The following is a 135185-nucleotide window of genomic DNA, read 5'->3' on the forward strand; positions in this document are numbered from 1 at the left end:
AATCCTTCAAATAATACCAGAAAAAAAAATATATCAATTTTTTGTAAATAAAAACATACTTTGTTTATTAAATTATGCTCAATTAATTACATTTTTATTAGCTCGTATTGTTATTTTACACAAAAATATATATATAAAAATTGAAATTAAAATTAAATAATTATCAATGAATGATATCGTTTAAAACTTAAAACTCAATTTATAAAGGTTAAATATCTAAATAATCTTTTGAATTATACTAAGGAAATCAATTTAGTTCTTATCTTCTTTTTTGCATGTAAATAAATTTTTAAATTTTTATTTTGAATCAAATAAGCTTCTTTCAAATAATATGGTATATTAACGTGTTATCTTAATGATATCAATATCACATGACAAATGATATGATATAAAAAATGTTAACTAAGAAATGCGCTTTTCCTTTTTATCCATCTAAATGTTTAAAAATTATTGGTTAAAGATTTGAAATAAAAAATTAAAAAAAAAACTAATTGCTTCAAATGTTTCTTAACTTATTACTATTTTTTTGAATTAAATTGACTTTCTTGATGTAATTTGAGAACTTTTTTGAATATTTAGCCATTTATAAATCTAAGCATAAAACCTAAAAAATACTTGAACTATTCAAAAAAAATTCATATAAATCTTTTTTTTAGTTTCAATTAAACTCTTTTTTATTACATTCAATTAAAATTCATATATATTTATTGTAAGTCAAATAAATTCTATAATTTTATGTCATGTGATGCTAACATAACATACTAACATATTATAATAGATGATGATGTGAAATACTTATATGGTCTTGTAATAATTTCACTTTCTATATTAATATCATGTGACATAAAAAATTGACAATTAAAGCTTTATGATTAGCCATTGTACCTTTAGTTATAAAAATCTATTTGGTCCAAAATAAAATATAAAAATTTATAAAGTGTAATAGGAAAATAAAAATTTATTTAAATTTTTTCAATAATTAAAATGTTTTTAAAATATTAGGCCATCTAATAAACTTAGCAAAATCAATTTCAAGAGACACTGACAAAAAAATACTATTTTATTCCATCTGACACACAGTTAAATTTACATCGTTAAAAAATTGCCTTTAAAGTTGAACGACATCGTTTTGTTTCCAAAATCCATCTTCCAGTTCCATAGAACTTTGTTCTCCTTGTTTGTTTTAAGGAAGAGACTTGCAACCCTGAAGAGGAAGACTTGGAAAGAGAAAGAAGTTTTGAGAGAGAGAGAGAGATGTTGAGGAACGTTTTATACTATTTTTTATTAATAATTGTTATAATTTCATCAGCGGCCGTGATTGCATCATCATCAAGAGAACAGCTAAGCTCAAAGCAATGTGAGGATCTGGGTTTCACGGGTTTAGCCCTTTGTTCTGATTGCAACACTTTCTCTGAGTATGTCAAGGACAAAGGTATTGAATTAACCTCCCTTTTTTAAAAAAATATACTTTTTGTTAAACGTTTTAACTTGGGTTTTACAATGGTATGCTGTTCTAGCGCTTTGTTTGATTAATATTTGGAAATTTTAAGGTTTTGTGTGTTTGGTGGATTCCTTGTATGGATTTTGGTGTTTTCTGTTGGGGTTTCCTTATCTTTCTGGGTTTTGATTATTATGGAATTAGAGGGCTTTGTCTGATCTTAAATTGGAGCAATGATGAATCAATTTTGATTCTTTTGCTGGTTGATTGTAGTGCAGTTCTATTCTATGTAATAAGGTCAAATTTCAATTGTGAATTTTACTTCACTTTGAGGTTTTTTTTTTGTGTTATTTTAACTATGGATAAATGAATACTTTAGGTTTGATCTAAAGGGTTTTCTCCTCAAACCTCAAAATTTTTAATTAGGGTCCTTATTTCATTAAAACTGAGCTCAAGTTCGATTGCTGTGTATGCAAGTTATAGATACTTTCTCCAATATAGTTCAATGTTGTACTAAATGAAGGCATACTGCACAGGGAGAGATAGAGGAGCAAATATGATATTTTCGCCAAATATGATATTTTCGCTGCTGTGGCTTTCTTAGGAGTAAGTCCACGGTAGAACAATTCAATTAATCTACCTTGAGTGAAAAAAAAAAGGAATATTATGTCAAACTCAATTTCTGCATATCGCGACTCATGACACTGCCTTATGATTTTACTGCTTTATGATGCCCCTGTCATTGATATGGTAAATGGGGAGGATTCTACAGAACCATAGCGTACTAGTGCTTACGGTTGGGAAAACTTGGTGTGATTTGGCAACATATCATTGTGTGCAATGCAGTTAATTAACAAAAAATTAGTGAGACTAGAGATTTGAAAGAACGTACCTGTCTGGCATGTTTACATGACATATTGAAGTTTTATCAAAAAAGGAAAAAAGTTGCATATTGAACTCAAGACAAAAGACTACTCTACTTGCAAATGCACGGCTAATATATATGTTTTGATTGCAGAGTTGATATCTGACTGCTTGAAGTGTTGTACAGAAGACTCGGATGATTCCATTAGTAAGGTATGTAACATGCTTTGTAGGTGATTTTTTATTTTTGATGCCAGGGAGGGCTTTAAATTTTCAGCCACCCATGTCTGTTTTTCAAATCTTTCTTAATGTTCATCCTCCCTTATTTTTTTTTATTTTCTTTGAAAAAAAATGTTTTTTGTCACAATGTTTTCTCTATTGAGCATAGCGGGAGATTGCATTCAGTTTCCTTTCAGATTAGATTAAGAGTTGTGTACTCTTTTTGCACTTCAATTCAGGAAAGGGAGGATGTAGCTGTTTAGCAAAAGAGTTAATGGACTTTTATATTCTTATTAAATCTCTAGCAAGCATATTCTTTAGTATATAATATACAGCTGCGAATACTACTGATAGCATGACACTGTTTTATACCATAGTAAATATTACGAGGTAAAGTTTCTTAGTGGACTTTGCATGTGTGAACCTGTAACATGTCTCATCTTTTTTTCCAACATGCCTTTTAACCGCTATTGTATTCTAGGTCCATCAATGTGTGTCATTGAACTACTAATTCCCCAACTATAGTTATCTTTAAGTGCAAGAAGCCCCATATATCTGACTTGCACATAATCTTGCATTTATTTGGCCTTCTGTATTTTTTCCTCTTCTCCTCTCTTTCGGGAAAGGGAACAGTATTTATCCCAAAAAAAGACAGGGAAAGGGGGAAAGGGATAGCGATACTGATATATAAAAGAGATAGTGATATGCTTGATTGTTCTCAATTGCCTTTTTTATTTTTCAGTGGGAATATAAATTGTTTATTACTTTTGGTATTGCATGCTGTGGTGTTTTTTTTTTTTTAATTTTCTAAATTCACACCCAAATTCATGCAAATTGCAGATTACCTATTCAGGTGCAATACTGGAAGTGTGCATGAGGAAACTGGTGTTCTATCCCGAAATTGTTGGTTTCATTGAAGAAGAGAAGGACAAGTTCCCAACTGTTAAACTTCAATATCTTTTCAATTCTCCACCCAAGTTGATCATGTTGGATGATGAGGGCCAACATAAGGAAACTATAAGGTTAGGTGCTTCTGTTAATGCAGATAGCTCATGTTGAACTCTTGAGATGTGATATTTAAATAAAGAGGAATTTACTTGGACAGATATGCTTTCGCCAAACCGATGATAATGCTCACAATTTTAAGTTTGGTATTTTCAACTCAACATTCAAGCATGTTCATCCTTAACCTGCCCCTTCTATTTTCTCCCTCTTTTCCTGATTCCCAAACTATTTAGAAAGAAACCATATAAAGAGATATGACCTTTGTTTATGCAATAAATCTCATCTTGTTAGCCCCCAGATCTGCATAGCATGCAGAAATGCAGTTGAGATTGAGGATGACCATTCTATTATGACTTTTAAAAGACTTTTAAAATCCAGCCTTTTTAGGACTTGGAAAATAACAGCTCTCTCATCTCTTTTTAGTTTGCATTATTCGTGCTTACATTTTGGTGAAAATAATGAGACTCCTAATTATTCATTCTGTCATTCTTTTGCAGAATCGACAATTGGAAACGAGAACACGTGCTGCAGTTCCTGCGAGAGAAAGTCAAACCTAATTCGGCAAGCTCATAGACTGATTTATTCATTCACACTCCAGTTCTTGCAAGAGAAAGTTAAATTTAATTCGGCAAGTGTATTGAGTGAATTAATTTTGGTAAGACTTTGTCATTTTTACATCATGTGCTTAATTATGACTTATTAATTTCCTTTCTTTAGAAAGAGAACGAACAACAAATGATGGAGTATACAGTTAATTAGATACTACTATGAAGTGAAGTGACATGAATTAATGCTGGCCCCTTTTAAAGTAAGGGCTTATTCATTGTGCCCCTCAATGGGATTTAAATTATATGGGATTAGCTGTGCTTTACTGTTGATGAAAAGTTGATAACATTTGCTGTCCTGTCATGGATGCCCCCCTAACCACCTTTTCATTGATGCTCAGCTTCAATTTCATATTACTAAGTTTTACAATTTTATTGATGCTCAGCTTCACTGTTTAAGGGAAGGATTACTTTTTCTGGTTATTATTTTGATTCAACTTTATTAGTATTTCTCTTAATTGTTAACAGAACAATGTAACGAAAAAATCAACATGAAATTACTTAAAAATGTTAAAGAAATCAAAGGAAACAATTCAATGATAAAGATTTAAGTAAGATCAGAATAAAAAATTAGGAACTAGGGATAGAATTTACCCCTTCCTAGTGCATTTGTTTGCATGCATGTGTGATACTAATGTGTCTGTAGTGGTGATGAATCTAAGTGACTAAAGGGTAATTATTAAAATAATCATATTCTATATCATATTTTGTACATATAATAATAAAAAATACTAAAAATTGAGGCGTTGCATTAATCAAGAGCTTAACAATAAGCATGGAACTCGCTACTGAAAATTGGGAAACCATAAGGCACCAAGATCTACGGATACAAACTCGTGGGGTCTCCTGACAATTGGTTTTTTATTTTTATTATTTTGGTTCCAAAGCGGGGAAATATGGACAGGCAAAAAACGAAAACGCCCCACCAGGATGCATTTACTGGGTGTTGTTGGTTATATAAACTTAAATCTTTTAGACTTTCGGGCATTTTAGGTGGTGACTGGTGAGACTTAGGACAGGTTATGCAACCATGGCCATATGATACATAGGTAGGATCTTTCGTGGTGCCAGTGGTCAGCTCACTGACCAAAATTGTCAACCTGAAAGGGTCCCTTGCGTGAGCAGTTATGCATGAATGTCTGATGGTAGTGGTCCATGATTCATATCATCAAACGGTGTGACTGACAACTGGTAAAGAATGCCATTGATGAAGACATGCGTTCTAATACCGGTAAACTGTACCTGCAAAGTAACTTTCAACAGCAGAGCGGAAAACTTTGACCTAAGGGCAGCAGGCCAAACCGTTCATTAATGCCATCGTTGAATTTTAAGGACGCTGCCAGTCGTTTTGGTTCAGATCGTTTTCACTTCTCTCATAATGTGAATATGTTTCAAAGAGACTGTCCAAGACTTAAATCCGTTTTCCCAATATGGCTTTCACATTCTAACCCTATTTTGAGAGGCAAGGCTTACTTCATATGACAACCCCCACTGACCATAGCCCTACACATTAACTAGCTGGTACCATGAGCATTTGGAGATGATCAAAAAGGAGCTCAGAAATACCTAATTCTCCTCTCCATCTGGTCATGATTGGTGAGCTTTTGCAATTACATGCTACTTCTTCATGGCAAATCAAAGCCCAAGATAAACATTGAGAGATTAAGTTCCCAACGAAATTTGCAACCCCAACACATTCTTCAAGCAATGCATAAAATAAGTCATGCAGTTGACAAGAACTCATAATGATCCCTTAAAAAGAGAGGGCTATATTAACCATGGAATTCCTTCCTATATTCATAGTTACAATTTAAAGCAGTTATTCAACTCAGGTTCATCAATATACATTTTACATGACTTGATCAGGAGAGAGCAAGAAGATTTTGTAATTGAATAGCTTGAATGCAGCTTGTTCCCAGCACCAGCTTAAAACTACAAAGGTGCAAGGCTGCATTTAGATACACAATTCTCCCAATCAAAGACTAGTAATTTTGCCTACCAACATCCTACCTTAGTGCATCACGCTATAAATTTCTGTTACAAAGTTGCATTTGCCTGGGAAAATTTTGTGCATTCAACAATAAGTTGGTTACCTTCTAAACCAATTCTAGTGGATTTAAAAGCCTTCCAGTTGCTGTGAAATAAAATGTCAATTGAATTGTGAGATAGCCTTTTCAAACTTAGGAGATGTGGTCTTGATGGGTGCCCAAATATCCGCACCATTGCTGCGAGCAACTCCAGCAGTACAAGAGATTGGAACAAGGCATAAACCTCGGCTTCTCAGGCTATAATGCTCTACATCCTGGAGGAAGAATCAAATACCTTTAAAGCAAAATTGTAACTTATTCGAATGATGATTCCCTAATTAATGTCTCTATAGTGTGTCAACATAAAAGGTGTTCCAACAACACATAGAAATGCTCACCTGCATATTGTTTGTTGGTGCTGTTTGGAGATATGGAGCACTTAACACCTGAAACCACCCCAAAATCACAAACGCCAAGAAATTTGAAGTTAAATTTGCATTTCTACATAAAAGTAAATTGCCAACGGCACATTTACAGACTTCATACACCTATCTGACTCAAATACCACAAGCATACCACTGCACGCTAGGTCTTAGCCATTAATGATGATCTAATGATCTTTAAAAGGAGAAAGAGTACATTTCTATCAATTTTCACTCCTCTTTTCTTGCTTTTATTTGCTATTCCCTTTTATTCGCACTTCGAAAATTGCTGAGTCCAAAAAGAGACATAAAACCAACTGAACGACCAAGAGCTCCTCCTAGACATATTTAAGTTGTTCGCAGCTTGAATGTTTTAAAATTATAAGCAGAAATTGTTCAATGATCAGTGCCAGACAGAGACTGGAACTGTTGAAGCTCCCAGGTTGCATAACGAAATTTGAAAATAAATCAACACACCATATTCCCAATCCAACAATCTAAACTTCTACACAGTATATTTAATTGAAGTATGTGATTGCTGATCTTTGGAAGCATGCATTTAAAATTTGCAATTAGTACCAACTAACAGGCATGCAAGGATAATTTAGGTAAAATAAGCAAGAAAAACAACCTTGACTTGTTCATGAAGAAATCGTATGTACTCCATTGCCTCTAGGAGGACAGAAGCAGTATCGGTCTGCAATGAAAACAGAGCTTTACAGTTATAGCAAGATAGGCAACATCATTAAAAGCCAAATAAATGCTAAAATAACAACCAGATTAGCATAACCATTGAAGTTTTTAGCAGACTAAACATATTAGACTTGGCATTCAAGTCTAAACATTGATATCCAGTACTACAACTAAATAAAGTATTGCCACTCCAATGTAAACAACTAATTGTTGAATGTACCTTTCCATATGGTGAAACAAGCTGCTGCAGAGCGACAATGCGTTCACCAAGCTTCTCTTTCCTATCCTATTGCCAAAAAGAGTAAATTAAGATTAATATTAGCAACAAACACATCAGATGGTACGTTGCACTTAGTTTTGTACATAGTGAAGAAATGAAGAGATAACCAATGATTGATAAATAAGCAATGACTGAAAATGCATTTGGACCCATCTTCAGGAGCAAATGCCTTCCTAAAATATGTTAAAAAAGAATACAAGCTATGCCAAGAGGATATAACTAGGCATCTTGTTTGAAAGAAAAGTTGACTGCCAAATAAAAGTTTGCATAGGTTTTCAGCACAAGTTAAAACCAGAAATTTTGTTCATTTCATGGACAGTGAAATTATATAAACTAGTGTTTGGGTTGGTGAGGATTTGGGCAGAAAGCCTAGATTCAAGCCTTAGTACGCTCCACTTGAACTAAAAGGTATATGGTAGCCTCATTAGTGGCATGCTAAAATACTATTCTCGGATGTTAGAGACAGGAAACTCAAATGAATGTCAAACATGAGACTTCACATTTTCACTTGTCAAAATCGAATTAAAATCAAGCTTTTAAGGTTTCATTTTCACTGCTATCTGAAAACATAGCTGTTGGCTGTTCTCACATAATCCTTCAACTGTTGTACTGGTTGATATAGCTTCAAAATCAAAGTTTACGCAAAAACAAATCTACTTCAATCTGTATATTGCACTGAAATGTCCAAAAAAATAGAGCATAACAAATAGGATAAACTACTAGATATTTTGAGAAGAGATAATTGGTAAGAACCAAACAGGTGGGTTGATCTAGAAATAAAAGGGAATAGCATAGAAAGTCACATGTAGCTAACCCCATCTAATAGGGATTAAGCTATAGTCAAACTGAACCGAGTTGAGTGCCCCATCACTCTTGGTACAAGATGTTCCTTTGGTATAGCAATAAAATGAATGTGGAAGACGATATATTCACTAAGGGGATATTTGAAGGGGAGTAAAGAAGGCTAAAAACCTTTGTGGAGATCGATAGATCAGCCTTTTGCCGTTTGGATGCCAAAGAAGTGAAACTGCTATGGTCAACAGAGCAAGGGCCCCTTTTGTTTTCCATAATCTTTCCGATCTCTATCCCTTCTTCACTAGTTAAAAAGAGAAAAAAACAAAAAAAGAATCACACACTGAAATAAGCATAATTAAATCATAAGTTGAAACTTACTTCCATATTTTCCATAAACTTTAAGCTCAGTCATTTAACAAAAGAAAATGCAAGAGCAAAACTAAAACAACAATCAATACCCATTGAGGGTGGTGAAATAAATTAAAAGGAAAAGAAAGAAAGAAAGTCTAATCTAAGGTTACTCACATGCTCCAGCTAGTTCTTATTTACCAGAAGAAATTAAAAGGCAGAACAAAATGCCCAATGACCAAAGAATATTGGAAAGTTTTAGGCCTTCTTAAGAAGGGTGATCGTCCCCTTTGCCTTTGGACATTGATAAAAGCACCAAGACACATATAAGCGGGAAAAGGCCACCTGTGAGGTGGGAGCAAAGAAGAAATTTGATACTGCAGTTGACCATCAATGAAACTTATTTTGGTAGAAGCATCAACGGCAGAAGACATCCAATTTGAGCATACAAATGAGCTTAATCTCATCATCAGTACACACCTTAAAAAAATCAAATTTTATATAAGCTGCACGAGACTCCATTGCATTGTCAATATGATAACCCAAAAAACATGCACTTCCATGGTCAGCGGGTAATACTCCATTTATATACCAGTAGACATATAATTTTATAAACATCATTTATTAATATAATTACAACAACACAATTAAAAACAATATCACCATAATTAAATAACTGTAGGCTTAGAAACAGACAACAGTTGCAAGAATCAATGAAAAACACTGTAACCTACTTACATAAAAAATTGAAAACAACAGCCCAAAAAAAAAATTAAATAATGTATGGAATAAGAATAAGTCTATACACCAGCAATACGTCATAGACACAAACTTACAAACCAGTACCATCATTTCATTAATCACGCCAAGCGCAATAATCAATTGATGGTGGAAAAAGCTCCAAGCTTCAGATAAGTACCGTCATATAGATGAATATGGAAAAACCACAGTGAAGATTGCTGTGTGTGATTAACTAATGAATTATCTTTGGTGGGCCCAGAAGATGAAGAAAGTACCTTAATATAGATGAACATGCATGAATGAACCATAAATACATCTAATTTGCATTTGTAATTTTCTCATTCCTTCAGTTTAATTCCAACACAACTATGACTAAACAAATATTCCAAGGTAACATTCAATGAAAAAGAATATAAAAGAGAAAGATCAAGAAAATAAAAGCAAGAACTCTAAATTTCATGGAAAACAGAGTATCATTCATAAAAAAAAACAAAAAAAAGGTTAATGGGTATATATATATTGAATTAACATTAACAAACAATTAAACAAAGCTTCTTTAAACCAGAAGAACAACTTAAGAAACCAAAAGGAAACACATATAGGAGTTCAGCAACTCACCAAGAACATAAAGTCTGCATTGCCAAAACAGCTCAAAGCAAAATCTCAAGCCTTACACTACACGTCAAAAATCTTCAAGACCCAACGCAAGAAAACACCCAAATTCAACAAAAACTTTATAAGGGAAAAGCCAAAGTTGAAGGCTTTATGCTTCAACTTTCATTATTTTCAACAAAAATCATTAACACCCCAAAGTCCAAAAGTCAGTTCAGTTCTATCTTTCTTCAACAGAACATCAAAAACAGCAAACTTTTTTTAAGGCTAAAACTGAAACTTTATCGCCAAAACTTGTCAGGTCTTGCGTCTAAAAGCTGAAAAGCTCAATGAAGAATAAAAAAAATTTAATCCAAAAACTGCAAAAGTTGGCTTAAACCCAACACTGCTGAAGGCTCAGAGAAGCCAAGAAAGAGTGTGTGCATGTAAAAGAAGAGGTTTGGGAAGAAGAGGGAGAAGAAATGGGGTTTGTGAAAGAGTCTTTATAAGGTTTTTGAAAGCAATAAAATAAAGAGATTTGTGTAAGGAAAATCCAACAAAGAAAATTTTGAAAAAGGGGAAAATGTGTGAATAGTCTGTTCTTGTTTTCTTATTTGACAGCTAATATCCAACCATGCAAAGAGCCAAAGAGAGATGGAGTGGTTGATTTAAGCTTAGATTTATTGTCCGTTTTTCTAACCATGGTTGAAAGTGACTTGTGAAAACGCTCAACACTCCCTTTATTTCTCTCTCACTCTCTCTTTTCAAACTTAGCTGGCTTGGCTTCATCAATTTCTATTTGTTTAATTACCAAAATAATGTTTAATAATTGAACATTAAAGATATCAAATTGACAATTAAACTGCTCTTAACAAGCTAATTTTTTAACTCTTTTTTTTTCTAAAAAGAAAGAAATTAGTGGGAAACTTTTTATTGTTTACATTAAATAATCAATTTAAAATAAGTAAAGTAGGTATCAGAATGCAAGAATTTATCTTTTGATGCCTAATTAATTGAATTAAGAATTTACATCTCATAAAATCAAATGAATAATTAATCGCTTTTTTTTTTTTCAATTTTGCAAGTTTTTAGATACATGGAACATATTGTTTCTTTTAATTTCAATTTTTTAATTTGAGGAGCCATTATTATTGTATCATTATTTTCAATTTTAACGTATAAAAGTAAATTTCAAATTTACTTTGGTGGGTATTTTGATCAAATGGAAATATATTCACTTCTCTTTGCGTAACGTAAAAATATTGAATTTTTCTATATATTGGAAAATAAAAATTAATTTTTTTGGAAGTTTAAATTTCAAAATTAGTGTACTTCAATTTAATCAAATAATCGAACCTTTTTAATTTATCGTTAAAAAAATGACATCAATGCTGACATCAGCATTGATGTGACACATTTTGATAATATAACACTCACAAAATGATGTGACATGTCACGTGACACCGATGTGATGATATGACAGTACCAATAACACTAATATAATTATGTGGTAATGTTGACATGTCAACATATCAGTGTTACGTGACAGATCAAAAATTTTTCAAAAAAAATTTTGTTTCACGTTATAAGGATTAAATTAAATAAAAATATATAATATATGGACTAAATTGAGTAAAATTAAGATGTTAAAAGACTAAATTAAAAAAATATTTAAAAAATACAAATCTTTAAGTAGATGATTAATAAGCCAAATAGTTAAGTATAAAAGATTTATAGTGTTAAACAATATATATAAATATTTTCTTACTTGATTATTTGATTTTAGAATATGTACATTAATTTACTTTTTTTTTAAATTAAGTTTACATTCTCCTTTTATAAAAAAAAAAATTTTTAAATTCATACCTAAAATTAAATTTAAATAAATAACTTACATTATATTAAAATAAAATAATCAAGTAAGAAATCCATCAAAAGATATCCTAATATCTAAATTCTCACACTTGTGACTTAAAATTATTACATTCGAATTTCAAAAACAAATCAGCATTAAATAAAATGAAAAATATTCCCCAATGTATAGTACAAGCGAGACAAAAAATTTACTAAGCTTAATTAGAGTCTTAATGTTTCAATTAAAGCTGGATTAATTCTGTTGAAAAATTAATATTTTTTCAGTGCTTATACTTTCGGTTTTTTTTTTTATGTATAATTATCGAAAGATAGACATGAGAAAAAAAATTGGCCTATCATTTTTTTTTTGAAGTTGTAAGTTTGTTATATATATATAGGCAGAAAAAAAAAATGATAAGAATGTTTTATGTGAATCATAATTATAATGCCCCACTGGGATATGAATAATGTCAAAAATATTTGGATGATTATAGCCTTTGGATAAAGCACGGGTGTGGTACTTACTTTCAACATTTAAGAATCAAACATCCAAAGTACAACATCAAAATTTTAACACAAGCTTTACTTGATTTATGTCAACCTTTTTGCTCTATGCTTAAATTAGAAATAATTGCTTTCAACGTTAATTATGGTAGTCTCACAAAATTTAGTAGTAAGTGAATTTTGACCCCCAATAGTTTCCGAAATTAATTAATTCAGTTAATTCTTTTGCATGGTGGTCTAGAAATGTCATGAATGAGATAAAAATAGGTTATAATTAGTTGAATGATATGGTGTGTGTATATATATATATATAGGGTCTTGGGTATAAGGAGACCCTCCCCTAAAGAATTAGTATTGAATTTCACTAAAACTGACGTGCCTAATTAAGCATTACTAATCCATTTTTTATTGTTTTTCTATAATCAAATACCACTTCATAATAAAGATTAAAAACTTGAAATGATCTTTTATGATGTATTTATTTATAAAATTAATTCGATTATCGTAAAACTTATACGATTTTATTATCATTATTGTAGTTGATAAGAAGGAAATATTTGAACCTTATTTTTTAAACGGGACATAATTAAGCAGGAAAAATGTTTAAATACAAATTTCATTTTATTTTTCAACTTGACTACATACATAACAAAAACTGAAAGATCCTAATAAGCTTTTATATTAGAATGGTAAGTCTTTTTATGTCAAATATATAAATTAATTACTATTTTTGTTTCAAAATAAATATCTACCACATATTTCTAGGATGTCTTAAAATCATGTCTACTTTCTTCTTCTTTTTTAGCACTTATAATACATTTTTAACACTTATATTATTTGTAATAATTTTTTACTATTTGACATTAAAAATTTTTTAACAATGACATCAATAATATAAAACTATTAAAATTTTAACATAAAAAAACCATTAAAATCAAAGCATTGGAGGAAGTATTATACTTGAAAATGGAGATGAGTAGGAGGATCTTGTGTCTTCAAACTTTTTAGTGGTATGGTCGCCCTTCAATTGAACATAGCACGTGTTGATATGACCTCTACAAATTGAAAAAATAAGAGAGAAAAAAAAAAAAAGAAGAAAGACAACATAGGAAAAGAGCAAAAGGAAAGAGGGGATCAAATAAATGGGGCATCCAATCATCACTGCTTGCTGATTTGGCATCGCCCAATTGCATATGAGTTTGATACGTGAAGAGATAGAAGAGAAAGGTTCATGACTTCAATTTGATGCATGAAAAATCAAGCTTTTGCCTTGTATTATTGAAAAATTCTATATATTTTTAGATAAATTTAAATTATGTATATATTATCAAAGCAAATTATGAAAAATTAATCTATTGATTAATTTAAATTGTATATAATTATTATTTATATTTTTTTCATTTTTTGAGTTTTAAATTTTTTAATTAAAATTTCAATTTTCATCACTGAATGTCCTTGTGTATTTTAATTTATAAATGATAGTTTTCTGTTGTGTTTTCTAACATGGCGGGAAATCGCTTTCAGAGCAGTTTCCGCATTCAGGTGGGCGGTTTCTGAAAGTGGGTCCCGCCCTTGTCTGCAATCACCTTCCTCTGATGATTCTCCCAAATCCGCAAACTCTCTCTCTCCTCCGCTCACATCTCGCGCTTCATTGTCGCTCTCCTGTGATTAACCCCACGTGGCTGTCCGATAGAGGGACGGTGATTATCACGACCACCGCGTGAGGAGTGGGGGAAAATGGTTTAAGTGATAGGAGGGGCCCAGAAAGCAGTGAGACCGTGCGCAAAAAAGTCCACGAGGATTTAGTCTAAAGGCAGGTGGGGTCCCACACGGTTTTGATATTTGTCTGTTAACTCTTTTGAAGTCTGATCCCTCAGTCCTCATCCCTATCGTCTTTTTGCTGTGCTCACAGATCGAGCACTACTCTCCTCGGAACTTGCCTACTTGGCCTTTCTAATAAGTTTTTCTTTTTTATTTTTTTCTCTGTTTTTCTATAAGAAATTTTTATAATTTTTTAATTCTTTTCAACTCATAAATAATATTACCTTATTTATATACTTTTAGTTTTCCGAAATTAATATCTCATTTAAGTTTTTTTTTTTAAATCAGTTTGTCAATTAATTTTTTTAAAATTTTGTACAAAATTAAAATAAGACATTATTTAAAAGACGAAAAGAATATTATTATCTTAGAAGAAATTTCTTTACACTTTAGGTAAATTCTTCTTTGTTCATTGATATGGGAGGTTTATGCCGTAGGTAGGTAGGTCCATAATTGAGATTATGTAGACCAGCATGTGATTTTGGTCCAATAATTTGTCGCATGAAATTCAACCAAAATGCCAATGGTCTTAGCTTAGACGTAGCTTCTAATCTTCCAACATAGTTTGATTTAGTCTAACTTAATTATGAATTACGGAAACATACATCAAAATCAAAAGATTATAAAATAAATTGTTTCCCTTTCGTCTCAATGTATACATATAATTTAGAATGTATTTTGTTTATAATTTTTATTATGTTATGCAAATAGGTTAGAAAATAAGATGTAAGCATCATTACTTTTAGATATTTAATTGGACTAAACAAGTTTCTTTACCAGCGTTTCGATTTAAACTCAGTTATAACCCAGAGACACGTATAGGAGTTCATTTCAAAACTCAGGTTAAGCTATTTTTTTTTTTTTAAATAGATTAGGTAAACTCAAGTTTAATAAAATTTAAGTAAACAGGTTTGAACTCGATTTAGTTCCATTTAGGTCAGGCTTGACAAGCCTTCTATCTAACAAGTTAAGACTTAAAAAGGTTGTATTCTTTGTCAATTACATATAAGGATGTTAATAGATATCTTATAATTAGGTAATTTGTATTATCTGATATAGTTAAATAAGATTAAGGTATTTTATAATTGAATTTAAGTAATAAAACTACCACATTTCATGATTTCCTGTATTAGTCCCATGGTTACTTGAACTTAATTATAAATAATGACTTTTAATATTAAATTTTAATTTTTTATATATTATTTTTTATTTATAAATTTCTAATAATTTATGTAATATTTACTAAAATTCAATTATTATTCTAAATATAATTTAAAATTTTTTATGAATCAACTTTAATATATTAATTTAATTTGTATTAATAATATACATAAATATTGATTTTAAATTTATTTTAATTAAATATTTAATAGATACAAATATTTAACGAATAATGTCAAAAATATTCAGGTAAGATTCTAGTAACATTTTAAAAATTTAATCAAATATTTATAAGATTCGGATATCCCTATCAAATAATAGGATTTGTTTTGGGATCTACGTACTCTAAAATTTAGATTATAACTGGTAAGAGAGAGAGAGATAGGAATTTAAGAAAATTATGAGGAAGGAAAGAAAAGGTTAAGAGGAAATCAATTTTCTTCCTTCGGAGTACAAAAATAATGAAGAAATATATATATATATATATTCATGTTTCCCTTGTTTTTCCTCCTCTTTAATACATAGTGTTGGAGGTGATAAATGGTTGGGTAATTTTCAAATTATATTGAATTAAGTTTAGGAGTGATATTTGCACCTGAGCATTTGGTTCATTAGTTGATGCATAATCTTCCTGTTTAAAGAGTAGGGTTCAAATCTCCCCTCCCTTAATTATATATAAAAAAAGTTTAGGAGTGTTACTTTGTTAGAGATGCCAATTAAGTTTAGGAATTAGGTCAAGTGTGGTCATTTTAGGTAAATTATTTTTTGGATAAGTTAAGTTAGCTTGAATTTTGAGAGATGTAATTGGATCATTCAAGTTAGATAAAATTTTGCCTTAGTTAGTAACATTCTATTCTTAATCGTTGATTATTCTTATGGCATTATTTGAGACAAAGAAAGTTTTAGAGGCAAAGTTTCTTTGAATAACAAAAGATATTAATTTTTTCTTTGAATAACCTTTTTGAGTTAAGTGTACGGTAACTAATTACTCTTAAGGATCAAATACTCTAGTGATACATTTTTATAGTCCTTATTGCCAAATTTGTCAATATTTTTTTAAAAAAATTTGAGGAAGAAGTTTCTAAACTCAGTTATTTGAGTAGAGAAGATATAAACTTATATTAACTAAAATAAATTTCTCAATAATTAAAAACCAAATAACGAATTTAGAATGAGAATGAAATAAATAACATATTTCTTCTTTTTTTAATTTAAAAAATAATGAAGATTTAAATTTAATTTTTTGATTAAGAAATACATACATTCATTCCCCGAGTCAAATAATAATATATTTCTTTTATTATTTTGTGAACAATATAAATCCAAGTGTAAAGTGATTATTGATACAATTAAAATTTAAATTGAAGTAGTGGAAATGTGGGAGAAAATAGTCACATATGATTATAGTTTTATTATTTATTAATCCAAAGGGGAAAGAGAAAAGACATCTATTGTTTATGAGCAGTAACAGTTTTGTAATTTTTCAAAAGGACAGGTAGGAGAGTTGGTGGAACGTAGACAAAAAATAGACTGGATTCAATATTTTTGCAGTCCAAAATCAATTATTTCTTCTTTTATCAAGTATGGCCTGGTTCTAAAAGGGTCAGCTTGAGTAACTCTCCCACTCGTCAAGGAATTCCAACAACTTGGCAACCTTAAAACCTTCATTCTTCAAGGTTCAATTTAGGGGCCTAGCTATGTTGTGGGTCATTCTAGCTTCCACAACTTCGATTATAAGTGACCATGGGAAAATGGTACACTTTCATTTAAAAGAAAAAAAAAACGGTATTTGGTTTGAATTTTCGAATTTTAACCTTTAAATTTATATATTATGATGCATAATCTCTTAGAAAGTATAAGTCATTAAAAAAATTTATATATTAAGATACATAATCTCTTAAGAAGTATAAGCTATTAAAATAATTCTAATAAGTATAGTTTTAATCAGATATGTTTATATGTTATAGTTGTTAAATCGATATATGTATCATGTATCGAAATTTTATTTTTTAGTATCGAGTATCATTTCGTATTGTAAGGTACGGTCAAAAATTTTAAAATTAATTATAAATAAATTCTATATATGAAAAAATAAAGAAAAAAATTAAAAAATCTTGTATTTTTTAATAGAATTGAAGATTATAGGATACAAATTGAAAAAAGATGGTTATTTTTTTTAATTTAAACCTTTAACATATTTCTTAATAATATCAATTTTTAAATAAAATATATAATTTTACATTAATTTATTAATTAAAAAATAAAGAACATTTATCATGTTAAAATTAAAAAGAAACTCAATTTTTTAGTTTTTTATTTAAAATCTAAAGATTGAAATTTATAAAATATATATTTTTCATGTTTCAACTCAAAAAATTAATAAAAAATAAAATTTTTAATAATTAATTAAAATTAAACTTATAAAAAAGTATGTCGATTGTATCATACGATACGAGACGTATCGTAAGATACATATTACGTATTATACAAAACATTTTCGATATTTGATCAAATGCAATACAATTATAAATATGTATTATTTTTTACTAGTATCTTGATTTATGGTACGGTACATATTGTGTATCATACGATAATGATAATTATAATATATATAGAACCATGAAACAAGCAATGACGTTTTTAGAGACGATTAATTATTTAATTTCAAACTATTTTAAGCTTTATAACCACCTATGGTTTCTTGTTCAACAACCTATGGCCCATGCAATATGTTAGGTCCTTGCTCCTTCCTCGATGTTGGGTTAAGTTTTTCTTTACCCTAAGTAGAAGGATAAAAAAAAATATATTAACATGGTGACATTCAAATTACAAGATGTTTTGTTTCTTTGTTGATTAATGGTACCATAAAAAAAGGGTCACTATGTCTATGTCTGAACTTTTCCATGCAAATCCATTGGACTTCTCATATTGGACAACTTACAAAAAGCTAAATACTTTTCTTTGTACACCAATATACTATAAACTATTCATGCCGACAGTTGAATGCTAAAATATTCAAAAACAAATGGTTCTAAATACTTGTTTTCTTCTACCAAAATATTTAGATTTAATATTTTTAAAAAAATAAAATTAAGAGATAAAATAAATTGTTTAGTCTTCTAGCATAAAAATAAATGCATTCAAGATATTACCAATAAAAGGTGATGGAAAAGGTTTGGATCCAAGACTATATACTGTCGAGACTAATGACAAAATTAAACTAATATATACCTCATCTGGTTAATTATATTATATATTAACATTGTTTAGTTCAAATAAACTATAAACTGGTATTGAGTTTCCATATGTATCGGCTGAAAACGAATTAACCAATGGGTTATGTTTTTATTTTATTTTTGTGTGGTAATAGATATACATATATATATATATATATATATTGATAGAAGACAGCATTTATGTAGGGGTCCTGTTTGACCTAAGAAGGCATATTTCGCATGGCTTAGAGCCATAGGAGAACGAAATAAACGGTGATTGTGGCACAAAACGTGGATTTCTTTGTCCCATGAAAATGACAGCAAATCTTGAAAATTGCTTCAGATTAAGATCCATTGTTTCGATTGACAATGAAACTTATGACAAACCAAAATGTTGCTTAAACATTGCTTAGCAGTGAACATCTCCTCTTTCTGCCTATAGAAGCAAGCCTATGACAAAGTGCCCAATGACAACCAATTTACATGGAAAATCATCAATTTTCGGTGAAAGTGGGGCAACATTTTGATTATTGATGATGGGTCACCTGTGAAAATCAGGACTGAATTTGAGAATTAGAGCCAAAGAATATTCTTATTCATATATTAAGATTCAGATTTGATTTTGTTGCTTTCAAAATTTTCATGCTTCCCCCATGACAAATTAAACTAAAGTTTCATGCTTTCACCTTTTGTAGACATTCAAGCATTATTTTTCATGTTTCAAATGATCACCGTTGGCGAAATTATTGAAAGTTTGTTTAGACAGTAGAAGAAGCACGGACTGAATAAAATTTTAAATTTGAATCTTAATGCTGTTTGCTTACGTCTTAAACAATAACAACGATAAAATTTATGGTTTTATTCATACACTTACTTAATATATTCTGTAGTATTGAATATAAAATTAATTTTTTTAATTTATATGAGAAACTTATTGAGTTAATTATAATCTTTAATTATCTTTTCAATATTTGAACACGTAAAGATTTTCAAAAGTTTGGTTTCCCCTTGGAAACATGCAATGGTCATTACTATTAGTAAGCCTCATTCATTAGTTTATATTGGATTTTCCTCATATAATTCCTTCAAAATTAATCCTGAAATTCATCAATACTGATGAATCATACAGCACGAAAATATCATGGTCAATAACGTAGGAGCATAATGCGGCAAGATCACTGTGTTTTAAGGCTTCTGTCAATTGCTCCAGTGATTGAAAGGGACATATATATATGGCTAAACAAATTCAATTGAAGACTGTTTCAAACCTTCATGCATGCTTTTTTTAACAGGAAATTAAGTAAATATTCTTCAAATTAATTACAAATTCAATATATTCTCTTGTTTTTAGTTAACAAGGGCAAGGAGAACTAGTCAAAATTAAAATCTAGCTAGGACATTCTACTCTTAACGTATGTTTCTTTGTCAATAGAAATGTATATCTCTTTGTTTTTGTTAACTTATGTTTATTTATTTCTTAATTTCTTTCATGCATGCATCATATGTGTGATACATATTAAAAATTATTCCATCGTTATTGTCTGTAAAAGTAAGTTTATAAGAAATTTTTTTTTTAAAAAAAAACGAATCAAGATAGTAAATAGTTGAATCTCAATTCACTTTGCCACTCAAGAATTATGTTATAATTAGATAATTAATGAGTTTAAACAGTAATCATAGTGCTATTGTGCTACCTAAATAATTTAGCCTAGAAACTAAATCTATGTTTATTTCTTTTTTCTAATGAAAGTGATCACGGATTGTGCAGGCTGCTAATCAACTTTTCCATTAGAAAATGAAAAAGAAACCAATAAATGAATGATCTAATGCGGTTGGTTACATAAATTTTCAGAGTTAGATAGGGTCAACACCTTCCTTTCGAGAGTTCAAAAAGGGTTCTTGAAGGTGGAAGATCATTGTCAAGGCACAAGCTTTTTTGATAGGAAACGAACCTGCCTCGTTTGTTGTTTTCTATATGGTTAAAATAATGGTGTCATAAGATAACCTTTAATCAAATAATTATGTGTCCAATATTAAATTGTGGAAGATTGCAAGGAAGAAAACATACCTATCCCCTAATACGTTTTAAGCATATAATGGAGTAATTAAACAAATACTAATTAGAAAAAAGTAGTATTCTCTCTCTTGCTCTCATGACAAGATTGGCAGAAAGATTACGTTGGTATGCTCTTGTTTTGTCGGGAGGATCTTTCGATGATTTTTTAAAAATGCCTCCATTCAAGGTGGCTTAATCAAAAGGATTAAGGCATAATGTAGCTTTTATTTTATTTTTTAAATGGAAAGTTCCATGGGCCTGCCTTTTGGTTTCTTGTGCTTGATGAATCTATATATATTAATTATACTCATTCAAGTTGGTCATTTTGTTTAATTACTTATTTATTATCTACCACAAATTGTTTGATGCTTATCGAATTCATAACTAAACTGGCACCGTTGCTACTACGTTACATATTTATTTATTAACGCGCGTGTCCATATACATATACATATACTCACATCGTGTTGTGTACGAAGGTTCCAACATTTTAATTACAAAGTAATTAGTTTCCTATGGACACTACAAATGAATAAATTTTGGAGGACCTCCTTTCAAGTGTAATACGATACTTATTTATGTATGTTCTTTCTGTAATGCGCAAGCATATGGTGGGTTCATTAGCTGTGAAAAAGAGGTCTCACATTCAAATTCATCATGCTCAACTTAAGTAGGTTGGTTGTACAGAGATAAATGTCATGGGAAATTTTGCAACACCGAGATTGAAATTCTTCATCTCTACCAAAGATTAATTTCATAAAATATCAAAGCCCAGAAAAAACGTGTGACGAAATTGCTGAATGGGCTGTTGCTCTACCCGTTTTGTTTAGTGTTCAAGCTTAAATGACGGGTTATGAAGGTAAACAGGTCCAATTCCAAGCAACCCACCAAGCTAAATGGGTTCAAGCAGAGGTAGAACATACCAAAACTACAAAGAGAAAGTCCCTCTAGCTACATTTTTCATATAATTCTTTAAAGAACTTCCCGTTAAGGATTGTTAACAGAAAAGAGAAATCCCCTTGCTTTGCCATTCTTCCCTGCTCAAGAGAGTTGAAACAACCATGGTTTTTGCCTTAAACAACTATTAAGCAGAATTGCATGAGTACCGATAGAGTCACAAGGCAGTATGTAAGTCAACTTGAAACTACATGAGTCTGCAGATGCCAAATCAGCAGCACTGTTTACCGTCTCAAGCCATGGCTTTTGACGATTACCAGAATAAAGTAAAAAAACCTAATGAACTCGTGATCACATTTACATTTGCTTCCGAGTTCTGTAATTGAGATACAAAGGATTTCAGCCATTAGACTTTTAGAGCACCTATTTGATGGAGATACAACTTTGAGAAATTGCCATTTACAAAAACAACTTGTCTGTCTTCAGCATGGAAGGAAAGAACAGTCCGTTGTGAAAATGCAGATAAATTGACTTTAGCCGGTTTAACCCTTGAAAAAACAAAAAAAGCAATAAAAATCAATTACAGTGGCAAAAGAAAGATATTTAATAAGACAGCAATTGACAGATAGACTAGGCATTTTCACACAAACAGAACTCAAATTGAAATTACATTTTGTACTGTCTCACCCAACTGCTAATAGTTTTAATCTAAACATGATATTGATAAACAAAGAGTTTAATTCCCCCAGTCATGCTCAACTTGGTACAAACAGCTTTACGAAGTTAGATCCATATAGTTAGGGCATAGATATACACAGCTATAACATCATCTTAGACACAAGGAAGCTACAGATCCATTACCCTCAAAACATGATGTAATAATCCATGTAGTCCAAGAACATGAAATGCAGTTCCACTTCTGTTACTCGTGCACTTCTTTTACAACCAAAGTTGTCATGCAGGTATGGAAGACTCATTTAGTGCTCAAAACGGGATTCAATCATAATATGTGGCATGAAAAATAACACCATAAATGGATAAAAATGCAAGCACATAACTCTTATTTCTTCCACATTTGTGCATACCATTACCCCATAGACGTAAGCCATTTTGAAGTTCACTTGATCAGTAACATAGAAGCTATTTAAGAAGCACTTTCTATCTTACATTCTCAAAAGGTTGGAGTAAGAACTTGTAGAAGTTTGTCTTTGAAATCTCAGTGATAGGAAAAACTAGTGAAGGAGGCAACATTTCTTGTTTAAATGAATCATGTTTAATATTAAAACTGATTATTCTATCAACAGCAGTCACATGGCATGAAATTTTAAACCAAGCTGATTTACTATTGGATCATAACAATCTGAAAAAAGGTAGAAATAAGTTGAATATTGGTGGATACACCAAAGAAAAAGAATATCTATCTAAAACTACAACTAACCTGTCTCCTCCTTCGACTTTGTAAGTACCATGTGCGAGCCATCACATAGCATGGCAGAAGAAAACCAGCAAATTGAAGAAGCATAACCTGAAACTGAAAACCAATATTCTAATTCAGTCTTGGCTTGAAAGGCTAAAAAAAATGAAAGTATCTCAAGCATCCCACAACATTCATCTGCTTGAACTTCCCTGTTAGAAAATAAATTTTTAGCTCTACTTACAAGTTACAACTATGTTAGTGCTCTTAGCAGCATCTCTTTAAAAGAAAATTTTGAATTTATACACACAAATTGATGCAAGTATACTTGAACATATTTCCATCTACATCCCTGGACATGCATGTACAACATTTCCATGGCACCATGTGCAAACATAAAAATGCAAATGCTCACTGAGGTGCTACTATGGTGCAATTTTCCAATTGGTGTCATGTTGTACTCACATTAATGAATGCTGATGACTCCTGCACCATGCCAGAATTTCTTGTCAACATAAGGGCTTGGCGTATGAGCAAAATTATAAGCAACTGCATGCAAACACAAATAAATTTCCAAATTTGAGACAAATTATCATTCTTGAGCAAAGAATTTTGGTAAAATAATAAGTTTAATCTGCTTACAATGAGAGCAACAGAGCGCAGACAGGCAAGGCTACCACTATTTGCAGCAACATAATCTTCATACTCTGACTGGAGTAATTGGCTTTGTGAAGCGGTTAACACTAGAAGGTGTGAATCACGAAGATCCATATGTGGGCTCCATGCTTGCCTGATCAAATGTAGGATAATTATGAGCTTGAAGAATGTTCTTTGGATGCATATATACAATCTGAAGTGCACTTAGAAAGATTAAATGAAAAGAAAAATAACTAAATATCCCCTCTTAAACCAGCATCCCCGTAATTTATGACTGGCTAATGCCCTAGACCACAAACAAGGATGTCATACTACATCCTTCCTACTAACATCAATGAAGTGACAAGCTTTTTTCTGGCTCCTTCATTTTATGGTCCATGAACTTGCAAACAACCAAAAGTCATACAGGAATGGCACATGTGGCTGGTCCTAAGACATTTTATTTCAGAAGGAATGGAATGACCAATCATTTACTCTATTCCACTTATTTTGATTTTTTTTTCAATTATAAATATCTCTTTCTTCAAATAACTCTTATACATCTACCTTTTTTTTTTTTGAAAACTATGTGGCAACTTTATGTCTTTTTTTTTTTTAAAAAAAAGAAAGAATCAAACATCAGTTGATGTTAACCCTTACAAAGATGTAATTTGTTATTCTTATATGTTACACATGTCCATTGCCATTAAGGAGTTAATAATTTGGCTGAGTCAAAACTATCGAAATTGGAGCCAAGCTGGCCGAAATTGGACTGAAACCTAACATGGCTCATAGATGGATTTCTGCAAACAATAGTTTATTTTCCAATATTTATAAGGGCAATAATGATGCAATGCCCAAACTAGTTTCTGATTTAGGCTAGGCACACTAATGTTAATAGGACTATAAGTCTCACATTTCTATCAAATACAGTTTGAATCAAGCTACAGGGCAGATATAGCAGTAGAAAGAAACAAATAATGAAAAGAACACATACTAAAAAGCTCCCCAACCCCCCCACCCCCACCCCCCCCCAAAAAAAAAGAATAAAAGAAAAAAGGTTACCTTATGTCAATTGCCAAAACATCAGGACTGCTTCTGGTCGGTGGAATAGAATAGTTTGGTGAAAAGACCTAATAGAAAAAGAGCAATATTGCACAAATTATACATTAACGTCATCTTTTTTCTCTTTTGGTATATGCAAGATTTTTTTTTAAAAAAAATGAGCTGAAACCTCCAACCTGTTTGCATATTTCGCAAGTTATGTCACCTTTCTTGTTGCACCATCTCTGAATGCATCTCCTGTGAGCAAACTAAAGCAAAAAATTCAAAGATAAGTTTAGAAGATGCCTCACATATTTCAATCTACAAAGTATCTAAATCTGATAACCAGATAATTAACATATCAAGAAAGCAGATTTTAAAGCTCGACAGACATGTCAATTTCAACCATTACATTGATGACTATTTCCACACATGTATGCCAGGAAAAGCAGACCACCTTAACCACAAAGACTATACAAAATTTCATAACAACTTAAAATCTATATATGTACAAACACTTGCTGATGTTGGAGGAAATTATTCACTCACATATTGTGCATTTACACTTGTTGACCTCTACAGCCTATAGATAAAAGCCTGGCACAAAATTTACCAGCTCAAATTATAATGTTAATAAATGAAAACTAACAATTTCAGATATTTGCAAACTGTTTGGTTCATAAGACTGATTTATCAGGTCATTGTAAGTTGCCTTAAGGAACTGGACATCTGCAGCTGTAAGGTTCCTTGAAATAAACTTCGTAAGACAGTAGAAACATTGAAAAATGCAGTAGCACTAGTAATATCCTTCTTAATATTTCTTTTACAGAGCAATAAAGAAGGACTAAACAGCAACAGAAATTAAATATATGCTACATGGGATTTGAAAATCCTCCCAAAGCTAAACTAAAATTATAAGCTATTAAACTAATATAACTTCAGTGATCTACAAGCTAATCAGGTACAAATAGAAAACCATTCTGACATCTACTACAACCATGCCTGGTAAAGAAAAAAGAAAGATAAGGAAACAAATGTACAATATTAATTATTTTTTATAGTAGTAACTTAAATAAGGTTGGACACTTAAAAAATATAATCATTCTTAATCCAGATTAGGCATTGTCCCAGCTCAACTCCCTATTGATGCTGTTCACTTTTCTTTCTTTCTTTTTTTTGTTTTAAAAATTTCTTCCATAGAGAGCAAGAAAGCACTTGAAACTTTAGGATTGGTACTTTGATATTGAGGCACAGGAAATAACGTACGAGGAGAGAGAGTAAGTCAAAAAGAGACAGAATTAAGGAGTTAAAAAAGGCACACACCAAGCAATGCTCACTTTCCAAAACCAATAAAAGAAAGCCTTCACAGACGCAAAAGCTTGAACCCACTTTACTAGAAACACCAGATAACCAGCTCTACATAACTAAAGCCCAGCTAACCCAAAACAAACAAAACAAAAAGCCTAGCTAACCAAAGATTTTTTTAACATTTTACAATAAGCTTTGTATTTTATATACAGCAATAAGCCGATAACACGGAGCCATCACCAAGACTTGAGAGAGAAAGTCAAAGGACAAACAAAAACAAGCCCAAAGGATCAATTAATTTTTAATTTTTACAACCACCCCAACCTAAAAAAAAAGCACATGGTAAGACCAAAAGAACATACAATCACAATCATCCGAGCATAAAATTTTTTTTAAAAAAACCAAGTGATTTAAAAGCTCAAACGGAACCTCCTTGTCCTATCTTCTGCAGATTTTCATTTAAAGTAAAAGAAACATCAGAAATAAAAACTTAGAAAGACAATCTTTAACAAAGAAAACAAGAAAGAAACAAGGAACCTCCATCTTCATTTAAAAATAAAAGAACCCAAAAATTCATACTTAAACAAAAAAAGTAACCTTTAACAAAAGAAAAAGCAAGAAGAAGAAGAAACCCAGAAAAGGAAAGACCTTGAGGGTGCCGTTACAGGCACAAGGAGCTTCCAAGGAAAGCAAATCATCTTCCTCTTGACATATCCTACACTCCACCATCTCTTTCAGCTTCTTTGAAAAACACCCTTCTTTTTCATCATCATCATCATCACCACCACCACTTGATTCTTGAACAGAAACAACAACATTAGTATTCCCAGTCGTTGTTGTTGAGCTTGGTTGTCCTTCATTCACTGACGATGACTCAAAACAAGCTGATGCTATGATTCTGTCTACACATACCATGAAATCATCCACCATTTTCGCTTTCCCTATCTCTTTCTCTACTGGTTTTTTTTTTTTTTGTGTGCCTTGTTTTGTATCTACAGTTGTTCTCTTTTTAAGTTGAAGAACAAAGGAGAGAGAAAGAGAGAAAGAGTGGGGAAGTGGGGAGTTGGGTTTTAAAAAAGGTAGTGGTGGCGGAATTTACGAAAGGGACCAACGTATGTTTAATTGAACGGAAATGACCTTCACTTGGATTTTTATTCTCTATTTTGCCCCAACTAAAATATCTTTCCTACCTAAACGGTTGAACTAGCTTGCCTATTTATGTAATTATCGTCAGTTAAGTCTGTTAGTTAACTTGTTTGTCTTAACAGAATCTGATTATCGATAATCTCTAATAATTAGGTGTTACTCATAATGTAAGTTTTTTTCAAAATAATAAAACACGTAAGAAAAACTGTATATTTACATCTTAAATCGAGACTTAAAGTAAAATATTTTTTTATTAATTAATTTGACAAAAAGAAAAAGAAAAACACTAGAAGACATGCACTTGTTTTCCCTTTTTCTTCTTTTGGCATTCCTTTAATTGTAAGTTCTCTGTTGGGTACTTCTATTTGCAAGATATAATAAGGAGAATATTTCTTAATGATTTGTTTGAGTATAACAACTTTACTATTTGATACGATTGATATGCTAAATTTTCTTTTAAATAAAAAAATTATTGATCTGATTTTTAATTTCTTCATTTTCAATGAAATAAATGTTATGATTCATATTTTATGATGTATATGAAATTAAAATATAGATTAGAACATTAATGGTGTTAAAATTCAAACTTAACTCATAAACCATAATTTTGAGTTTATAACTTACGTGATTTTTTGTGATGTATATGAAAAGGACTAATCAAACCATATAATTAATCATAAATTAAGTCTCTTAATAAATTCAAAGCCATGCTTTTCTTTTTTATTTACCCAATAGTTTGTCTTGGTGTTATTCAGTAAGAAAGATAATATTTTTCCCCATACATGCCTTTAAGAGGTTGGAGAGGCAAAAAGAATCCTTAGTGCATTAATCACAAAGAACCCATTTTTTGATGACTTAGTCTTTTAGACTATATCAACCTACTCCTAAAACTCACATATTATACAAGTGTTTTTTTTTTAATTGGAGAATGAGATTCAAATTTTATTTTTTAAATAAAAATTTATGTATTAATTAATAAATCGAATGTTCAAATGTCACATATAATACAAGATTGAGTGAAGGAGAATAAAAAAAATAGATGGTAGGAAATTATGGTTACGGGAGGGGACGTGGAGGGGAATTCACTCATTGCAAGTTGGGTGGACCTGTAATTAAAAATAATGGGTTTTTTTCATTTAAATTTGTCAACTCATTAAAAAGGAGATATACAAGAAACATTGTGATTGCCAATTGCCATGATTTGGGGGGTTGCGTTTGTTTTGGTGTTGTTGAAGGGAGGTTCACATTCATGGCTTGGAAAATGGTTGGCAAGGCATGCTCAAAGTGGGGAGTGGAGGAATTATTGTGTATGATTTGAGGGACAAATGGGATAAGGAAGAAAAAAAAATGTCTTCGGTATCATCATGATTGGAACAATACAAAATTGTATATGGCTGTGTATCACATGAACTGTTCAGTTAAGTCATTCTTATTGATGATTAAGGTGGAATTGTCCTTATAAATAAATTGAATTTCGCAGATGTACTTCAATCTTATTGAAAGTTGTTATTGTACTTTCAATTTATTTAATTTTTAAATAAAATTAAAAAAGAGAATCATAATATTTTATGAAAGATTTTGTTAATGTAAATGTTAATTTTGTCGTTATATTTTCAATTTTGTTGATTTTTAGATAAAACAAATAAAAAATTGAAATATTTTATTTTGTCATTGCATTAATCACAGATTTGTGCGTTGTGACCTCGCCTTCCAGGGGAACCATGGAAGAACATCTTCACGAGGCCATCGAACGGTTGCGAATCTCCATGGACTCAGTATCATCGTGTCTTCCCGAGACAAACTCCCATTGTTGTACTTGTTGGTGCCAACACATTCCAGGTATTGGACAGAGTTTTTGCAAATTACGGGAGGGGTAATTCCATGGCTTATACAGGTGCAAAATGTTAAATAAGATGACGGTTTACTGTTGAAAATTTCTGTTGAGTTAACACTAGCAGCAGTTATTTCTCAGTCCGTTAGTGGCAGGAGGTGGGAGCGGTCGTCGTGTATCTAAATTATACTTAATATATGAAAGAAGGTTTATTTTTATATATTTAAAATTTATTTATATTTTATTGACGTAAAATTCATAATATTTTATTTCATTTAATTACATAATAAAATATTATAATGACTCTTTATTTATAAAAAAGACAGATTTTTATATCGATCTGAGTCTATTTTAATTCTTATATATTTCACTCATATTAGTGAATTTTGAATCTACTCTTATAGTACTTTATATGAATTTATATTTTTAATTTTAAAAAATATTATTAAATAAAAGAAAATTTATAGTTATATATTTAAAATTTATTTTAATTTTTACTTATGTGTAATCCGTGATACAATGACAATGACAACGACAACGATTGCTCCTGAACGCCATTGACGCATATTATCGTCTCCAACCATGACATGACCAATCATGTACTACTGCTGGCACATGACCAATCATACACAACTTCATTAACCATGTAGCCACCTTTTTAAACAAGTCTTAGAAGAGGGTGGTGTTACAGATTTTTTGGAATTTGGTATTTATTTTTTTTGAATTTGCATATGCTTTGAAATCAAGGCTAGCCTATGGACGCTTCCAGGAAGAACTTTAATATTTAATGGAGAAAATTGGCTATTCCATGACCAATATTTTGATCCTGACCATCAAGTAAAGGGGTTCCTTCAATACAATAGTTGGAAATACCCCTGAGCTGGATAAGAGTTTTGGGTGCAATAGAGGGAACCACAACTGTTAATTTTTCTCCATCTTTATTACTTGAGCTAAGCCCAAAGTGAACTATCTTGATAAGATTTAAATGATAAAACTCACATTTTGATTTCAAACTTACCTTCTAGAACTAATTTTTCAATTAACTCAACTATGGAAAGAAAATGGAAATTCTAGATTGATTTTAATGTTATATAAATCTATTTTAAAATCTAGTTGGTTTGGTTTAAAACAAATTAAGTCCAATCGTAAGAAATAAGATCAAAATTAGACACCCAAATCATATCTAAGCATAATAATGAGGACCGAGTTGAAAAATAAGTCAAATTTGGGTGTTTAATTTGCAAGTTTAAAATAAGTGAAATTAGAGTCGTTGCAAGGTTTTTATGAATTTCAAATTTTTTTTGCCTTACTTCAATACAATATTTGTAGCTCGATAATTAAGAAAAATCAAACACTTATTAGGAGATTGATCAAATATTAATTTTTTTGGCCCTTAATTAATCAAATTAGTGCCTTAAAAAATCTTAAAGGGTTAAAAATCCTTCTTTGTTCCACATTCTTTTGGCATCATAATTAGAATGGTGCGCCTGCTTCGCGTTGGGTCAGCTTTTTTTTTCAAATATTTGCAAAAAATAATTATTTTAAATTGAAAAAATTTATAAAATATTAATAATAGTAAAAAAATAATTTAAAATTAAAAAATATAAATAATAACAGTAATAAAAAATCAAAGATAATTATTTTAAAGTATTGACATTTTAAATTTTTTTCTCAATGTTTAAATTTTACTAACAAATTTTCATATTATAAAGTCTCAATTGTGTTTTTTTAACTTTTAAAATACAAATTAATTCTTCAAAATGTTGTATTTATTTTTTTCATTCTTTTCAATTCTTGCACATTTTGTTGATTCTTTTTAAGATTTTTCTTTATAATAATAATTTTTACTCTTTTTTGGATTATTTTAATTTTTTGTCTTTACTTTTTTTAATTACAGTAAAACCTTTATAAATTAATACTCAATAAATTAACAACCTCGATTAAATAATATTTTTGATTGGTCCCTACTTGGGACCAACGTGGTAAATTAATAATTCGTTAAATTTATAAGATAATACATTAAAAAAAACCACATTAGTCTTACTTGATATATAAATTAATAATCTCTTTATATATCAAAATTATATATATATATATATATATAATATATATAAAAATAGGATAATTGATTGGGTCAATTGGTTGACACATGTCATTCTCAATTAAATTAATTTTTTTATACACTTTATGTCAAAATTACGTAATTTTTGACATTTGAAGGGTTTCTTCCTTTTATTTTTTTTAGTAAAAAATACTTGAAAATAATAATTTATAACTTTTAATGCTTAAAGAATAGATTTATTTAATATTTATCAATTATAATTTAATATTATTTTTTGTCTATATCCTCTTATTTTACATGAACTTGAATTCATAGTATTTAGACAACTCTTTTATATATGAATGTTTAAATTCAAGTAAATATTCATCTAATTCATTGAACAAAATAAAAAAAGTAAAGAAAGTCTATTCAGTTCTCAATAAGTATAGCACACAGTCATCATTAAATAAATAAATCAACTGAATTTGATAAGCTTTAGTCATTTATTTATATATAAAAGGCAAATACTATTAGAAATTAGTAATTATTTTATATTGATAAGATTTTTACATTATATTATTGCCTTTTATTGTAAAACTATTTATCTTAAGTTGCTAATGGTATAAGCTATATACTTTCTCATTTCTTTATATTTTATTATATATCTAACAATCTTTAATAAGATTATTATCTTCTTTGAATAAGTATTGTTTTATAACTATATATGTAAGTGAAGATTTTCGATAAACCAGCAAGAACTATACATTTATGTAGTTCAATAATACAATATAGCTTTCCGTACAAACATTTTTGAAGGTATCAAATTGAAGTTCACTCTAACATAATCTATATTTTTTATGATATTTTTCGTAACGTAGTTATAGACACTATCCTAGTTTATATATGATTCAATTAGGAGGCATTTGTCAAATATTACTCCAATGCTACTTATTTTTTCTTGAAATTGATATCTTTTTAGACCTCATCTCTAATATTTTTTAGTGCATTAATAAGCTCTAGTGTAATATTATCATATTACAAGAGAAAGTTATGTAATGTGATTGTTGTTTTGAGTGTATTTTGTGTGAGATAGACACTAATATAAAGGTATTATATTCAATTTCATCTTCTTTGTCATTTCTCATGACATTCTCAATAATTTATTCATAATGATAATTCATAATTTTGGTAATTATGTAATATTCGTATATTACAATATACAATACATGTATTATAAATTCAATGTTTTGGAAAAAAAATAAAGAATATCTTAATAAATTAATTTTTATTAATTAATATATAAATTAATAAATTATTAATTTATCAATTAAATAATATCTTAATGTTTTGGACTTGAGCCAAACCAATTACATTAAGAAAGAAAGCAAATCTAGGGATATCAATGGGTCGGGTACCCTCTAATTTCAAGATACCCGAACCCTAACCCTATTAAAAATTAATTATCCTAACCCTATTAACTACCCGAATAATTTAAAAATTACTACCCTAACTCTAACCCTAACCCTAATACATTCCTACTACCCTATAATTATCCTAACCCGTTTAAATACCCGATTAAATAAAAAAATTATTAAAATCTTCTTCATAGGTATTCAATTACTCAATTAACTTTTCTAATGTCATAACTTCTCTTTAGATTTATATGTTATAAGTTTATATAAACAAAGGTATATACACTGTAATTAATAATTTTATGAGTTATAATTTTTGTAATGTTAATACAAAATAAAAAGTAAATATATTTATATTTAAAGTACATATATATATATATACACACGCATACATAAAAAATATTTTAATATATAAAATAGTAATTATATTTCTTTTAATTTTAATTTTTTTCTTTACTTTTTTAATTATAGTAAAATCTTTATAAATTAATACTCGATAAATTAAAAAAATATTTTTAATATTTTTGATTGGTCCCGACTTAGGACCAAAGTGACAAATTAATAATTTGTTAAATTTATAAGATAATATATTTAAAAAAAATACATTGGTCCTACTTAATATATATATATATATATATATATATATATATATATATATATATATATATAATTCAATTAGGAGGCATTTGTCTAATAAAACTCCAATGCTACTTGTTTTTTTTTTTTTAAATTGATGTCTTCTTGAATCCCATCTTTAACTTTTCTTAGTATATTAATAAGTTCTAGTGTAATATTCTTATATTACAAGAGAAAATTATGCAATGCGGTTGTTGCTTTGAGTGTATGTTTTCGCAAGACAGATTGCAGTACAAAACTATTATATTCAATTTTATCTTCTTTGTCATTTTTCATGATCTTCTCAATAATTTATTCATAATGATAATTCGAAATTCAATAATGATGTAATATTCATATATCACAATACATAACATATGTATTATAAGTTCAATGTTTTTAAAAAATAAAAATACCTTAATAAATTAATTTTTATTAATTAATGTATAAATTAATAAATTATTATAATTTATCGATTAAATAATATCTTGATTAATTCATAAATTTTTATGATCCCAAAAGTATTAATTTATAAAGGTTTTATTCAATCTCTGGGGTTTTGGACTTTAGCCAAACCATCTGGCCGGACCTAATTGAGCTTGAAGTATGAGCAGCTCACTGCTTTCTTTTCTCTTTTTCCTTTTTCTTCCTACCCAAAACATATCTTTATCTTTTCATTCAAGTATAAAAACTAAAATAGAAAGGGTAAACATAGTGAGAAGCTTCGTAATTTGATATTTTTTCGGTTAACACTTCATAGTTTTTTTTTTCTTTTTTCACTTATAACACCATAAAATCTTATTCCGTGACTTACAGTGTCAATATTTCTCAAATTTCCATCACATGTTCAAATTAATTAACTTAAAATTCCAATTATACTGTTTCTTCCACAAACGAAATTCTCAACAACGGGGCACATATACTCCTCCTCCTTCCTGATTTACCATGATAAGAAGTAACATGCAAGACGTGTTGTTTATCTTATAATAGTCATACTATGTATTAACATAGTATATGTATCTGATTTCACTGGCTGTTTGCTCTAACAAATTATTTTTATCCAAAATTAGAATGCGAAAAACCTATAACTCTACCAGTCCCAACCCCTACTCCTTAAATATATACAGACACTCCCCCAAACCAGCTGACTGCACCACCATGTACTACCTCTCAGGATCTCTCTTAACTGTTTTAACTGTGTGAACTAGTCTGACACCACCTTGTTTCCCTTCCTTTCTTCACTGTTTCTTGTTCCTGCCTGTCTCTTTTTTCTTTTCTTAGTTATTTTTCCATCCATCAATTTGGATTTCTGGTTTTGTGATGGCCACGAATCCAAATCTTGAGGTTGTAAGTGACGTGCGGAGAGAAGGAAATTATCAAGGGAGGTGGTGGGGAAAGATTTTGGATGTGAGAGAGGCCAAAGAACAAATATCGACCGCATTGCCTTTGATCGTGGCTTATGTTTTCTGCTACTCAATGACTATGGTGTCCATAATGTTCGCTGGCCACCTTGGCGAACTTGAGCTTGCGGGTTCATCTCTTGCCAATTCATGGGCCACGGTGACCGGTTTTGGTTTAATGGTGACCCCTCATCTCTATATTCTTTATTGTTTTAAGTCTCTCTCTGATCCCTCCATATATATATATATATATAGAAATTCCAAATAAATTCAGCTGTTCAGAGAGAATATAATTGAGATAAAAGAAATGAAAATGAAATAAATATTTGGTGTCTCGATCTTCATATATATATATGAGATTCGTGTGGAACAGATTATTAATCATTCCTTTTATCCACTTTCCATTGGAACTTATGATTTCTCTTGTCTGTTTCTTTTGCAGACGGAGTTAAGCGGAGCATTGGAGACGCTCTGTGGTCAAGCGTTTGGTGCCAGAATTTACAGACAGCTCGGAATTTATCTACAAGCATCCTGCCAAATTTCTTTCCTTTTCTCTATTCTCATACCCGTTCTACGGCTCTTCACAAAGCCCATACTCGTCCGCCTTCGTCAAGATCCTGAAGTTGCAACTGCCGCCGCCCTTTACATAAAGTACCTCATTCCTGGGCGATTTGCCTTCGGTTTTGAGCAAAACATCATGAGGTACTGTCAGGCACAAGGCATTACGTTGCATTTGGTCTTGTTCACGGGGGTGCCATTTGGCCTTCATTTTGCGCTTGTGTACTTTTTGGTCAATCGGACAAGTATGGGTTTCATAGGATCGCCAGCGGCAGCTTCAATTTCAATATGGCTATCATGTCTTTCGCTAGCAATGTTTGTCATCTTCTCTAAGAGGTTTGAGAACACATGGAAAGGGTTGTCGTTAGAATCATTTGGTAACATTCTCAAAATCTTGAGACTAGCCATACCCTCTGCAGCAAATGGTGTGGTGATTTTTCGACGCTAATCTTTAAATATCTCTTTAATGTGCTCAGTACTATCCGTGTATAACTTGAATATCACCAAGCCACCTATTTTTACTTTTCTTCGTCTTGCTAGCCTGGAGTATTGGGCGTTTGATGTTCTTATAATTTTAGCAGGATTGATGCCGAATCCAAAAATCAAGTCTTCATTGATTGCAATATGGTAGGCTTCTCTCTTTCCATTTTGGTTAAACAGTCTGAACTAAAAGTTGAGTCCAAAACTATAGTACCAGAAACAATGGCTTTCAAGGGTGTATATATATACATTTGTCTCTGAGCAAACTTACATGGATAGCAACCTTTTCAGACTGTTTAGCATATTCCTTTCCTTCTATTTTCCTCATAAATTCTCCTAAGCATTTTTACCAAGCTCGATGGTGATGGATATTTTTTCTTGATATTTATAGCCTGAATATAGAAGCTATTGCCTACATGATTGCATATGGCCTTAGTGCTGCAGCAAGGTTAGTAATTTGCACTCCTATTTTGTATAAATTTATTAAAATTTCCAAGAATGTTGATGTTGTTATAGATATTGAGGCAAGGGAAAACCTTTTTTGACAGCGTAAGGGTGTCTAATGAATTGGCAGCTGGAAATCCTAACCTAGCTAAGCATGCCATGGCTGTCGCTTTGAAACTATCATTCCTTCTTGCTCTGGTAGCTGTCCTAACTATAGTCTTTGGTCATGATATTTTGGCTAATTTCTTTACAGACAGCTCTTCAATGATAAAGAAATTTGCCTCAATGTCACCCCTACTGGCAGCCTCCATAGCAATAGACGTCATACAATGCGTCTTATCAGGTTCAGATTAATGTTCTGCAAATTTCTATTTCAGTAGCAATATCTATATATATATATATATTCATCAGTATTATAAGAGTAATACATTTACAGATTTGATGTCTCAGGGGTGGCCAGAGGATGTGGTTGGCAACTCCTAGCTGCCTGTACCAACTTGGGGTGTTTCTACGTGATTGGTCTTTCAATTTCAGTCCTGCTTAGGTTTAAGTTTAACCTACATACTAAGGTGAGGAAAAGTAATAAACCATATCCATAATGCATACATATGTGCACACACCTATTTATTCCCTTCTGTGATTTGTTTTTGTACAGGGATTATGGACGGGCTTAATTTGCGGGCTGTCTTGTCAAGCTGGCATCCCCTTGTTGATTACATTATATGGAAAATGGAGTCGAGTTGATCTCTCGGAGGAAACCCCAAATTTGGGTTAAGACTAGTCACTTGACTCTTTGTTCATTTTGCTCCAAATAAAATAGAATTCTGTACAAACCTTTTAGGAATGGAATGTGTGTAATCAAAGTATACAGTATTAGGAATTGATTTGGGCACTACATATCATTAGGAAACTCAATTTTCGGAAGGTTTAGTTTTGCTATAGAGATCATTTATACACTGAAGATTTTCCTTCTCTCGGTTTCTGTTAAGTGCTGCTGTGAGACAGGTCTTTTTTGGAATAATATCTTCTCTTTTTCTTGTTTGTTCTGCCAGAAACATGCCATTGCCAGGGTGATACTATTATCTTTCGAATGTATCCAGTTCAATTTTACACTAATTTGTTCATGATTCTTGGAGAACTTGCAGGGAGTTGTGATATTGCACATGATGTGAGCAAAATGATTGCAAAGAAATGGCTCGTGTGATTTGAAATAGGAATTCGTAGGAATGTAGTTTTGTAAGTATAATTGTTTGGTTAGGTTGACATGAGTATTAGTCTGAACTGATCAATGTTCAAGTTTTTGTTCTATGGGTAGTAAGCTGCAATTTATCTTTTAAGGCAGCTACATAAGATTTTGAGATAAATCGTTAATAGTTTTTTGAGAGGTAATTCTCTTTTGGAGCTGAATAAGTTTCCTTTGTTATATTAAATATTTATATTATGGAAAGCCTCTTACCATTTAAGCAAGAGATTTAGAATGACATACTGATTCTCGAAAGTAATAAATATGCTTTTTTGAAAATTATATACTAATTTGTTGATTGAAAAAATTTAGGAGAAGGAAAATCTGGAATCATATATATTCTATTGAACAAGAAAATTAACTGATAACAAAAGTCAAATTAACTGTATTCATTTCACGTTTCTTGCAGGTTCCTAGAGAGAAGGAATGCATTATCATCATTACTTACTATGCACCATGCTAAACCACTGAATGTCGTAAGAAGCATCATGGTTCACAAGAAGAAAAGTTGGAGGGAAAGACATTGATCATAGTCCATATCCTTAATTTGTCTAATTCTTATCGAGTATACGAAGTTATAGCCCGGTATTATTGGACATACGTATATTGGGATCCCTGCAATTTCTCTTTACCAATTTATCTATATTGGGGGAGAAGTTGTGGTGAGATTTACTATCACAAGTTCCTAACCATGGAGAGAGGCTGAAGCAGAAATCTTCTCCTTTGATTCAGTCATGTGTTCAATAAACTAGGGTTTGGGGAAGATACATGTCTGCCACTTGTTGGATGGAGAGGATGAGACAAAGCGAGTGACAGTGATAGTCCGAAAATAGAGTTGGAGGCTGGAAGTGTATCAAGATAGGAAAAATGGTTATATGCACGCATTTTATGTACACTAGATTTGTAAAAATTAGTTTCTTTAAAATGCACGTGAAAAAAAAAATCATGCCTTTTATTAAAAAAAAGTGAAAAGACAGTAATTAAATTAATTTTTTTATTCACATATATTTGTTATTATCAATTTATTTAATTTTTATTTAAATTTATCAATCGAGTTAATATCACTTGACTCATAATACTAAATTTCATCAAGTTACGTCATTAATTTTATAGAATTTTATTATGTATAATCCAAAAATTTAGGTTTACAAAAAAAAGAATAAATAGACACGACGCAAGTTACTTTTCCAATTATCATTCAAAGTCTGACTCGTAAATCTTGCTTGACTGGCAATTGTGTTAGTAATATTGGTGGAAGAAATCATTGACAGATAGCAAATTGAGTTGAAATTCCAATCTAGAGATTCTAGTTAAGGTAATGAATTTTAATGTAAGCAAGATAGGAAAATGCAAAAGAAATAGTAGCTCCCATCACCCCCAGTTTTTTTTTTTTTTGAACTTTTTGAAGGAATCTTGGGGTTTAGTGGGAAATTGGAGCTGGAATATTTCTATCTAAACTAGGAGGAGAATTGTTAGTTGCCATTTTTTCATGTTGATTAGGCCAAAAAACCAGCTTGGAACAAACTAGGGCTATCGCAAAGCATTGGAAAAATTAATTAGGATAATAATAGCTGAGGAGATGGCAACACCCTCGAAACTTTGTTTCTTTTAAAATTCTTCTTAGCTTCTATCTTAGTGGATGCTGCAGAGGCAGAAAATGAAAAGTGTTAACCAGAATTTTGATCATAGAATAATAGTATATATTATAAGAACACATGTAAGATTGATTTTAATAATAGTATACATTTTCCCAGTAAAATTGGAGCGCAAGCCCTATTTTATAAGTGGACAACTATAGGGAGCTAGGAAAGCCATTAGTAAATAAAATATAACAGGTTATGACACTAGAAACCATTCGATAAATAACCAGAAAATAAGATGCAAAGCTGGGGCATTAGTCCATGCAGGAGCGAAAAGGTCAAACCCCAAAGATGCCTAATAACTGGTGTGATACTGTACTAATATGCAGGCATTTATAACCTTCATGGCAAATTCTGCAGTAAGGTCTGTAAGGTTAGACTTATTATAGCGGTCACCTTCATAAGTATTACTTTTAATCCTATATAGAGCTGGATGCTGTGTTGATCTGTGACAGACTTAGAAATCGAGTTGCTCACTTTTAAACAACAAAGAGACTAGTTAGCCTTGGCTTGTTAACGACTTAAGGAAAACAAAGAAAGTAGAAGCCTCCCATTTTATTCTCTCTTCTTTTCTCTCTCCCTTTTAATATCTATCCCTATATAGATGGTGTCATACATACTTATTCTTTACTTAATCTTTACTTGATCCTTCGTTTATTGTTCACACAAGCTGATTGGAAGCCAAAGTCACCAAATAAGCTTGGAGGAATTGCTCAACTTATTACGTCCTTTGGTTCCATCAAGGTTGAAGAAACCAAACCATGAGCTTTGATTATGAAATGAGAATCATTTTGTAGATGCGTGATCCAGGGAACATTGTCAATCACTTTCCAGGACAAGGTTCAACCTCCAAAGAAACTGCCTCTGCCAATCATCCTCCATGGAAACCTTCTGCTTATCGCCCTCCGTATGGTTAGAATGCAGCTGCAATTCAGTCTCTGACAACTGTACGTGGGGTATCTTACAATGGTGAATTGAATGAAGTGCAACTTATAAACAAGAAACAGATAAAAATTTTATCAAGTAGTAAAAAGGACAATTAGTTACAAAAGATCACTCTTGGAACATCTCTTTGATAGACTATGTCACTGAAGATCCAGTACCAATTATGGAAGCTAAGAGGGGATGAGTTTTACTTTTTACAAAAACCAGAGATAATACAACATCCCTTCAAGCATGTGTTGCATCATTTGTTTTCTCAGTAGCTTAGTTCCAGGCATACTAATCAAAAGGTTTCTTGAGCCCCCGGCTCTTGCACTCTTGATTTAGATGAGTGAAAACATGAAGGTTTATATACTTGTGTTGTTTGCTGATGCAGTCTATGAGACGGTGCTTGAATGCATGATGGTTAATGTTGTAGAACTGCAGTTTGCACTATTCGGATGATATTTAAGATTTATAGCTATATTTTCTCGCTCAAGTGGTCGTAGCAGTGTAGTTCATCCTTGGGCTTTGACATGCCTGTAGGGTTTGGGTGCTGTTGGTAAAACTGGATTCACTCTGGAAAATTGGAACCTTGGAAATACAGTTCTTAGGATCTCTCTGATTTTATATAAAGTGAATAGGCTCTTTAAAAGAGGCAGGCAAAGAAATGGTTGTTAAAATTAAAAATACATGGTCTCCAAGAAATCTACAAAAGAAAGTGGGTTACTCTCCATCTTCTCCTGTCTTCATCCCTTAGATTTGGTAAGCAAATGTACCATTGGATGGAGAATTAGATCTGACAAATCTGATGATAATGAACTATTCTGGAAGGGTGGTTTTACCTTTATCTTTTAAAGCCTTGCTGCCTATTCTGGATTTAATTTTGTTAAACAAAGGTTACATGTGGAAATCATTTTATGAGTCATTGGTTATGTGACATAAAGAAATGACAATAACTGCTTTCTGGAATACATTCTTCAAGCAAAGGTACTTTTTATCAAGTACGTATGGACTTTAACATAAATATTAGCAGGACTGCAATAATTAGTAAACATTTAGGCTCAAAAAATCTATTACTACGCTTTCAAACCCATCACACATGCAGAGACAGTCTTCATTTCATTAGGGTGGTGCAAAGCTGAGCAGTTTCATTTACCTCCAAAGAGGGAATGTTTCAGCAAGTTGCCATCATGACTAAATAGAACGACAAACAATCATGCTGAAAAAGTTTGAACTAGTACTATTGTGTCTCAAAATTTCACATCAGTTGTCCATGTACCTTGCACACTAGGGTGTTTGGTTACATGCCTTGTCTTCAATTTCACCACCTTTCTTCCCAAAGCGTTCCTCAGCCTACTTGCATGCAGAAGGATGTCTTCTGGAGTCATATTCTTTACACATATCACTCGCTCATTTTTGTTCTCTGAGAAATTGGCAAGAAATATGCTTTAGATAGCGGAAGTGCTTTTGGAGAAAACAAGCATGTTCAGAGACTTGCATTCTGATAACAATGCATTCATTAGATGCAAGTATGTCGAAAGTACTCATCCAAGAAAGTAAGAAAACTTACTGTAAAAGCCCTTCAGATGTGGATGCTGTCCACGAATGAGTTCAGTAACCACCTCCAGCTGAGGGTTTTTCTCTTTAAACGTTGGTAACTGTGACTCCATAAATGCCCTGACATAATAATGCCAAAACATGAAAGTGAGATTGAATTTGAAGAATTCAGTAGCCATTTAAAGGAGAACTCATATCTGTGCATGCTTCTCATAATTATTAATTATAAAGCTTGAACTTTAGACATAGCATATGAATCCAAGAACCAAAAGTTAGACAAACCATCCTATTGCCTTGTTCTTTTATGATACTAGCAAGTCAACAAATATGCTAATTTTGTTAAACTCTACAAGTTACAACATGAAGATCCTGCATCACTGAGCTTATCTAATTTGTTTTTCATTTCCATATAACTAGCAATGTTCATAACTGACAAATCAACAATCAAAAGTAGCTTATATAAAGGAAGAAAATTGTGAAACAAAACTTGCACAAAGATATGGAGGCAAAATTTTGTGATATCAGATAATTTTATGTAATCTTGGGTCTTTTAAGGATTATGAACAATAATGGACCTCAAATGGAAAATGTAAAAATTTGTCCCCTACAATCTGGGTGAATTGGATTAATTAGCAACCGTCCCAGTACTCAATGGGTTCAACCTGACGGGTGTCACTTAAAAGTGAAGAGATAAAATGGGGGAAAAGGATTTTATTTTTCTGTGGTGGGAGTGCATAGAGATTTAGAGAGACACTAACAATCGTTTCTAAAAAGAGCAAAAAATAATGAAAAATAATCAAAATAATCATTAAGATTTCTTTGGATTTCTGAAATATAAATCAAAACACAAAGTCAGCAGCTTAGAAAGATTAACAAGAAAAGTTTCTTTGGCAAGCAAATCATACAGCTGCAATAAGAATTGTTTATAATTTCCTGGCAAATGTTTCAGAAAGAGGATGAAAGCCAAAAAATTCAAGCGATAGAAACTTGGAGAAGAAAGCAAAACATGAAAAACAGACAGAAACTAGCACTTTTGATGATTCAAAATGACTTCAAGAGACCACCCCCCAAGACACACACACACACACACACACACAACATGAGAAAGCAAAAGGACAAAAGGAACTTCAGATGACAGCTGAAATTCACTTTGGGTCTCTGAAACGTGAGAAAAATATAAATCCAATCAACAACATGTAAACACTAAAAGAAGAAAGGTGGCTTAAGTGAGGATCTTGAACAAGCACGGCAAACCATTGTTAATAAATATTGGGCAAAAGTTTTGTACGATTGAGAAAGATTCAACTAAGAAATTTGGAGAAAGCAAAATATTTAAATGAAATTTCGGGAACTACTCTAAGGTACTCTCACACATTCAAATTCCTAATAACCTATGGTCATAACAAGGTGAAGAATACAATGAGACAACATTGAATGATACAAAGCATATGAATCTAGCCTGCTAAATAAAATTTATATATTCTACCACTCAGCCCACATGTAATAAGATGAACACTGCAAAAAAGAAACTTCAACATAGATTGAAAGAATGATGTAAATTTCCATAAATATTAATCTCATTCATCTCATTAAACCCCCCTCCCCTCAGGACCACACAACAATTTAAAAGAAATAAAAATATAAAGAGCTTCTAAACTCCCAACATTGTCTTAGACATGCTCAAGTCAAGATATGGAAAAATAAAACATGCCCGCCTTAAACCCATCCCAAAATTTAGCAAACAATTTAGGGGGAGAAGATGCCCATTTCTATTAATATCTACCCTATGTTGCTTTCAGTGATTTACTTCAAGATTGACCAAGATCCTCAAACAGGAAGGGGTAGCTGGCTACAAGAGAACCAGGTTAATTTCCCTTAGAGGTTCAATCACATCCCATTTCTTTCAATTTCATAGATAAAAGTGACCAAGTAGAAAGGAGAAAAGTAAACAATCATACCTGATGCCCCTACTACTCCCTCCCCAATCACAATAGCTTACAATCAGCTTTTGAAGTTGCCAAACACCTCGCAACGCCATCTGCATTTTCAAATACATATAAAAATAATCAACTAATTATTTGTTTAGCCCATTTTTCTGAAGAACACTGAAGATAACACAAATGTATTAGATCCTTCGTTTTTGCTAAAATTTTTCCACAAAATTTACAACTTTAATCTAACTAAAACTCAAATAACTAAAATACAAAACAAATAAATCCACAATAATTCGAATCGTAGGCACAGTTGAGGTTCTATATATTTCAGATTGCAATGAAATTAAAATCTATGTATTCAATAAGAATTACTAATTTTTTAAAAGATAATTCGGAAATGTGCCCGAACGAGGATTTTGCTAAACATTACTCATAATTGAAGCAAAGACAAAAGCCCAGTTGAAGTGAGCCTAAAACTTGGAAAAATGGAAATCTCAGAGAAGATAAAAAAGTTTCTCGGAAACCAAACAAGTTTAAAGAAAAGCGGAAGACGCAAACCTAATGATGTTGAATTTCGATTATTGCTTCTTTTTCTGGGAAGAGAAGACAACCATGGAAACTGCGAATAATGATGGTACGTTTTAAGGGTTTAGGGCTTAAGCCCGACTAGAAATTGCAGCAGGGCGGGTACCCGTAACCATACCCAATTTTCTACTACTTGAATCCGACAAAAACCAATTTAAATTTTATAATTAATATCGGAACCTTACTAAACTCGACAGATAATATCTGCTAGTCGTCCGAATCTGAATAATTTATTAAAGGAAAAAAATTAATATAAAATGTAGGATAATATCATGGTAACATTAATTTCAAACAATCTTTTTATCTCCTCTCTTAAAAAAGTAATCTAATCTAAAATCGTCTTAAAAAAAAAAGTAATCTAATAAAAATTGAGACTTATCATCGAACTTGGGATGATTATTAAATTTATTTTTTATATTTATCTTAATTTTGTTTACAAAAATACTTAAATTTTATATAATCAAATTGGATAAAATTAACACTTGAATATTTTGTTCATTTATTAGTACATGATTTCCTGTCTAAAGAGTAATGTTCAAATTTTCATTCATCTAATTATAAAAAAAATTAGATAAAATTAAGTATTCGATTATTTACTTTTTATTGTCATTTTATTAGATTTTTTAAATTTGAAAGACTTATAGTACAATTAACTCAAAATAAAAGAATAAAAAACTTCACTTAGTTTTTATTAGGATTCATTTATGAGACATAAATAGGGTGAGTATTATTTTGTTAAAATTGTATTAATTGTAAGAATTTAATTATTGACTTATTTAATTATTTGATTAGTTTTAGAAGTACTGTTATTTATTTGATTTAATTTGTCAATTTCAATTATAAAAATGAAAATTCAAATAATCAAATGAATCGAATCTTGAAGTGCAATATATACACAATAAGTTTGTAGTAACAATTTAATATATCTTTTGTTTATATTTGTTGCAATATTTTAATACTTTTAAGCTTATATTGTGGGGATTTTGTAATTTAATTTATTTACATTTTACTTTTTTATATAATAAATGAAAAAAAGGAAACTAAAAAAATTGGGTTCAAGTGTTCAATTACATTAAGATCAAGAAAATTTCTAGAACTAATTGATATAATTAGATTATAACATATAGTTAAGTCGATTTCATTAATTAAGGATCTTAGTTCTGTAAATTTGATTTTAAGAATTTTATAAGGTAAATAATTTTTTACATATTTTTTATTCTTTTCACTTTCTAAATTTTATTAAGGAAATTATCCACATATATAGATTTTAATTTTACAAGAAGTTCTATAAATTCATCATTTGTATGCAGAGACTAGGGACATCCAAATGTTAGGGCTAGACTACTCGGCCGGGCATACGGGCTCTGTCCAAGTTGGGTCGGACTTGAACGTTTGTTTTGGAGTTTAGGTATAATAAATAACTTTTTTAGAAGAAAATGTATTAAATTTGTAAAAATCGATTGTTAGTATTTTTCATTGAAAATAAATTTGTCAATCAAATATTTTAATAATATTTCTTCTTTATCAATTTTACGAATTAAACTATGTAATAATTGTCGTTTTTTCTCTATACTATTTGTATTATATTCTATCAACCAAACATGAGACGCGAATAACTATTCCGTTAAACATGTATGCAATGAATCAGAGATATTAAGTGAGCTATTTCAGTCGTGCAACCAAACATCACCTAAAGCTGAGCTGCAGGGAGCATTACACGCACATAAGAACTGGCGCCGGTTCGCTTTAAAGAACAACGACTGGGGACCTTTTAAATAAATTAATAGACAGAAAAGAGAGAGACAGACACAAGTTTCCATGTTTTTCCGCTGATCACGCGTCTTCTCTTTCCTCACAGGCTAGCTGCTATTGTTCTTCCTTGCCGGGTCTTTCCCCTATATTTTATTTGCTCGAGGACATGGCCACATCAAGACTTCCCCAGCGTTCCTCAGGCAAGCCCCCTTTTGCTAACTTGTGTTCTCTATGGAGGAGAGGGAAAACAGAAGAAAATTTACCAGCATGGAAGAAACTTTATCCACGCTTCCAACTTGAAGAGCTCCTGAAGGCCACCAACAACTTCGACCCTGCGCTCAAAGTTGGCGAAGATTCCTGGGATACTGTATACGAAGGTTACATTAATGACAGCTATAAATATCCGGTTCGCATCAAACGGTTTAAGCCCCATTTAGATCACCAGATATTTTTAACAGAGATGGACTTGCTATCAAATCTCCATCACCCAAATATCGTCTCTCTGATTGGTTACTGCCTTGATGGATCAGATAGGATAATTGTGCTTAAGCATATGGCTCAGGGAACCCTCCATGATCATCTCCACGGCAAAATTTATTACGAACCCCCATTATCATGGAAAAGAAGGCTTGAAATCTGCATTGGAGTTGCTCGTGGACTAGAGAGACTGCATACAGGTAACCCCTTAATCATCCACAGGGACATCAAAAGCAGGAACATTCTTCTAGACCAGAACTGGGTTGCAAATATTTCGAATTTTCAGATCTCGAAACTGGTGCCATCAAGCTTGTTAGAATCAGATAGTCATGTCAGCACTACCGTTGGGGGCACTTTGGGGTATTTGGACCCTGAATATGCGTTTTCTGGCCATCTCTCGGTTAAATCCGATGTTTATAGTTTTGGAGTTGTTTTGTTTGAGGTGTTATGCGGGAGAACACTTCTCGATGTCCATCGAAATGAGGAAGAGATAGAACTAATTACATGGGGCAGACGAGGCGTGGAAGATGGTAAACTTGGCCAAATAATTGATCCTCGCCTTAAGGGTGAGATTGCACCGGAGTGTCTGAAAGCATACGCTTATTTAGCGTATAACTGCACCATCGAACGCGGAAATGAAAGACCCGGAATGTCTGCTGTCTTGAAGAGGCTTCAGCTTGTATTGTTGTTACAGGAGTGTATTGAAGCTGATATACCTTACTCACCGTCTTGGCTAACATCTCTTGTACCACCACCCAAAAGCAGCGAGCCATTGGTCGACATGGACGCTTCGGAGTATCTGCATCTGATTCCGATTATGACGAGCTCGCGATTGAAAAGTATTATTGATTGCCTAAAATGGGTGAGATTCAAGCAATAGATCTTTCAGTCAATCATTCTGGGTAAAAGTGACTGATGTACAACAGCTATTTTGATTGTTTGGGAGATCAATTTGCAAACATTGATAGCCTTAATTTGATTGGAAAGTCGCTTGTAGAATTTAAAGCTGGACTATAAAGAAGTAGATGACGAATCATGCAATCTGTTATATTTTTATTTGGAGAACATATATACATTATATTCGATTGTACTATACCGTAGAATGTCTAATATATTATTATTCTATATTACATCTCCTATATTTTGCAATACTATATATATTTAAATATAATTATGTATTATGTTTGATAGCATTGAATTATAATATTTTGAATATTTCAATTGTAATTTTTAAAAAATTATAAATAAAGGATAATATATTTAAATAAATAAATGAATTATGGAGTATTATTTTTAAGACTATTATAAATAAAGGATAATAATAAACAATTATTGTTGTTTGAATAATATAAAATATAATGATAATTTTTATATTATATAGACTTATAATCTCTAGTGAAATTCAGAAAATTTCCATTCCCTACCAAACAACATAAAATTTTTTTTATAATATTAGCCGAAAAACAAAAAAAAATTATGTTTTCTAAGAAAATGTCTTCACAAAAAATATCTTCATCCAAAAAGTTACTTTCTAGTTGCCAAATGGAGCCGTAGTTTTTTAGGTACAAAATTCACACCCTAAATTCCACAAATTGGGAGGATTTAAGAATTGAGTGTTCTCCTGGTTTTTTTTTTTTCCTTCCTTTTTGATTGTTGAGATAGAGTATTCTTATTTAATATGCAATATTTCTTTTCCTCTTTAATATATATTTTAGGAAACATCACTATTCAATACACTGGTGATGAAGTCTAAAAAGCTCCAGGTATATATGCTTGCCACTTTTCCACTAAAATAATTATGTTAACTTAATAATTCAATATTGCTTTGCTTATTTATAGTTAAATGGATATGTCGCAAGTATATAAACCTACTAGTGAAATTCTTAATCTCTACCGCCAGTATATAATACAATAGCCCTTTTAGTGAGCAATATGTTGATAACAATGTATGCTTAACTCCATTTACTCAAACTTACTTTCCCAAACAATGTTTACGTCTACTCTCCTCTACACAAATACAAAATTCGGGATGCAAATAAGGCTTCAACTAAAGATGCACCTCAGTTAAGGTGTATGCCAGTGTAACAAGAGCTTAAGTTAAAGTTGACAGACCTGCAGGTGAATTGCAAAAACTATAGTTGATAGCTTGCTTCTTCAGTTTCTAATCTTCTTCACTGACAAACTTTCTTTGTTCTATCCCTAAATATGGGATATGTGCCACCTTGAACCAGTCCTTGCCCCGCTTCATATCCATGTGTCTTTTTGTAAAGCAGGACATCCTTTGATTACCAACCTTCGGAGATTGGTAAGATTATGTATGCCAGATGGTAATGAAAGCAACATCGGGCAACCCTCAATAATTAATTCCTGGAGAGAACTAAGGGTCTGCAAAATTGAAATGTCATTCAAATGTCCACACTCAATAACATCAAACCTCTGAAGGGAAGTCAGCAACCTCAGGCCCAAAGGCAATGACATCAGTCCATCACAGTACAGAATACTCAAATATTTTAGAGCAGAGAATACTTGGTTGCGCTCAAATAGATAATCCAAATGATCACAATCATACAATGTCAGTTTCTCGATAGAGCAAAAGCTTTTAGAATAATCAGTTAAAGACTCAAGCTCCTTTAATTTTTCAATGACCAAAGAGGAAAGCGATGGTAGATGAACAACTGAGCACAGTAGCATTCCATTGCTGTCACAAAGAGCTAAGCTTCTTAGATTTGGAATGACTGGCAAGGCAGTCAACCTACGACATCCTTTGACCACGAGTTTGTCAAGGCAAGGGAAAGCTTCTTGTGATAAGGGACCTGATGATCCTCCAACCACAGTGAAGATTTCTGTTTTCTCCATTTGTATGCTCTTCCATCCCTCCAAGTTATGCATATCATAGATCTCAAGCTGTTCCAGGCATGGGAATCCTCTGACAGCACCATTCCCATAAAATTCATGGCCTATTGTACGCACTTCAGACATGCCTTTCAAATAGAGAACCTTAAGGGAAGGCAGCTGTCCTAGTGGTGGAAGTTCTTGACAACTGCAATTGATTAATGAAATCTTTAGCAGATTCAGAAGACTCTGGTTCATCCATGATGGAAAACTGGAACCTCTGTACCCTTTTAAACACAAATCTCTTAGGTTCTGGGGTGGGCTGAGGTTTTCTAGTATTTTGGCAGACATTTGAGCGTTCATACAATCATTGTCACCCCATGATAATCCCAACGAGTGAAGGCTTACTTTCTCATACAGCTTTGCATCTTGTGCATCTGCCTCCTTTGTCACATTCTCAAGATTCTTTATCTCTAGTCTCTCTGTGAGGTCCAGCCCACTTAAATCATTTAATTTAGCGCAATCAGATCTCTTTCCCAGAACAAATGTTGGCAGCTTCTTAAGAAGCCTCAATTTTCCAATCCCTGATGGAAAATAAGTTAAAGAGCAGCATGACCAAATTCCGAGATTTATGAGATTTGTCAACTGGGGTAAAGTTTTGGGCAACTCTTCAAGGTTGTAACAATCAGTGAGTTTCAATATCTGCAAATACTTCAGATTACCAATGGATTCTGGTATCTTTCTAATATATGTGCGAGATAGGTCAAGGTACCTCATGTGTTTTAAAGCACCAATAGAAACAGGCAACTCACAAATGCCAGTTTGGCAAAAGTCCAACACCCGCAAGTGGCTAAATCTAGAGAAAATTGCATCAGAGATACTGTCAAAATTACCTGATAATAAAAGCAAAGTCTGCAAATCTCCTAATTTACTAAAATATCTTAGAGCTGGTGAAGGCTCAGATTCACATATCAGAGAGCAGTGTCGAAGTTCTGCAGAAAAGTGTTCGAAACTTGCAATTCTCATAACTGAGCATGTAGTCGAACTGACAGTCAATGCAAAATCGTACACCAAATCATGCATTCTGCATAATATGTTCCCAGAATCATCTCTTATTATGTCTTCAAAAAATGAGCATTGCAACAGTTTCATAAAGCAGTCCTCAGCTATGTCATCAAGGCTTTCACTTGAGCCACTTGTTTGCAAAAAGCCCTCAGCAATCCACAATTGCATCAAGTTCTCCTTACTGATCCAAAATTCTCTAGGGAATATTGAACAATATGCAAAGCATTGCTTCAGTTTGGATGGTAAAAGATCATAACTGAGGCACAGAACTGGTAAAATATTGGAAGTATAACTATACTTTTGCAGCTCCAGTAAAGCAAGAGAAGCAACAGATAACCAATCGTCCATTTCTCCATTGTAGGGCAATAAAGCACCAAGTATCTTCACAGCAAGAGGCAATCCTCTACAGTTCGCAACAACAGCCTTGCCAATCTCTGACAATTTAGTGTTCTGGTTTTCCTCCATTTCTTCCCTGGGTAACAATGCCACCTTCCAAAACATATCCAAACAATCTGCATCACGCAAAGGTTGCAAGTAATACACTGGCATGTCACCTACAGAATCTGCAGCAGCAGTTGAGCGAGTAGTGACTATAACAGCAGATCCAGGAGAACCAACACTGAACCATCTTCTTAACGTGATTGCTAGATCCATCTCCTCATGGCACAAATTATCAAGCACAACCAAAAATGTCTTCCCCACCAGTTCTCGTGTAACACCATCTTCCAAAGCATTCATGCTCAAAATTTTCCGTGAGCAAATTGCTACCCCAATTCTTTCAATGTTAACATTAAGATCATTGCCTAGAGAAACCCAATACCTGTACCTAAAAGTACGTGTCAATTTCTCATCATTGTAAATAAGACGAGCAAGTGCTGTTTTTCCCAGTCCCCCCACGCCAACTATAGAAACCACCTTACATGCCTGTGTCTTGCGAAATAATAAACTAATTACCTTGTCCCTGTCCAGATCCCTGCCCACAACTTCAGGTTCTGAACCTACAAAACTAGTTCCAGAATATAATCGAAAATAAAGGTCTGGTCGCCAATTAGTTTCCAAAGGCCAATCGCCTTGACTGGCGAGTGTGGTCAACTTCTGGAGGACATGTTCTATCGGGCGCCGGTTCTCAATTCTAGTTAGGAAACAAAAACAGCTACTTATTAGTTTTTGATTCCTCACCTTGCGCACTTGCTGCTCATAGTCATCCAGCAGATAATCCAATTCGCAAGCCAAACGTTTGACTTCAGTCAACCACCGCTTCGTTTCCGCCGCCATCTCGAATCGCTGCTCCGCCACTGCAGCCACTTCTTTGACTGATGCTACAACGCTTCGCAACCTGGTCAGCATCTCATCACCATCGCCAAATGAAAGGCAAAAGGAATCCAACCTATCAAGAAGCGATTGAAGGAGGGGAGACGCGATTGTATCCGCCATTAACCCTTCTAAAATTTAGAGTCGAATTCCCTCAATGAAGCAACCTTTTGGATCCAGATGACTTTTTGATTTTGAAGTCCAACCCGGCTTCACCTCTACACTGTCAGGGCATAAGGCGAAAATAAAATGAAAAAGTACGTTTACCAAATTGCACTTGCCGTTCATAGTATCTAAACTTCAATTTGGTGTAATTAGTCTCTTCTTTTAGGGCGGAAACCGTCAACCATCATTATATATTAAAGGCCATGCTTACGTGGATTTTTATTAAATAAACAGTGCAATTCAATTCAATCATTTAAGTCGGACAGATGGTGAAGGCCCACTAACAATACCACGACTTTGGAATTTTGAGTTAGCCTTGTTAGGTGGCTCTGGTTGACTCTTTTGCAGATTTGCGTTAGGTGCTTCGGGCTTGAGGCTGAAGCTTTGTTATGGTTTGTTCATCCTTTTTAGATCTACAATTTCCCCTTTTTTTTTTTCATTTTTAAATTGGTGAAATTAAATTAAATTAATTTTGTTTTTTACTTATTCATTGCTTCTAGTTTGACTGTGATTTTGATTTATTATTTTCAGATTGTTTTTCGAAGGTTTCTTCTTCGGTCAAGTCTTTCTTCGATGGAAATCAGATTTATTTGAAGCTTTTCTCGTGCAGTAATTAAAGGAAGATAACTTGGAGGTAAAAAATTATCAATGGAATATTGTAAATTATGGAACTTTGTTTGAGGTTTTGCTGAACGATGAACCTTTTATGTTTAAACTTCAAATTAGTACTTTATAGTTTGTATCATTGATCACAATTTAAAGTAATAGAAAAACCAAACAAGTCCTCCAATGGTAGATGCAAATTAAACCTTTAAATGTGTTATAATTCAACCCTGAACCTTTGTATGAGTAATAACAAGCAGCAGTTTTTGTGCATTGCCGTGATACGATGAGAATTTTTCTCTAAATATTTGCCAAATAGTTGATTCAATATGTGTCTTAATTTCTAATAGGTAAGTGTTTTTTTTCATCATTGTTAGCAACTATGAAAACTAGAGTTGGTGAAGAATTATGATGAATTTTAACTTGAACGTATGTACAATCTCTATCCTCTAAACTATGTAGATCTCTTCAAACAACTTATACTTGGCCTAAAAGTTGTTATCCTTTTCTAAGAGAGTGAAGGTTTAGGATTCAAATCCCTTCTTCTCTCTTAAACTCTTCAAATGAACAAAACAAAAAATTTCCTTTTGAAGTGGTTGTGGATTATTCTTAAACACCATAATCTCACGTCATCTTTGTTCACGGAATTGTGAATCTCACTTGTGTCGAATATATTAATAGAAATCAAACTAGTAAATCAGTCATCATGATTCATCTCTCAACTAAAACAAATCTTTATTTAATTAGAAATAGTAATTTAAAAATTATTAATTGCAATGAAAATTCAGGGTTTCAACTTTGAAGTCGATATATAAATTTATATCAGGTTTTGTTTGATACTGGAATTGATGACTTAATAAGCTTCTAATTTGTTAGTATTTTGTGCAGGTGCTATGGATTTTTGGCAGGATAGCCCTCTTTCACATGTGGTTTCCTGGTGTAAGAAAATCATGCATGTGAAACGCTGTGAAAGGATTTATCTGTCGCTTATACCAAAGACTGAATATTTGTTTGATTTAAGAGATTCTATGAAGGAAGAAATGATCAAAGAATTAATGGTTGGGACAACACGAACAAAGGAGTGTCGAGAATGGCTGATCAAGGTAAGAGAGTTTGAAATTCGTGCAAATGAATTAATAAAATTTCATGAGGAGACTCCAGACTCTTTGAGGCTTTACATGAAGCAGCCACATGCTGATTTGATGAATATTCTTGATGAAATTACCCATCTTTTGGAGAGTTTTCCATTGCAAGGGGCAACTAAATCAATGAGTTGTTCAATGAATGGGGGCAAGAGTTTTGGTCCTGCTGAAAGAACTGCAAATGATTACTTGAGGAGGAAAATTGGATTTAAAGGTCAGGCATATTTAGAAACTGGAACATCTCATGCTATGGGAAAGGATGCTGAAAAGAGGGAAGAGACGCTGCCTGATAGATATGTTGAGAATGAAACCTTAATGGCATCATCAGCCCTTAAACCTGAGGAAAGCCAGCTCATTGAATCAGTGGAATCTCAGTCGTTCAAGATAAAAAATGTAGAGCCAATTACAACATTCGGATCAATAGTTGGCATGCGATCTCCCATATCTGGTAATTTTGAGGTGGTTAGCAAAAAAGCATCTGCAGCAGTTATAAAGTCTTTGTTGCCAACAGATCAGATCACTTCGTCTAGTATAGACCCCATGACAAAGCATGATATGGCATCTTCTTCACGAAATGAAATCTTACCAGCACATGAAGATGAGATTGAGCTTATTTCTTTTGAAGGAGAAATGAAACCACTTTTGTCACCTAAAATTCTGGGGACCATGCATGATGAAATTGAAGTAGTTTTTTCCAGTTATGAAACAGAATCAGAGGATGGTTCAGAGGAAGCAAGGCAGGGGTCTTCAGTTGAACCTAATATTGGAATGGGAGTGTCCACCTCTCTCCAAAGTCATATACCCACAGTAGAACCAGTTAGAGGAACATCTTTAAGAAAAGATGAAATTCTACCTATTGATGAGACAAGGGATCCTTGTCAAACTGAAGACACTCAGGGGATCTTTGAACCAGAAGTAGTTGCCAAGACAACTGTTGAGTGCACTGTGTTGAAGATCTTGGAACTTTTGAATGATTATACAGTCAGAAGAATCGGTGTTTATGGCATTGGAGGAGTTGGCAAGACTACCGTGCTGAAAGCCTTGATCAATTATCCCAAGACAAAAGGCATGTTTGATTTGATCATTTGGGTGACAGTATCAAAATTTTGGAGTATAAGAAAGATGCAATATGAGGTTTTAAGGCAATTATCAACACAGAATGAAGGTTTAGGGGAGTTATCGTCATCCCTTTCAAAGTCTGTCTCTGAAATTAGCACATATTTGTTCCAATATTTGAAAGACAAGAAGTTTTTGCTTCTTTTGGATGATGTCTGGGAGAGGATGGATTTAGAGGCAGTTGGCATACCTAATCCTAGCTCAAGAAATGGTTCTGCATTGATACTGGCAACCAGAAAATTAGAGGTTTGTGGTGACAGGCACCCGATTAATGTGATCAAAATGGAAACTGTCTCTAAGGAAGAAGCCTGGGAATTGTTTTGTGAACAAGTAGGTGGCATTGTCAATGCACGAGGTATCCAGTCCTTTGCTCAAGGTATTGTTGAGAGGTGTGGAGGTCTGCCTCTGCTGGTTATTGTCACTGGAAGAGCTCTGTCAGGGGAGGAAGATGTCTTTGCATGGGAGCAAGCGTTCAAGCAATTTTCAGGGCCTTATAGAGATATGACAGATTGTAATGACATGATCCAACTTTTAAAATTCAGTTTTGACCGATTGAAGCTTCATGATATACAGACTTGCTTTCTTCATTGCGCATTATTTGCTGAAGATGAAGAGGTTAATATTTCTGAATTTGTAAAATATTGTATCCAAGAAGGTTTGATTGCTGGAAGTATGGCTGATGCATATAAGAGGGGCCATGATATAGTAACTATTCTTGAACGTGCCTTTTTGCTAGAAAGTACTAGCAATCATTCCATCAAAATGCATGATATGATGAGGGATTTAGCACTGGCAATCTTGTCACAGGAAGAAGGTAGTCAGTTTCTGTTGAGAGCTTACTCAAAAGCATTAAAATTAGGAAATCATTCATTGCCCGGACCGCAAGAAAGCCCCCAGAGCAATAGATTGTTTATTCCTAATGATCATCAATTCATATTGAGAGCTGGTTCAGGTCTGACCAAGCCACCTTCGGTGGAGGAATGGAAAAAATCTAAGATGATCTTTTTGATGGACAATAAGTTGTCTACTTTGCCTGAGAGGCCAAGTTGCCCTGGACTCTTGACACTGTTTCTTCAAAGTAATTTCAGGCTGAGAGTTATACCCATGTCCTTCTTTGACTGCATGCCCTGCTTGAAAGTGTTAAACTTATCAAAGACCAGAATAAAGTGTCTGCCAACAACAATTTCTAAACTTATAAACCTTGAAACTCTCATTCTTTGTCATTGTGAACGCCTAGTTACGCTTCCCTCTGATATTGGATCCCTCAAACTTCTTCAGGTACTTGATCTTAGAGGCACAGAGATCAGCATATTACCTGATGAGATTGGTGAACTAGCCTCTTTGAGGTACTTGGATGTATGCTTCTATGGATCTGTCAACCGCAGTGAGTATGTTAAATTGCCACATGGATTGATTTCTGGTGGGATAATATCTAGGCTCCATGCTTTAAACTCACTGGGCATTAGTGTGTGCCCAGGAGATGAGAGGTGGGATAAGTGTGTCAAATCTATCACTTGTGAGGTGAGTAAATTGATGGAGTTAACTTCTCTCTCATTTTATTTCCCAGAAGTAGAGCTTCTTGAACTGTTCCTCCAAAGAAGCATAGCCTGGATTGACCAATGCTTAACTGAGTATAAAATTGTGGTTGGCCGTGACATCAAACGCATTGTGTCACGGGTCCCACATTATGTGGAGCATGACTATGGTCTAATGAGCCAATGCTTGAGATTTGTTAATGGTGAGAAGATACCTGATGCAATTGTTAAAGTACTAGCCTGTTGTTCTGCTTTCTATTTGGATCATCACCTTGACATAAGTAGCATATCAAAATTTGGGATTGGCAACATCAATAAATTGAAATACTGTATAGTAAGTGAATGTCCAGCAATTAAAGCTATTCTGGATGGTGACAAATTTACCGAGGTTGTTTTTCCATACCTGGAGCGCTTAAGTATCCACTATTTGTGGAATTTGGAATACATCTGGGAGGGTGTTGTTCCTGAAGGAAGCTTTGCTATGCTACAATCTCTGTATGTGCATGCATGTCCAAAGTTGAAATATGTCTTCAAAAGCTCCATGCTCCAATTCATTTCTAACTTAGAGGAGTTGATAGTTGATGATTGTACAGCGATTGAGAAAATTATATTCAATGATAAGACCACTGATTCGGGTCAGATTTCCTACTCCAATTGCAAAAGATTAAGTCTTCACTACCTTCCAGCATTAGATAATATTGGGGAAGGTGCTTGGCCCTTGTGCGAACATATCAGTGTATACAATTGCCCTAATTTGAGGAAGATCAATTTAGATTCCAAGTTGAAACACACTCTGAAGGAGATTAAAGGTGAGAAGGATTGGTGGGATGCATTAGATTGGAAGGAACCTGCTCTACGCATGGATTTTGAGGACCGATTTGCTCCAGTTAGTGAGGATGATATATAAGAGGAGATAGTATCCATAATGTCTTCATTTTTAACTGAAGACTTTGGAAGTTGGTGTTAATTGTGATGTGTAAGAAGCAAGAGTTATTACCCAACAAACTATAAACTGAGGCTGAACAGGTGCTGTCTGTTTTTTCCTTTGTTTGTCTGCTTCTAGATTATGAAGCTTGTGCTTTGTTAATTTTCATCTATAAAAGCAGAGCCCTTTTTTCTTAACTTGTAAATCGATTGTGCTTATGTAGGAGCTGGTATCACTTGGCAGTTCATCTAATCATAGGAGTTAACTGCTCTGAAATTTGTTCGGAACCTAAAAATGTCAACTAGGCGAATGCTACTGTCATCTTGTAAAAAATAAGAGTAAGCTACTGTTAGTGCTTCTTCTTCTCATTTGGATTGTGGTTTTATGCTGTTTAGCATATTGTTACTGTCGACTTTGTTTTCTTTGTTTAGTTTTTCCCTACGGAATTCACCAATCAAAATTATTGATTGTTCTCCTGTTTTAGGTCACTTCTAAGGGAGCAAATTTTTGAATTCTTACCTGTAAAGAGATTGCAGTGGTGAATCAGCTCAGCACACAGTAGACACAGAGAAAGGTGAAAATGGCTGTCCATCCCTAACTGATGCTGTTGGAATGGTAAAGAAAACAGTCAGGAATGGCGCTTTCTGGAACATGGATTGATCTCTATAAAACTGAAACTAGCATTGCAGAGAAAGAATTGCCTGCAATAGCTTCTCTGGTCGGGTAAGTAGACGACAAGGCAGCATGCTAACGTGGCTTAATTTGTTGCATCAGTGGATTGACAGGAAGGCAATGGTTGAAACAATTAAGCATTTTTGTTTCGAAGGATCCTTGATTGTTCTTTTCTCTTAGAAATTTGCATATATTTTCATTTTGAACAATTATTCTATACATTGATATGGTGGAACTTTTAAATTCCATGAATGAATTTAGATTATCGAAACGTCTTCTATTGAACTGTAAACAAAGAAATTATTAAATTGACATTACTCCTTGAATGGACACATTTTAATTATTTAAACTATCATGGGAGAATTTTGGAAAATTTATTTTCGTTTACAAGTATTAATTACAATCAAAAGTCTTCACTGATATATATATATATATATCCAGTACATCTTGCATAAGAAACCAATAAACAAGCAAACAAACAAAATCAACATATAACTTAAGAATATTCAACATATAACTAGGCACGCAATTATTTCTTCATTCATGGAGTCTTCAACTAGACAAATCCCAACATTGTAACCAGCTAAGATGCATGACGTCCACAGTAAAATAGAAGTGCAGCCATACTCTAAGCCCATTCGAACGCCCATGGTTAAAACTCAGCTGCCGAGTTCAAATCTGACAATGGGAAGAGTATGATTATGAAATAGGATAGAATTACTTCCCTAGCTGAAGGCCAGGTGAGTCTCTACGAAAAAGTCTGAAGAGGGTGTTCGCAAATTCAAAGAAAATAGAAAACACATTTTTACAGGCAATTCCCACTTTGTCTCAGCTGTAACATGATGCAACGAATGAGCTAGAAAACCCTGATATGTACCAATTGCCCGTTTTAAGTTACCTAACATAAATTGATTTGGTCGAATTGGACTTATATCCCTTCTTGATTCTCACAAATTCTTCAACTCAGTTGCTCTTGCTGTGGATGTGTAAGTTCTATTATGGTTCCTCATATGAAATTGAGAAACTCTCTGAAATCATCTTCATTAATGTTATTTGGCCAATCCTGCTGGTTCCACCAATCTTCAGTGCACTGAATTATTCTCAGTTTGGATGCGCTTTGCATGGTATGAGGTAAATTTCTTATCTTCATGCATGTCTTGATCAATATTGTCTCCAAAGAGGGCCATCGCAAGGAGACATGACAAATAGAGCATAATTCTGGTAAGTCACGAAGCTGCAAATTCTTCAGCTTGGGAAAGGCGTGGGATTCAACTGTAATTCCATCTTCAATAATCTCTTTCATGATGCCACAGTCCTCCACCTGCAGCTTTTGTAACTGAGAGAGTCGTATGATCATTCCTTGTGAAAAAAGCATTTGTAGGCGGTGGCATCCTTTTAATGTGAGAGTTGTGAGCCTACAGAGATTTTTAGATTCTATTGAGCCTTGCCAGATCCGTGTCAATTTCGGGAGATTGTTTATGTGTAGGCTTTTCAAGCGTTCAAATTCAACATTTGTGCTGTCATTGTCTTCGAATGCGGTGCCTGTTCTGTCTCTGTCTATGATGCTCTCCATCTCATTACATTCCTCAATGATACATGCTTCCAAACCTTGTAATTTATCAGCAGGGAAAACTGATAAACTGGAAGCAGTTTGATGGCCAATCAGTTCAAAAGCTTTGGCTTGCCTAAGTACCTGAAAAATAGCATCAGGAGTTTCATTTCCTGCAGAAAACTTCAGGTGCTTTTCAGCTGAGCATTCAAAGACACTAAATTCAGATGCAGAACTGTTTCTCTGGCAGCCAACAACAATGCTGAATGATCTGAAGCTATTACCTGCTGAAGGTGTCTCATTTCCTTTCCATGATTTGCTATTCTGGATGAAAGCTTCAAAAGACACCATCTCAGGGAAGAAGAAACAAAGAGTTGTTAATTCTTCCAACTCAGACATTTCACGAGCAATTTCAGCTGCATTTTGATATCTGCTGCTATTATGGCTCACACCAATGCTCAGTTCTTCTAACTTAGAAAGCCTTGTGATCACATTAGAAGGAACCATTGGCCTCAGTTCTTCAACATGGTTGTGGTTGCCAACATCTTCTGTGAATGAAACTCTCAAACATCTTAGATTAGCCAATTGTCCAATCTCAATGGGCAAACTATAGAGACCAGTATGACGTATATCAAGGATTTCAAGGCTCTGGAGATCTCCTATCTGAGAAGGAAGCTGTACTAACTGATCACAGTTGTTTAAAAAGAGCCCCTTCAGATTTATTAAGCTGGAGATAGATGATGGAAGTGCATTGATTCTTGTTTCGTGCAAGTTCAGAACTTGAAGACCACACATATAGCCAAAGAATTCCCTCGGAAATTCAGTCAAGCTACTCTCCCGAAGTAACAATGTTAAGATCCCACGACATTGAGGTCTTTGTGGTAGAGTGGATAGGCGAACCCGAATCAGTGAAACTCTCCTTGCACGTTCCCACTCTTCCTCTATAATGTTTTCATCCTCTGTGACAAAAAAATTGAAATTCTCTTTGAGATTTGCAATCCTTAATGCCACCCGTTGAAAATACTCATACATCTTGAAATGCCCCAACTTTCTTCCCTTTTCCAGTAAGGACTTCCTCACAAATTCATCTAATATAGCATGCCCCCTGTCACGTGTCTTTGGAAGCTTCCTTAGGTTTAAAAAAAACTTCTCTGCTCTCCAGCAATCAATTATATGGTCTCGAAAAATTTCATAACCAGCAGGAAAAACTCCCCAATACAGCAAACAGGGCTTCATCTCTTCAGTTAGTCTTTCATAGACAATTTTAAAAGCCTTGTAAACTTCTTCTAGTTGTTCTAGTGGTTCCATAGTTGGTGACCTTAATTTTAACAACATATCCCGCCATATTGCAGGGTCATCCATGTTTGCCAATCTATTGCCTATTAACTTGATCAAGTGCGGCATGCCCCCACATTCATTTATAATGAGTTCTGCAACTGGCTTGATATCTGGATTGCCTTTAAGATGAGAACCGACTACTTTCCAGAAAAAGTTTCGAGCATCCTCCTTGGATAATCTCCGCACATTCAACTCTTCATCAGTGTCACCACAGATATTGTCGTTTTTGTATCTGCATGCAAACACCACCTTTCCATGCTTGTGTTCATCATGAATCCCAACTTCTCTAAGATTAATCTCTGACAAAATGTTATCAAGATCAAGAAACAATACATATCTCTTGTCCTTCAGCTTGTCAGATATCATGTTTGCTCTTTGATCAGCACAATAATTTCCATCCATTTTCATGTCTAAACGCTCCCAGATTACATCTTGTATGTTTCTTATTCTGCCTTCTGCTGTTACATTCACCCAAAAGATAATATCAAATTTACAAGAGGCACCCACCCTGTTATGCAAATTTTCCATTATTGTGGTCTTCCCCACTCCTGGAGGTCCCCATATGCAGATTCTTTTCAATTTCTCATCCTCTAGCCACTCTACCAGTCTTTCTACATGCGAATTAAGAGATGGCACATCATCTATTTTCGGAGGATGCTTCCGAATGACGGGAATTGGTGCTGCTGGTGGCTTCTCAACCATTATAGTTATCTGGGTTATCTGATTCTTCAGCTCAACTACCTCTGCAGTCTTTCTCACAATACGCTTGCCTAGCTTTAGCAAACCAGTAAATGGACATAGTCCGCACAAGTATGTGCTGGTTTTTCCGTAGTCACTCTCTAGTGTTTCAATATCCTGTTTAATCTTTGCCACCTCATTGAGCCAGGTTTCACATCTGTTTGTCTTTTCTTTTGTTGATTCGTTCCTCTCCAGCTTTCTTTTAACATCTTCATCTACAGCAGACAGATATGATTCCTCGTTCTTAAGCTTGGCAATATTCTTTTTTATATTCTTCATGTAAGCATACTTGTGCTTCAAACAGTTAAATATACCCTTCCCACCTTCCACTGCTGGTGTAACCAGTGAACCAGCTACTTCGACAGCTGCTGGCACTACTATTGTCTCCATCCTGCCAATCTCTTTTTGAAAAAGTAAATTATAAGTGAAACTATGCTTATTAGCTATGGAAAAATAACAATATTTATATAATTTTTTTTCTTGATCTTAAGGCCACAAATTGGTAGTTGCAATTGGATATCACAGCAACATATGATCTAAGACATTATTACTCTACCCATTTTTGAATAACAAACAAATCATTGTTAATTTAATTGATTGCTTTCAAAATTGAACATTAAATAGTGCTACCAATGGCTACTTCTCTATGACTATAGTCTTCCTTACTTATTTATCTATTCTTCTGTTAGATTAATAAAATCATAAATATTGGTCTTAACCATAAAAGATAACCTCTGAAGCTACAAGGAAAATGTCTAGGATAATAAACAAACTTCATCTACCTTTTTTATTCATCTTATGATAAATATCACCCTCTAGTCTAGGTACTGCAAATGCAAACTCAGCCTGTGACCTTGCTGAGGCAGTGAGGCTATAAAGAGCCTGCAGACTGCTTTACTAGATTCAAACTTATATCAGTTAACAATGGTCATAGTTGTCTCAGGGAACTAGTTCTTTGTTTCCTTCTTTCCTGGTGGATAGAAATAGAATATTACTATTATTTTTTCCTTAAAAAAATGCTAAATGTTACATTCATTTCCAACATTTATGGTCCCTCCTGCTAAAACTAAAGAAATTGTCCCCCTTTGTTCTTTTCTGCATTTTGCTTCTTCACAGAGTCAATCCTGCCTCTTAATTGCCAGAGTTAACCCTTCCTATCACCCAACAAACAGAACCAACTTGAAATGGATAACATAAGATTAAGAAAAGATCATGAATTCCAAGAAACACCTGAGCTGTACACTTGAAAAAGATACTTAGACAAATTAAAAAACAAAAGAAAGAGAAAGATATTGATCTCCAATTCATGATCTAATTTCCAAGCAACAGGATATGACAGTGTAGCTCTTTGCAGCCACTCAACACAGTTCATACAAGCAGTGGAAAGTGGACATACCTGTAAATGAAGTTTGCTTGGTTTAGTTGTGCTCTGTCTGATGTCTTTCTGGTACCCGAGTGTTCCTGCTTAAGGTTTCTGTCTTCCTCGAAGAAGCTGACTTGAGGGAGTCCCCAGCCAGCTGTTCCAAGCTCAATTGCTCAAAGTCAGTCAATGTGCCAGCCCAAATGATTATAGAGGAAAGGGACCCACTTATATTCTTACGTGTTTTTTTTTTATATTTATTTATTTATTTATTTTATTCCCAACCTGCTTAAGACTTTTTTGATTACTTTGAGTTTCATTATTTAATTTTATAAAAGAAATCAATTAAATTTTTATTTTTATTTTGAAATACACTTAATTATTTTTTTAATATCTAACCTACGATGTAATTTTTATATTTTAAGGTTTAATTAAAATAAAATATTTTATTTGTTTAAATTTTGATTAAAATTATACGAAAATTTATTAATTTTTAAAATAAATATTTAATTTCAAAAAAATATTATTTACTAAATACAAAATTCAATTGTTAATCAATTATTAATATTTTCGTCGACTTACTAATATGATAAATATATTCTTTATTAATTTTTATAATTATAATGATATAATTTTATTATTTTTTATTAATTTAAAAAACAAAAAACCTCTCCTTTGGAGAGCACCAGGGAGCATCCTTTTTTTGGAGCTGGAGAGCACTAATAGGCGTTTTTATTTTTAAATATAATAATAATTTTTTAAATTAATAAAAAATATTTTAATTTTTTTATTATTTTTATTAACAATATTTGTACGAAAATATTTTACCCATTTAAATAAGTCCCGTATACCTGTCATTCTACTCTACCCCGTACCTTCTACCTTGAAAGTATTTGTACGCACCGTATAAGAAGAAAATGTACGGAGCCTCAAAACTAAAAGGGCTAAAGAATCCCATTTTGCTTGGGCGGGCAATCAGTAAGACTCTCTCTCGACGCTCTGCAACAATCTCATCCCCACTCCAGGTATGGAGAAATGAAGAGTAATTTTCACTCGTTTGTCCTTTTTCAATATGAGTTTATCGTCTCTCTTTATTTTATACTCTCACTTCTAAAGCTCTATTTACCGTTTCCACAAGCTTTTTCTTTTAATTTTTATTATCCCACTATATTGTTGCTTAATTTGTGTTTATGTGCTGTCGTTGTTAGGTTAGAAAATTTGAAGTGGAATGTGAACATTTTTGTAAGAAAAAGCCAAAAAAAAAAAGCTTTTTCTTTTGTTTGGTAATTGCAGGGGAATAGAAATATGTCTAAATTGGCGAGTTTCAAGGTTTAAATTCTAATTTCTCTGATGCCATTGACAGAGATTCAATGCAATATTTTTACTTTTTAGGAGTGGATTGTATTTTTTTGGAAGAGCGAAGGATATTAAATTTTATGATTCCATCGCAGGCTGATATATTCTTCTTCTTCTTTTTATCGTTTTCATGTGAGTTATTCCATTTAATCGTGTCATTTCCATCGCAGGAGAATTGACATTGGTGGGCTTTCTGGTCAATTTCATGTTTGAAGGCTCTTTTTTCATGTCTTAATCAAAGAGGAATTCCTGTTATGAATTTATGGCGTGTTTTCAGTCTTTGAATTTTCAGACTCATTCCTTATGGAGAAGTCTTCATTGCTTTCAAAGAAACTTCTCAAGGACTCAGAGGGTTGGAAATAACTTGCCCAGTTTTAAGAAATTCTATGTGATTCGTCCTCCACCCTGTCAAACCATTAAGGTACTGCTCAACAGTGTCTGTTGGACAAAGAGATTAAAAAACCTAGAAGAGGTCTTACTCTTGCTATTGGCTGCATATTGTTGAAGGTGTCAAGCTTCTTATTCTTGATTGGAAAATATCGACAATAATTTGAATTATAGTTGATACATTATTTTCATTAATATATGCAGCCTATTATTGTATATTCACTTTGGCTGTACCCTTTGAGCAAATTTTGGCTCTGAGGCCAATGGAGACCTACAAATGTCGTTGCAACTATAGATTAAAATGTTTTAAGTGTAGCCTTTGAAACTGCAAAATACCATTTCTAATGAAAGATGATTGACGGACAGCAAGTGGCTTTTTAGGTTTTACACTCCTCTATTTATGTTGGAAGATATTTGATAGATTCCTTATAATATTGTATGGAGATTATGCAACTATCACCTAATGTCATTCATGGACTTTTTTTTTTTTTTTGGCAGGGGTATTGTAGTTTATCTTATACCTTAAACACTTTACCTGGTGCTCGTCATGCAACTTCTCATGGGAATGCAGTGATTTCTTCAAAAAAGGAACAACTATTGCACCAAGAGGCAGCTCTTGACACATCCAACCTTCAAGAAAGAGTGGTGAATGCTAATTACTCAAATAATAGAGTAATGCTTATTGATGGCACATCTGTCATTTACAGGGCTTACTATAAACTTCTAGGTAACTAATGTTGCTCATGATTTTTGCTTTCTGTTAAAGGATTTTATTTTCATCATATTCAAAGTAATGTTCCTTTTGTGTTCTTCTTTTCTGCTGCTAGTCTTAGGTGTTTCAAGCTGCTGGCTTTTCTTTTTGGGTGTAAACTATTTCTTAAGGAAAACATGAAAAAACAACAAGTGTAGGCATATTATTTGTTTCCTAAAAGTGGAAGTCATAATAGCTAGCTTCCTTCAAAATTATGCCTATATATAGCCTAAAGCTGGGTAGCATAAATTTCTTTTATGTGCCTCATATGTTGCTGACACTGATCGTTTTTCTGTTTTATTTTCTCTCTCTTTGCATGTATGGTTGAGAGTAGCGAAACTGCACCACGGATATCTATCACATGCTGATGGCAATGGAGATTGGGTTTTAACTATATTTACTGCTTTATCTCTTGTAAGTAATATATGTGTCATTAGGGGAAGTACTTTGCTTGTCTTTGTGTTGTATTTATGCTCGAAGCACTCATTTGATGTATTCCGATTGCTGGCCACTATTGATTTTATCATGGAGAATAGATTACACAGTGGAGTTTTCTGATCATTAATGTATACATTATTTTCTGAATTAAGTAGCTATATTATGTGACAGCTACCAGAGGTGGCATAATTCTTGTCAATGGCTCCAGCAGCTGGATGTTGCATTTTATGGGTTCTGTTTGTTTCATAGAAAATAACTTCCCAAAGGAAAATATATTCCATAAAAAACGTTTTCCAAAACAGGAAACTTTTTCTCTTTCATGAATGACATTGTTAGGAATATTTTTTATTGTTTGGAAAGTAAGGAAAATCGTGGTATGTAGACTTATAGAAAAGAGCTTTTATATGTTTGTAGAATAGTTTATAATGAAAATTAAAGTAATTGCAACCTAAAAGGAAATAGAGAATAGTAGAATATAAATTAAAAGAAGTATAAAACACCACATGAGAATTTACAAAAAGTTTGAAGGAAAAGTTGCATTATACCTTTTTTTTTTCAGGATAGCTACCTAACCATGGAGAATAGGGTAAAAAGTTGCATTATACTTGCTGCACTCAATATTCTTTTTTTGGAGAAAAGGGTTACGCAGGAAAGGTAAGAAATAAAAACAGTACACCACAAACAGTGGCCATTATAGTCAAGGTCTGCAAAGTTCTTGACCTGGATGTTCCAAAAAAAAGGACCAAAAAAACAACTTTGAGAGTTGTCTAACAATCACAAGGAACATAAAAAAAATCATAAAATACAAATACTTGCTTGAGTTTTCACTAGTACTCTTTTTTGCATACAAAGTAGCTGTGGTTGCCAGTGACGAAGAGGGAGAGAAAGGGAGAAATAGGCTACGGTAACTGGTGATGAAAATGGAGAGAGAGAGAGGAGGGANGGGAGGAGAAAGGGAAGGAAATAAGGCTACGGTAACTAGGTGGATGAAATAGGAGAGAGAGAGAGAGGGAGAAAGTGACTTTGGTCAGTGGCATGAGAGAGGCAGTTAAGGAGAGGGGATGGCTTTGATGTGAAGGAGATATCAATATATTTAGAAGTATTTATTTATTTATTTTTTCCTTCTATCATTGTTTTAGAAAGAGAGCCATTGGGGAAGGAAAATGGTTTCTGGATCTCAAAAAAGGACTACATTTTCTTCATTTTGCATGCTATTCTTTCTTTTACTAGAAGTTGTTTTCCGTTGACAAAATTATTTTGTGTATACAAAAAACTGGAAAATATGGAAAATGACTTCTAGCTGTGAAACAAATGGAGCCTTGATTCTAGAAGCTAGGTTATTGTGAATTTGATGTTGGATTTTGAGACCGAAGTCAGTCGTACCAACGTGAAAAGAGAGGGTGTTTTGTATTAGATCATCAAAGATTATTTGGTAGGTGAGTTCATTCTTTTCTAAATTTTAGAATGCTAGTTTTTATGAAGAATCAGTAAAACGGTTATTCAAAGCCTCTATTTCTCCACTTCCTGTCAATTCTAAATCAAAATCTTATAGGCTTCTTCTGGTGTGTACATGATTCGCTCTGCATGCTTGTCTTCTATGTCTGGATTTGGGTTATGCTTCCTTCAATTCATAAATTTGTCTTAGTTATCAGGTCATTTAAATTTAATCCAAATTTTGAACTTTAGCACTAATGTTGTGGTAGCAATGTCTTATGGTCACTGGTTAAGCAATGATAAATCCAAACAATCTCTGTTGCTACTGCAAATATATTTTCTTTACAGGCTCTTTTTTTTTTTTGGAATAAATATTTTATTTGTCTTTCAAGTTCCAGAAACAAAATGAAATGCTCCTCTGCTATTCAAGTTAAAACATTTATTTTTAAAAATCTTTATGTATGAAATAAGTTGTAATGCGACTGTGGATATCCTCCTAGTTTTCTTTTTTCCCAATAATTCTGTTGTTTCTTTTCAATGGCTATGTCTCAATTGATGATTAATTCTCTTGTGAATTGCACTCCTTCTTTTTTCTTCTTTTTTTTTTTTTTTTCCTGTTTTGAGTCTTTAAAGATTTTAATTTTCAACATTTTTGTTCTGGTCTAAGGCATTTTTGATTATTGTTATCTTGCAGATAATTGATGTTCTGGAATTTGTTCCTTCGCATGTGGCGGTATGTATGCTTTTTATTTTTGTTTTTATGTTTTTTTGGTCATTTTTCAATAACATTTTTAGAGATGATTGTCCGTTATGTACTTCACCATTGTCCCAGATTGGCTTCAAAGCTAACACATAAATTTTTGGAGCATTTTGGTTAGCTGTTCAGTAACTTTCTCTCTTGGAAAGTTGTTTTTTGCATAGTTTTGTGTAGTCTTTTTAAAGCTGTACTGCTGAAAATTTGCTTTTCTATGGTTTTTGCTAGGCTGTCCTTAGATATTACTTGCTGTTAGTTTATCTTGTAGCTTGTCTTTGCAGTTGTTTAAATTATAGCTTTACTGTTTATAGCTGTATAATTTTCCAAATATTCATTCTTACTGGTTTTTTCCCTCCTTTCTGATGCAGGTGGTGTTTGACCATGATGGTAAGATTTAAAATTCGGTAATAATTATTTTCTTTATATTGCTTGAATTTGTAAATTGCTAAATATGATTGCTCTGAATTTGCCATATATTTTACTCTTAGTCCTTATGTGTGTTGTTTACATACTATGTAGACAAATCTTTTATGCTTTTTCTAATGGATTTTAAACTAGTCTGATTTGAAGTAGTTTTGCTCCCAGTGCCCTCGGGAGCATTTTTCTTTATTTTAATCTGTTTTCGTTTCATATACATTTCTGTTGGTGGTCATGTTAAGGTGTTGGAGTAAAACCTAAACTGGACAAATCAAATCGGACTGAATTAAAAGTAGTCTTAACACCTTACTAGAAGGGTGAAAATTGGTTTAGTTACCATTATCTTTTAAAAATTTCAAAATTGTGATAAAACATTCTATTTCATTTTTTTAATAAATTGTAAAGAAAATAATTGTGACAAAATTTTGTGCTTGGGGTTGATTCAGGTGGATCATGTCTTAATAACATGAACCAAACTGAACTGAGTAGTAAAAAAATTCCAATATATCTATGCTGAGCTCTACGAACTTATGTATGCTTTGTTTCTGTTTCAGTTGGTCCCTCTTTTTTTTCCCCTTCATTTAAAACCTAAACAAGCTAAAGTGTAGACTTTTTTGGACTACTGGACAACATTGTTTCATTCCAATTAGTCTGTCCCAAGATGTGTTCCCGAATCAATCCTGTTGGTCATGTTTAGTGCACAATTTTTGTGGTAAACATGCTCCTATGCACTTATGCCTGCTCATAGCCTTACCTGCTTACCTGCTCTCTTTTTTATGCTGTCACATGCTTGTTTAGTATTTCAAATTCTGTTTGAAAGTTGATGCCCTTCCCTGTATTTTATTTCTTTAAGGTATTGAGTGGACAGTGACTATTAAATAAAGGTTAACTTTATATCAAATTCCATTTAAATTTGTAGAGTCTCTATTATATTTATCTCTATTGCCATTTTATTACTCCATGAAAGATGTTTTTTCCCCTTCAAGTTGCCACATATAACCAATATCTCCCTTGAGGATTCTTAAATTTGTTGTTTTCATAGTTTAGAAGCAATATATTTTCTGGGCCAGTGCTTTTCACTTTTGAAAGATTTTGGTTAGGATAATCCTCAATAACACATTTTTCTTTTAGTTGTGCAATAGGATTATATACTGTTTTTTATTCCTCAATTTTGAAGTGCTCAACAATTTGGGTTCTATGAATCAAAATTCAAAGTAGTCTTCATTTTAGATAATGATATGGGCTGCTAATTATAGGGGGTTGTTTTTTTTTTTTTTTTACATACATCTACCATGCTTTCATACACACATCTACATAGGTATGCAGGATGTTCTCATATGCATATTTGTGTATGTGAATTCTGATTTTTGAGTATACGATAGGAAGTGCCATGTATATGCGCAGATTTTGGATTAAGTTCTATTTGGAAATGAGATGTATTTAGAAACTTTGACTAATTATTGATGCTTTGGAGGTAATTTTAAGTGTTATATGTGTTCTAAGTCATTGCTGGTCTTGTTCTCAAATTTGATCAAAGTATTTGGTGCAATGTGTTACATAAGTATAGTTCCTTTTCAAACTGTTCTCTTTCTCTCTTGTGCACCTGCTCGCATTTTTTAGCATCTTGATATCAAGGGACTTGGAAGTCATTCGCCCACACTATGTTTGAAAGCCCCCATTAGTTCTCTACTTTTCACTATTGGAGCAAAGAGAATACCTTGTGAAGGCTGAAATGTCACTGGTGTTTGTGCCTAAAAGCTCCTTTATATGCTAAAACACTTTTGAATGCTTTTGCATCTATTGTGTAAAATGCCTTTTAGTTTAAATTAAAAATGAGATTTCCTTGTATGAAGGAGATCTGAAACTCTTCCAATCTTAGCTTTGGTGTGCTAGATGGATAAGTTTCATGGAAATGATACTTAGGAATTTTCCTGAGAAAATGCTTTAAAAGTTGAAATGAATTGTACTTATGATTTACACAAGTGGTAGAAATATTATCTAGGACAAGTTTTCTGTTTGTGCACAAAATATTGTTTAAGGGCGTTGATGAAATCTAAATGATAGTCTTGTTCATTGAAGTTTACTAACAATTTTAGCACTTTTTAAGATGCCCTAGGTGGTCAGAATTGAAACCTTTAAATGCTATTTGAAACTGTTGTGGGTTGCATTGTATCTAAATTAGTTTATTTCCAGGCAGTTGATTGCTCTTTATGTGCAGTATATGGTCATCTAGTATGATGATCCCTTTTATAGTCAGTGGCATGGAGTTTCTTGGTTTGTGAAGCTCTTGTTTCAAGCAGTTTTTTTTGATAAAAAGACCTCTTCTTTTCAGGAATTCCATTTGGTCATACTTCTATTTCTTCAAAAGAAAATGTCATGGCAAAAGGTATGCTTTATTGATGCAATCTTTGTTCTGTTATGTGGTCAAGTTGCTGAAGTAGACTGATCTCTAAGAAATCACACCTGTGAAATTTGGAATATGATCAGTTGGTAAAACGGTATAATATCGGTGAAGCTTTTGGGTTTGGGCTGAGGTGGAGCATGTGTGTCTATTCACAAGCACACTCTCACACACACATTTGCATATGTGCATATCATGTTACAGTACTAAAGGCCAAATCTGCCCATGTAGACAAGAAGAACAGATCTTTAAGTCTTTGGATCTTTCAGATTGAGAGTGGCTCTTGAATGTACATATTTATTGAAGTCTAAGAATTTTGGAGTCCAATATGCCATCAGCCTTTTTTATGTTGATAAGCAAATTTAGTGATGCTTGCGGTTACAGGGAATTGCTGGTTCTTTCACTATGACATGTCTTTTCTTTTTCCTGAATAAACATTAAGGTCTCTGACTTTTCTGCACAACCAACCTTTATTATTGAATCCTCATCACTCTGCCATTTAGCATTTGCTACACAATATAGTATACCCCTTCCACCAACCGAAAAACAAAAAATTAAATAAATAAAATATAAGCATATAGTATTTCCCAATTCACCTCTTCTCCAATTTTGTGGACCAAGACTGAATAATAACCCCCATCTTTTTTTTTAAAAAAAACCTATAATTACAAATAATGTGACTCCATTTACTTCCTCACTCACGATATCTTGTGAATAAGTACTCTTGCAGATTGCTTTTTCTCTTATTTTTGTTGCTGCTTCATACGCAGGTCACTCCGTAGGAATGCTAGTTTCCAATGTTTTTGCTGATTTATTTATTTTTATGGTTGCTTGCTTCAAGATTCCATCTCTCTTTTCTGCCATTAATGTACCTGTTTCTCCCGTCAAAGAGCTATTAGTTCATTAATTGTGGTCATTCAGAAAGCACCACCTTACAGGCAATATTATGATGCCTTTTACCTTTAGGAGATTTCGACGCATCTGGATTTAGATTTTTACTTGAACATTGCTATTACTATGACTTGGAGAAATACTCCAAGAAGTATGAATTTTATCGATGAGATGAATAGACAGAGAAATAATTGCTTGATCTAAATCCTAGTTTAACCAATTGAAGAAACTCATTTATCTGAGAAATGTTTCTGCTAATCAACATAATTTATGTGCAAGTGAGAAAAGAGCAGTGGTCATTTTAAACAACCACATGACTGCTTAATAAAGCGTATAATATGTAGTAATTGATGGATTGGGGTCATCAATGAAGTTTACGCTGCTATTTCAGCTGCTAAGTTATTAATAAAATCCTGAAATTCTTCTCTTGTATAAAGTGGATGCCTGCTGTGTTCCTCTGGGGGCTATTTCCTATTCAAGTTATGTTACTATTCCAAGAAATTGAGCAACCTTGGAACAGCAAAACATCGTTGATCTGGCAGTATATGATTTTTCCTCTTGTCATCTGTTCTTAAAGTAATGGTTCCTTTCTCTCCTTTCATTTTGGAGGTTTTCTATAGTGTAAAGGTTTTGGTGAAGATATATTAAATTCAACTTTTACAAACATGTTGCTTATTTTTTTCTCTGTTCATAAGTTTAGATATCTTGATTTCTTGTGTGCTATTACATTTTCTTTAGTACAGTATGAATCCTTTTCTGGATCTTGGTTCGCATGGATGATACTGGACCTTCTGTAGAGAGCCAAAGCTGAATCAGTAGATCTGCCTTTCTAAGCTACTTCCTACTTGGCCAATGACTTTTAGACCTCAGAAAAAATTTGTGTGCGCCTTTTTTCTTTGTCTTGATGGCTTTACGCATGGACTTATCACTTATGAGGAAAACAATTAACTGTTATGTCAAATGTGTCATATTTGGATGTTGGCTTCACCATTTCTTTATCCTTCATATGCCTTTCTTAAGGGCCTGCAATTTGGTCTTTTGTTCCCCTATGGTGCATTTTACTCTTGTCAAAATATCTTTGACTTCTAAGTATTAAGTGTAGCATTAGCAAGTAAAGGAAACATGTTTGGTAGTATGCCGCATTTTGGCTGGAAATATACATGCTTTTGTCTGAGCAGTGTCTAATCATGTAGTCTTAATGTTTTGAAGGTTTAAATTTTCGTCATACTCTGTACCCTTCATACAAGAGCAATCGCCCTCCTACACCCGATACCATAGTGCAGGGACTTCAATATTTGAAGGCATCCATCAAAGCTATGTCCATTAAGGTGATTGAGGTAAACAGCTAGGCACCAGGATGCTTATGATTTGGTTGATTGATGTCGTGTATGGCAAGTAATTAAGAATTTAGTCTAAGGCAGGTACCTGGGGTAGAAGCTGATGACGTGATTGGGACACTGGCTGCAAGGAGTGTTGATGCAGGGTTTAAGGTAATTTTCTTACACTGTATTTGGGAAACCTTGAGCATGCCCTATGACGTGGTTATAGGATTTTGGGCTTGGTTGAAGTAAAGAAGTTATAGGACTTCTTTCCTTTCTCATATGACACTTTGATGTCCAATTTATTGGTGATATGACATGAAAAAATGAAAAAGGTTACCTGGAATTATCTTCAGAGATTTCCATATATCAATGACAATAATAAGAAAAACAAGCTTACTGTTTCAAAATTGGCTACTTATTTCATATTACAGGCTTCTTTAATATTGATTAGGAAAGGTTAAAGTTACCTGGTGCTGGAGCTATATTGAGAGTTTACCATTTCCAAAGTTTGGAAGTGGTCTGAAGTTTCTCTTTGTGACTCTGTTTGCTTGATAGCTATTTATGTAGGTTTTCCTCTGTTATCTGCTTATGTGGGAGTAAAATAATTGGAGATGTTCTGGTCACTTTCAGGGGTGAAACTAAAGTTTTTGTTTGGCAGTGTCATATGAAATATAAAGCAACTCGTATTTCACTCAAACAATATCTACATCAATGGTTTTTGGTATCAAAATATATTTTGTTAAAAGATAGAATTGCATTCACGATTTTAGATTTTAAAAAATTAAGCATTTGAACAAATTCTTGCAATTTATAATTAATTAATGAACATCAAATAGAAAAATAGATAAAATAATTTGTGTAATATGAAATACCTATGAGAAAATAAAGATGCTAGTATTAGTCAGTAAGTTTTCTCCTAGTAGGTCAAACATGCTGTTCAAGGTCCTCTGTGGACTTAAATTGTCAACTCTCTATGAGGCCCTCACCCACTTAAAAGGTTGGGAAAGGGAAGAGGCCCGGGGGTGGTTGGGGTCTTGTTTCCAGGAAGTTCTTTGAAAGGGAAATTTGATCTTCAGGTCTAAAGTCAATGGGCTTCTTCTTTTGTAGATACTTTGTTCATATGGACACAGAAAATTAATCGTCTACGATTTATTGTCAATTCCTATGGGCAAAGAAAATTAGTTTTTTTCTTACAGTCAGAATAGGGATTTTCTTAGTACATTTCCGGTCTGATTTGTTATTTTGGATTTTACTTCTTTCCTGACAGGTTCGAGTCGTCTCCCCAGACAAAGATTTCTTTCAAATCCTATCACCTTCATTACGTCTACTACGAATTGCACCTCGTGGCTATGAGTTAGTATACATTCTTTGATGCTTTATCACTCCTAACTTCTGTTGCAGTGGGTAATAAAGTCCTTTTTTAATACAGTAGGCAGCTTGTTTATTTCTATGCATACATAATACACATCTTCCATATATAAATTTTTTTTGAAAGTCATCTTCCATATGTATATATATATTTATGTATGTATGTATGTATGTATGTATGTATGTTACTTTGTAGGAACTTGTACATGTATATGTGTTTCAATAACCTAAAGCATGGATATTGGTCCAATACATGGTTCTAAATTTGTAATTTGAAGATACTATAAGCTGCCTACTGATTTACATATGTGCATAACCTGATTAATGGTAACACTGAATGTGGTGTTCTAATTTGTGGATATTGTTACATTAGGCTAGTCAAAAAGAATCAAGGCTTTACCTTGTCTTTTGACTCTTTTCCTGCTAAATGTAGTGGAAGCTGCCCATTGGCTCTGCTCAACAATTTTTTATTTTAATTTTTCTTTTGGGGTCGGTAGGAGCCAATATCTTGGCACCAGCATAACTGGTTTCCTTTTCATCCTAGGCTAAATGCCCTAAGTAAGATTAAACCTATGATCCAATGTTCATTTAAAGATTTGAGCTTCAGTTACATTTAATCAAGGATTTCAGCTTGTTAAGTTGGTTTAATTAAGGACAAGTGCTACTAATTTCGTTGACTCTGTGATGCTTAGTTACATGGTCAAGAAAAAGGAAATGTGCATTTGACATTGTTATAAAATATATATTTTTTTCCTTTCTAACGTAAATGAAAGACAAAAGTTGAAAACAGAGAATGAAACAAAATCCTCTAACATCTGTATTGGAATTACTCGGTGCTAATTATATACAAGAAAAACTATCTAAAGCTAGATCTTAGAATCTGGTAAAGTGCCAGAAATTAGGGAACAAGAAATCTGGAAATAATCCAGCAAAAGAAGGAAAATAGAGAAATGAAATAATATCCCTAAACTAACTCCTACAAATCTGGAATATAATCAATAAAATAAATTCATGACCTGTCAACACTCCCTCTCAAGCTGGTGAATAGATGCTGATCATTCCCAGCTTGTCTACTAGCACTTCTAAACTTGGTCCAGGCAGCCCTTTTGTTAGAACATCAGCTTTTTGTTTTTTGGTAGGCACATAGGTCATGCAAATTACCCTATCTTCTATTTTCTCTTTGATAAAATGTCGATCTATCTCCACATGCTTTGTTCAGTCATGATGAACCAGATTATGTGCAATACTTATTGCGGCTTTATTGTCACAGTATAGCTTCTTAGGTCCCATACTAGACACTTTCAGTTCTTCTGTTAGCTTCTTTAACCAAATCAGCTCACAGGTTCCTTGTGCAAGAGCTCTAAATTCTGCTTCTGCACTGCTGCGAGCTACAACTGGTTGCTTCTTGCTTCTCCAAGTAACCAGATTCCCCCAAACCTTTGTACAATAACCCGATGTGGACCTCCTATCCTCAACTGAACCTGCCCAATCTGCATCGGTAAATGCCTCCACACTTCTCAGCTCATTTTTCTTGAAGAATAAGCCTTTACCAGGCGTAGGTTTTACATACTGCAAGATTCGATTGACTGCCTCAAGATGTTCTTCACTCGGAGAATGCATATACTGGCTCACTACACTTACAGCAAATGCAATATCTGGTCTTGTGTGAGATAAGGAAATCAATCTTCCCACTAGACATTGATCTCTCCCCCTATCTCCTGGAATTCCACTCCTTGCTCTTCCAAGCTTCTTGTTCATAACTATGGGTGTTTCAGCTGGCTTTGAACCAAGCATTCTTGTCTCTTTCAAAAGATCTAATGTGTATTTTCTTTGAGAGGTAATACATTTCATGCTTCTGGCCACTTCCATCATTAAGAAATATCTTAGTTGCCTGAGGTCTTTGATTTCAAATTCACTTCTAAGAGTTTTCTTAAGCCCCTCCATTTCTTCTTTATTGTCTCTAGTTAAAATAATATCATCCACATACACGATCAAGATAGTTTTCTTTCCATCTTGTGAATGCTTGAAAAAACGAGTATGATCAGTTTGTCCCTGATGGTAACCATGCCTCTCTATAGTCTTTGCAAAATGGTCAAAATAAGCTCTTTGCGATTGTTTTAATCCATATAGTGAATTTTTGAATCTACATACTTTTTTGTTACCACTTGCCCCTTCAAAACCTGGAGGCAAATCCATGTAAACCTCCTCATCAAGCTCTCCGTTTGGAGGCATTTTTGACATCCATTTGATGTCATGCCCAGTCAAGATTATTTGCTAGTGATAGTAGCACTCTTATAGTGTTTAACATTGCAACTGGAGCAAACGTTTCTGTGTAATCCACTCCGAAAATTTGAGTGAATCCTTTGGCAACTGGACGAGCCTTGTGTCTCTCTAGTTCACCATCTGACTTATACTTAATGGTAAACACTCATTTACATCCTACAGAACTCTTACCTTCAGGTAACTCCACTACATCCCAAGTTTCATTCCTTTTTAGGGCTCTCATTTCTTCAAGTGCAGCAGCCCTCCATTCTGGTTTTTCAAAAGCTTCTTGAATATTTTTTGGAATCTCATCCCTTTCAACTTTTTCTGTCAAAGCTTGGAATGCTTGTGACAATTGGCTGTAAGATAAGTAATTAGAAATAGGATGTTGGGTGCATGATCTAACCCCTTTGCTGAGAGCTATTGGAATGTCCAACTCATTATATTGAGTCTCCACTTGAGGCAAATTAGAAGTATCACCAGCATCAATAATAATTCTCCTTAATCACTTAAACAAATTAACTAGTGGAAGTACTTAATTATATAAAATCAAAGGTTAGGTCCTTAATTGATCATTGGAGTAAAGGTTAGATCTTAATTTAAGGCATTTAGCCTTTATTTTGTGGAGGATGCTGTCTTGGAAGATTAAAGATCTTTGGTTTGTGCAGTCCTGCCCAACTATATGTTGTCAAAAGTTTTACAAAAATGAAGTAGACTGCTTCACGTTTAAGATGCATTGTGTTTTCTGTTATCTTTTGAAGACACACTGAATCTTAAAGTGGCAAAACTCTAAAGCAAAAGTTATATTGCCCCTTTGATTATCATTATAATCATTATTACTATTTGTATTATGATTTAGAAGTAAATTAGTAATCAATAATTATGGTCTCTTAGTGTACTACAAATATAAATTTTTTTTTCCAGGTAGGAATTAAATGATATGGTAAATTTAAAGCCCTCAGATTTATATACAAAACCAAGAACCAATTATTTGACAAATAAATAAATGCAGTTTCGAAGTCTGAAGCAGATTTCTTGTGAGAATTGAACTTTGTCAATGGGATCATCCGACAGGGTTTTTGAGACAGTTAAAACTTTAGGTATTAAATGTAATATCCGAACAACCTTTTTGTTATTTGTTCATTTTCGTCATGAGTTTTGATGATATGGTAGTAATAAATTAATAATTAACAGTTTGAATATTTCTACTTGCTTAGGTTCATTAATTAATTGCTGAAAAGCAGTATAGGAAAGTAGATATCCTATTCAAGATACTTCGTTTGAGGCCAGTAAATGATGCAATTGGATTTAAAGTAAAAGTAGCTGTGTGTCATTATCTTATTTGCCAAGTTAGTTTTGTTTTACCTGTTGTATCGTATGTCATTCATTGTAGAGTTGGATGTCTCTAAATCATGCATTGTGGTTGTTTCTGTCAATTGTGTAGATTTATAGTCTGATGGTTAAGTAGCTCATTGTATTGAAAAGTGTGAAACCTGTAGAATTTTACTTAATTACTAATCTGTTCTTATCGTGCTTACTTCTGCCTAAGATAACTAGATTTGTTTTGCTTTTCTGTTGTAGATATATTGCCATGTTCTTGAGTAACTGAGATTAGATTTGTATTACTTTGCTTTCCCAGGATGGTTTCATTTGGACTCGAGGATTTCTCCAAAAGATACGGAGATCTGAAACCTTCCCAGTTTGTTGATATGGTCGCTCTTATGGGTGACAGATGTGATAATATTCCAGGTGGTTTCATTATATTAGTTTCAAAGACTCAATAAACAAAAAAAGAAAGAATTTGTGCACCACCTTTCTCTCCTGCATTCTTTATCATTCCATTAAATTAGTTTATAAATGGAGAAGCATCAGCAAATTGACATGGCAATATTTTTATACTGTAACCAAGTTTTTTATCTTCCCATTCTCAGAAGCTATACATTTTTTTTATTTATTCATAATATATAAGTTTAAAGTTATATGCAGTATCAACTCATTTCCTATTTAAGATGTTTGCCTGTTTGCGTTCACCATCTCTCGTATGAGCTATGTTTCTTGTAAATGGTTCTTTTGGTGTTGGGGTGAGGAATTATGAAAAGTGAATAAGGGAGATGAGGTGGAGAGGGTAGAGAGGAGGATTGTTGCACACCTTTGAGTACGCGATGAAGAAAGTAGGAATTAGACATGAGGAATGGGAAGTGGGAAGTATGGAGTAGGGAATAGGATGTTAGAATGAGGAAGTAGCTGGTGAGAAGTGAGAACTAGGAATTGAAATCAGAAGCTGGAAGCACAGTGGAGAAATACAGAGCTTTGTATGGGAAGTATTTTTGTTCAAAATGAGGTTTGGTTTTATATACAAGATTAGCACATTTAATGCAGCTAAAAAGTTTCCATCTCGCTTTATACTATAAGAACTGTATATTTTAGGGTGATTGACAGGTACTGTAAGTCTGCAATAAATGGTAGAGATAATGTCATTTGTGGAATATGACTCATGGAGCCCATCAAGGCAACTTTCTACATAACCCCAAGAAAATGAACTTAATTTAGGAATGGCCATGCCACTAGTCTTGGGGTTAAACCTATTACCATAATCATACTTGAAGGACGTATTTGCCAGTGATCCTAAGGAATTAACCAAACAAAGCATTTTTGTAGACTAAGATTTTTCCCTATTATTGTAGAAATGCTTATGATAGTTGTCGAACTGAAACTTCATTTATATATTTTTGCTTTAAAAAACAAACTTTGAATTAAGGACCTTTTATATATTTGAATCTTTCTTCCTAGTCATTCAATAGAAACAATAGGTGTAATATGTTTTTTGGTGTTGAAACTTTTAATAGGAATTTTCTCTTTATTTGGGTGTGGAGAAGTCTTCAACTTGGACAGATATTCTATAGAAATGTCACTTACGTTTTGTGTGTAGAGATTCACTTTTATTTTTGCCAGTCACCTTTATTTATGATCAGCTGGATCTGATTTGATGACCATGCCTGTAGTAAAAGCATGATAGCTTGTTAGTACTAGAGTATCTTGGCAGGAAGTATAAGGAGAAATGAAGTCCATATGTTTTAGTCACTGCTTTGTCCCCATTTGAAAAACATGTAAAAAGTTGGTTTTCACAAAGACAGAAACCATCGAATTAAGTCTTGCTTATCTATACTAGTGGAAACTGATGCTGTATCAAAAGGAGGTGATTGATTACTGAAATAAATTTCGACTCCTTGAGATTCCTTCTTATTATCTTAGATATATGAGGCTTGAACCTTTTTTCTTTGGAATTATGGGTGTTACATGTGTAGCAGTAGTGATGCTGAGAGATTGATATACAATGCAAGTATGTTGATTAGATGCATGTGATGTTTGTTGTGGTTCCTTAAATTCTAAGTTTGGAATGAGTTGGAGTGTCTTCCTTTTTTCTTGATTTTTTTCTGCACTCCTTTAGTTATCTTGAAGATTGATTTCTTTCCAACTTTAAGTTAAGCATGCATAGTTTTTCATTACCTTTGATTTGCTATGGAGTTTTCCTTCCTAATTTACTTCCTTTTACGATCAGACTGTGCCTCAAATTATTGATTCATCAATGCCTTTTAACTGCAGGAGTTGATGGTATTGGAAATGTCCATGCTGTGCAGTTGATCAGTAAATTTGGTATGTTGTTTTGTTGAGAGCTGAAAAGCTGCATCTGTTATCATTCTATCGGATGGAACAATCTACCCCTTTCTCATAGTTTTAAAACTCCTTTTCTGGCCTCTTTTCTGATGAATGGAAGTAAGTTAAATTATGAGTGTGCAAGTGCTCCTGGAATTATTATATAGTACAAATTAATTTTTACCCCTTCCATGTAAGCAACAGTTGTTGGCACTTTTTTCGAGATTGGGAAAAGTATCCTGTAGGTTGCAGTTTTGAGCAATGCTTGAGTAGTCTTTTATTGAGATTCCCTTGGGTATATGATGCCTCTATGCAATCTTAATAATTTTCATTGTTATATAGACTTCTTTTCTAGATTTATCTTTGAAAATCCTTTCACATGGTTTTAACAAAGTGGCTTGTCATATCCAAAAACAATTGAATGCTTTTGTATTCGCACTCTTAAGCATCTGAGAAATGGTCTGTGCCTTCTCTCTCTCTCTTGTGTATTTTGTGCACCTCCCTTAGCATATGCAAATACCATCATGATTTGCAGCAAGCCCTTGTGCTACCTATAGACCTAGACCTGGACATCAGTGGCAACTGATAACCCCTTGCCAGAATAAATTTAAGAGGAAATTGTGAGAAATAACCCCCCTCACAAGCCCAATTCAAAAATGCCCCTCATTATAATTTAATCAGCTTTTACTTGGTTCCATTGAAAGAGAGGAGAAACAGAAGTTGCCTGAGTAGCAAGTGAAAACTTGATAAATGTGGTTCAAGACTCTTGTCATCTCAAATGGAGTCAAGTGCTCTTGTCAATGAAATGTTTAATAAACAAAAATGTCAATGTCCTTGTCATATCTGTCATATATTAGAGATGTATCGCTATGTGATTTGTGTAATGGGATTTGAGATCATGGATTACGGTAACTATTAATGTTATAAGCAAAGTACAAAAGGTTTAGCCTTGGGTTGCTCATTTACATTTATCTTAGGGTTACTGATTTTCATGCATCGTGTGTAATCTTCTCTATTCTACGCTACTTTGGTACTGCTTTTGTTACTTGTCGTTTGTAGGCTGTTGTGTTTTTGGATATTGGTTTGTGATCTTTCATTACACATGCAGGCACATTGGAGAATTTACTGCAGTGTGTTGATCAAGTTGAAGTGGACCACATCAGGAAGGTAGAATCAGCGTAGGATGAACACAAAATGAATAGATGCATGTTACTAAAATGTTCTTTTTTATTTACAATCTCATTGGTCAGTTATCTAGGTGAACTGCCCAATGAGATTGAGGCCATTTGCATAAGGCACGAGCTGATTGGTTGGGTTTTGATTTGGATATATATTCAAGAACATCCTAAGTCCCAGAAATTACATAACCTGGCCTATAAATAGGTTGACTTGCACCAGACCTCATATGGTTTATATTTATTGAATCAATTCAGGATTCATTATTTTTATAGCATGTTGATATATATTGCTAGGTTTGAACCTAAATACAGATCCAACACTCAGGAATCATGGTTCATATGTATTAAGTTTTAGCCATATCAGAAGGAATTAATGCCCTAAAGCTGAAGTTTCAAGAAATGATTGTTTAATTTCAAGGTCATGTTTGATTTAAGTGGGAATAGTTGGTTGGTATAAGAATTATCCCTTTAATTCAAAGTGCAGTTGTCACATGGTATAATAAGGAGAAGATTTGAAAAGATTATCTAAAAATGGTTATTGTAAACTGATCATCCTTTTTAACTCATGTGGCAGCTCGTCTCATTTTTTGTTTATTGCCAACAATTTTTGCTTTAAGTTTCCCTTTTTTTTCATGACTTGACGTTAACTGGACTATAAATTTTTTTTGAGATTTTCAGTGAGGGCCTAAACTAACACCCCGAATTTACAAACAAGAGACTCAATACTGCACTGGTGAATTTGTTCATCTTACCAGCAGAGGAAAATCTCCTTGTTACCTTAAGGATACACTCTATGTTCACAAATAGACTCTGTTCTAGTCTTTAATATAAAAAGATTTAATTTGTTCTAAGGGATGTGGATGTTCTTTTTGGTTTGTGGGGGAAGGAAACAGGGTGATATAATTATAGCTCTGTGAAAATTTCTGCATGCTTGCTTGGTTGTTTTAAATTTTGTTACATTCATTTTCCTTTTTAACATGAAATAATGAGGATCCTACGTTCCCCCTCCCCCCTCCCTTCTCTTTCTCTCTTTTTTTCCTGTCATGCTAAGCAAATAACTGAGGGTCCAAAGTTATCTGTTATGTTTTGCAGGCCTTGAAAGGAAATGCTGATCAAGCTATCTTAAGCAAGAACCTGGTAATCTATTGATCCTTTGCTTCTTGTGGAAAATACCTATTTGAAGTGAAAAAAAATTTCTTTCGTAATTCATGTTAATGACTAATGTATGTTCATTAATTAAATCTTTATCATGTTGAGCATTTCATTTTTCAGTCATACTAGATGATTTGACCCCCTTATTTGATGAAGAAAATGCCTGTCTATCATTGTTAAACTTAGATAGATCTTGTTCTATCCACATCTTTCGTGGTGGAGATGTTGGCTAGGCAACTTTAATTACAAAGTCCTGACCATCAAGGCTGCATTCTGGAATGTCTGGGGGGCATTTCTCCTGGTGGATGCATCTTTTCTTAAGTTGTAGATGAGACGGTGCTTCCACTGCACTAGCTGCTTGGATTCCTAAGAGCTAGAAACAGCCACTAAGCGGTCATAGCATTTTGAATGATGAGGAGGTGCTTCCACTGTTCTAATAACTTGGGCTTACAAAAAATGTAGAAAAAGAGAAAAAACAATCATAGGCTTCGATATTCATGGGTTACCTTGGTTGTACTATTTTGAAGGAATATGATATTGAGGGAGATTAGTTGGTGAATGTCTTTGTCTTTATGACAGGCCTAGGATGCAATCATATGTTCACCAAGAATGAGGGAGTTAGCAAGTGGTAGAGGACCTTTCCTCTCTCCAATTTAGAGGAACAAAAAGGAAATATTTTTACAGCCCAACATTTAGACTGAAGAAAAAGTGAAGTTACTCAGAAGCTGTTAATCTGATGGATATAGTTATAACAAGTAGAAACTTGGCATCATCTGCATACACTGTCAAGAAAAATTAAATTATTGGCCATATTGTGCATAAAAAGCTTCCTTAATAGATCACACACAATATATTTCCTCATACATAGCATGCATCTGTTTCCTTGAGCACATTTTAGGTGTTACAGAAGCAATAAGCTTTAGATAAAAGCTGAAAGGAGTAAGTTGCTTCATATTTTGTCTCTCACTAGAAAGCTTTTAGATCAAAGCTTGAACTGAAACCATATAGCCCCATTTGAAATCTGACTTGGCTTGAGTCTATTTCAAAAGCACTTGGTGTGTGGTTGAGCCTTGTTAGAATGCAGGTTAGGTTGATTAGTTTCATACTGTGTGAGTGCATGTTGTTACTTAATGAGCCATTGTCACTCTTCCTGATCCTGGTGAACTCCATTCACCTATATATTTTACCCTATAAATTTTTTAGAATCTTTACTTTTTTAACTCATGTTGGAAAGATTCATTTTAGGTCAGAAATGTTGAATCCTCGACATGCTGTCATTGTTTAGAAAGTTGCAATTTACACTTATTCAGTTCTTCAGCTTCTGTGTGTTTTGGCAGGCGTTGGAACAGATTGTGATCTATGAACTCTATCATGATACTTGAAACTTGTTGTTATTGTAGGCAATGCTGCGATGTGATCTTCCATTCTATATGGTACCATTTGCCACCACAGATCTCACATTTAAGAAACCAGAGGTTTGTAGAATGAGTTGATCTTAGTTTTAAAAGATTTGCATGCTCTCATGCCCAAATCATTGTGATTTGACGAAATTTACTATTGGTGAAAGATTGGCCACAACTGGCATGATGAAGCTAGTCATCTGGATATTGCATGTTTGGTATGGAAGGAATTCCTAATAACAAAATGAATGTCCTTATAGTCCAGGATTATTTGCATGTTATTTTTATTTTGAAATATAGAAACCTCAAACTGTGTTTTAATTTGTACAGGACAATGGTGAGAAATTCACAAGCCTTTTGACTGCCATTAGCGCCTATGCAGAAGGATTCTCAGCTGACCCAATAATCAGAAGAGCTTTCTATTTGTGGAAGAAGCTTGAAGCATGCTGATATGCATTTGAGATTTTAGGCTCTGTACTCAATTCCAAGTATGTTTCGAAGGGAGGGCATAGCTTTGGCAAAGAGGTTAGCAATTTTCATTTTGGTTGTATAGCTCACCTCATTTATGGCTGATTTTAGAACTGAGTGTATAGATGCAACTGTGTTATATTTATTTATTAACATATATAAAATTGCTAATATATGTTTAATGACCCTGAATTTGTAATATCTTTTTTGTGGGTCGAAGAACTTAAAATCTGGTTTGTTTTTTTTTTATTATTCTTTTTTCTTGTTCCTCTGATTTGCAGACCAAAGATTAACAAAATGGGTAAGCTGCAGTTTTTCTATGTAATTGGGGTAATGGCGGTTACTTCTCCATATTAATTTGAGTAATCTTTCAATATGAAATGAGTAAAACTGTGAAAAGGTGAATTTGGGTGAAGGCGATAGAGAGGGGATATGCATGAAATATATTCTACATGAAGATGTAGTCCCTCCCTTGGCGGGATGGTGTGGCCAACAAATTTGATGAAAATCGTTTGCTGTTGGGTTGATTCCATATCACTCTCAACAATTAGTGGTGTAGTAACACCTATTTGTTGATTACATGTATAGGCTCGCCCGGATGTCCACGGCAACAGCACTTGCTTTGGTATCTGAGGTTATACCCTAAACAAATTCTTGGATATATATTTTGAGAGTCCAATCATGAGCACAATAGTTCTGTGAGTTAACATGGCTTTTGGGTCCTTGATTTTAGAATTGGTAAATAATTTAATATTACAGCCGAGATTTGTAGCTAACGAGCTTCATACTCATCGGGAATTGATTGTTTAGAAGAATTGAGGAAAAGATTAAAAGGCATTTCCTCCCGTTGTGAATGTAGGCCTGGCTGAACATATCCCATTGAAGTCCTTCGTTTTTTGGAAACATTATTAGTCTGGTATTATTTTCTCAAGGCAGGTTAGGAAAAATCGAACCCACTACGACATCATCAATTGCTATCATCTAAGCTTAATTTTTCCTTCCTTAATACGGTCTAGGCTTAAATCATGTGCTAATGCCTTTCAAGAAATTAAAAATCATGTGACAATTACTCACCAAACTGCATTGCATGTGACTATTAGCTGAATTATGGGATATTTATTATGTGCTTGTAAAACTTGGGGGCAAATTCGAGACTTGGATCTCCACATATAGAGAATTTGCAGGCAGTTTGTAAGAAAATGCAAAATGCTTTAAAATATTTGGGTACCATTCGACAGAGTATTCAGTTAAAATAAATCACATTCGTAAAGAATGAGGATGAGGTGACTTATACCATATCATATATCATATATATATATATATATGATAAACATCTACACCAGCAATATTACCCTAACATAGAGGGTTGAATGACAACCGCAAAGCTCTCTCAGTGACAACAAATTGGATAAATTAACAACCAAAACTTGACGGCTCCCGTAACCGGGTTTTGCCAAAAACACAGTACACTAAGCCCAAGTGTCATTTCAGCAGATTCAACTCCCTAACTTGCTGGAGCTGCAAAAACCATCAAACCATCAAGTGTTACGCTACACATAAAATTAATAATCTTGGGACTTAGCTTTGCAGATATTTTACATAAATCACCTTAGTTTATAGACTACCATATGCTGTTTGTCAAGCCAAACATGAAACTGAAACAACATTCTAGATTCGTACTCAGAACTCCAAAAAGGATCAACAATTAATGAGGGAACAAATGAAAGGTGCCAAATCGGAATTAATTACCTTTAACGGATGGTTCATCCTGAGGTTTCATGGCTGGGAAGAGAAGAACCTCCTGTTCAAATAGCATGCAAGAGATTATGAGTGACCACTCAAAAGTCAACTAACGAATCTCCTGGAGTAAGCATGGGTGAGTGGATCCACACACACGCACACACAGAAGCGAGAGAGAGAGAGAGAGAGAGAGAGAGAGAGAGAGAACCTTGATATTCTGTGAATCTGTTAACAACATAGCTAGCCGATCAACACCCAATCCCCAACCACCAGTTGGTGGCAATCCATACTCGAGTGCAGTGCAGAATGTTTCATCCAAAGCCATTGCTTCATCATCACCTGATTGCCGATCCTAATATCCCAACAACACACTCTATGAGAAAAAGTCGCTATATAGTTAATTAATATCACCACTACTGCACACATGTAACAGTGTTTGCTACCTTCAATTGTTCAGCAAATCGTTGACGTTGTACGACAGGATCATTCAACTCAGTGTATGCATTGCACAGCTGAGCAGTTAGAAAATAACAAATTGCATAAGCCTAAGTAAATAACAGAGAAAAGGAAAAACAAACAAGATTTATGATGTTGAATAAACATACTTCATGTTTGTTGACAAAAAGTTCAAAACGTTCTGTCAGCCCTGGTTTTGACCTATGCCACTTCGCCAAAGGACTCATTATTTCAGGATGATTGATGATGAAAGTAGGATTCACACACGTATCTTCTAGAAAATGCCCCACAATCTGCAATCAAGGAAAATAAAAAACAAATAAAACTTCTAGAAACACGAACCATTCATGCATAGGCACCAGCCAAAGGTGAGCATAGACACATTCTATACTGTTCTGATGGTTTACAATCCCAATAGATATCTCCTAACATCACCACTCGGTCCAACTATAAGCACACAGATGTAAACAAGCTAAAAATTGGTTCATAATTACAAGAATGATATAGGACATAATTACCATCACAATACGAACAAAAAAAAGGGGGGGGGGGACTAAGTTTATCATTAAATTATTCTACTATAAGGCGGGGAAAAACCACTTCAGATTATGGTTGCCTAAGCAGCCAGCCACAGGTCCACTATGGAAACCTAAAACTCATGGAGTTAAAGTTACAATTCTTACCCCTCTATGGCTTGCCATGGAATGACTTAAGCAGTAATATAATGCAAAAGTCCAACCAATGATACAATAAAGACCAGAAAATATCACATCAATAGACATTCCCTTGTCATCCCGTAGGTTTAAAGACAGTTTCTGTTCTCTTGCATTTACCTTTCATTTCAATTTAATGGAAAATAAACCTTTTGCGGATTAGGTACCATCCAGCTCACTAAGCTAGAAAAATTTAAGCACTTGGACCCTGGAACTCCCTCAAAGAGGGACACTAGATGGTTCAAACCCCTCCAGATTGCATAAAGCTTAATACTAGATGAAAAGCCCACAAAGTACCCAGATTCACATGAAAAATATTCAAAGAGACAAAGGGAAACACCAAAGACATACTTTATCCAATAAACGTGCTGTTGTTTGAGGAGGAGGGCATTTGATCTCAAACTTTGCACATGCATCCACCAGATACTTGTTAGCTTCATCACCGGAAAAGTCCTTGGGTATGTTGAGATTGGCCATCTTCTCTAACTCCTCTACCATGTCAAGCCTCCTGTAAAAATTAGCTACAAAGTTATGAGCAAAAGTCACTTCCAAGGTCGTTTTATGTTTTTTCACATTATGAGTGAAGTGATCCATAAACCTGAAAGGTGGAGTGAAATCAATCTCAATTGGATCATTATCAAGGCCATTTGCATGATATTTAATTTTATAGCTGCCTGTAAGTTCCTTGACCATCCCTGTTGCAGATTAATCAAGTCAGAAAAAACCCAACCAATTTGGAAATGATAAAATGAGAAGAAAATCAACAGAAAGGAATCTTCCAATCTCAAGCCATGTTTGTTACTTACCACTCAACATTTTTTCAGTGAGCTCCATCAAATCGTTATAGTCTGCAAAAGCCATATAGAACTCACAGGTAGTGAATTCAGGATTGTGGGTTAAATCAATGCCCTCATTTCTAAATTGTTTTCCAATTTCATAAACACGATCCAGTCCACCAACTACTAGCTCCTTAAGATATAACTCGGGTGCAATACGCATGTAGAGCTTCATGTTTAATTCGTTGTGATGGGTTACAAATGGACGGGCAGCTGCACCTCCAGCAATCATGTTCATCATGGGAGTTTCAACCTAATAATGAAATTTTGACATTAACAAAACCCCCACTAAAGAAAGAGAAACGGAAAAAAAAAACTGATAATTTGATACATTGAACAGATGACTAACCTCCAAGAAATCAAGATTGTCAAGGAAGCTCCTTATATAAGAAATTATCTTAGATCTGGTCCTGAATATTTGACGAACCTCCAGGTTTAACATCAAATCAAGATAGCGTTGGCGATATCGAGTTTCCTAGCATAAATAAAGAATATAGCCAATATAAACCCACGTGATTTCAGAGGAGGAACAGGCATTGACGCTGTAAGACAGACAGAACGACTTCCCCAGCTTCCTTCTTACAATTTTGAGCCTACTAGCCAACAGGATGCCAAAACAAAAAAGGCAAGAGGAAAAATCTAATAACTGTTATGTGTGACAAGATCAGCCGCTACATAACCATCCCATTCTCCATTTAAAATAAACAACGTTACAATTGTCTTGATGTAATTGTTGTTGCAGTTTACAGCAAGCTCAATTAACACGTATTAGCTGGCATGTTAAGCAAGGCCACTAAAAATCACATAGTCGAATGGCAGGAAACCAATAGAATTTCAACATCCAGAAAAGCTTCTATCATTAAATATGAAATAGTACCTGATCCTTCAAAATATATGTTTCAGGATTCCTGTTACTTCCTGGGACCCATGCATCAGTTTTCTGCAAAGAAATGAGAAAACATAGTTATCAACAAAAGATCTTAACAAGAACCAGACAGTCACACCAAACATTTGTTTACCTTCACATTGGCATCAGGACCTGCTTTTTGCCTTGGCATCATATGGAGACAATGGGATAAAACTATGAATGACTTCGGAAAGATGCTCAGCTCCCCTCTCTTAGTTTTGCCTATAAGAAGCAAAGAACAAAATTTGACAAGCGAAAAACAAGGCTACCAGGATAAGAAAGCTTCTAGAAAATTGTCCAGCTTAACCCAAAAAAAAAGAAAAAGAAAAAAAGATTGTCAACAGAGGTAGGTAGAAAATTCCATAACATCTTTTACAACATGCTGCTGGAAACGCTAACTAAGAAGCTCACTCCAAAAGAATTTAAACATGGAGACATCCTAGAACTCATCTGCCAAAAAGAATGAAGACTACAATAATAGAAAGAAGTGATATAACATCAAGATGGACAATTACAAGTCATACAAATTTTACTATCAGTTTGAATTTGTACTCTCTGCCTCTCATGCCAGCATACAATTTGAGGTCGTACTAAAAGCTTGGAGAAATCACACAAATAATTTGGGGTCAGAAACACGGAAGTTCAACAAGAATCAGAAGGTTTATTAGTCCAAATCATTAATGTTGCATTATTCTCAACACATTAAGAACAAAAATACTTAAATCAACAGAAAAAGATCGTAAATGTTAACTAACAAAATTGTATTCCCTCTGACCCAAATTTTTGTCCTTTTTTGACTTTCTAAGGTCGTTTTTTCAATTTTTACCATCAATATTTCATATATTCTATTGAGTTAAATCTTTTAATATCTATTTGAAAACATTTTATTTAATTTTTTTTTTTGTGATTTATTAAAAGTTTAATCAATAGTATATTTATGCTCCATACAGCCAACACTCTTTAGTAGGAAAAGGCTTACTTTGTTTTTGTAAATAATAATAAAGTTAAATATAAAAACCTAGGATAAAACAGAGTTTGATGTGAAAAGACAAAACATGACCAACATGTGGCAATAAAGAGTATTTTATAATTTTCCGAACCTGGAAACCCAGTAACACCAACTATATCACCACGCTTCACACTGGAATGGAATTTTGCAAATTCAGATTCATCCAAGCCTGATTTGCTGCAGTAACAGAAGAACAAAAATATAAAGAGAGGTATGAGGGTGGAGTTGGACAGTGGAAAGCAGGAAACAGGACAAGAGAGGCACATAACCACTCATCAAAATCAACTAGAATAAGTTCATGGGATATGAAGGTAATGCCACCAAAATATTTAAGTTAATGTATTTAAAATCAATGATATTGAACCAATCTATTCATTTGCATACGCATGATAAATACATACAGATTTTCAGCAGATTAAAAATTTATCTGATTGCTTAGAAATAGGATAACACATGAATTATACTCACAGGAAATTATTTAGGGCATCTAGGAGAGTCAATACAACATCATATCATAATAAAATCCCAACCACTGATCCTATTGTTGGCAAGAGAGCCAGCCAAATATCAACCATAGCATTTAACGTGGTTAATACAAGACTGCTTTTAGGTCAGCAAGAAAATCTTTCAAACATTAGCCATAGCCTATTTGGAGTTATATATACATGCAAGCTTTTCTAGTAGGTCCATGAATACAAATAAGAAGGTCAAGTTAAAAACATCAGCATAAGGCTTTGTAAATCTTCTTCACACAATGCATATGGCAAAAGCGTATTGCAAACCAACTATAATTGCTTATGCCATCCTGTATTTTCTTCTAAAACAGCCTCCGCTTGAGGGGGAATCATGTATCATAACAAGATTCGAAATGAGAAACGATATACTGTAATAAATATACATAAAGTATTCAATAAATGCTCAATTATTTAGCTTGATGATGCACCTAAAAAAATGTAGCTTTTCCTGCTGCGATAGTGTAAAATGCAGAGAAAATCAAACATCATGGATAAGTTAAATTGTTATTACCTCAAAAAAGAAATAAGAACATACAAGTCCTATGACAAAAAATGGTTATATACCTGGCATCAGCCATAACTTGGACTTTGGCACCATCACCATGCAAGTCGTAGAAAAACAGCTTTGAACTGGATGATCTTTTGCTCATAATTCGCCCTACCATAAAAGAAACATGATATAGCCATTTCAAAAATAAATAAATGAAAGCAGCCATGACACATTGGATGATATACGATGGGAGTAGGAGTGCTTGATTTACATACCAGCCAAAGATACTGAGAGATCCTCAATATGTTCCCCATTGCCTAAGCTTCCATATTTATCTATATATTCAATGATAGACATCGACGGGAAGAACTTATGAGGATATGGATTTTTTCCCTCTGCCTTCTGGCCTGCAAGAAATTTCAGCCTATTCTCATGGAATTGCTGCCAAGAAAAGGCTTAATTTTAGCATTGTGTCCAAGAAATTCATTGCAATCTTTATGTATTTTGCAATGTGCAAAGCATTACTATAGCAATCAGTAAACTATACCGTTGGATCCATATCTTCATCATCAGCTCCTGCATGTTTCTGACTTTGTGAGCCCACCTTGGCTGCAGCCTGAAGAAAAATATAATTTGTTTACCGAAGAGATGACCATGAAATGGTAAGATGTTCAGCAAACACAATAAGGAAGAGAATCTGGTCATCTATTTTCAGTATTTAAAAATAGTTACAAGCTATCCAACAAAGCCTACAATTATCATGCATTATAATTCTGCATCTATCAATTATTACGATCAGTACAACCATAGAAGTTTGGCTTTGTTTCTAAAACTCTGCATTGAAAGCATTAATATAGTAGTTTACATATCCAAAACTCTTCATTGAGTGCATCAGGGTTGAGTAGCCTTATAAACTTCCTCTTACCACCAAAACAAAAAAGAAAACGGCTGAGTAGCCTTTTCTTTTCCACATATCTTTCAAGTAAAATATTTTTCAACAAATCATTTCCTTTAAGAAACTGACTAGAATCTTTCGATTCCGAGAAATAAGTAACGCAAGCATCCCTCAGTGTCCTCACATTCTGTTCGCTATGCTTTATAGCCACATATGGAACAAATTGGTTAACAATAATTAAGGCTTCATTCAGTTGTTACATTTACTACTTGCATTTGGACTATTTACGTTTTACTTTCTCAAAATTGTTAAAAAGAAAAAGTAAATAGTAAAAATCTAAAATATAACTTCTGAGAAAATACAATTTGGCTTTTCGTCATATACGTTTTTTAAAATAAAAAAATTTGATTCCCTATTTTTAAGGAAACAAACTAGGAAATAAGCAAATACAAGAATATAACACCCATTCAATCCAAACAAAATTGTTAAATCTCTTTTCGTGGGAAATTATAATCCTTTTGCTAAAATTTTGTTATATTTGAATGCATATTAATTTTTTGTTAAGCAAATAGCAAACATAAACACGCATCCAAAATATATAATCATTCCATGTAAAACTAGAACCATACATTTATTATTAATAAAAAAGAAGATAATTTTAAATTTCTAGCATTCAAATTTTAGTTCGCTTTTGTATCGAAGTTCACATTCAGCTTAATATATGCAATAAAAATAATTTTTCTAAAAAAATAAAACAGTTAATCACCTGTTTGGCGGCTTTTTCCTCCTCCTTTCGGCGACGCTCCTCTTCCCTCTGCTTATTTTTAAGCTCCTTCTTACGAGCACTGTCAACATATTTTACATAAAATAAATAATAATGAGATTGATGATCAAACTATCCGATCGTTTCTCTATGATTTCCTGCTAATTTTCTCATGAGCCAAACAAGTATGCAGCGAGAGAGAGAGGAAAGGATACACACTTTTTGCTCTGAGTTTCACCGTGAGCTGTGGAATCCATTGCTAAATCGGAAACTGCTTTTGCCGTTTCTTCGACGGAGCCTTCCATTTTGAGAGAGTGAGACAAAGAGTGGCTTGTAGATAAAGCGAAATGTTAAGGAACAGTGCGACGGAAGTGTAGAGCTAGGGTTTTAAAACCAAAACCCAACTGATTTTTTTTTTTTTGGTCAATTTTCACTCAGGACTGTTACTGACTTACTGGGTAATTCTTTCGATACTGTACCAGTAAACCAAATCAAAAAGTAAATATTAATTTTTTTTAAAACCTTTCTCTTTTGACATAATATTTAAAAAATTTTAAATTATTTAAAAAATTAAATACATTCTTTTTTTTAATTATATCATCAAAATTTTATATTTTTATTTTAAATAAATAAATTATTATAATTAATAATTAATTAAATTAATTAAAAATTTTCATTTAACATTATGTGATAGTGATTTAATATTTTAATATATTATAATAAATAATAATTTAATATATTAACATGACATAATATGTGATTATATGATTATATTAATATCTTATTAATATTATATTGTACAATATAATAAGTGATATATTAAATTTATTAATTTTAAAATTTTAAAATAAATTTTTTTCCTTGTCACCCTTCATCTTAAAAAATTATCAAAATTAAAAAAAAAAAAATTATGATTATGTTTATTTTAATTATTAATATGTTTATAGCGGAAATTACAGAATTGCCATCAAATGTATTATTACCAGCCATAACTCCCATTCAAATGGCTCCTGTCTTTGTCTCTCACACAAGATCCAAACCCTTCAAAGCGACAGATCAGCAATTTCGAAGGTACCTTTTACTCTCTTACCTATTTACGTCTCCAATTTATGTTCTTCAGTCCCTTTTGTTTGTTTCTTTTTTTAGCTGTTCATTGTTAATCCACTATAAATCACTTGCTTTTATTGATTTCTACTGAAACTTTTTAGCCTTTACGGCCATTTTATCTGTCTGGGTTTTCTTGTTTTGTAGAAATTTCTGTTCTTTTTCAACCAAACCTAACACTGCATGTGGTTTTGCCTGTTCTATTGACTACTTTGTTTTTTTCCTTTTAAATATTATTTTCTCTTTTTCTATGTTGGAAAGAGAATAATTTTAATTTTGTTTCTGTGTGGGATGGTTAGCTATTTGTTATTGAGATTTTTAAGATGTTTGCTTTGTTGGGGATTTGAAACATCTGTTGTTGGTTGGTTCTGAATCTAATGCTTTATTTAAAGGAAATGGAAACTGGGGCACATTTTACTTTATTAGTATGCTGTTAATTGTTTAAAAAATGGAAAATTTTGCTGCCTCCGTAAGGAATTTACTGTAAATCATTTCTAATCACAAAGTACAAGCCTGGCTGGGTAATATACCAAGTGTTTTTTGAATAAGGCCAAATGGGCTATCATATCTAGCTTGAACATTTTTTGGCATATTATTGATAAATGTTGAGGTAATAATGTGGTTCTACCATCAATCATGGTGCTTAATCATCGATGTGCAAAAGAAGGGATGGTGAGAGAAACTCTGTCCTAACTTCTCTGATTATAGTATAGTGTGAAAGTAGAGAGAGTCTAGGAGTAGGGGAAAGAGAGTTCTCCTTTAGGGAGATAAACTTACCATATATATAGTAATAGAAAAATTTTCATAATGCCCTTCATATAATTTTTTCCCACAACACTAGCCCCCAGTTCCCAAGTTTGGGCTAGCATAGGTTGACCAAAGGAAGTAAAGGTCTAATGCACTAGGCCAGCTTGCTGAAGAAGTTATTTGCAAATGTGGTTATCTTCTTACTGTTGTTGCTTGTGCAAGGTTCAGTTAAGAAACATCAGAGGTTAGAAGTTAGTTTTTTTGTACAATCTATGGCTTGTTGAGTTAGTGTGTTGAAAGATTCTTAAAGTCGGATATTTCTGAGTTGGTGTTTGGCAAAATTTGGTGCTAACCTATCTTTGTGCTAGTGTATATAGCTCAAAGAAAAGATAGTTGTAATTATTATTCCCTTTTGTAGGTGATAAACATGTCAAGAGAATATTTGTATTTCATATATTATCCCTATCTTTAGAGTACTTGCACTTCTTACTCTATTGCAAAGAGATTTGTATAATTGTCAAGGGTCATTGAAGTTGTCATTTGAGACTTAGTTTTGATCAAGAAAGTTTGTAAGAGTGCTATCTTTTTCCAAGCTTAGTGTAGAATATTTCAATAAATTTTTATTTTTGGTAATGAAGTCAAGGTATCCCAAGCTCTGCTATCTTATTTGGAAAGCTTACTAACCATTACTTCTCAAACGTTAAGAATTTTTCAACATACTACCTCAACCAGCCATAAGTTTTTAAAATAAAATCAATTTCTAATACCCCGTGGACCTATCTTGAGGATCTTATACTAGCAACAACATTAGGAAAACACCAACAATTTTTCACATCAGGACCGTTAACTTTTCTTCTCTTCACCTAGCCTACTAGCTCGGGCTTAGAAAGAGCTAGTGGGTGAAAATATACTATGGGCATTAGGGTAATTTTCTTATGACTTTATTCCTATGTATGGTAAGCTTGCCTCCGTAAAGGGGGTTTACTCTTTTCTACTTTCTCTCTATCTTCCTACTCTTTGCTAACTTGATTGTTGGAGAGTTGGGATAGAGTTAAACTCTGACTTTTCTCACTATCCCTTATATTTTAGGCATTTAAGCGTCACTCCTGATCGTAGAACCATATTTTTACCTTGATAATAAAGATATGAAGAAATTTTCAATCGTCTTTGATATGATTATTTTTCTTTATTTATTTACCCTTTAACAATATTTTTCTTTAGGGTTGGATAAAAATGAGTGCGTGCTGAACTTGTAAACTGAGTAGCTTGATCCCCTTGCTCTTATATCCAACCTATTTTTTTTGAAAAGGAACAGAATCTATGTTTGATTTAGCAAAATTGTTATTTCTATGTTTTTCTCTTGGTATTAGTGGAAATTCTTTAACTTTGGTGTGGTGTTTGTTACAGAAATGGCTGGTGGAACAGCTCCCCCAAGAGGAAGTGCGGCAGCTGCTGCAAGCCTGCGTAGGAGGAGATCGACAAGTGGTGCAGCCTCAGGAGGGGCAGCTGGGACTATGCTCCAGTTTTATACAGATGATGCTCCAGGCCTCAAGATCTCTCCAAATGTTGTGCTTGTCATGAGTATCGGTTTCATAGCTTTTGTTGCCATTCTTCATGTCATGGGCAAGCTGTATTTTGTTCGTAGAGAGGCTTAAAAGTGTGCCAAACAATAGAACTAAATCCAACAGGGTTAATTTGGGATTTTCAGTTACAATCAAAAGGTTTTTTAATTAAAAATGAGTCTGTTGTCAAGATACAGTATATTTTCAATGCTTAAATAGGTTAAGTTGTCATTGCTCAGTTTATTTGAGGAAGATACTGCAATTCATATTCATATTTTATCAGTTTTTGGCTCAAGTTCCATGGAGAACCAGAACTGCGATAGCTCGTCTGGCAGTTAGAACATGACGAGTGCAACAACAAAGATGTGGAAAGTTTATTACCATAAATTTTCAGACGATATTATTTATCTTGACAAGCATATCAGATAAAGCTGTAAGTAGTACATAGGATGAGATGGGATTTTGAGGAAGTGATATACCTGCAATATTAAAATTAATGCGATATTGGTCCAGTTACCATATTCCATAGCATCTACTATTCCAACATTAAAATTAATGTGATGTTGGTCCAATTACCATATTCCATATCATCTACTATAATGCATGTCAATTTTGAGAATTAAGTTTTTCATTTTCATGTTATAACTTATATTCTATACAAGGATTTTAAGTTATTTTCCTTTTAATTCTTTCATACAAAATGATAATATTATCATTCAAATCTTAAATCTTGAATCCGTTTTTTGCTTACCACCTTTGAACGTGAGTACCGGTCCTTTTGGTTGTGGAACTTTGGGCATAACACATGTGCAATAGATATGGTTTGCATGGCGACAATGAATAAACTTTATAATACTCTAGCAAACTTAGATTTTGGTGAAAAACACTACACAAACAGTCCAGCAGAGAATTTTTATGAAATTAAAGTCGAGAAAAAAAAGTTCTCTTATATTCTTGACCCAATTGTTCTTATTTTGTTTAAAACTATTTTCTACATATCTCCAACATTTATTGAAGCAGATAATACAATCAGACTGTAATCTATCAAACATATTAAATTGTTTTACATTTATATAAAATTTACAAAACTATTCCTTTCAACAAATTGTACCGTCCTCAAATTCAACTGCAATTAATGGCATTGGAGGAATCCTTTTCAAAAAAAAAAAACCTAATGCCCTCTTGCATGAAATTAGATGACAACAAACTCTTGGATAATTTGCTTCAGCAAGGAAAGTGCTATCTCCCTTCTCGTCTGTCCTTCCTCCAGTCCCATGGCTTCTTAGGATTTGGTGATGCCCAAAGACCGATTCTCTTAGCTCGAGCTTCATTTTCCCAAACTGCAAATTCAGGGCGATCATCATAAGCAGCATAATGCCATGCAAGCCCTTTCTTTAGCATTACTTCCTGTACAAAAGTGTCATGACAGTACACATCAGCCACAAAACGACCATAACGATCCATGTCATAAACCAGGACTGTCAACTGCTTGCCACAAACCAGCTTAATCAACTCTTCTTTGGCTTCTTTCCCATATGGCATATCATTCTCTGGTGCATCGATACCTCTTAGTCGAAGTCGATACTTTCGAGCAAGTATCTTTTTGTTTTCATGATTTATCAAATGATATCCTACTTCGCTTAATTTCTGACGAAGCTCATTTGCCTTGCCAAAGTTTTTCCTAGCACGTGCTTTAGATATTTCGACTGCAGTTAGGAAAACATCTTCAGGTACCATGGATGACTCCAACAGATCAAAGGCATTAACATATACGTTAATTCCATCACCGTCTGGTATTGAACTTGTACATACTGGTAATGTATGCATTTTAAATAACACTCCTTCAGGTAATGTTGGGACACCAGCGGATTGAGGCAATCTTGGAACTTTAGCAGAAATCGGATGAGGAATTTTAAAGTGGAAGTGAGCCGGAGGAAAAACGGGAATGGGTTGTAAACATGGAATAGGTATTAACGTAACAATATTTGCCATTGGTATTCTAAACTTCTATAGCAGCAGAAATGTAAGGCGGAACAAAAAAAACGAATGACTTTTTGGTAGACATGGAGTGGATTTTATAGCTAACCTTGAATCCAAATCAGGATCAAAGTTACCAAACTTCTACCGAAAAAAAAATGAGATGACCTTTTAGTGAATCCTAATCAGGATCAAAATTACGTTGAAGTGATTTAATATAATGTAAATGCAGTTCAAAACCGATGGTCCAGGTGCATGATGTTGGTAGACCCAAGGGTTTGTGGTTTTACCCGAATATTTCACCCCTGCTTTTTGGGCCAGAGTTTGAGCTTTAACTATTGTTTGCTCACACAGAAGAAGAACTGACTCAATGGGCTCAGTTACTTCTCTAAGTGCGAGGTGGAAAACACCAGCGGCGTGATTCCAATGGAGCGGAGACTGAGCTGGTCCAGATTCAATGGGCTCTATTTTCTCCATCTAATTTACACTCTTTTTCACCAAGTGTTTAGGCCTTAGTTAACCAATCCCCGCTCTGTTTTCTCTAACAATGATGTCAAGCTTGTCGATTTTGCCCCCACTATTTTCCTCAGTGTCGTTTCCAATGGAGTCCTGTCCTCCGCTGCTCTCCGATCCTTTCACTGTAACTCTCTCGCTCGTTTTCTCTTGATACGTTGTTTTCATTGTAACGAAAGAGAGCAAAGAAAGGATAAAGTCGGTAAAGAAACGGTTGTCAACCCCGAATTTGAAAAGCAACCACTCTGCATCACCCATCTATGTAAAACAGCTCATGACCGACCGACAATATTGATAGATGAGGCACTATTCAAATTGGAAGCAATCTTTGTTGGGCAACCTGTAGCCATAATCAACTCTCTTTTTATGTGACAACAAACAAGCCCCAGTGCCGTATTTTCAATTTTACGACTTCTTCAACAGTAAGATTCAAAACAAATGATGATGGCTAAAGTTGAAAGTTGAAAGGTTCTAATAAGGTTAATAGTTTTATTAATTCCACTTGATTTTACAAATTTAAACTTTTTTCTAAGTTAAAAAAATATACATCAAATGATTTATGATCATAAAATGAAAAAAAAATCTATAGAAACAAAATTAAAAATAAGTGTTGTACAAAATATCAACTATATTATATGAATTATAATGAAATAATTTAAAATGGAATTTATACTTAAAATTGTTGTATAAAATCTTTAGTATATATGTGAAATTTTATAAAGAAATTCCTCTAAATAAATGCAATTACAAAGATTTGCTTTAGATGACGTACTTCTAAAATTACTAAAGATACGTTTGGCAACTAAAAAGTAATTTGAGAAAAAAAATTTTTGTGTAAAATTTTACAAGAAAATTTAATGTTTTTTATTATTTAGATAAATTATTAAAAAGATTTTATATTATTTGGATCATTATTTGAAAAATATTTTCACCATCACTGTTGAAGTTTGTTGGGTATTAAAATGATAAATAGGAGTTAATTTCAAAAATATTGTGCCATTTGATTCTCACTAATTTCGGATCTAAATTAAGAACGAAAATGAAAATGGATAAAATAAATAATAACATTTTTCAAAATATTTAACCACATATCTATGGTGAAAGTAAACTCTAATTTTCAAAAAATTATCCATCTCATCATTGTTTTTTACTATAACACTATAAATATATCAATAATTATCAATTATATAAAATAACTAAATATTTAACCACATATATATAATGAAAGTAAACTCTAATTTTCAAAAAATGTTCCATCTCATCATTTTTTACTGTAACACTATAAAAATATCAATATTTATCAATTGTGTAAAACATTCAAAACTTATCAATATTTATCAATTGTGTAAAACATCCAAAACTTATAATTATAAATATGTTTTATCGTAATATTATAAAAATATCAATATTTATTAATTGTGTAAAATATTCAAAACTTATATTTATAAATGTGTATTCATTAACTGACAATTATTGAAATTTTTTATTATAATTATTAGTAAGGTTTTTTTTTATAATTGAGGAAAAAGGAAATTCGAACTCTACTATCTAAACAAGAGATTATACACCAACCAATGAACCAAAAGGTCAGGTGCATAATTATTGATAAGATTTATTCAATTTATAAATAAAAATTTTAATTGTATTGAATGATTTCATTAAAAAATATTTTTTAAATATATTAATATTATTGAATCATTTAAATCTTAATATTTTAAGTTAAAAAATGTTTAGGTAAATATTAATATTTGTAATTTTTTAAATATTTTAAGTTAAATATTAATATTTATCAAACCTATATTATTAGGTTTAGTATAAGAGTATTTTTCTAGTTCTCCCAAAAATGTCTTTCACCTCTTAAAGGCTTAAGATATTTTACGTGGTCAATGGATATTTTTTTTGTTGACTCGTAAAATGTTTTACATCTGAAATAAATTTTCAATCTTCTAAATAAGTATAAGTTCTGAAAACATTTTCAAAAAATATTTTACGTTAAAACAAAAGGACCCGAAATTGAAAAAATTACAATTGAAAGTCTAAATGGTAAAATTTTTTAAGCTTTCATTACATAAGAAAATATGTTACTAGAAAAAGAAATAATGAAATTAGTGAAATCTTAAATTTGTTGTAATAATGTTGTAATAAATTAACATATTGTTACCTATTCTTATATTAGAGATGTATAAAAGAAAACTTTTGATTTTAAAAAAGTCAACTTTTGATTTTAAAAAAGTAGTCCTATATGAATAACTTACCTTTTTGGCATTTAGATGGCTCGGGATTAGTTTTTGGCATTTAGATGGGTCTGGATGAGTGTCACATGTCCTTTAATTAATTAATACATCTTATCCCTTTTGACATTAAAAAGTGTCACATTTATATTCCTTTCAAAGTTCTTCTAATTTATAGTATAAACCTTGGATCGTATTCTTCCAATGAACTTTTTGGTGTTTTAGTTTGCAGTAGATTTTTTTTTTTTAAAAAAGGGTTAAATACTCAAATAAGTCTTGAATTGTGTAAAAAAAAAAAATTAAGTTTCTATCATTTTATTGCATTCAATTAAACTCTTAAACTTTTATATTAGATTAAATAAGTTTCTCTCACTATTGACTAACTGAAGTTAATCAACAAGTACAATTGGTATTTTATCATGTGGCAAGTTTATGTATCATTTTAATGATGTCATGACTGATGACATAGCATTAAATGTTGTTGGTTAAGAATTATATGTTTATCTTTTTGTCCATGCACATTTTAAAAAATGATTAATTTAAGGATTTAAAACAAAAAAAATGAAAAAAAAAACTTTCTTCCCTAATATATTGGCTTAAGGATTTAAAACAAAAAAAAAAACTAATTATTTTCTTCTCAATCTAATAGAACAAACATTTTGGAAAATATACAAGTGCCCCTCACATCAATAGGTACCATGTTACAGGGTACTTTTAGGTATCCAACCCAATCATATAGGGTTAGGGTATTTTATATTCGAGTTTCAAATAAGTTTGGGTAGTAAAAAGTTACACTAACTTCAATGGGTATTTTGTAACAGCGTACTCGTGAGTACTTAATCTGATTATATGGGATTAAGGTACTTTATATTCGGGTTTGGGATGAATTTAGGTAATAATTTTATTACTTGTATCAAGTTTGGGTGTCACCACTTAGGTACCTGATATTTGAATCCAATTATGTTAATATTTGAGTTATATAATATTTTAAGCTAAATACACAAACAAGCCTCCAAACTACATCAAAAAAGTCAATTTAGCCCATATCTTTTTATTATATTCAAATAAGCCATTAAACTTTTTATTTTGAATTAAATAAGCCTCTCATACTAACAGTTGACTAACGAAAGTTAATCAATGTCATATCATCTTCCATGTGGCATGTTGATGACATTATCTTGATGACGTGAATGCCACGTGGTAGATGACGTGACATAAAAAAATTATTGATTAGGAATTGAGTTTTTCTTTTTTATCCATTGAAATGTTCAAAAATTATTAATTAGGGATTTGAAACAAAAATTTAAAAAAAACTAATTGCTTTAAACTGATTGTTATTGTTTCTTAATTGATTACTATTTTCTTAATTTTCTTAATTGAAACCATTTTTTCATAAAAAACCTATACTTTTTTCAACATTCCCTAAACCCAACATACGTTATAGTCAGAATATCTTCTCCTTGTTTGCAAATTCCTATTATTCTTCTAAACTTCATTTTTTTAATGGTCTTGAATTTTCAAAAATTGTGAAAGATGTGAGGAGAAAAACTATTATTGTTAGTAAATAAATTCAACACCATCAGATTTTTCTTACCAATTTTAAGAAAGAGAAGAGCATTGGATTTCTTTTACAGTTTCTAGCACAGAGCATAAAAGGATTTGACTTTCTTTTACAAATTCGAAGGATGAGAAAAACATTAGATTTCTCTTACAAATTCTAGGAAAGAAAAGAGAAGAATTTGACTTTCTTTTATTGTAGAACAACACTGTGTGTCTTTGCTAGTTTTAGTATTATAAATGTTGTATGTTCTACCTTTACTCTTCCTCTTCTCAAAATCGTTTTTAGATATTCTCGAATTTCTCTATACCAACTTTCAGTCAAGCAATAATGGCTTCAATCAAATTGCAAAAGTTATATTAGGTTTTTTTTGTTAGGAAGAATGGCTTTAATTAAGAAGATAGTAATTAGTTTGAAACCATTAGTTTTTTTTTTCATTTTTTGTTTCAGATCCATAACCAATAATTTTTAGACATTTAGAAAGGAAAAAACTTAATTCTAAGTCAATAATTTTTTATGTCATGTCATGTGTCACGCGGCTTTGACGTCATCAACATGACACATCAAGATGTCACATGCTAAATAGCATGGCATCAAAATTTGTTGACTATACTATTGACTAATGAAAGTTAGTTAATAATTAGTAAGAGGGGCTTATTTGATTCAAAATAAAAATTCAAAAACTTATTTGAATACAATAAAAAAGTATAAGCTAAATTGACTTTTTTAATATAATTCAGAAATTTGTTAAAGTATTTAGTCTAAAATATTATATAAATGGCTATTGAGTTTTCCGATATCAACATATTTTTCACAAGTTGATTTTTTTTGTCAAATATTTTTCAATTATAAATAAAAAATTAATTTTTTTTATAAAAATTAATTATTATCTATTTAATATTTCACGAGTTGAGAAATAGAAACTAATGTGCTAATACCTAACTCAAAGTCGTTATTGGTTTTACAACTCACACCAACAACCTTTTCCAAACCGTTTTAACTTAAAGACCCAATTTCTCTATTAGTAATCAAAGTATATATATATATATAGAGAGAGAGAGAGAGAGAGAGAGAGAGATAGGCATTATTTTATTTGTACTCTGATTCTTATTGCAGATAACTGAATACAACGGACTTTATATACACATCTTGACTAGACAGAGAAATGTAAAGCAAGTGTAAAAAATTAACCAACTGAAATCGGATAGTTAAACTAACTACTAATTACAATCCGGTAAAAGTAACTCATTATGCAGTAAAAGTAAAGGAAACAAAAATACTACTTAATAAATACTAAATGATACGTTCTGTACTCCAACTTATACAGGTGGCCTACCTACACGTGTCTATCATCTCCAACTTTTATCTTTTTCTCTGCTACTATCTCTTTAATAAACTGAACTCACTATCACCATAGATAATACTCTCCCTCGAGAGGGAGCATGAATATTATAACGTTCATATTGTTCAGCAATCTGTGAAACTGCTTGAATTAATCATCATTATATAGCATCATTATCATTAGGAAACTGCTTGAACGTTCATCTTGTTTTTCTGCTCCAAGGAATAAGAATGTAGCATCATTATCATTATGTACAGTTTTGTTGAAAAATCAGACATGGATAGTTGCCACACAGGGGCAACTGATCATATTGCTTGCATTTTGAATGTTTTTTTTTCTTCTATGCCTATGAAAAACATGTTTGTTCATATGCTTGATGAAAAAGCTGTTGTTGTTAACCATGTAGGTACAATTAAAATAACATCCTCGCTGTTTTTGGAAAATATACTGTGTTTCTTGTTTCAAATTCAATATGATTTCATTGAGCAAATTAAAAAGTCAAAACAACATTGTCTTATTATTACTGATACTAAATGTATCATTTAAGATCTTCGTTTATGGACAATGATTGGAGTTGCTAAGAATATTGCAGGGCTTTACCTCATATAAGATAGTTTGGATGCACAATTATCTTTCAATTCTACCCTTGATAATTTGATTGATCATTCTGCTCCTAGAATAAAGTCTCTTGTTGATTCTGTTTCAAATAAACAATCTTACTGTAAAAACCTGTTTCTTGTCAATTCATTTAATGTGCCAAAAGATTTTAATCTTTGGCACTCTAGATTAGGACATGTGCCTGTAAATAGATTGAAAATAAAATATCAACTTCGTTTTGATGTATCCTTTGTTCAGAATTTTCCTTGTAAAATATGTCCTTTGGCTAAACAGAAAAGATTTCCTTTTCCCATTCATAATAAATCTACATTTTCACCTTTTGAGCTTGTGCATTTTGACATATGGAGACTATATACTTTTACTTCTATTGGTGGTTATCACTAATTCTGGACCATAATTGATGACTTCAGTAGGTTTACTTGGACTTAATTGATGAGATGCAAATAAAATGTTCTTACCATTTTACGTGCCTTTTGTAACATGATTTCAAATCATTTCAATACCTCTATGAAGACCACAACAACAGATAATGGTCTTGAGTTCAATTTAGATGAGTTTTTTGCTTCACTGTTGTGTACCAACTGTCATGTGCAGGTACATCCCAACAAAATGGAATTGTGGAAAGAAAGCATCAACATTTGTTAACAGTAGCTAGAACTATTTTGTTTCAAGCATCCCTATCTTTGAAATTAGCCACTCATATTATAAATAGAATGTTCTAGGTCGGGGTTATTACTATCATCCAAATGTGACTTTTGAGTTAAAAGCTTATACAAATAGTGACTGGGCAAGCTGCAAAGACGCTAGCCAATCCATAATAGGTTTTGGCATTTTTATAGGTGACTCTTTTATTAGTTAGAAGTCTAAGATACAGACTGTTGTAGTTTGAAGTTTAACTGAGGCTGAATATAGAGCAATGGCAGCTACATGCTGTGAGGTAATATGGATTTTATACTTTCTGAAAGATCTTGGTGTGAAGCATTCTAAAGTGGTTGCTTTTATGCGTGACAACCAATCGACCTTGAATATATGTGCAAGAATCTTACCTTTGATGAGCGCACTAAACATATAGAACTCGACTGCCATTTTATAAGAGACAAGGTGCAAGAAGGTATCATTACCCCCCGAAATGTGCATACAAAACAACAGCTTGCTGATATTTTCACATAAAAGCATTACTTCCAGCACAGTTTCTCTCACTCATTAGCAAGATGAACATTATAGATATTCATAATGTTCCTCTTGAGGGGAGTGTTGAAGAATTCAATATGCAGAGCTTATGCAAAGAAGCAGCTGGAGGAGTTATTTATCAGTGTCAGTTTTGTAAATAAGCCGTAGTTAGCCTCAAGTTAGTTACAAGTTTTATCGTAAATATTGTAATTAATAGTCGCATTCTTAGTACTATGTACATGACTATAAATAAGCCTTCGTAACTGTAGCTTAGTAGTTCAATCAATACAATTCCAGAAAATTCCCAACCTTCCTTCTTGATTCTTCCTCTCTCTTTCTAGGTTCCTTCTTGCAATTTAATGAATTTTGACTGGCAATAATCTTTTCTTCTGATAGCAGCCAAAACATGGTTGATAAGGGAAAGTGATAAAGATCCTTCAATGGTTAAACTTTGTTCCCCACGTATTTCTTTCTTGTCTACAATGGAATCTCTAATGATCTGAACTTTTTTTTGTGGCGGGAGCCTGTCTTTGAATGTCAGTACCTTATCATCTTACTTTATCGATCTTTTCTTCTGATAAAAGCATGTGTCGCCCAATTTTACAAAAGGGAACAATAATTCTCCTGAATGATCAGTCCCACGTGTTTCATTGATCAACGTATTTTTAATTTGCAGTCATTTCTACGATAATAGAGTTTTATAGAAAACATCTGTCATTTGCCGTCATCACGAAATGTTAATGATAACGATACTAAATAAATAAAATTTGATTTATTAATTGATACATGATTTTTTTATTTAAAAATTAAAATTTGAATATTTCTTTTTTTAATTATATAAAAAAATAAAATTTATGTTAAAATTAACTATAAATTTGATATTCAAATGCTTGTTGCTGTTAGAAAGGATTTCTTGTCAAGTAATTACTCATTGTGTCGGAGGGGCCAACAAAGCAGCCCATTCCTTGGCTCAACATGCAAAGACATTGATGAGTGGTGAAGTCTTTTGGACAAATGTAGCAAATACGCCGAACAACATAGTAAACATTGCTTTGCAAGATTCACATGAGCTGTAGTAATAGCTTGCTTGGGAGGGAAGGGTTACAAGGTCCTTGATTAATGTAATAGATATGTATCAAAGGGTACTCTTTTACCTTTTCATGAGTTCTATTTCACTGTGTTTTATCATGAGAAGGTTTTTTAATGAGGCCTCTTGTGCTTGACATTAGAATTGGTAAGGGCTAGAGTTTAAGTTGTTTATGTCTAGTAAGAGAATGCCTCTTTGTATCAATGTTTTTGGTGATTAATGAAGTTTTTCACCTAAATTATTCAAAAAAAAATGTATAAGTCGATACTTGAAGAAAAATTTGTATTAAAACTTTCACATTATGTACCATACATGTTAACTTAAATTCGAATACCGTTAATCCGACCATCTTAATAGTGTGACATCTGACCAATTTTATGACTTGGTATGGATATATACCACATGGAACTATAAACATTATTTTTAATGTTAATTAAGAAAAAATATATTTTTTTATGTATATTGTAATAATTTGACTTAAAGCCGACCAATTAAAAAATCATATGCATTGAAATCCAAATAAAATTTATGTAAAATATTCATAAAATATTTAACATTTTTGTATAAATATGTGACTTATACATAACAAAATTATATTAATCAAGTGTCACGTAAGTATGTTAGATTAATGGTGTAATAGTTTGGATTAACATGATACACCATTTGATATTAAGTTCAGAATACAAATTGCACATTTTTTTCTTTGATTATCAATTAATACATTTTATAATTATAACTCAACTAACAAAATATAATTAATTGTTAATGAAATAAGAGAGGATTAATTTTACCGTTACGTGTAAAACAAAAGTTCATGGACAAAAAAGGAGGCTTCTCTTTTTAGTCAAAACAGTGATGCCCTGCATGTGTAGATGATGTGGCATAAAAACTTATGCCAATTTTAAATATTCAAATATTTAAAAGGATTTCTTGTCAAGTAATTACTCATTGTGTCGGACGGGCCAACAAAGCGGTCCATTCCTTGGCTCAACATGCAAAGACATTGATGAGTGGTGAAGTCTTTTGGACAAATGTAGCAAATACGCCGAACAACATAGTAAACATTGCTTTGCAAGATTCACATGAGCTGTAGTAATAGCTTGCTTGGGAGGGAAGGGTTACAAGATCCTTGATTAATGTAATAGATATGTATCAAAGGGTACTCTTTTTCCTTTTCATGAGTTCTATTTCACTGTGTTTTATCATGAGATGGTTTTTTAATGAGGCCTCTTATGCTTGATATTAGAATTGGTAAGGGCTAGAGTTTAAGTTGTTTATGTCTAGTAAAAGAATGCCCCTTTGTATAAATGTTTCTGGTGATTAATGAAGTTTTTCGCCTGAATTATTCGAAAAAAAAAAGAATGTATAAGTCGATACTTGAAGAAAAGTTTGTATTAAAACTTTTACATTATGTACCATGCATGTTAACTTAAATTCTAATACCGTTAATCAGACCATCTTAATAATGTGACATCTGACCAATTTTATGACTTTGTATGGATTATACCACATGGAACTACAAACATTATTTTTAACGTTAATTAAGAAAATATTTTTTTTTCACATATATAGTAATGATTTGATTTAAAGCCAACCAATTAAAAAATCATATGCATTGAAATCCAAATAAAATTTATGTAGAATATTTATAAAATATTTAACATTTTTGTATAAATATGTGACTTATACATGACAAAATTATATTAATCGGGTGTCACATAAGTATGTTAGATTAATGGTGTAATAGTTTGGATTAACATGATACACCATTTGAAATTAAGTTCAGAATACAAATTGCACATTTTTTTCTTTGAATATCAATTAATACATTTCATAGTTATAACTCAGCTAACAAAATATAATTAATTTTTAATGAAATAAGAGAGGATTAATTTTACCGTTACATGTAAAACAAAAGTACATGGACAAAAAAAGAGGCTTCTCTTTGTAGCCAAAACAGTGATGACCTGTATTATTACAAGGAACAAAAGGCCAAAAACCTTTGAGTCGAAAAGCAAAGTAATGAAGCCAACAAAAAAAGGGGAAAATTAAAGCAAAGAAATCAGTTCACATATTAGAGGTACTTCGTTTGAAGCTTTCAATTTTATTCAAGCTCGTAGCAACATGAAAGATTCTTTTCTTCAAGCTTCGCATAGCAATGAATTATCAAATCCATTTCCAAAAATGGAAAAGCACTTAGACATGGTCCAGTCTTGACTTGTAACGTGTACACCTGGAAGAAGACTAGCTCAGCTGCCAAAAACTTCAGTCAAGAGCCTTCCAATGGCATATTCACTTCATCCAACATAGCGTAGTGTAAATACAACAGCTTTAATTTGTAGATATGAATGTGATATGGAATGCGTATATGTCCCAAGCAAGAATATCTAGAAAGTGGTAAGGTAAGGGATGAAATTTTCAAGTTAAAAGTCATAAAAGGACGATTCCACTCCCTTTGATTTTCATTTTTACGTGAAAATGGAAAAGAAGTGATCTCTTACAGCCTCCTTAACCACTGCCTTAGTACTTGTACTTATTTATCTTCATGTCCTTGCGTAGGTATAGTTTTGTAGCACGCATTTAATTTGTTGACTAACTAAAGATAATAAACCTAAAAGGAACAGGCATTTGGTCTAATTAGCTTTTATTTTTATGTTACACCTATTCTTATTCTCATTGTTGTTATGTTTGTTCTTATTCTATATTCTTATTATTGCTACTTTTATTCTTGTTCTTCTTTTTATTCTTATTGTCCGTGCATGCTTTTTACGGTGTAGTTCTAGATCATACAAAAATAAAAGTGCATGTACATATCCACGCCCATATATATTCACTAGGAGCTATGGAATGAATTTAACAAGTTGGTTATTACTTTTTAATTTTAAAAGGAGTTTTTTTTTTTGAGAAAGTTAGTTCTTTTATTAAATTGAGATCATTCGTGGAATACACACTCCCGACATATCATACATTAAATATTTTCTCGCTTCGGGAGGAGGGTACTAAAAAAGAACAGAAGAATTTACTGAATCAAAACCATAATTGGCCATGTAGTCCGCCACCATGTTGCCCTCACGGTAAATGTGCACCAGTTGTACCTCCCATTCGTTCTGCAAAAAGCCTTTTATTTCCCGTATCAAGTCCATATTCGCGCATGGTGTTAATTTGTCCATCAAAATTGCCTTAACTACCATCTTATTGTCAACTTGAATTATCACTTTTTTAAACCCCGACTCCCAAGCCAATCGAAGTCCAAAGAGCATTCCCCATAGTTCAGCTCTATACGCTGAACATTTGCCCAGTTTCGCCACAAAACCGGTTCGCCATTCACCAGCCGAATCACTGATTACTCCTCTTGCAGCAGCCTCATCACTTGACTTTCTGTATGCTCCATCCGTATTTAGGCTTACCTAGCCCGCTTGTGGGGCCCTCCACCCTATCAAAATTTCTTCCTTCTTTCTTCTCTCAACCTGCACCCCATCAAAATCTGCCATTGCTGCTGTTGTTGTAGTTGCCATACTTTTGACCAAGCTTAAGCGGTTACGTGTTGGAATGGAGATGTCTTTAAATACCAGATTGTTGCGCCATTTCCACAGGTACCAACATGCCAGTCCAAACACCACAGACCATGAATTTTCCCTTATTAGTGGTTGGTGTTTTTGCAGATTCCATACCAGCCATTCTCGCAGTGGTGAAGTGAAAAACTTGTCTTGCTCTCGTTGAGGAATAACTCGCACCCATAAAACTGTCACCATCGTGCAGTCTCGTAGAACATGGATCGTGGTTTCATCATCCATTTTACATTGTGGGCATAATGCCTCTGTTGTAACTTTTCTGTGCAACCGTTCTCTATTGGTTAGAAGTTTGCCATGTAAACACTGGAAAAGGAACGTTCTTACTCTTTGTGGACCTTGCCACTTCCAAGCTCCTAGCCATATTCCGCTCGGCTTGACATCTATCGATGATGATGATTGTCTCAAGTAATCATATGCTGATGCTATGGTAAACTAACCCGAAACAGATAATCCCCAGTATGAGTCGTCCTGTGTAAAAGTTAACGTATGAGGCATGATTTGTAGCACTTGCATTGCCAGTTCCTGTGGAAGACAATGGCATAGCTTATCATGGTCCCAATGTCCATTTGGACTCAAAAAGTCTCTCACCACCACTTTATCTAACGCCGGATGTGCCACTCTGCATGTTATTTCCGCTAATGTTCTGTCACCTAGCCATTTATCTTAAAAGGAGGTATTTAATCTTAGTTAATTACTTATTAAATATATATTTTCACTCGTAAGACTGTAAAGATTTAAATTTAATATTTTGAGTAAAAAGAGATACATCTATTAGTCATATGCTTTTTATTTTTAAAAGAGAAAAGCTATTTTTTTACTTTGAATTTATCGCATTTATTGTTTTCACCATTGAACTTTTTCTAATGGAAATAGCTATTGAACACTAAAAGTTCTCTTTTTTTTTTTTTGGTTATAAAATAAGTTACATGTGAAATTATGTATAAGTAAAAAAATTTAAATGGATTCCATAAACTATAAAAGGATTTAGGTAAAAAAAATTTTGTATTGATTAAGTGATGTTATTTATTTCTTGCTTTTTTTTTTTTTGGTGAAGAAGATTAGATAACACCATGTGTTGTTTTTCATTTTCCTTATCTATTTTTAATTTGAAAAACATAAAAAGAATAATTTTGTTTAGAAATAGAAATGAACGATATTTATAGATATTCATAGGTCAAGCCGACCCTAAAAAACCTTTTTTTTTTCTAAAATCAAGTTGGAGTCTAGCTTGATCAATCCATTTATCTATCTATTTTATTATTTAAATAATAAAAATATTTTATTAATATTTTAATATTTATTTGTGTAAGGAAGAAGAGGACAATTGTTGTCCACTTTGCTAGTACAAAGCATCGTTAAAAGCTCCTGTCTTGCTAAAAGTTTAAGTGCAATAATGTGTGTAATCGTTGGAGGCCAAGCATTTGAGTGGCTTAGGTTATTTACTCCTTTTGTGGTGTTCACGGGTTTGAGAAGGAAGAGGGTGCCATCATGATTGCCACATCACTAGGTAAAGTGTTGTCAGATTTACCACACTAGTACACTTATCGTTAATAAGTAATATAATAGAAAGTAAAGTTTGCTCCTATAGAGAATTGCCCAAATCTTTTTGCTAAGTACTAAACTTAATATACCTTAATCTTATCCAACAATTGAATTTAAAGCTACTGGAAATTAAAGAAATTGAAACTAAAACTAAAAGAAAAAGTAACAATTTAATTAAAATCAATCAATGAAAAGTATAGAACCACAATATCCCCTTAATGTTTCATCAGAATCTCTTTTACTCTCTTTTTACTTACTAGATAAGCTTGAGTTGTTAACCTAGAGTTATAATGTATTTATAAGTCTTTTCAATGTTTGTATAAAAATATCTTTCTTAACTAACTTACTATATTCTTATACAAATTGAAATTAAGAAAAACTCATTAAGCTTAGACTTTAATTATGGCTACATATAACATGTAAGTGTATTTCTATCCTACATGTGAATTAAATCAATCATCTTATGTAATTGATATTGAACATATACTATTTTATCCATGGATTACTCTATACTCCTTTTTCCAATTCTGTTTAGATTTTTAAATCAATCTAATTAGTGATCAAACAATCAAATACATTAAGAAACTGATTAAAATAAACAACTCAAACACTATAAATCATAAGCAAAAAAGAATATTAAAAATTCAAACTACGCATTGGGTTCAATTGTAATTCTAAATTAAAAATTTAGTTCCACATAACAACTAAAAACATTATCCAAAAAGGAAATTTAATCATCCAAACTACACGAAGAAAATGTAAAGATAGCAAAAGAACAAAGAACTCCAAGATTTGTCAAGTCTTGATCTGCAATCTTCCTTATTTTCCTTACTTTCTTGCTAGTTTCAATGCTTTTTTTTTTTTTAAATAACCTTGCTTAATTGTCTTTTAAAATGTGATTTGAAAGATGGATTAAATAGAGCTCAAATTCGTGTCAAAATAGAAGTTTGGTTACATAAAAACTTTTTTTTGACATGTGAGTGTCACGATCCTTTTTCCATGGGCGCCGAGGCGACGGTGTATTTTTTTCACATATTTTTGGGATCCGCAATGTTGCCTCCTTGGTGGCTACGGTGTTAGCTTTAAAATTATTATAGTTTTTGATTATGACAAAATGATCAAATTTGCTTGAACATTATTTGAATGATCCTTGACAAGTTCTTAAAATGATTTAACTCCCATACATTTATTCTTAGATAGTTACAAGCTTGACTCTTGAAGTTATTGAACTATATTTATGAGCTTGTATGACTTAGGTGTATAAGTGCTATGATTCTTATTCATTAAAGTCTGATATGAAGATTAAAGGAAAATCTAAATGCACTTAGTAAGGGGGAGTATTGAATATCTTTTTTAATGATGACCAAAAAGGAGAGAAAGGAGACTAAGTTAAATAGAGTTTAATATATTTTATTTATGGGCATGATGCCTAGTTATAGTTTTTTGAATATTATGTGGTAGTTATTATGGATATTCAATATATCTTACTTAGCTACTATGGATATTGTATATCTAGTTTAGCTATTGTGGATATTATAAATATTTTATTGTAAATCTTTAAAAAAAACTAGAAACATTAACTAAGAGGGAGCAACTCATTATACATAAAAATTTGAAGCATTCATATTGAACATAGACATTGCACTCTTAATCTAAGATTGTTTTGTCATCATAAAAAATAAGAGAAAAAGAATGTTAACTCTATATGTTTTTTATGATAGCAAAACATTCCCATTCATTGGTATCTAATTACATTGTTTAAGTGTGTAGGAGAAAGCAAGTCAAGATACTTGTTCAGTTGCAAGAAGGGTTAATTGGTCAAACAAGAAAAAAATAAAGAGCTTTAATGAAGACAGATTAGTCTTAACCGATTAACACAAATCCTTAATCAATTAAAGTAATTTTGGGCACTACACTAAGGACAGACAAAAAGGTCTTAACTGGTTAACACAAGATTTAATTAATTAAACAGGTGTTGGATGCAAACCAATAGCTTTTTAATCAGTTAAAGGAAATGAGCTAACTGGTTAAAGGTCAAAGTTAAAGTGTCAAGAAGCACCAAAATTCAAATTCAAACTATTGATGATTGTCCAAGGCACTAAACCAAGAGATTCAAAGTTGAAGACTTCCTAATAAGTTGGAGCCCATTTTAATTAGTTAAGGATGAATGGAGAGAAGCTTTAATATGTTGAATGGAGGTTGGCCAAAAACAGTACTTGAAGGTGCTTGAAACAAAAAGTTGTTAATCAATTAAAGTGTCTGTTAATTGGTTAACACAGAAAAACAGACTGCAAGACAGATAAGATTTAATCGATTGAGAAGTATGGTTAACCAGCTAAAAGCTCATTGTCAGAAATTTGAATTTAAGAGCAAAGGATAAAATAACGGCCAGAAAAGGCTAGTTTTTGTCTCCAATTGTCAAAAGTGATTTTCAAGTATTTCCTCTCCAACAGTCAAAAATGAAAGAAAAAAGTTATCCAAAGTGATTTTGAGTTTAGAAGACCAAAAACTTTCTCTTTAAACTTGTATTTCATTCTTATCCTTTGACAAAATGTTTGAGCTTAACTTTATACATCTTAGATCAATTAGGTTATCAATTGTAATTCATCTTTTCTTCATTTCTTGATTACTTAGAGTGTGCGAAGCACTCTAAGGGGTTGATCAAGCTTAGGTTAGCTTGGTTGTTGTTGTAGGTTCTAACTAAGCCTTAGAAAAGTTAATTTTGGGTTTTGGTTGATTCTGGGAAAAGCCATTGTTAAAGGTTGTGGTTGAGCTTGTGAAAAGCCATTTTGGGTTTTGGTTGATTCCGTAAAAAACCATTGTTAAAGGTTGTGGCTGAGCTTGTGAAAAGCCATTATAAAAACTTGATGGAAGCTTAGGAATTGTACTGATTTTAGTGAATTAGTTTGAAAATTCCTGATCAAGAGATCAAGATAATGGATGCAGGTCAAGGAGACCGAACCACTATAAATCATTGTGTTTTGTCTACCTTATTATATTTTCTTCTTACTCTTAGCACTTAAATCATTCCTCTAGCAAGCTTTAAACTTCCAATTTCAAATTCCTTTAATAAACTCTTTACTTGGAAGGAATTTTAGTGTCATTCCAAAAGTGCTATTCACCCCCTCTAGCATGCTTTTTGGGACCAACATACAGCGCTAAGTCTTTTGTTTAGCTAAAGCATCCTTGCCTTGTCAGGGCATTCTAGCATTGATGTTTCCATGACCGTAACGCTCTACGCTCTATCTGGAATTTCTAAGTTGAACTACTTTGACTTTTGATGCAATTGTTTCCTTCTTTGATATTGAATTAGGTAAATTGATAAACATAAAAGTTGTAGCTCTACCTCTGAACTTTTCAATAGTTCAAGAATCATATCAATTGGACTTCTGTAATGAAAGATATGCTTGAAATACTGAAACATGTATAATGAAAGTCTATACTTTTTTTTTATATTTGGAGGAAGGGGGATAAGCACCCTATTCTTTTTGAGAAGGAGATCGTGCACCAAATGCTTAGGTGTAGTGGAAGTTTGCACCTTGAATGCATTCTTTTTCACAAAATATCACTTTTTTCATAGCATACCTATAAAAGCAACCTGCTAACTTAAATAATAACTTAACTTAAAGTAAAATATCATAAAATAACTTAAAGTAATTGAACCCAATATAATTAACTTAAATAAAATAAATGATTAAAAATAACTAATACTTAAACTAAATCTCAAGAACTTAGACAAAACACACCCAAAATTATGATCAAATAACTCTATAAAATAAAGTTATCACAAGGTAATCAAATTCAATTTCTAGATTGCACCTCTTAATAGTTTTGTTTGTATTAAAACCTACTAAGGAGATCCACGGTAGTTAGCACGTGTTTTGTTTTAAATTTAATTTTATTATGCTACGTATGATCTCTTCCATGTCGTTCTCAACAAAGGATTGCAACAAAGATTGTTGTATTGAAGAATCGTGAATAGGAGTTGCAAATATGACTACTTCTTCCAATGATCGTTCTTTTCAAGAATAATTAGATATGTCAAAAGAGATTGCAAAAAAAATTGTTTTATTGAAGAATCGTGAAGAGGAGTTGTGAAGATAATTAAATGCTTCCTCCAATAGCAACCCTTTTCTAGAATAATTAGATTAACATAGCGACTCTTCTCTATGAGACTTTTTAATTGGTTGCTCATTTATTAGCTTTGTAGATTCATCAGAGTAATGCTATTCATATAAGTGTTATACACTCACACTTCATATTAGTATGAGTGGCCAAAGAGAAACCCCTCAACTTTCCATCAAGGAAGGTAACTCTTAACTTGATGTGAAAAAGATTAGTTCAACCCCTTAAATAAGTAAACATAGGAGTTGTGGCCAATTTGTGAGTAATAAGTTAGGGCCAAGAAATGAACAATAGAGTTTGCGGCCAATAACATAGCATCATTACAGCCAAATGATGAGCTATAAAGCTAGCGAATGAAATATGAATGATGAATTGTGGTCAAATAATAAACGATAAAGCTTGTGATCAATAGAAAAATGCCATTGCAATCAAAATATGAGTGGTAAAGCCTATGACTGAAGTAAGAGTGATGAGCTATAGTTAAATACTGAGCTATAGTTAAATACTGAGTGATATTATTGCAGCCAAAGTATGAGTGGTAAAACTTACGGCTGAAATAAGAGTGATAAATTATGGTCAAAGAATGAACAATGAAGCTTGAAACTAAAAGTATAATATAATTGCAGTCAAAGTATAAGCAGTAAAGCTAGCGGTAGAAATATGAATTTCTTTTCTTTCCAAATGTCAAATTTCAATACATAAAGTAATGAAGAGTCAAAATCATAGAAATATCATACATGAGCACGAAGCAGGTTATTCTGGACCTTGTTATTCTCAATTAGTAACTCTCTTACTTGCGTTTCTTGTGGAATATTCTACGCAAGTCTTGACATTTTAAAAGTAAATGACCAACTATTCTGTGATAGTCACAATATATTGTAGGAGTTAGGTCAAAGAATAATGCATTGAGTGAAAAATGTGTTATTCTTTTAGAAACATTAAAGGATTAACTAGAAGTCTTTATTCACGCATTTGTTTCAAAATTTTCACTCAAATGGACTCTACAAGTAAAGGAGTTAGGTCAAAGAATAATGCATTGAGTGAAAATTTTGAAAAATGCTTAAGGATTAAGTACCGTTATTTGTTTTTTTTTAAACAGAGATTAAATAACACCATTTGTTATTTTTTTTCTTTCAAAACCTTCTTACTTCTTTGAGTAAGCCAGGTATTCTTATTCAATAAAAAATGACTTTTTTTTTGCTTTAATTTTTTCATTTATAACAACTTTTAAGGAAGTGAAAGGCATCTAAGAAAATTAATAGTAACAAAAAAAATCTAAACAATTTGAAGAAGTTAAAGGTTGAGAAAATAATTGAGAAAAGTTGGAATGTTGTAGAAGAGCATAAAGTTAAAGAGAGGATAAAGAGTCAATTGAAACGTGAGATTATAAAGAAGTAATTGAGACTTTATTTGATATTTATTTTTAGTATTTGCTTTTGAAATACAAAATGTTTTTCCCGACAAAAATATATACGGAGCTTAATTAATTAATTAAAAATGGGGACCGTTGGATTTCATAATTAAGCCTTCATCATTCTATAAATTCATCAGAACTTGCTCTTCATTCGCCAAGATTGCCACCGATGGCTGATCAAGACGCAAAACAGAATAAGCCACTTTTACCAGGCCAACCATCAAAAGGAGAAAATACACTCCGACCAGTTGGCCGCTTTGGTAATATAAATCTTGACGATGAGCTAGACGAAGCGAAGGCAGGAGAGTCATTATCATCGATCCATTATACTAACGAAAATGAGAACAATACTGAAGGTACGCAAGGCAATTTCATTGGATATTTGCATCAATATTCCAATGAATTCTTTTACATCTAACTCATGAATTTACCTACTTGGTTTGTTGAGTTTTAGGTTGATTAAAATTTAAATTTTTATTTGCATACAATATTAACTAATTGTATAATTTTAAATTTTTTATCTCATATTATATCTTAATCTCATCTTACTATGAAAGTGGATGTGTAAGTTTTAAAAAGGTAAGTAGTTCTCTGGAAGCCGTAACTCTTTGTTAGAGTAAGAGTAAGTGAGTATTTTTGAGAGGAGTGTGTACAAGAGTCTTTGAGTTTGGTTTGGGATATATAGAAATTTTTTTATTATAATTTAATTTTTCAATAGTAGAACTGCTTTACTTTGTGAACGTTGATAAAAAGTTAAATCACATAAATTTTTATATTTTTCTGTTTACTTTATGTTTTTGGATTTATTTTTATTATTTCTGGGACAATTATCATAGGAATATGATCGTCTGTCATAGGTATGATAAGGCGCCTAATGGAGAAAAAGAAGCAGGACGAGGGGAACCTGGATCTGGGGCTTGATCGATATGAGCCGCTTTGGGAGGCTATATCCCTTGAAGATTGGAAAGAAGTTAAAAAGCAACTGGATAGCAACCCGCTTGCTCTTACATCTCCAATAACAGCGCTTTACGAGACGGTTTTGCACATTTTGGTGAATTCGAAGGAAGCCCTTTGGCTTGTTGAGGAAATCATAGACCAAATTGACTCGGATTCGCTTGGAAAAACTGACCATCAACATGACACACCTCTAAGCATCGCGGCCTATGTGGGGAACGCTGAAGCTGCGATGATGATGGCACGCAAGAGCCCAGAATTGCTGACAAAGATTAACCACAGTAATGATTCTCCGTTTCACGCTGCCGCCAGGTTCGGGCACGAGGAAACTTTTAGCCGTCTTTTAACAGTAGCTCAAACAACTCAAATGGATGATCAGAGCTTCTTTTCCGGAGATAATGGTGCTACGATGGTTCAATATCTCATATCTTCTAATCTCTATGGTAAAGAAAAACTCACCGGTCTAACTTGATCTTATATATACATATTACAATAACTGGGCTTTCATTTTGTTCCCCTAATTAATTGCATGCAGAGGTTTAGCCCTTGATCTGCTAAAGCGCTATCCAAAATTAGGTCGTGAAAATCTCAGGCAAAGGAGAAGAATTCTGAAAGAATTGGCTAAAAAGCCTCTCGGATTTGAAAGTGGATGTAAGTTTGGATTTTGGGAACGCTTGATCTATAAAGGTTTGTCTCTTAGATTCATATTTATCCATTGGCATGCACACATCCTTTATGCTCAAATATTGACTATACAGAGGAAGAGGTCAGGGAAGGCTCAGAGGGCCTGATTGTTAAAAAGTTGTCTCTCCCCTTAAATTTGGTAAAAATATGGCATTAAACAAAAACAATAACTACATCCAAAATAAGCATTAACTAAGTATGCACCATCACTTGTCATCGGAACTTATAAAGATGTTTAAATATATATATATATATATATATATTACTATTCTATAATTTTAATTTCCTTAAGCGATTCATTCTCTTAAAATTTCAGTAACGTTGAGATATTCTTGAATGAAATATTTGATATTCAGGATGCTAATTTAGTCCAAACTCCAAACTCAGTATTGAATGAAATTAAACCAAATTAAGTAAATCAATCAATTTTGTTGAGGGAACATAAGTACATATGAAGTGTTTCGATTTTACGGTTTGGGAATTCAACTGCACCAAAAGAGGAGATTTTGGTTAGATAGGATTTTTAAGGTTGAGTTTTGCTTGGCTTATCAAAATCGGACAAATGAATTATCTTAATAATTTTGAGAAGTCATAACTATTTTTTTAAAATGAAATTAATCACATAATTAAATTTATCATTTTCAATAGAAAGTATAAACTATGATTAAGATTTATTGAGAAAATTAAGTTTCAATCTACAAAGTAAAATTAGGATTAGAGAGTATAATTATTGTCTTGAATATATTAGCATACGCTTGTTCAAAAAATATCACCAAATTAATTATGTATTATCCCTTTTAACATTGATTGAATGGTCTTAATTTTATATTTAATATTGTTTTCCAATAAGAAGTTTTTTTTTTTTGGTTTATTATGTTTTTCATCTTTTTGACATTGTTTTGATATTTAAATATTAGAAAGTTTGTCTCATGATATTGTAAACACTTTTGATGAGATCTAAAAACAATTACCCCATCTAAAAGGATTTTTAAGAAAATCATTTTATTTTTTAATTTTCATGTCAAGTCAAACGCAATGATTTAATTAAGACATATTGAAGGAATACCAATTTGGATATCGCGATATATATCAATCATGAGTACATCAAAGAAAACCATTAATGTTAAAACTATCAAAGCAAATGCAATCACATCGGTTAGTGCTATTTCTTAACGTTATCTTTTTTTTTTTTCCATTTAATTTCTATACCAATCTTTGCAGGCATTTCGGTGACAAAGGAAGTTACTGTTCCTTCCATTCAGGCCGAAAATGATGATTGCTTGCAAATTAATATTGTTGATAGAGATAATAAAGTGAATCCTACCAACAGTGATGGGGAGCCTAAGATGAGCTCAATAGATTTCTTCGCATATTGTAGACAACAAGCCTATTCCATAATGGGTTTAATGTGTAAGTCTCTCACTTAAATTAAATTAATTCTCTTACTTATCTAGGTCAAACAAAATCTACTTGAATTTGGTCATAACTGGATCTTTTAGCTCCTAATTAGCATATATTTATCTCACGTACTTTTGAATTTAAAAACTTTTATTTCTTACCTCTTAAATGGCAGTTCCAAGCGTCAAACGCATTTATCGAACTAAGTTGATGAATGAGCAAGCTCGTCAACTCGTCAAATCAATGTGCGCCGGAGTCGTCTGGACTTTCCCCGAAGCCTCATATACATTAAAATTGCCAGTTTTAAAAGCTGCAAGTTTGGGGATTCAAGAGATTGTTCAAGAGATTTTAAAAGTATACAAAGCTTCAACAATGTTCTATGATGATAACAACTATAATATCTTTCAGCTTGCAGTTTTACATCGCCGAGAGAAGGTTTTCAATTTGGTCTACAAAATGGGTCTATCTCAAAAATGGGTAGCCAGTTATCCATGCAAGGACAATGAAAACATACTGCATTTGGCTGGGAGGTGTGCATCTTCAAGGCATATTAACGGTGCAGCTGTGCAAATGCAGTGGGAGATGCAATGGTTCACGGTAATAAATCTTTACTAGCATATGATAATTTACTAATGGTATTTTTTTCGTTTTAGATTGTTTGACATGAGACTTAAAGGCAGACAATTGAATTGTCCGACACTTAAAAGTCTTTGCATATTTTTCTTTTATAAGCCATTGACGATTTCATCAAGCATAACCCTCTCAATAAAATAAAGTCTGTCCATACATCAAAACCATGTACGGAGCATCATGCTCACAATCACGCCTCCTGTACAAAACATCCGTTTACAAGACAGCTCCTTAGACAATCCTAACAAAAAATCACATTTAACCTATTTAGGATCCGTCTAAAATATGATTAATTAACCGTTTTCACTGATTAATTAATCAGTGGAAGATACGTTGAGTTTTGAACCCAATAGCTTGAACATTTCTTTTTAGAAAAAGTTGGTAAACCTAAGATCTCTGTCACTGATAATGCTCTTCGGAACACCCCAATATTTTACCACATGTTTAAAAACTGTGCGAGCCATTTTTTCTGTAGAGCCAAACTTTTGTACTGGAATGAACGTCGCATTCTGGGAAAATCGGTCCACCACTACCAAGATTGCTATCATGTCCCCCATTTTAGGAAGTCCTACAATAAAGTCTAAAGAGATACTTACCTAAGGCTCATTCAGCACTGGTAGAGGTTTGAGCATTCCAACCGGTCTCTGTCTGTCTACTTTGTCCTCCTGACAAATGAGGCATGTCTTCGTATAATCCATCACATCCTGTCATATATGAGGCCAATAATAATCTTGTTTCAATAGTGCAATAGTCTGCTGCCAACCTGGATGTCCTGCCCAAGGAGTGTCGTGACATTCTCGCATTAGTTTCTATCTAAGCTCTCTTACTCTTGGAACAAATATGCGAGGTCCTTTTGTTAGTAGGAGTCCATTTTCCACCCAAAAGTATTTTGACTTTTCGCTCTCCACCAACTTCCTACTGGTCATTGCTTGAGGGTCTCGATGCAAATTTTTCTTAATCAGATTACAAATATCTATGGTAACTCTGCTGGCTGTCATTGGCACAATCACCCTTAGAGCTGCAAATTCGACCTTCTTATTGAGGGCATCCACTACATGGTTCGCTTTTTCAACTTTATGCTTGAAGGAGAAATTAAACTCTGCTAGTAACTCTTACCATCTTGCCTGTTTAGCTGTAAGTTTTGGTTGTGTGAAGAATTGACTTACGATTGTATAGTCAGTCTTAACCACGAATTGTGATCTTAGCAAGTAGAGTCGTTAGGCCTGTAAACAGTGAATCATTGTAAGTAGTTCTTTTTCTTGTGCTGTGTATCTCCTTTCAACTTCATTCAGCTTTCGACTTTCGAATGCTATCGAATATCCTTCTTGTAACAATACTTCTCCAAGGGCAAAGTTTGATGCATCCGTCTATACCTCGAAAGGCTTTCCAATATCAGGGAGTGATATCACAAGATTCGTCATCATCGTGTCCTTCAAACCTTCGAAGGCTTCTTGGCACTGCGGCGTCCGGTTTCACTTTTGTCCCTTTTTTAGCAATTTTGTCAATGCTACTATTCTTTTTGAATATCTTCTATAAATCTTCGATAATAATTGGCTAGCCCTAAGAAAGAATGAAACTTAATTGTATTCTTAGGGGTGGCTCATTCTTTGATAGCCTTCACTTTTTGCATATCTATTCGGATGTGCCTTTATTCAATTATGTGGCCAAGAAATTGGATTAGGGTTTGTGCGAATGCACATTTCTCCCTTTTACATATAACTGGTGGTCACGTAGCCTTTGGAAGACTTGTTGTAAATGCCGTTGATGGTCCTCTAAGGTCAAACTATACACCACAATATCGTCTAACTAGATCACCACGAACTTGTCTAAATAATCATGAAACACTTGGTTCATCAGAGTGCAAAAGGTAACAGGAGCATTGGTTAGTCCAACAGGCATAACGTGAAATTCGAATGCGCCATTCCATGTGACGCAAGTGGTTTTCGACTCATCTCCCTCGGCCACTCTTACTTGATGGCAACTTGATCTCAAATCTAGTTTGGAGAACTACTTTGCACCACTTAGCTGGTCCAAGAGATCTGCTATAAGAGGGATAGGAAATTTATTTTTAATTGTGACTTTATTCAAAGCTTGATAATCCACGTATAATTGTCAACTCCCATCTTGCTTCTTCTAAAAAAGTACCAGGGCTCTAAAGGTGCTTTTGATGATAAGATGAATTCGGCTTGAATCAGCTCGTCTAATTGTTTTCTTAGCTTCGCTAACTTTGGAGGAGTCGTCTTGTATGGCCCTTTTACAGGTGGCTTGACTCTTGAAAGTAATTTTATCTCGTGATTTACATCTCGTTCTGGTGGTAGGACCCTTGGTAGTTGTTCTAGCATCATATCTTCAAATTCTTTCAAAACCAGTTTCACTTCTTCGAGTATTAGGTTTCTGTTATCTTCACCTTTGTAGATGGGCATAGCCATGTAAAATGGCTCACCTTTCTTGATCCCCTTCTTAAACTGTATAGCTGATATCATCTTTTTTCCACTCTTAAATAGGATTGTAGCCGATACCACACATGGTCGTTCTCCAAGAAACATTAAACAACTTGCAGCAGGGAAAGGGATGGCTTGTGCTTTCATCATAAAATCCAAGCCCAAGATAAAATCAAAATCATCTATAGTGGCTACAATCAAGTTTATCTTCCCTTCCCAAGAGCTAATCTTAATCTTTACGTCTTTAACATTTCCTATTATAATTGAAGCTGACGAGTTAATTGCTTTCATATGTCCAAAATCTTTCTCAACTTTAAGATCGCACCTATTTGCCTCTCTCGGGGTGATAAAAGTGTCTAAGGCTCCTATGTTGAGCATGACTTTGGTATTTTTCTCATTCAACAACACCTCTACATACATTAGACCTCGTTAGGGCTCCTTCTCCATATTTTCTAATTGTGCTTGCAAGGCACTGAGGAAATGAATAGAACCCATTCGTGTTGGCTTTTCCTCGGCTTCTTCGATTGTTGTGTACGGTAGGGGTGTCTCAACATTGGCAATACATATCGCACTAAGAGCTGCTCGATGAGAACAGTCAGCTACTTGATGAGGTTCCTTGCATAAAAAACAAGATATCGGTGGCTGTGGCTTGAAGTTTCATGGCTTGTTTGTTCTCAGTTAGGGTGAATCTCTAGTAAGTGGTCTTTTATCACCTCCTCACTTAAGGGTCTACTTACTCTCAAAAATTTTGCCCTACAGTTTGAGCTAAAGCTATTGGTCTTGGACCAAGTGTCTTTTCTTTTATTCGAGTTTTCACTATAATCAATAAGGCGTTCAGCAACCACTATTGCCTAAGTCACATCTTATACCCTTTGTCGCTGTAACTCCGTCCTCGTCCATGGTTTCAAACCTTCAAGGAAATAAAACAGTTTATCTTTTTCAATCATATCCCTAATATCTAGCATCAAAGTAGAAAAGTTCCTCACAAACTCTCGCACTAATCCTGTTTGTGACAACTCCTACAACTTCCATTGTGCCATATACTCAACATTCTCAAGGAAAAACTAGTTCTTTAATACTTGCTATGGGTCCACCCAAGTGTTGATACGACACTCCCCACCGATGAATTTGGAATGCCACCACATCTTTGTGTCCCCAGTAAGATACATTGAAGCCATCGCCACTTTGTCCCCCTCCGACTCTGTGTGCACAGGTTGAAAATTTTGTTCCATATCAAAAAAGAAGTTCTACAACTCCTTAGCATCTTAGACCCCTTCATATCGCTTGGGTTCTGATACTTTGGCCATTTTCCCTCAATCTCTTGGATTCCCACCAGCATTACTTGCAACAATAACCAAAACATTTACATAGGCTTTCAGTTCTTCAATCTCACCTTGAAAAGTGCTCAATGCATCCCTAGTCTCATCACTCAAGGTATTAATCATCTCGGGCAGTTCTCGCTAGACTGTCTCAATTTCATCTATTCATTCGTGCGGAACCATTTGAACTTTTACTATGGCCACCGTGGCCTCTAGCTCGTCAATCTCTGATGGTCCTCTGGTGTAATCCTCGTGGTCACTATTTGTACACTTTTAAATAAGCACATCTTGCTTGTGGTCTGATACCAACTGTGATGAACTTCGCTCCTTCGCCTAAGTATGCGATAGTTCATGTGGCACTTAAGTGGATGCTTCCACGCAAGTTAATCAATACTCAATTATATCTGATCCAACATTAATAATAACAATAAATCAGACTAAGAGAACCTGCATCAAAATCAAAAGGCATATTGAATGCCATATATGCAACCACTGAGTTATAAAAAGAAAAAATATTTTATTAATATAAAATTAATTACAAAGGGACTGAGACATGCCATCGTTGGGCCATAGGGGCAGCCTTAGATGATTTGCTGCAAACATACCTTTACTAGTGAGGCAGCCCAACAATCTGCCAATTGCTTACCTCTTATGAAGAGTTTACGAAATTTTACAAGTATTCTACCAATAGCCATTATAATGCTTGAAATGAAAACATTTCTTTTCTAAAGGTTCTCTCCCCCTAAAGACTTAACAAGTATTTGTGGAGGTGTCACCACGAGCCATTACATTGTTTGAAAGAGGGACATGTCCCTTACAGGTATAAAATACTCAATCTCATAGACAATTCTACACTATCATAATCCGATACAAGGTTAGCTCATAACACTCTGCATAGTTTGAGTCATTCTCCTCTATTGGTCTCGAAAATAACACTAGCATCTTTCCTTTTCATCCCTCAACACTCCTCCAACTCCCTCTACCTTGGTTTTCCTTTTACTACCCCATCAATGTCAAACTTAAGGGAATTTCCATATGGAGGTTTCCATGCCTCCTTTTGCCCCTCTCTCTCTCTCTCNCTCCTTCTTCCTCCTCTCTCTCTCTCTCTCTCTCTCTCTCTTCTTTTTTCCACTATGAAACTATCCTCTCCTTTGGATTTTGCCACCATGCTAACTCAACAAATTCTTTATCCTCTTCGTATGCTTTCACCCAACAAAAAGATCTTAGTTTTACCAATACCACTAAAGTTTTAATCTCCCATTTCTTTCAAAAATCATTTCATACCTAGCCGCCTAAAGAGACGACATTGTAGCTCCCAAATAAGCATTCCTCTCATTTTTTTCGCCTCAAATCTTCCTAGATCTACTCACTGTTCCATAAAAGAAGCAATCAAATATGGAAGACAACCCACTGTACCCCGCCACTCATAATCTTCTCCCAATACCTCAAACTCCAATCGCAATTCAACAATACATGGTCGTAATCCTCCTCACTTTCCTTGCGCCATGGGCATAGTTTCTCTTCAATTAACAAAGAAACTCCTCTGGTAACTTGAAATTCTTTACTACGAATTTTCTCCAAGTAAACTAACTACGAAAAGCACTGAACCTTTGGTGGGACTTCTGCTTTTCATATCCATCCAAAAAACTTCTCATCGAAACCTCAGGGAGATTGCCAATAAAATGAGTGACATTTTTTAAAGAAAAACACCCATGATTGTCAAATTTCCAAATAAGTCGATCCTCTTCTCCTTTTCTGATTCTTACTCCCTCCAATTTCTTTCAAATGTCTTTCCAAATCTTTCTACCGCTTGTACAATTGCCTACGGAATTCAAAATACCCATTTTCTCTCTCTCTCTCTCTCTCCTATTTCTTCCTCCACAAATAATCACATACCCTCGCCTTCTTTTTTATGTCAATCATCAATTTTATTAACAAAAAACCGATTACAAAGATTAGAAAAGTGCATACAATCACTAAGATCAGATAGATTCAGTGATATAGTGCTTACACACTTGAAAAAACATCATACAGCCACCAGAAATATTCATAACTAATACATGCCCTCATCTAAAGCAACTCAAGTTTTCTTAAAAAAAAAAGGCATACAATGAGCAGAACAGCATTCCACTAACTATATCGCCATTAATACGTTACTGCAACATTATATAGGAACAGCGACAAACCACTAGCATTGCATTAACTGCATGGAACATCGGCAGAAAATCATCATATTCAATAGAAACATAGGCACAATCATCATTCGAAAACAAAAAACAGACAACACATCCTAGTAAAATCACCTCCTTATCAAACACTTCACCATAATGCAAAGAAGCATTCATTTCTATCAACCTGTACTTAGTCAATGAGTTTGCTAAAGAGTTAGCATCTCGAAGTGTGTGAATTAAGACAGCCAATCTTCATCACCAGTGAATCAATCTCATTGAAAACAACCCAATTGTTCTAATTGCACATATGCTCATTGCCCACCCATGTATTACACACTCGAAGCTTGAACCAGAATTCACACAAATAAAGATAAATAAAAACAGAGCAGAAAAAATTTCATCTGCAACAACCAACAAAAATCAAAAGCATCTGCAAATTAAAATGAAAATAAACAGAACCGAAAGACTGACAAGGCCTTTGTGCTCTCATTCTCCAGCTGCACCATCTTTTCCATAATTTCACCATCATTATCTGCAGCCTTATGACCCAGATGTTGACCAACATTGATAATTTCCTCATCTTCTTTTCTAATTAGAGCATTTCCGTTCAAAAAATCACCTTTTGAAAGAGAATCATTTGCAATTTTACTAGCTGAAGAATCGGTGTGCTCTTATTATGTCTCCTCCTTTTTTTTGTCCACTTTTTTATGCTTTTTATATTTCTTTTCACCCTTGAATCTCACATTCGGTTCAAATAAATCCATCCCTCTTCATAATTTTTCTCTTCTAGATAATTTTCGTCCACCTTCATATTCCAAATCACCCTCACCGATCCCCTTGCCTTCTTATTACATTCCAGGAAAAAGAGTTGTGGGGAAAAAGACTTTCAATGGCTTATCCGGGAACCAATCATCCAACCAAGACATTATTTTCTTTCCCTTTCCTAACAGCCACTGACATCCCTCAGTCCCCATGTAACTCAGTAAGCCTTCAACTTCCTTAAGGCTCACCACATCCTTCCACATTTTGGACGTGTTTAGTTTCTTCTTATCTGAAGGGATCCACTCAAGCTCCACTTCCCCGTATTTTGCCTTTTTTTACCTTTCTCCATAATGAATCCCGCTTCTTTTCGTACCTCCACACCACTATTTGCTTAAAAGTGCAATTTCTTATTCAACAGATTCAAGATACCTAACCATTCTCTCACCTTGGACCAACACATTGCCTCCCACTTAACCTTCATTATTTTCTTCTTCCCTTCACTACGCCCACAAGAAATTTCTTCTCATCTCATCATCCTTTCATGCCACAAGGGGAGGGATGACAACGTTGAATTGATCATAGTGACCACCCTCCTGAAAGTAGTTTACTTTTCCATCCCTTATCGGAGTTTCCAAGTAATTGAAGGATAAATCACTTGCCCTACAACTAAATCTAACTACTTTTTTTTTTTTTTAAGTTGGAATTTTATTGATAGCAGAAGCTAGAATGCCACGAAAAGTCTTAAACCTAGATAGTAAAAGACTTCTTTTGGCCTAGAAGCTAGCTTCGAAAGAAGCTTGAAACTATGCATTTGCAAAAGTGACCAGGCTGCTCAACCAGAAAATAGCAGCATCACAAAAAAGTACAACTACTGAACAAAAACAAAGTTTTAGCTGTACTCTACCCACGAGGAAGCAGAAGAACAACAAAGCAACGGCAAGCTTTTCCTTCACGAAACAAGTAGCTTCCTCAGAGAAAAACCAACCCCATACAAGATAAAACTAAAAACTATACCCTATCAAAGTAGAAATAGTGGACAAAAGGTAGCAAGAGAAAACATTGACAGGACATAGTGAAGCACCATCCCTGGCAGTAAACTTAACAAACGCCAGAGGCTCAAAATCTGGATAAGTTCTCATGCTGGAATCACCCTGAAAAGACATCCAGCAAGAGCATTCCATTCAGCCACGAAAAGCAGCGAGAAACCCCCCTGCACGCAAAGACAATCAACACCTTGGGCACATTCGACAATCAACCCCATCAACCAAAGTCGGCCATGAATCGCAAGCCTTGTCATCCCCGTGCAACCAAGACATAAGCAACCACCAGTAAATCCAAGTCATCCACAAATAACCAAATCATCCTTGAGCCACACCATCAAGCCATCCCTCCACCCCACAGTCCTTGGAAAGAATCAAACCAAGCTCCAAATACACGTCCAAAAAAACCAAAGAGCGACAACAGCTCTTAAAAAACAGCAGAAGGAACCTTGTCACCATTGGATAGCATAGACATCCACCAAAAGCATCCATCCTCAAGATCCCCCCAACAACCAACGTTGAACAAGACCCAACAAAATGCAAGTCAGCAGAGGAAACCCAACAAATTAGAAATTCAACAGAAACAAGGCAGCCCTCAACATCACCCCTCTGCAACGGCAGTCCCATCACCACTCTTTAACCCAAAAAACTCAGCATTACAAGACGGGCAACCCTTTTGCTGACAGTAGGAAGCTTAAACCAGAAACAGAACAAAGCCATAACTCAGGCTCCGAACACAGTGATTCAAATTATTATTGTTAAATTTTTTTCCAATTATTTTCTTTTCTTTTTTTTTTTTCGTTTTCGTTTTCTTCTTTTTTTCTTCTGGTTTCTCTTTTCCTTAAAAGTGAATTTGTATCCTTATTTCTGAAAATAACACCCAGTTTCAATTGAATAAGACCTCACTATTCTAGCAAAAATCAAGCCATTTGATCTACCCAATTAGAAAGGCAAGCTCGTGAACCATATCTCACTTAGCCCACGAAGAGAAAACCTCACAAGAGACTCATAATCCGACCCTCTCCCCCCCTTACCCCTCTACCTCATAAAAGAGCATGAAAGACAGTGCAGCATGAAGACAGAAGAAAGCACCCTTTTTTTCCCTTTCCTCGCCCCTCCCAAACCTCCTGGATCCTTCCTATCTTTCTCCCTACCATCAATGATCTCATCAATTAGAAGTATCCTATCCACTATCTGTCTACCTCTAACAAAACTTCTTTGACTATGGGAGACTAACGTCGTGATTACCCTTGTTAACCTCCCAAGGAGCTTAATGAAAATCTTACAGGATGAATTTATTAAACTAATTGACCCACATTCCCTAAGTCCTTTTGGACTATTGACTTTTGGTATTAGAGTCAGGGAGAATGAATTTAACCTTTTTTCCATGTTGCTAGTCCTACAAAATTACAAAACAAAATCTAACACATCATCCTTTCCTGTTTCCCATTCCTTCTTCATAATAATTGTACAAAATACTTTTCATTTCATTATCGATAAATAAATCAATGTTTTAGGAATGTTGTCATGGTGTAACAGTTGTTGCTCCACTACAAGGTTCCAATTTCTTACATGAGAATTAAAGGTAAATTAATTTTAAATTTTTTTTTATTAATTCTTTGTTTTTTTTTGGTTATCGCACAGGCAGTGGAAAAATTTGTCCATCCATTACTGCTGGAAGAACGAAACACTGAGAAGAAAACTCCAAGAGAAGTGTTTGATGATGAACATAAGAACTTGGTGAAGGAGGGGGAGAAATGGATGAGAGACACTGCTACATCATGTATGGTTGTGGATGCACTAATCATTGCTATGGTGTTTGCAGCAATAATCGCTGTGCCAGGAAACAATGAGAAAGGAATACCAAACTTTAGGCATGAAACACTTTTCGAAGTGTTTGTCATAGCAGATGCAGCTGCACTTTTTTCTTCTTCTGCTTCATTGTTGTTATTCGTGCGAATCTTGACTTCCCGCTACGCAGAGGAAGATTTTATTAAGGCCTTGCCGAAGAGTTTACTTTTGGGTCTTATCACCTTAATTTTTTCCATAGCAACCATGCTGGTAGCCTCTAGCTCAGCCTTGATTATGCTCATAGATGCAGTCCCTGGTCCAAAGGTGATGCCTAGGAAGTCGACCGTCATTCCGGTGGCCATATTGGTTGCTTTTCCAATTATCTTCTTTATATGGTCACAGTCTCATCTCCTCATTGACGTGCTTCTATCCACTTATTGCCCCACTATTCTTTGCTACTAAGTGACAAGTATTCTCTTTCTGTTTTACTTCTTGTGCACTCGAATGTTGAACCTCAATAAAAGCATAGATTGCCTTATTTTGAAATCCAAAATATATCAATCTCAATGAAGGATTGGAAATCAAAACTCATAATACTTGTGTAATGTTATAAATTTGTACTTTCCTACAGATATCTGTCTTTTTTATAATTCATTTGGGTTTCAATAATTTTAAACATTAAAAGTAAAAATTTATATATATAAATTAAGAATAGTAATAAAAAATAATATGCGGAGAAGAAATTCTTGCAAAGTAAGAATTTCAAATAGAAAATGTTGTTTAGATTTGTATAACATTTACAAAGATTAATAAACTTGGAAGAGACAAAAAAGACCCCTACAATTTAGAAAATACCCAAATAACCAAAAAATCCCTATCCCACTGACGTTAGTAAAAGACTGAAACATCCTCAATTTATTATAAAAATATAGAAATGCCCTCAACATTAAAGAGAAACTAAACATAAGGGACGAAAATGACCTCATCATTTCTTCAAATACCAATTATATATATCTCATAAAAAATTCCTATCATCTAAACTAGACTTAGCAATTTTGGACAAACACCAGAAGACACAAAATTGAATAAGTTTAGATTTAGCTTTATCATATTTCGTGTCTTAATTATGTTGACACGATTAACACGTTTAATTAATCGTGTTATCGTATTTAAACGTATATAGGAGACACATTTAATGTTAATGATAGATTTTATTAGTATGATAATGAATTTTATATATGTTATTTATGTTAAATTTTATTATGTTTGATGTTATTATTATTTTGTTATAAATGTTTTTATAATTATTGATTGAAGTTTGAAAAATAAAATTATATTTAATTGTAAATATTTTAAGTTAATCATATTAAATGTGTTAGGAAAAAATTATGTTGATCGTTTAATTATGTTTATTAATCGTGTCGTGTTGTATAAAAAATCCTAATACATTTAATAAATATGTTAATCGTATTGTGTCAGTGTTACACAGTTATTAAATATATCTGTGTATATATTTTAGATGCTGACACGAATAATTATTCGTGTCATGTTCGTATTTCGTCTTATAATATTTTATGTCTTAATCGTATCGACATGATTAATATATAAAAATACGAATTACTAAGTTTAATTTAAAGAGACATATATACCGCACATGTCCAAAAATCAGATAAAATAAATCAAGCAAAGTGTCAAAAAAATCAGCCCAACTACATGTCAAACAATTTGGCCATCCACATGTCAAACTATTATCCCATTTGGAGACAACTTTTACATATAGTTATAAATAAGTATTTGCACATATAAAGCCTATACTAGACAACAAATAAAGTTGCAGATTCACGCAAAATGATTATGGCAACAAAATAAAGTTACAAATATTGTTGTTGTGCTTGGTCAACTCTAACCTCCTTAAGAATATCTCTGATAAAGTCAAAGACTAGAATTTCTTCGAATTCTCTAAGAAAACTTGCACCACTTTTTCCACCAGCTGAGTGTTTTTTCTCACCTTGGAGTTCCTTCTCCACTTCCCTTCCTTGTTCAAATCCCTTTTCACCTTTTCCATCTTCCTTTTCTTGCCCTTGTTCTGTTTCAAGAAGTTTTGTAATCTCTTGCTCCTTTTCATTGTTCATTTACTCTTTCCTAATTTATTCACGTTTAGCTTCTTCGTTTTCAAAATTCCCCATTTTATTTTGATCCATATATTCATTTTTAGGCATTTCTTTTCGAGTTTCTCTTTCATGATCAGATGTTACAACCTTAAACTATTTTGTAGTTGTTCTCTCACTAGATTGACTTGTAGTAGTGGTTAGAGCTTTATGGGATTTTGTTTTCTTGGCTTGATGTAACAGGGCTTCAAGTTACTGAAGTTTCTCTTCAATTTTTGTAATCGTCACAGCTTGATCAGTAAACTTCCCACCAATTCTCATGAGAAGATTAAATATTATGTCACCTTGAGGAGGGGATTGATTGACCTTGGTGAAGAGTGTTGAAGGACTACCAGTTGGAGGGGGCAAAGGCTACCTTTTCTGATCTTAATACAGTCATTTCTCTAAATCTTGTAACCCATCTTCAACACACTCCCTAAAAATATCCCTTGATCTTTATTTGTGGTAAAATTATATTGAAACCTTACATTCCAAATTCTGTTATTTTTCGCTAAGGCTGTAAAGATATTGCCACACGGAAGATTTGCTTTGTCCCCTAATGTAGTTGTTCTTATTCTTTCCACCATGTATCTTCCCACATTTAGTGGGATTTCATTGAAGACAGCCTCCATTAACCACAAATCCTGTGCACTCACACAACTGAAGTCGTTACTTCTTCCATGGAGAGTAGTTGCTATGAAATAATGAAGAATTCTAAGCTGAGCATTCTTTATCTCGCTAGCATAGCTCCTAGAAGAAAACTTTTCCTTTTTTTCAATTACAATCTCCCAAAGATGGCTTGGATCATATTTCTCAATTATTTTGTACTCTTCTATTTCAAATTCTATTTTTAGGAATTCTCCTAAATCCTGAGCACTGATCTGAAAATTTCTACCATATAAAAATACATTCAAGCTATCTTCAGCAAACTCATTAAGATCTTCCAATTTAGTTTTGTCAATAATAATGCTAGAGTAAATTTATTTAATTAAGGAAGGGCTGAACCTCCTATCTCTAAATGTACTCATAAACTTCAATTTTAATGTTTCAAAATAATTTTCTAAATCCTCTTTCACTACCGGAGCATCACTAAAACTACCCCAATCAAAAACCTCCCCACAAGAAATTGTAGCATTCTCAATTTTTCTAAACCTATCAGCATGCAAGTCATTTTGAAATCAAGAAGAAGAACCAGTACTTTTCCTTGCGATGGCTCTTGCATCTGTCTGTCCTTTCTCTTTCTCTATCATTTTCTTTTTGCTTCCATTTTTCTTTTCTACTAAAGATTCATTGATTTTTCCTTTCTTTTTAAGGGGATGTGATGGAGAATCGTTAGCTTTCCTTTTTCCTTTTTCCTTTTTAGCTACTTTGTGGGTAAGAGGTGTTTTTGCCAAGGGATTTTCTTTCCTAGGGCTTCTTCGGTTTAAGAGGAAGGTAGAGAAAAGAAAATCTAAAGGCTCTTGGATATTGATTTTGAATGTAACTGACTCTCTAAATAGGTGGAGGGTCCGTTTATGTGGAGTTAATAACCAGTTACCCGTTTTTTGTGACTGATGTCCTGTACAACCTGCCTAATTTTTTTTATTTTAAAGAAAAATTCTTGCATGATAGTTTCTCTTTTCCACATATTACCTATAATCGATTAGAGTAATCCTTAATTGATTACTATTTTATGACTCGGTACGTTTCTAACTACCATAATTGCATTAACTAGTTAAGGGGTCTATTAACTGATTATCGTGATCTTTATTTCTATTTCACCATTCCTCTAACTTATCACAATCATCCTTTAATCAATTATGTCAAGAAGTGAGCAGGATTATCACAAGACTTATCATAAAAAAATGATCAATTTTGTAGAATTTAGAGTTCATCAGCATCAATCATTCCTAAATCCACAAAATTGTTCTTCATTTAATGGTTTTATAAAAATATCAGCTAATTGATGCAAGTGGTCTACAAAATTTATTTCAATATTTCATTTAAGCACATGATCTCTAATGAAATGATATTTTATTTATATGTGCTTTGTTCCAGAATGTTGAACTAGATTTTTGAAGATATTTATGGCATTCATTTTATCACAAAGATAAGAACTTTATGCATAGCCATTCCAAAGTCATTTAGTTGCTACCTAATCCATAGAATTTGTGCACAACAACTACCTAGTGATATATACTTAACTTCAGCAGTTGATAGAGCAATAGAATTTTGTTTCTTGCAAGACCAAGACACAAGCATGTTGCCAAGGAATTGACAAGTACCACTAGTTATTTTCCGATCAATTTTGCTACTAGCAAAATCAGTATCAGAATAGCCAAAAAGATTGAAATATGAACCTTTTGGATACCATAAGCCTAAGTTTTGAGTATATAAGAGATATCTAAAAATCCTTTCACTGCAATCATATGTGATTCCTTGGGACATGATTGGAATCTTGCATAAAGGCATATATTAAATAAGATATCAAGCCTACTTGCAGTTAGGTAAAAGAGTGAACCAATTATACCTCTATAGAGCTTTTAATCTACATCTTTCCCTTTGTCATCTTTGTCAAGCTTTGTGGAGGTGCTCATGGGAGTTTTAATTGATTTCATATTCGTCACTCTAAATTTCTTCAGCATTTCTTTGGTGTACTTCTCTTAGTTTATGAATATTCCATCCTCACATTGTTTGATTTATAGACCAAGGAAGAACTTTACTTCTTCTATCATGCTCATTTCAAATTCTCACTGCATTTCTTCTTCTTGATTATAGCCTTGAGCAACTTACCTTACCTTATTTCTTACCACATTTCCTAACTCATCCATCTTATTCTTAAATACCCATTTTGTTCCAATAATTGGATGGTTGGTTGGCCTTGGAACTAAGGTCCAAACCTTGTTCCTTTCAAATTGGTCTAATTCTTCTTGCATTGTGTAGATACTAGATTTTGGTTAATACTGTTACTCTAAAGAATTATGTTACAACATAATATTGTAAAGAGAACAACCAGAACAAG

The 135185-nt window shown here is 33.2% G+C and overlaps 14 protein-coding genes across 25 annotated transcripts; 7 read left to right on the forward strand and 7 right to left on the reverse strand.

Moving 5' to 3' along the window:
- LOC18602353 (15 kDa selenoprotein) lies at nucleotides 1160-4402 on the forward strand. Its single transcript, XM_007033685.2, has 4 exons — nucleotides 1160-1432; nucleotides 2457-2515; nucleotides 3362-3543; nucleotides 4024-4402. Exons 1-4 carry the CDS (start codon nucleotides 1255-1257, stop codon nucleotides 4097-4099), a joined length of 495 nt encoding a protein of 164 aa, XP_007033747.1. The 5' UTR covers nucleotides 1160-1254; the 3' UTR covers nucleotides 4100-4402.
- LOC18602354 (transcription factor bHLH113) lies at nucleotides 5878-10621 on the reverse strand. Of its 3 annotated transcripts, none has more exons than XM_018120278.1 (6): nucleotides 10056-10621; nucleotides 8526-8644; nucleotides 7494-7559; nucleotides 7212-7277; nucleotides 6557-6604; nucleotides 5878-6433 (listed from the first exon to the last, which is right to left on the reverse strand). In XM_018120278.1, exons 2-6 carry the CDS (start codon nucleotides 8619-8621, stop codon nucleotides 6281-6283), a joined length of 429 nt encoding a protein of 142 aa, XP_017975767.1. In that variant the 5' UTR covers nucleotides 8622-8644; nucleotides 10056-10621; the 3' UTR covers nucleotides 5878-6280. The 3 variants fall into 3 exon arrangements, with proteins under 3 accessions (XP_017975767.1, XP_007033749.1, XP_007033750.1); XM_007033687.2 differs by having other exon boundaries at nucleotides 8526-8649; XM_007033688.2 differs by lacking the exon at nucleotides 10056-10621 and adding an exon at nucleotides 8874-9307 and having other exon boundaries at nucleotides 8526-8649.
- On the reverse strand, nucleotides 21690-27007 carry LOC18602355 (E3 ubiquitin-protein ligase MARCH8). Of its 2 annotated transcripts, none has more exons than XM_018118613.1 (7): nucleotides 26587-27007; nucleotides 24828-24899; nucleotides 24652-24719; nucleotides 23593-23740; nucleotides 23416-23436; nucleotides 22975-23067; nucleotides 21690-22084 (listed from the first exon to the last, which is right to left on the reverse strand). In XM_018118613.1, exons 1-7 carry the CDS (start codon nucleotides 26866-26868, stop codon nucleotides 22079-22081), a joined length of 690 nt encoding a protein of 229 aa, XP_017974102.1. In that variant the 5' UTR covers nucleotides 26869-27007; the 3' UTR covers nucleotides 21690-22078. The 2 variants fall into 2 exon arrangements, with proteins under 2 accessions (XP_017974102.1, XP_007033751.1); XM_007033689.2 differs by having other exon boundaries at nucleotides 23416-23499; nucleotides 26587-27002.
- Nucleotides 34304-36640, forward strand: LOC18602358 (protein DETOXIFICATION 18). Its single transcript, XM_007033692.2, has 7 exons — nucleotides 34304-34564; nucleotides 34826-35363; nucleotides 35475-35568; nucleotides 35813-35869; nucleotides 35970-36208; nucleotides 36316-36434; nucleotides 36521-36640. Exons 1-7 carry the CDS (start codon nucleotides 34304-34306, stop codon nucleotides 36638-36640), a joined length of 1428 nt encoding a protein of 475 aa, XP_007033754.2.
- On the reverse strand, nucleotides 40755-43853 carry LOC18602360 (54S ribosomal protein L51, mitochondrial). 2 transcript variants are annotated; one of them, XM_007033694.2, is made up of 4 exons: nucleotides 43722-43853; nucleotides 43188-43267; nucleotides 41243-41349; nucleotides 40755-41095 (listed from the first exon to the last, which is right to left on the reverse strand). In XM_007033694.2, exons 2-4 carry the CDS (start codon nucleotides 43265-43267, stop codon nucleotides 40923-40925), a joined length of 360 nt encoding a protein of 119 aa, XP_007033756.1. In that variant the 5' UTR covers nucleotides 43722-43853; the 3' UTR covers nucleotides 40755-40922. The 2 variants fall into 2 exon arrangements, with proteins under 2 accessions (XP_007033756.1, XP_017974324.1); XM_018118835.1 differs by lacking the exon at nucleotides 43722-43853 and adding an exon at nucleotides 43594-43695.
- Nucleotides 45366-51395, reverse strand: LOC18602361 (putative disease resistance protein RGA1). Its single transcript, XM_007033696.2, has 2 exons — nucleotides 48090-51395; nucleotides 45366-46830 (listed from the first exon to the last, which is right to left on the reverse strand). The coding sequence occupies exon 1, from the start codon at nucleotides 51306-51308 to the stop codon at nucleotides 48222-48224; it is 3087 nt and encodes a 1028-aa protein (XP_007033758.2). The 5' UTR covers nucleotides 51309-51395; the 3' UTR covers nucleotides 45366-46830; nucleotides 48090-48221.
- Nucleotides 45667-46857, forward strand: LOC18602362 (receptor-like protein kinase ANXUR2). The gene has a single exon (XM_007033697.2). The coding sequence runs from the start codon at nucleotides 45667-45669 to the stop codon at nucleotides 46855-46857; it is 1191 nt and encodes a 396-aa protein (XP_007033759.2).
- LOC18602363 (disease resistance protein At4g27190) lies at nucleotides 51626-57614 on the forward strand. The gene is made up of 5 exons (XM_018119751.1): nucleotides 51626-51742; nucleotides 51882-51984; nucleotides 52842-56772; nucleotides 56895-57009; nucleotides 57156-57614. The coding sequence occupies exon 3, from the start codon at nucleotides 52847-52849 to the stop codon at nucleotides 56651-56653; it is 3807 nt and encodes a 1268-aa protein (XP_017975240.1). The 5' UTR covers nucleotides 51626-51742; nucleotides 51882-51984; nucleotides 52842-52846; the 3' UTR covers nucleotides 56654-56772; nucleotides 56895-57009; nucleotides 57156-57614.
- Nucleotides 57862-62502, reverse strand: LOC18602364 (probable disease resistance protein At5g63020). The gene is made up of 2 exons (XM_007033704.2): nucleotides 62365-62502; nucleotides 57862-61369 (listed from the first exon to the last, which is right to left on the reverse strand). The coding sequence occupies exon 2, from the start codon at nucleotides 61356-61358 to the stop codon at nucleotides 58350-58352; it is 3009 nt and encodes a 1002-aa protein (XP_007033766.2). The 5' UTR covers nucleotides 61359-61369; nucleotides 62365-62502; the 3' UTR covers nucleotides 57862-58349.
- LOC18602365 (DNA polymerase I) lies at nucleotides 63209-84207 on the forward strand. 5 transcript variants are annotated; one of them, XM_018119937.1, is made up of 17 exons: nucleotides 63266-63353; nucleotides 63855-63868; nucleotides 63962-64105; nucleotides 64570-64798; nucleotides 65157-65236; nucleotides 67389-67427; nucleotides 67817-67835; nucleotides 70198-70251; nucleotides 72367-72494; nucleotides 72579-72647; nucleotides 73747-73832; nucleotides 77749-77858; nucleotides 79713-79763; nucleotides 80872-80930; nucleotides 82034-82078; nucleotides 83494-83568; nucleotides 83824-83982. In XM_018119937.1, exons 4-17 carry the CDS (start codon nucleotides 64747-64749, stop codon nucleotides 83941-83943), a joined length of 987 nt encoding a protein of 328 aa, XP_017975426.1. In that variant the 5' UTR covers nucleotides 63266-63353; nucleotides 63855-63868; nucleotides 63962-64105; nucleotides 64570-64746; the 3' UTR covers nucleotides 83944-83982. The 5 variants fall into 5 exon arrangements, with proteins under 5 accessions (XP_017975422.1, XP_017975426.1, XP_007033767.2 ...); XM_007033705.2 differs by having other exon boundaries at nucleotides 63855-64105; nucleotides 83824-84207; XM_018119933.1 differs by lacking the exons at nucleotides 63855-63868; nucleotides 63962-64105 and having other exon boundaries at nucleotides 63209-63353.
- LOC18602367 (lysine--tRNA ligase, cytoplasmic) lies at nucleotides 85204-92658 on the reverse strand. 3 transcript variants are annotated; one of them, XM_007033708.2, is made up of 18 exons: nucleotides 92505-92658; nucleotides 92289-92367; nucleotides 91175-91243; nucleotides 90903-91068; nucleotides 90702-90795; nucleotides 89714-89799; nucleotides 88726-88835; nucleotides 88584-88646; nucleotides 88056-88181; nucleotides 87677-87959; nucleotides 87469-87565; nucleotides 87222-87378; nucleotides 86307-86450; nucleotides 86145-86213; nucleotides 85910-86053; nucleotides 85711-85762; nucleotides 85570-85616; nucleotides 85204-85479 (listed from the first exon to the last, which is right to left on the reverse strand). In XM_007033708.2, exons 1-17 carry the CDS (start codon nucleotides 92588-92590, stop codon nucleotides 85600-85602), a joined length of 1842 nt encoding a protein of 613 aa, XP_007033770.1. In that variant the 5' UTR covers nucleotides 92591-92658; the 3' UTR covers nucleotides 85204-85479; nucleotides 85570-85599. The 3 variants fall into 3 exon arrangements, with proteins under 3 accessions (XP_007033770.1, XP_017975766.1, XP_007033772.1); XM_018120277.1 differs by having other exon boundaries at nucleotides 85570-85629; XM_007033710.2 differs by lacking the exon at nucleotides 85570-85616.
- On the forward strand, nucleotides 93258-95980 carry LOC18602368 (protein transport protein Sec61 subunit beta). 2 transcript variants are annotated; one of them, XM_007033713.2, is made up of 2 exons: nucleotides 93258-93356; nucleotides 95544-95980. In XM_007033713.2, exon 2 carries the CDS (start codon nucleotides 95546-95548, stop codon nucleotides 95789-95791), a length of 246 nt encoding a protein of 81 aa, XP_007033775.2. In that variant the 5' UTR covers nucleotides 93258-93356; nucleotides 95544-95545; the 3' UTR covers nucleotides 95792-95980. The 2 variants fall into 2 exon arrangements, with proteins under 2 accessions (XP_007033775.2, XP_017974322.1); XM_018118833.1 differs by lacking the exon at nucleotides 93258-93356 and adding an exon at nucleotides 94214-94705.
- LOC18602369 (staphylococcal-like nuclease CAN1) lies at nucleotides 96938-97690 on the reverse strand. The gene has a single exon (XM_018119077.1). The coding sequence runs from the start codon at nucleotides 97688-97690 to the stop codon at nucleotides 96938-96940; it is 753 nt and encodes a 250-aa protein (XP_017974566.1).
- Nucleotides 117007-130592, forward strand: LOC18602370. The gene is made up of 6 exons (XM_018118660.1): nucleotides 117007-117203; nucleotides 117705-118244; nucleotides 118339-118488; nucleotides 119707-119895; nucleotides 120059-120480; nucleotides 129891-130592. Exons 1-6 carry the CDS (start codon nucleotides 117017-117019, stop codon nucleotides 130497-130499), a joined length of 2097 nt encoding a protein of 698 aa, XP_017974149.1. The 5' UTR covers nucleotides 117007-117016; the 3' UTR covers nucleotides 130500-130592.

The sequence above is a fragment of the Theobroma cacao genome, chromosome 4 (assembly GCF_000208745.1).
Source record: "Theobroma cacao cultivar B97-61/B2 chromosome 4, Criollo_cocoa_genome_V2, whole genome shotgun sequence".
Lineage (NCBI taxonomy): Eukaryota > Viridiplantae > Streptophyta > Magnoliopsida > Malvales > Malvaceae > Theobroma > Theobroma cacao.

Coding starts and splice junctions, on each gene's coding strand:
- LOC18602353 (XM_007033685.2), top strand. CDS start 1,255: ATGTTGAGGAACGTTTTATACTATTTTTTATTAATAATTGTTATAATT. Junction 1,433..2,456: donor TGAGTATGTCAAGGACAAAG/GTATTGAATTAA, acceptor TTTTGATTGCAG/AGTTGATATCTGACTGCTTG. Junction 2,516..3,361: donor CGGATGATTCCATTAGTAAG/GTATGTAACATG, acceptor TGCAAATTGCAG/ATTACCTATTCAGGTGCAAT.
- LOC18602354 (XM_007033687.2), bottom strand. CDS start 10,075: ATGCAGACTTTATGTTCTTG. Junction 8,650..10,055: donor ATGCAGACTTTATGTTCTTG/GTGAGTTGCTGA, acceptor CTTTTTAACTAG/TGAAGAAGGGATAGAGATCG. Junction 7,278..7,493: donor TTGTTTCACCATATGGAAAG/GTACATTCAACA, acceptor TTTTCATTGCAG/ACCGATACTGCTTCTGTCCT.
- LOC18602355 (XM_007033689.2), bottom strand. CDS start 26,868: ATGGTGGATGATTTCATGGTATGTGTAGACAGAATCATAGCATCAGCT. Junction 24,900..26,586: donor CCTGTAACGGCACCCTCAAG/GTCTTTCCTTTT, acceptor TTTTTGCTTTAG/TTTGCTCACAGGAGATGCAT. Junction 23,500..23,592: donor TGCGCTCTGTTGCTCTCATT/GTAAGCAGATTA, acceptor GTTTGCATGCAG/TTGCTTATAATTTTGCTCAT.
- LOC18602358 (XM_007033692.2), top strand. CDS start 34,304: ATGGCCACGAATCCAAATCTTGAGGTTGTAAGTGACGTGCGGAGAGAA. Junction 34,565..34,825: donor TGACCGGTTTTGGTTTAATG/GTGACCCCTCAT, acceptor TTTCTTTTGCAG/ACGGAGTTAAGCGGAGCATT. Junction 35,569..35,812: donor TCTTCATTGATTGCAATATG/GTAGGCTTCTCT, acceptor TGATATTTATAG/CCTGAATATAGAAGCTATTG.
- LOC18602360 (XM_007033694.2), bottom strand. CDS start 43,267: ATGGCGTTGCGAGGTGTTTGGCAACTTCAAAAGCTGATTGTAAGCTAT. Junction 41,350..43,187: donor GGGAGTAGTAGGGGCATCAG/GTATGATTGTTT, acceptor TTATTATGTCAG/GGCATTTATGGAGTCACAGT. Junction 41,096..41,242: donor ACATCTGAAGGGCTTTTACA/GTAAGTTTTCTT, acceptor CCAATTTCTCAG/AGAACAAAAATGAGCGAGTG.
- LOC18602362 (XM_007033697.2), top strand. CDS start 45,667: ATGGCCACATCAAGACTTCCCCAGCGTTCCTCAGGCAAGCCCCCTTTT.
- LOC18602361 (XM_007033696.2), bottom strand. CDS start 51,308: ATGGCGGATACAATCGCGTCTCCCCTCCTTCAATCGCTTCTTGATAGG.
- LOC18602363 (XM_018119751.1), top strand. CDS start 52,847: ATGGATTTTTGGCAGGATAGCCCTCTTTCACATGTGGTTTCCTGGTGT.
- LOC18602364 (XM_007033704.2), bottom strand. CDS start 61,358: ATGGAGACAATAGTAGTGCCAGCAGCTGTCGAAGTAGCTGGTTCACTG.
- LOC18602365 (XM_007033705.2), top strand. CDS start 63,947: ATGGCGTGTTTTCAGTCTTTGAATTTTCAGACTCATTCCTTATGGAGA. Junction 65,237..67,388: donor TATTTACTGCTTTATCTCTT/GTAAGTAATATA, acceptor GTTATCTTGCAG/ATAATTGATGTTCTGGAATT. Junction 72,648..73,746: donor GTGTTGATGCAGGGTTTAAG/GTAATTTTCTTA, acceptor CTTTCCTGACAG/GTTCGAGTCGTCTCCCCAGA.
- LOC18602367 (XM_018120277.1), bottom strand. CDS start 92,590: ATGGAAGGCTCCGTCGAAGAAACGGCAAAAGCAGTTTCCGATTTAGCA. Junction 88,647..88,725: donor GTCCTGATGCCAATGTGAAG/GTAAACAAATGT, acceptor ATTTCTTTGCAG/AAAACTGATGCATGGGTCCC. Junction 85,630..85,710: donor GGATGAACCATCCGTTAAAG/GTAATTAATTCC, acceptor GTACGAATCTAG/AATGTTGTTTCAGTTTCATG.
- LOC18602368 (XM_007033713.2), top strand. CDS start 95,546: ATGGCTGGTGGAACAGCTCCCCCAAGAGGAAGTGCGGCAGCTGCTGCA.
- LOC18602369 (XM_018119077.1), bottom strand. CDS start 97,690: ATGGCAAATATTGTTACGTTAATACCTATTCCATGTTTACAACCCATT.
- LOC18602370 (XM_018118660.1), top strand. CDS start 117,017: ATGGCTGATCAAGACGCAAAACAGAATAAGCCACTTTTACCAGGCCAA. Junction 117,204..117,704: donor AAATGAGAACAATACTGAAG/GTACGCAAGGCA, acceptor CGTCTGTCATAG/GTATGATAAGGCGCCTAATG. Junction 120,481..129,890: donor GGGAGATGCAATGGTTCACG/GTAATAAATCTT, acceptor GTTATCGCACAG/GCAGTGGAAAAATTTGTCCA.